General features: G+C 54.6%; 29 protein-coding genes across 29 annotated transcripts; all 29 read right to left on the minus strand.

Moving 5' to 3' along the window:
- Window positions 1-19,197: 19,197 nt before the first annotated feature.
- On the minus strand, window positions 19,198-19,672 carry LOC144733893 (histone H2A-like). Its single transcript, XM_078615901.1, has one exon. It carries the CDS (start codon window positions 19,619-19,621, stop codon window positions 19,241-19,243), a length of 381 nt encoding a protein of 126 aa, XP_078472027.1. The 5' UTR covers window positions 19,622-19,672; the 3' UTR covers window positions 19,198-19,240.
- Window positions 19,673-20,515: 843 nt separating this feature from the next.
- Window positions 20,516-20,926, minus strand: LOC144733652 (histone H3). The gene has a single exon (XM_078615679.1). It carries the CDS (start codon window positions 20,924-20,926, stop codon window positions 20,516-20,518), a length of 411 nt encoding a protein of 136 aa, XP_078471805.1.
- An 800-nt stretch (window positions 20,927-21,726) lies between these two features.
- LOC144733861 (histone H2B type 3-B) lies at window positions 21,727-22,208 on the minus strand. Its single transcript, XM_078615865.1, has one exon. The coding sequence runs from the start codon at window positions 22,169-22,171 to the stop codon at window positions 21,770-21,772; it is 402 nt and encodes a 133-aa protein (XP_078471991.1). The 5' UTR covers window positions 22,172-22,208; the 3' UTR covers window positions 21,727-21,769.
- A 9,184-nt stretch (window positions 22,209-31,392) lies between these two features.
- LOC144733653 (histone H4) lies at window positions 31,393-31,704 on the minus strand. The gene has a single exon (XM_078615680.1). The coding sequence runs from the start codon at window positions 31,702-31,704 to the stop codon at window positions 31,393-31,395; it is 312 nt and encodes a 103-aa protein (XP_078471806.1).
- Window positions 31,705-32,160: 456 nt separating this feature from the next.
- Window positions 32,161-33,519, minus strand: LOC144733798 (histone H1.2-like). The gene has a single exon (XM_078615811.1). The coding sequence runs from the start codon at window positions 33,454-33,456 to the stop codon at window positions 32,794-32,796; it is 663 nt and encodes a 220-aa protein (XP_078471937.1). The 5' UTR covers window positions 33,457-33,519; the 3' UTR covers window positions 32,161-32,793.
- A 2,131-nt stretch (window positions 33,520-35,650) lies between these two features.
- LOC144733901 (histone H2A-like) lies at window positions 35,651-36,125 on the minus strand. Its single transcript, XM_078615907.1, has one exon. The coding sequence runs from the start codon at window positions 36,072-36,074 to the stop codon at window positions 35,694-35,696; it is 381 nt and encodes a 126-aa protein (XP_078472033.1). The 5' UTR covers window positions 36,075-36,125; the 3' UTR covers window positions 35,651-35,693.
- An 845-nt stretch (window positions 36,126-36,970) lies between these two features.
- On the minus strand, window positions 36,971-37,381 carry LOC144733654 (histone H3). Its single transcript, XM_078615681.1, has one exon. It carries the CDS (start codon window positions 37,379-37,381, stop codon window positions 36,971-36,973), a length of 411 nt encoding a protein of 136 aa, XP_078471807.1.
- A 642-nt stretch (window positions 37,382-38,023) lies between these two features.
- On the minus strand, window positions 38,024-38,661 carry LOC144733859 (histone H2B type 3-B). The gene has a single exon (XM_078615863.1). It carries the CDS (start codon window positions 38,622-38,624, stop codon window positions 38,223-38,225), a length of 402 nt encoding a protein of 133 aa, XP_078471989.1. The 5' UTR covers window positions 38,625-38,661; the 3' UTR covers window positions 38,024-38,222.
- An 836-nt stretch (window positions 38,662-39,497) lies between these two features.
- LOC144733656 (histone H4) lies at window positions 39,498-39,809 on the minus strand. The gene has a single exon (XM_078615682.1). It carries the CDS (start codon window positions 39,807-39,809, stop codon window positions 39,498-39,500), a length of 312 nt encoding a protein of 103 aa, XP_078471808.1.
- Window positions 39,810-40,896: 1,087 nt separating this feature from the next.
- LOC144733799 (histone H1.2-like) lies at window positions 40,897-41,622 on the minus strand. Its single transcript, XM_078615812.1, has one exon. It carries the CDS (start codon window positions 41,559-41,561, stop codon window positions 40,899-40,901), a length of 663 nt encoding a protein of 220 aa, XP_078471938.1. The 5' UTR covers window positions 41,562-41,622; the 3' UTR covers window positions 40,897-40,898.
- Window positions 41,623-43,755: 2,133 nt separating this feature from the next.
- On the minus strand, window positions 43,756-44,230 carry LOC144733899 (histone H2A-like). Its single transcript, XM_078615906.1, has one exon. It carries the CDS (start codon window positions 44,177-44,179, stop codon window positions 43,799-43,801), a length of 381 nt encoding a protein of 126 aa, XP_078472032.1. The 5' UTR covers window positions 44,180-44,230; the 3' UTR covers window positions 43,756-43,798.
- Window positions 44,231-45,073: 843 nt separating this feature from the next.
- LOC144733657 (histone H3) lies at window positions 45,074-45,484 on the minus strand. The gene has a single exon (XM_078615683.1). The coding sequence runs from the start codon at window positions 45,482-45,484 to the stop codon at window positions 45,074-45,076; it is 411 nt and encodes a 136-aa protein (XP_078471809.1).
- A 798-nt stretch (window positions 45,485-46,282) lies between these two features.
- LOC144733658 (histone H2B type 3-B-like) lies at window positions 46,283-47,504 on the minus strand. The gene is made up of 2 exons (XM_078615684.1): window positions 47,494-47,504; window positions 46,283-46,748 (listed from the first exon to the last, which is right to left on the minus strand). Exons 1-2 carry the CDS (start codon window positions 47,502-47,504, stop codon window positions 46,328-46,330), a joined length of 432 nt encoding a protein of 143 aa, XP_078471810.1. The 3' UTR covers window positions 46,283-46,327.
- A 98-nt stretch (window positions 47,505-47,602) lies between these two features.
- LOC144733659 (histone H4) lies at window positions 47,603-47,914 on the minus strand. The gene has a single exon (XM_078615686.1). It carries the CDS (start codon window positions 47,912-47,914, stop codon window positions 47,603-47,605), a length of 312 nt encoding a protein of 103 aa, XP_078471812.1.
- Window positions 47,915-48,370: 456 nt separating this feature from the next.
- LOC144733800 (histone H1-like) lies at window positions 48,371-49,801 on the minus strand. Its single transcript, XM_078615813.1, has one exon. The coding sequence runs from the start codon at window positions 49,664-49,666 to the stop codon at window positions 49,004-49,006; it is 663 nt and encodes a 220-aa protein (XP_078471939.1). The 5' UTR covers window positions 49,667-49,801; the 3' UTR covers window positions 48,371-49,003.
- Window positions 49,802-60,345: 10,544 nt separating this feature from the next.
- Window positions 60,346-60,820, minus strand: LOC144733898 (histone H2A-like). The gene has a single exon (XM_078615905.1). It carries the CDS (start codon window positions 60,767-60,769, stop codon window positions 60,389-60,391), a length of 381 nt encoding a protein of 126 aa, XP_078472031.1. The 5' UTR covers window positions 60,770-60,820; the 3' UTR covers window positions 60,346-60,388.
- An 843-nt stretch (window positions 60,821-61,663) lies between these two features.
- LOC144733660 (histone H3) lies at window positions 61,664-62,074 on the minus strand. Its single transcript, XM_078615687.1, has one exon. It carries the CDS (start codon window positions 62,072-62,074, stop codon window positions 61,664-61,666), a length of 411 nt encoding a protein of 136 aa, XP_078471813.1.
- Window positions 62,075-62,872: 798 nt separating this feature from the next.
- On the minus strand, window positions 62,873-64,094 carry LOC144733661 (histone H2B type 3-B-like). Its single transcript, XM_078615688.1, has 2 exons — window positions 64,084-64,094; window positions 62,873-63,338 (listed from the first exon to the last, which is right to left on the minus strand). Exons 1-2 carry the CDS (start codon window positions 64,092-64,094, stop codon window positions 62,918-62,920), a joined length of 432 nt encoding a protein of 143 aa, XP_078471814.1. The 3' UTR covers window positions 62,873-62,917.
- Window positions 64,095-64,192: 98 nt separating this feature from the next.
- Window positions 64,193-64,504, minus strand: LOC144733662 (histone H4). Its single transcript, XM_078615689.1, has one exon. The coding sequence runs from the start codon at window positions 64,502-64,504 to the stop codon at window positions 64,193-64,195; it is 312 nt and encodes a 103-aa protein (XP_078471815.1).
- A 456-nt stretch (window positions 64,505-64,960) lies between these two features.
- LOC144733801 (histone H1-like) lies at window positions 64,961-66,400 on the minus strand. The gene has a single exon (XM_078615814.1). The coding sequence runs from the start codon at window positions 66,254-66,256 to the stop codon at window positions 65,594-65,596; it is 663 nt and encodes a 220-aa protein (XP_078471940.1). The 5' UTR covers window positions 66,257-66,400; the 3' UTR covers window positions 64,961-65,593.
- Window positions 66,401-68,450: 2,050 nt separating this feature from the next.
- LOC144733907 (histone H2A-like) lies at window positions 68,451-68,925 on the minus strand. Its single transcript, XM_078615912.1, has one exon. It carries the CDS (start codon window positions 68,872-68,874, stop codon window positions 68,494-68,496), a length of 381 nt encoding a protein of 126 aa, XP_078472038.1. The 5' UTR covers window positions 68,875-68,925; the 3' UTR covers window positions 68,451-68,493.
- An 843-nt stretch (window positions 68,926-69,768) lies between these two features.
- On the minus strand, window positions 69,769-70,179 carry LOC144733663 (histone H3). The gene has a single exon (XM_078615690.1). The coding sequence runs from the start codon at window positions 70,177-70,179 to the stop codon at window positions 69,769-69,771; it is 411 nt and encodes a 136-aa protein (XP_078471816.1).
- Window positions 70,180-70,977: 798 nt separating this feature from the next.
- On the minus strand, window positions 70,978-72,199 carry LOC144733664 (histone H2B type 3-B-like). Its single transcript, XM_078615691.1, has 2 exons — window positions 72,189-72,199; window positions 70,978-71,443 (listed from the first exon to the last, which is right to left on the minus strand). Exons 1-2 carry the CDS (start codon window positions 72,197-72,199, stop codon window positions 71,023-71,025), a joined length of 432 nt encoding a protein of 143 aa, XP_078471817.1. The 3' UTR covers window positions 70,978-71,022.
- Window positions 72,200-72,297: 98 nt separating this feature from the next.
- LOC144733665 (histone H4) lies at window positions 72,298-72,609 on the minus strand. Its single transcript, XM_078615692.1, has one exon. It carries the CDS (start codon window positions 72,607-72,609, stop codon window positions 72,298-72,300), a length of 312 nt encoding a protein of 103 aa, XP_078471818.1.
- Window positions 72,610-82,079: 9,470 nt separating this feature from the next.
- LOC144733802 (histone H1-like) lies at window positions 82,080-82,886 on the minus strand. Its single transcript, XM_078615815.1, has one exon. It carries the CDS (start codon window positions 82,741-82,743, stop codon window positions 82,081-82,083), a length of 663 nt encoding a protein of 220 aa, XP_078471941.1. The 5' UTR covers window positions 82,744-82,886; the 3' UTR covers window position 82,080.
- A 2,051-nt stretch (window positions 82,887-84,937) lies between these two features.
- LOC144733906 (histone H2A-like) lies at window positions 84,938-85,412 on the minus strand. Its single transcript, XM_078615911.1, has one exon. It carries the CDS (start codon window positions 85,359-85,361, stop codon window positions 84,981-84,983), a length of 381 nt encoding a protein of 126 aa, XP_078472037.1. The 5' UTR covers window positions 85,362-85,412; the 3' UTR covers window positions 84,938-84,980.
- Window positions 85,413-86,255: 843 nt separating this feature from the next.
- Window positions 86,256-86,666, minus strand: LOC144733667 (histone H3). Its single transcript, XM_078615693.1, has one exon. It carries the CDS (start codon window positions 86,664-86,666, stop codon window positions 86,256-86,258), a length of 411 nt encoding a protein of 136 aa, XP_078471819.1.
- A 798-nt stretch (window positions 86,667-87,464) lies between these two features.
- Window positions 87,465-115,539, minus strand: LOC144733668 (histone H2B type 3-B-like). The gene is made up of 3 exons (XM_078615694.1): window positions 115,267-115,539; window positions 88,056-88,072; window positions 87,465-87,930 (listed from the first exon to the last, which is right to left on the minus strand). Exons 1-3 carry the CDS (start codon window positions 115,537-115,539, stop codon window positions 87,510-87,512), a joined length of 711 nt encoding a protein of 236 aa, XP_078471820.1. The 3' UTR covers window positions 87,465-87,509.
- A 2,788-nt stretch (window positions 115,540-118,327) lies between these two features.
- LOC144733632 (histone H1-like) lies at window positions 118,328-119,117 on the minus strand. The gene has a single exon (XM_078615659.1). The coding sequence runs from the start codon at window positions 119,054-119,056 to the stop codon at window positions 118,394-118,396; it is 663 nt and encodes a 220-aa protein (XP_078471785.1). The 5' UTR covers window positions 119,057-119,117; the 3' UTR covers window positions 118,328-118,393.
- Window positions 119,118-135,406: the final 16,289 nt, after the last annotated feature.

Genomic DNA, 135,406 nt, shown 5'->3' on the forward strand with positions numbered 1-135,406 from the left:
TGGGCCATAAAAAAGACCAGTCTAAAAAAATTGGTCAGTAAAAAAGATAAGATAAGAAAAAGTGACCGGTTAAAAAAGAATGGCCATTAAAAAAAGATTGACCACAAAAAATTGGCCCGTAAAAAAAGACCAGTCAAAAAAATTGGCCAGTAAAAGAATGTGGCCATCAAAAAAAATAACCGGTAAAAAAAAGTGGCCATTAAAGACGTGGCCATTAAAAAAAGTGACTGGTTAAAAAAGAGTGGCCATTAAAGAAAAATTGACTGGTAAAAAAATAAGTGGTCATAAAAAAAGTGAAACAAATTGGCCGGTAAAAAAGATAAATGGCCATCAAAAAAAGAATATCGGTTAAAAAAGAGTGGACATTAAAAAAGAAGTTGACCAAAAAAGAATTAGCTCGTAAAAAAGACCTGTCAAAAAAAATTGGCCAGTAAAAAAGATGTGGCCATCAAAAAAAGTGACCAGTTAAAAAAGAATGGCCATTAAAGAAAAAATTGACTGGTAACAAAAGTGGTCATAAAAAAAGTGAAAAAAATTGCCCGGTAAAAAAGATAAATGGCCATCAAAAAGAAGTGACCGGTTAAAAAAGAATGGCCATTAAAAAAAGAGTGACCACAAAAAATTGGTGCGTAAAAAAGAAAGACCAGTCAAAAAAAAATGGTGAGTTAAAGAATGTGGCCATGAAAAAAAATGACTAGTCAAAAAATGTGGCAATTAAAAAAGAAAAAAACTGTCCAAAAAAATTGGTCAGTAAAAAAATAACTGGCCATCACAAAAAGTGAGGTGGTGGAGGATGCGGAGGAGGAGGCGGACGAGGAGACGGACGAGGAGGCGGACGAGGAGGCGGGCGAGGAGGCGGACGAGGAGGCGGACGAGGAGGCGGACGAGGAGGCGGACGAGGAGGCGGACGAGGAGGCGGACGAGGAGGCGGACGAGGAGGCGGACGAGGAGGCGGACGAGGAGGCGGACGAGGAGGCGGACGAGGAGGTAGGTGGCCCGTCAAAAAAAGAGACCAGTAAAAAAAAATTGACTGGTAAAAAAAAGTGGCCATGAAAAGAAGTTTAAAAATTGGCTGGTAAAAAATATAAATGGCCATCAAAAAAAATTACCGGTTAAAAAAGAGTGCCCATTAAAAAAAAAGTGGCCGAGCAAAAAAGGAATTGGGCCATAAAAAAGACCAGTCAAAACAAATTGGACATTAAAAAAGATAAGTGGCAATAAAGAAAAAATACCGGTTAAAAAAGAATGGCCATTAAAAAAAGATTGACCACATCAAATTGGCCCCTAAAAAAAAAAGACCAGTCAAAAAAATATTGGTCAGTAAAGAATAGTTGGCTATCAAAAAAAATACCGGTTAAAAAAAAGGGGCCATTAAAAAAGATACGTGGCCATCAAAAAAAGTGACCGGTTCAAAAAGAGTGGCCATTAAAGAAAAAACTTGACTGGTAAAAAAAAAGTGGCCATAAAAAAAGTGAAAAAAATTGGCTGCTAAAAAAGATAATGGCCATCAAAAAAAATGACTGGTTAAAAAAGAGTGGCCATTAAAAATGAAATGGCCGACCAAAAAAGAATTGGCCTATAAAAAGACCAGTCGAAAAAAATTGGCCAGTAAAAAAGATGTGGCCATTAAAAAAAGTGACAGGTTAAAAAGAATGGCCATTAAAAAAAGAGTGACCACAAAAAATTGGCCCCTAAAAAAAGAAAGACCAGTCAAAAAAAATTGGTGAGTTAAAGCATGTGGCCATGAAAAAAAATTACTAGTTAAAAAAATGTGGCAATTATAAAAAAAAAAACAGTCCAAAAACATTGGTCAGTAAAAAAATAATTGGCCATCATACAAAGTGAGGCGGAGGCAGCGTAGGCGGAGGAGTCGGAGCAGAGGAGGCAGAGGAGGAGGAGGTAGGTGGTCCGTAAAAAAAAGAGACCAGTAAAAGAAAAATTGACTGGTAAAAAAAAGTGGCCATAAAAAGAAGTTTAAAAATTGGCTGGTAAAAAATATAAATGGCTATCAAAAAAAATTACTGGTTAAAAAAAGAGTGCCCATTAAAAAAAAGTGGCCGACCAAAAAAGGAATTGGGCCATAAAAAAGACCAGTCAAAACAAATTGGACATTAAAAAAGATAAGTGGCAATAAAAAAAAATACCGGTTAAAAAAGAATGGCCATTAAAAAAAGATTGACCACATCAAATTGGCCCCTAAGAAAAAAAAGACCAGTCAAAAAAAGATTGGTCAGTAAAAAATAGTTGGCTATCAAAAAAAATACCGGTTAAAAAAAAGGGGCCATTAAAAAAGATACGTGGCCATCAAAAAAAGTGACCGGTTCAAAAAGAGAGTGGCCATTAAAGAAAAAACTTGACTGGTAAAAAAAAAGTGGCCATAAAAAAAGTGAAAAAAATTGGCTGCTAAAAAAGATAATGGCCATCAAAAAAAATTACTGGTTTAAAAAGAGTGGCCATTAAAAATGAAGTGGCCGACCAAAAAAGAATTGGCCTATAAAAAGACCAGTCCAAAAAAATTGGCCAGTAAAAAAGATGTGGCCATTAAAAAAAGTGACCGGTTAAAAAAGAATGGCCATTAAAAAAAGAGTGACCACAAAAAATTGGCCCCTAAAAAAAGAAAGACCAGTCAAAAAAATTGGTGCGTTAAAGAATGTGGCCATGAAAAAAAATTACTGGTTAAAAAAATGTGGCAATTATAAAATAAAAAAACAGTCCAAAAAAATTGGTCCGTAAAAAAATAATTGGCCATCACACAAAGTGAGGCGGAGGCAGCGTAGGCGGAGGAATCGGAGCAGAGGAGGCAGAGGAGGAGGTAAGTGGCCCGTAAAAAAAGAGAGACCAGTAAAAAATTAATTTGGGCAATAAAAATATAAGTGGACATCAAAAAGAGTGACTGGTTAAAAAAAGTGGCCATCAAAAAAAGTGACTGGTTAAAAAAGGGTGACCATTAAAGAAAAAATTGACTGCTAAAAAAAAGTTGTCTTAAAAAAAAAGTGAAAAAAATTGGCCGGTAAAAAAAGAAAGACCAGTCAAAAAAATGTGGTGAGTTAAAGAATGTGGCCATCAAAAAAAATTACCAATTAAAAAATGAGTGGCAATTAAAAAAGAAAAAAAGTAAAAAAAAATTGGTCAGTAAAAAAATAATTGGCCATCACAAAAAGTGAGGTGGTGGAGGATGCGGAGGAGGAGGCGGACGAGGAGACGGACGAGGAGACAGACGAGGAGACGGACGAGGAGGCGGACGAGGAGGCGGACGAGGAGGCGGACGAGGAGGCGGACGAGGAGGCGGACGAGGAGGCGGACGAGGAGGCGGACGAGGAGGCGGACGAGGAGGCGGACGAGGAGGCGGACGAGGAGGCGGACGAGGAGGCGGACGAGGAGGCGGATGAGGAGGCGGACGAGGAGGTAGGTGGCCCATAAAAAAAAAGAGACCAGTAAAAGAAAAATTGACTGGTAAAAAAAAAGTGGTCATAAAGAGAAGTTAAAAAATTGGCCGGTAAAAAAGATGAATGGCCATGAAAAAAAGTGACCGGTTAAAAAAGAATGGCCATTAAAAAAAGATGGACCACAAAAAATTGGCCCGTAAAAAAAGAAAGACCAGGCCAAATAAATTGGTCAGTAAAAAAGATAAGTGGCCATGGAAAAACGTGACTGGTTAAAAAAGAGTGGCCATTAAAAAAAAGTGGCTGACCAAAAAAGAATTGGCCCATAAAAAAAGACCTGTCAAAAAAAATGGCCAGTAAAAAAGATGTGGCCATCAAAAAGAAGTGACCGGTTAAAAAAGAATGGCCATTAATAAAAGTTATCACAAGAAATTGGCCCGTAAAAAAAGAAAGACCAGTCAAAAAAAATTGGTCAATAAAAATATAATTGACCATCACACAAAGTGAGGCGGAGACGGCGGAGGCGGCGGCGGAGGAGGAGGTAGGTTGCCGGTAAAAAAAAGAGACCAGTAAAAAAAATATTTACTTGTAAAAAAAAAAGTGGTCATAAAAAAATGTTTAAAAATTGGCCGGTAAAAAAGATAAATGGCCATCAAAAAAAATGACCGGTTAAAAAAGAGTGGCCATTAAAAAAAAGTGGCTGACCAAAAAAGGAATTGGGCCATAAAAAAGACCAGTCTAAAAAAATTGGTCAGTAAAAAAGATAAGATAAGAAAAGTGACCGGTTAAAAAAGAATGGCCATTAAAAAAAGATTGACCACAAAAAATTGGCCCGTAAAAAAAGACCAGTCAAAAAAATTGGCCAGTAAAAGAATGTGGCCATCAAAAAAAATAACCGGTAAAAAAAAGTGGCCATTAAAGACGTGGCCATTAAAAAAAGTGACTGGTTAAAAAAGAGTGGCCATTAAAGAAAAATTGACTGGTAAAAAAATAAGTGGTCATAAAAAAAGTGAAAAAAATTGGCCGGTAAAAAAGATAAATGGCCATCAAAAAAAGAATACCGGTTAAAAAAGAGTGGACATTAAAAAAGAAGTTGACCAAAAAAGAATTAGCTCATAAAAAAGACCTGTCAAAAAAAATTGGCCAGTAAAAAAGATGTGGCCATCAAAAAAAGTGACCGGTTAAAAAAGAATGGCCATTAAAGAAAAAATTGACTGGTAACAAAAGTGGTCATAAAAAAAGTGAAAAAAATTGCCCGGTAAAAAAGATAAATGGCCATCAAAAAGAAGTGACCGGTTAAAAAAGAATGGCCATTAAAAAAAGAGTGACCACAAAAAATTGGCGCGTAAAAAAGAAAGACCAGTCAAAAAAAAATGGTGAGTTAAAGAATGTGGCCATGAAAAAAAATGACTAGTCAAAAAATGTGGCAATTAAAAAAGAAAAAAACTGTCAAAAAAAATTGGTCAGTAAAATAATAACTGGCCATCACAAAAAGTGAGGTGGTGGAGGATGCGGAGGAGGAGGCGGACGAGGAGACAGACGAGGAGGCGGACGAGGAGGCGGACGAGGAGGCGGACGAGGAGGCGGACGAGGAGGCGGGCGAGGAGGCGGACGAGGAGGCGGACGAGGAGGCGGACGAGGAGGCGGACGAGGAGGCGGACGAGGAGGCGGACGAGGAGGCGGACGAGGAGGCGGACGAGGAGGCGGACGAGGAGGCGGACGAGGAGGCGGACGAGGAGGTAGGTGGCCCGTCAAAAAAAGAGACCAGTAAAAAAAAATTGACTGGTAAAAAAAAGTGGCCATAAAAAGAAGTTTAAAAATTGGCTGGTAAAAAATATAAATGGCCATCAAAAAAAATTACCGGTTAAAAAAGAGTGCCCATTAAAAAAAAAGTGGCCGAGCAAAAAAGGAATTGGGCCATAAAAAAGACCAGTCAAAACAAATTGGACATTAAAAAAGATAAGTGGCAATAAAGAAAAAATACCGGTTAAAAAAGAATGGCCATTAAAAAAAGATTGACCACATCAAATTGGCCCCTAAAAAAAAAAGACCAGTCAAAAAAATATTGGTCAGTAAAGAATAGTTGGCTATCAAAAAAAATACCGGTTAAAAAAAAGGGGCCATTAAAAAAGATACGTGGCCATCAAAAAAAGTGACCGGTTCAAAAAGAGTGGCCATTAAAGAAAAAACTTGACTGGTAAAAAAAAAGTGGCCATAAAAAAAGTGAAAAAAATTGGCTGCTAAAAAAGATAATGGCCATCAAAAAAAATGACTGGTTAAAAAAGAGTGGCCATTAAAAATGAAATGGCCGACCAAAAAAGAATTGGCCTATAAAAAGACCAGTCGAAAAAAATTGGCCAGTAAAAAAGATGTGGCCATTAAAAAAAGTGACAGGTTAAAAAGAATGGCCATTAAAAAAAGAGTGACCACAAAAAATTGGCCCCTAAAAATAGAAAGACCAGTCAAAAAAAATTGGTGAGTTAAAGCATGTGGCCATGAAAAAAAATTACTAGTTAAAAAAATGTGGCAATTATAAAAAAAAAAACAGTCCAAAAACATTGGTCAGTAAAAAAATAATTGGCCATCATACAAAGTGAGGCGGAGGCAGCGTAGGCGGAGGAGTCGGAGCAGAGGAGGCAGAGGAGGAGGAGGTAGGTGGTCCGTAAAAAAAAAGAGACCAGTAAAAGAAAAATTGACTGGTAAAAAAAAGTGGCCATAAAAAGAAGTTTAAAAATTGGCTGGTAAAAAATATAAATGGCTATCAAAAAAAATTACTGGTTAAAAAAAGAGTGCCCATTAAAAAAAAGTGGCCGACCAAAAAAGGAATTGGGCCATAAAAAAGACCAGTCAAAACAAATTGGACATTAAAAAAGATAAGTGGCAATAAAAAAAAATACCGGTTAAAAAAGAATGGCCATTAAAAAAAGATTGACCACATCAAATTGGCCCCTAAGAAAAAAAAGACCAGTCAAAAAAAGATTGGTCAGTAAAAAATAGTTGGCTATCAAAAAAAATACCGGTTAAAAAAAAGGGGCCATTAAAAAAGATACGTGGCCATCAAAAAAAGTGACCGGTTCAAAAAGAGAGTGGCCATTAAAGAAAAAACTTGACTGGTAAAAAAAAAGTGGCCATAAAAAAAGTGAAAAAAATTGGCTGCTATAAAAGATAATGGCCATCAAAAAAAATTACTGGTTTAAAAAGAGTGGCCATTAAAAATGAAGTGGCCGACCAAAAAAGAATTGGCCTATAAAAAGACCAGTCCAAAAAAATTGGCCAGTAAAAAAGATGTGGCCATTAAAAAAAGTGACCGGTTAAAAAAGAATGGCCATTAAAAAAAGAGTGACCACAAAAAATTGGCCCCTAAAAAAAGAAAGACCAGTCAAAAAAAATTGGTGCGTTAAAGAATGTGGCCATGAAAAAAAATTACTGGTTAAAAAAATGTGGCAATTATAAAATAAAAAAACAGTCCAAAAAAATTGGTCCGTAAAAAAATAATTGGCCATCACACAAAGTGAGGCGGAGGCAGCGTAGGCGGAGGAATCGGAGCAGAGGAGGCAGAGGAGGAGGTAAGTGGCCCGTAAAAAAAGAGAGACCAGTAAAAAATTAATTTGGGCAATAAAAATATAAGTGGACATCAAAAAGAGTGACTGGTTAAAAAAAGTGGCCATCAAAAAAAGTGACTGGTTAAAAAAGGGTGACCATTAAAGAAAAAATTGACTGCTAAAAAAAAGTTGTCTTAAAAAAAAAGTGAAAAAAATTGGCCGGTAAAAAAAGAAAGACCAGTCAAAAAAATGTGGTGAGTTAAAGAATGTGGCCATCAAAAAAAATAACCAATTAAAAAATGAGTGGCAATTAAAAAAGAAAAAAAGTAAAAAAAAATTGGCCATCACAAAAAGTGAGGTGGTGGAGGATGCGGAGGAGGAGGCGGACGAGGAGACGGACGAGGAGACAGACGAGGAGACGGACGAGGAGGCGGACGAGGAGGCGGACGAGGAGGCGGACGAGGAGGCGGACGAGGAGGCGGACGAGGAGGCGGACGAGGAGGCGGACGAGGAGGCGGACGAGGAGGCGGACGAGGAGGCGGACGAGGAGGCGGACGAGGAGGCGGACGAGGAGGCGGACGAGGAGGCGGACGAGGAGGCGGACGAGGAGGCGGACGAGGAGGCGGACGAGGAGGCGGACGAGGAGGCGGACGAGGAGGCGGACGAGGAGGCGGACGAGGAGGCGGACGAGGAGGTAGGTGGCCCATAAAAAAAAAGAGACCAGTAAAAGAAAAATTGACTGGTAAAAAAAAAGTGGTCATAAAGAGAAGTTAAAAAATTGGCCGGTAAAAAAGATGAATGGCCATGAAAAAAAGTGACCGGTTAAAAAAGAATGGCCATTAAAAAAAGATGGACCACAAAAAATTGGCCCGTAAAAAAAGAAAGACCAGGCCAAATAAATTGGTCAGTAAAAAAGATAAGTGGCCATGAAAAAACGTGACTGGTTAAAAAAGAGTGGCCATTAAAAAAAAAGTGGCTGACCAAAAAAGAATTGGCCCATAAAAAAAGACCTGTCAAAAAAAATGGCCAGTAAAAAAGATGTGGCCATCAAAAAGAAGTGACCGGTTAAAAAAGAATGGCCATTAATAAAAGTTATCACAAGAAATTGGCCCGTAAAAAAAGAAAGACCAGTCAAAAAAAATTGGTCAATAAAAATATAATTGACCATCACACAAAGTGAGGCGGAGACGGCGGAGGCGGCGGCGGAGGAGGAGGTAGGTTGCCGGTAAAAAAAAAGAGACCAGTAAAAAAAATATTTACTTGTAAAAAAAAAAGTGGTCATAAAAAAATGTTTAAAAATTGGCCGGTAAAAAAGATAAATGGCCATCAAAAAAAATGACCGGTTAAAAAAGAGTGGCCATTAAAAAAAAGTGGCTGACCAAAAAAGGAATTGGGCCATAAAAAAGACCAGTCTAAAAAAATTGGTCAGTAAAAAAGATAAGATAAGAAAAAGTGACCGGTTAAAAAAGAATGGCCATTAAAAAAAGATTGACCACAAAAAATTGGCCCGTAAAAAAAGACCAGTCAAAAAAATTGGCCAGTAAAAGAATGTGGCCATCAAAAAAAATAACCGGTAAAAAAAAGTGGCCATTAAAGACGTGGCCATTAAAAAAAGTGACTGGTTAAAAAAGAGTGGCCATTAAAGAAAAATTGACTGGTAAAAAAATAAGTGGTCATAAAAAAAGTGAAAAAAATTGGCCGGTAAAAAAGATAAATGGCCATCAAAAAAAGAATACCGGTTAAAAAAGAGTGGACATTAAAAAAGAAGTTGACCAAAAAAGAATTAGCTCATAAAAAAGACCTGTCAAAAAAAATTGGCCAGTAAAAAAGATGTGGCCATCAAAAAAAGTGACCGGTTAAAAAAGAATGGCCATTAAAGAAAAAATTGACTGGTAACAAAAGTGGTCATAAAAAAAGTGAAAAAAATTGCCCGGTAAAAAAGATAAATGGCCATCAAAAAGAAGTGACCGGTTAAAAAAGAATGGCCATTAAAAAAAGAGTGACCACAAAAAATTGGCGCGTAAAAAAGAAAGACCAGTCAAAAAAAAATGGTGAGTTAAAGAATGTGGCCATGAAAAAAAATGACTAGTCAAAAAATGTGGCAATTAAAAAAGAAAAAAACTGTCAAAAAAAATTGGTCAGTAAAATAATAACTGGCCATCACAAAAAGTGAGGTGGTGGAGGATGCGGAGGAGGAGGCGGACGAGGAGACGGACGAGGAGGCGGACGAGGAGGCGGACGAGGAGGCGGACGAGGAGGCGGGCGAGGAGGCGGGCGAGGAGGCGGACGAGGAGGCGGACGAGGAGGCGGACGAGGAGGCGGACGAGGAGGCGGACGAGGAGGCGGACGAGGAGGCGGACGAGGAGGCGGACGAGGAGGCGGACGAGGAGGTAGGTGGCCCGTCAAAAAAAGAGACCAGTAAAAAAAAATTGACTGGTAAAAAAAAAGTGGCCATAAAAAGAAGTTTAAAAATTGGCTGGTAAAAAATATAAATGGCCATCAAAAAAAATTACCGGTTAAAAAAGAGTGCCCATTAAAAAAAAAGTGGCCGAGCAAAAAAGGAATTGGGCCATAAAAAAGACCAGTCAAAACAAATTGGACATTAAAAAAGATAAGTGGCAATAAAGAAAAAATACCGGTTAAAAAAGAATGGCCATTAAAAAAAGATTGACCACATCAAATTGGCCCCTAAAAAAAAAAGACCAGTCAAAAAAATATTGGTCAGTAAAGAATAGTTGGCTATCAAAAAAAATACCGGTTAAAAAAAAGGGGCCATTAAAAAAGATACGTGGCCATCAAAAAAAGTGACCGGTTCAAAAAGAGTGGCCATTAAAGAAAAAACTTGACTGGTAAAAAAAAAGTGGCCATAAAAAAAGTGAAAAAAATTGGCTGCTAAAAAAGATAATGGCCATCAAAAAAAATGACTGGTTAAAAAAGAGTGGCCATTAAAAATGAAATGGCCGACCAAAAAAGAATTGGCCTATAAAAAGACCAGTCGAAAAAAATTGGCCAGTAAAAAAGATGTGGCCATTAAAAAAAGTGACAGGTTAAAAAGAATGGCCATTAAAAAAAGAGTGACCACAAAAAATTGGCCCCTAAAAATAGAAAGACCAGTCAAAAAAAATTGGTGAGTTAAAGCATGTGGCCATGAAAAAAAATTACTAGTTAAAAAAATGTGGCAATTATAAAAAAAAAACAGTCCAAAAACATTGGTCAGTAAAAAAATAATTGGCCATCATACAAAGTGAGGCGGAGGCAGCGTAGGCGGAGGAGTCGGAGCAGAGGAGGCAGAGGAGGAGGAGGTAGGTGGTCCGTAAAAAAAAGAGACCAGTAAAAGAAAAATTGACTGGTAAAAAAAAGTGGCCATAAAAAGAAGTTTAAAAATTGGCTGGTAAAAAATATAAATGGCTATCAAAAAAAATTACTGGTTAAAAAAAGAGTGCCCATTAAAAAAAAGTGGCCGACCAAAAAAGGAATTGGGCCATAAAAAAGACCAGTCAAAACAAATTGGACATTAAAAAAGATAAGTGGCAATAAAAAAAAATACCGGTTAAAAAAGAATGGCCATTAAAAAAAGATTGACCACATCAAATTGGCCCCTAAGAAAAAAAAGACCAGTCAAAAAAAGATTGGTCAGTAAAAAATAGTTGGCTATCAAAAAAAATACCGGTTAAAAAAAAGGGGCCATTAAAAAAGATACGTGGCCATCAAAAAAAGTGACCGGTTCAAAAAGAGAGTGGCCATTAAAGAAAAAACTTGACTGGTAAAAAAAAAGTGGCCATAAAAAAAGTGAAAAAAATTGGCTGCTATAAAAGATAATGGCCATCAAAAAAAATTACTGGTTTAAAAAGAGTGGCCATTAAAAATGAAGTGGCCGACCAAAAAAGAATTGGCCTATAAAAAGACCAGTCGAAAAAAATTGGCCAGTAAAAAAGATGTGGCCATTAAAAAAAGTGACCGGTTAAAAAAGAATGGCCATTAAAAAAAATTACTGGTTAAAAAAATGTGGCAATTATAAAATAAAAAAACAGTCCAAAAAAATTGGTCCGTAAAAAAATAATTGGCCATCACACAAAGTGAGGCGGAGGCAGCGTAGGCGGAGGAATCGGAGCAGAGGAGGCAGAGGAGGAGGAGGTAAGTGGCCCGTAAAAAAAGAGAGACCAGTAAAAAATTAATTTGGGCAATAAAAATATAAGTGGACATCAAAAAGAGTGACTGGTTAAAAAAAGTGGCCATCAAAAAAAATTACCAGTTAAAAAATGAGTGGCAATTAAAAAAGAAAAAAAGTCAAAAAAAATTGGTCAGTAAAAAAATAATTGGCCATCACAAAAAGTGAGGTGGTGGAGGATGCGGAGGAGGAGGCGGACGAGGAGACGGACGAGGAGACAGACGAGGAGACGGACGAGGAGGCGGATGAGGAGGCGGACGAGGAGGCGGACGAGGAGGCGGACGAGGAGGCGGACGAGGAGGCGGACGAGGAGGCGGACGAGGAGGCGGATGAGGAGGCGGACGAGGAGGCGGACGAGGAGGCGGACGAGGAGGCGGACGAGGAGGCGGACGAGGAGGCGGACGAGGAGGCGGACGAGCAGGCGGACGAGCAGGCGGATGAGGAGGCGGACGAGGAGGTAGGTGGCCCATAAAAAAAAAGAGACCAGTAAAAGAAAAATTCAGCTGTAATAATAATGGCGAGCGAGTGATCCATAAACAGGTTACAACGACAACACCCAAGGGCGCAGGGACCTCGGGCGATTGGCTGCGGGAGCTGGTGGCAGGGATAACGGGAGCCACGTCGCTGGTGGAAGGCCAGGTGAACGGGCAGCGCACCCGGATCCTGTTGGACACGGGCGCCATGGCCTCTCTCATGAGCGCCGCGCACTGCAGCATGCTCGGGGTGGACGTGGGCTGCCTGCAGGCGCCGGATCGCGCGCTGCACACGGCAAGCGGAGCCGGGATGGGGTTGCTGGGGAAGGTCTCCCTCGAGGTCCGTCTAGGAAACCAGGTGTGCACACAGGAATTCTACGTTTCGAGTGTGTTGTGCCACGAGTGCATTGCAGGAACGGACCTCCTGGAAAAGTTGGGACTTAACGTACAGCCCCGGCAACGATGCGCTACGGTGGAGGGCAGCGGGGAGCGGATTCCGTTCCTAGGACAGGAGCCGAATCGCCCACGCTTCACACCCGTGGCCGCTACGCTGGTGTCGGCCGTCACCATCGGGCCTCTCGCCGAGATGCTGGTGCCAGTGGCAACCCTCTCCACCGACCCAACCCACCGACCATCGGGCGAGGTAATGCTGACTCCTCACCCGGAGTTGGCATCGCGATACGGGGTGGTAGGGTCAGCCACACTGGTAAACGCAGATGGGGGCCGGCTGTTTATACGTGTGTTTAACCCACACAGTACCCCGGCAATGATACGACGACGCACCCCGGTAGCCACCGTACACCCCCTGCACGCTCGCCACTCGAACGACTCGGTGTTCGCACTCTGGGCGGAGGACCCTGGCCGCCCCGAGGACAGCCAGGATCTGGCCTGGCGGGTCGGCCCGACCCCCCGAGCCGAGATTGTTCCCCTGCAGGATGCGTTACATGTGCCTTGGGCAGCCTTACCTAAGGGGGAGGCCGATCAGCTGCGCGGGTTATTGCGGGAGTACGCCGACGTGTTCAGTGAGCACGATTCGGACGTGGGCCGGACCGACCTGGTCAAGCACCAAATTGACACAGGTGCAGCCCGACCCATCAAACTCCCCGCATACCGAGTGGGCGCGCCTGAACGGACCCAGATCAAAGAGGCAGTCACGGATATGCTACGCGATAACATAATCCAGCCCTCCGCGAGCCCTTGGTCTGCCCCGGTGGTACTGGTAACGAAAAAGGACGGATCGACTCGGTTCTGCGTTGATTACCGAAAATTGAACGCAGTCACCCTCGGCGACGCTTTTCCCATCCCACGCATCGACGACACCTTCGACAGTCTCGCAGGAGCGCGGTATTTTTCCACCCTCGATCTGGCGTCCGGTTACTGGCAGGTGGAGATGACGGAGGAGGATCGGCCAAAAACAGCATTCACCACCCCGATGGGCCTGTTTGAGTTTCGAGTGTTGCCGTTCGGACTCACTAACGCGCCCGCGACGTTCCAGCGGTTGATGGAGTTGGTGATGCGGGGCTTGCAGTGGGAACAGTGCCTGATTTACCTGGACGACGTAATAGTGTTCAGTAGGTCGCTGTCCGAACACTGGTCCAGGCTGCGGGAAGTATTCCAGCGACTGCGAGCAGCCCATCTCAAGCTCAAGCCACGTAAGTGTTACATTGCGCAACGCGAGGTGGGGTACCTCGGACACCGAGTCAGCGAGGCAGGGGTGAGCACCGATCCCGAGAAGGTGCGTGCCGTAGTGGATTGGCCGCGGCCGAGGAACCTGACGGAGATCAGGTCATTCTTGGGACTCGCCACTTATTACCGTCGATTTGTAAAGGGATTCAGTGAGATTGCACGCCCCCTCACCCAACTCACCTCCCCTAAGAACCCCTATCAGTGGTCAGAGGCCTGCCAGATGGCTTTCACCACACTCAAAGACCACCTCACCCACACCCCCACCTTGGCTTTCCCAGATTTCACCACCGATTTTATTTTGGACACTGACGCCTGCAGCAGTGGGCTGGGCGCGGTGCTGTCGCAAGTGCAGGGTGGGACGGAGCGGGTCATCGCGTACGCCAGTCGGACCCTGAGCGGGGCCGAACTGAACTATTGTGTAACCCGTCAGGAATTGTATGCTGTAATTTTCGCGTGTAAACAGTTCCGACCGTACTTGTACGGCAGGAAATGTCGTGTGCGCACCGATCATTATGCACTGCAGTTCCTCCTTACATTCAAGGAACCGCGGGGGCAGATGGCTCGATGGCTGGCGCAGCTGCAGGAGTACAACCTGCAGATCGAGTACCGAGCGGGGCGAACACACGCGAACGCGGACGCCTTGTCAAGACGGCCCGCGGTGCGCGCTGAGACGAGGGAGGGAGACGCCTGCCCGTGCTTCACGGGGGGACGCTGCCGCCAGGCAGCAGAACCCAAGGAGCGCGCGGAAACTAAACTCCCCCCCCCGAGAGAGAGTGCAGTGTGCGCCGCAGGAACCCCTGTAGAAGGAGCCCGGGGACAGACGGATCATCCCACCCCAACCGGGCGGATCCAAGAGGATGTCGGCTGCGCCTTCCCAGGCTTGGACGACGAGCAGCTGCGCCAAACCCAGCAGCGGGATCCGGATCTGGCGGCGGTGGAGGCGGCACTGCGAGAGAGGAAGGATGCACTACCAGGGCCCTGGAGCGGTTTGTATGCCCGGTTGTGTGTAGAAAACGGGGTGGTGAGGGAACTGGCCGACGCTGGGCAGCCGGGGTGCATCTGCGTTCCCGCCCATGTGCGACCCCAACTACTACGACTGGTACACGACCACCCGCTCGGGGTCCATGATGGGGAACGGCGCACCCGGGAGACTCTGCGTCGCCAGTATCTCTGGCCTAAATTGGCGCAAGATGTGGCCACCTGGGTGCAGGGCTGCCGGGCCTGTCAGCAGTGTGGGCAAAAGCCGGCGAGGTACCAGGTACCCCTGAGGCCGTTCCGAGTCAGTCGGACGAATCAGTTGGTCGGAATCGACCTGCAGGGGCCCTTTCCACGATCCCACCGGGGCAACCGATATATTCTTGTAGCGGTGGAGTACTTCACCCGCTACCCCGTGGCGGTGGCTATCCCGGATAAAACAGCCCTCGTAGTGGCCCGGGCCTTCGTGGAAAACTACGTACTTAAGTGCGGGATCCCCGAACGAGTCATTACCGACCAGGGTAGTGAATTCGAGGCCGAACTATTCCAGGCGCTGTGCCGAGAGTTCGGGATCCAGAAGGACCGAACCACGGCATATCACCCCCAGGCGAACGGGATGGTAGAGAGGATGAACCAGACTCTGGCCGGAAAGCTTAAACGCATGGCGGCCGCGAATCAACAGGACTGGGACGAACACCTCCCCTATGCCCTGTTCGCCTACACCACCGCCGTTCACACATCTACAGGACAGACCCCGTTCCTAATGATGTTTGGTCGCGAGTCTCGCCTGCCCGCAGATCTGCTGTTCGGTGTCCCTCCGCCGCAACGGGAGGAAGGGAGCCACCCCGTGGAGCACTTGCTGGAGACCCTGCGAGGGGCCAGGGGCCGAGCCTACCCGCACGGAGAGGCCGCGCACCAGCGGCAAGAGCAGGGCGCCCGACCCCGTATGGAGCCCCCCTTCTACACTGCGGGCTCCGAGGTGTGGCTGTACACTCCCCGCGTCGGTGCCGGACAGGTGGGGAAGCTGACCACCTACTGGCGAGGACCCTGGATTGTGAGACGGCAGATCTCACCATGGACGGTGCTGATTCAGGGAGGAGAGAGGGGCCGGGAGATGGTGGTCAACATCCGCCGACTGAAGCCGTGGCGAGCAGCCCCCGAGGGGGGGAGCCCCGCCGTCCAAGTACCCCGAAACCCCGGGGTCCCTCCACCCCCCGTGCCCGGGGGCCTCGCGCAGTATATGGGCCCCACGGAGCCCCGGGCTCCGAGGGGCCCCGGGCGGGGCCGGGGGCGACGAGGACGGCGACCCTTCAACCCCACCGCCTCTGAGTTTGTTCCCCAGCCCGCAGGTGCCAGAGACCGAGGGGAGCCGTTGGAATGGAGGAGGAGACCACCGCCGGAGCCCCAGGAGACGGAGCAGCCACCCCCGAGGCCAGCCACAAGGGCCGGGCGAATCCCGCGGACCCCGCGGCGATACCTCGTGGGGGCAACCCAGGCGAGGTGCTCCAGTCAACCCGGGACGGGGACTGGCACCCCGGGGGGCAATGTGGTGCCACAGCGACGGGGCCGCTCGGCCGAGCCAGGGAGCCGCCCGGCTTCCACCGCCGCACTGCCCCCCATCACCCCCCCCACATAAACACGCACCCGCACCCACGTAGGGCCTCGTGGTCGGGTCACCTACCCTGAGTTTTCACCCGAGGGCCCCCTAGGGGGGTTACCCCACGGTTTCTCAGGGCCAGGGAATTGGACAGGACCCTTCCCAGGCCAAGTAACACTGCGGCGCCGTAGGCGGATTTGAGATCGCACGACCACGGCGAGCTCAGAGAGCCCCGCAGTTAGAAACGCATACAAACACAAACACGGGTCAGCAAGGCAGATAGCTGGGATCAGGACCCGGGACGACTGATTGGTCGAAAGTTCAAAGGCCGGCGGGATCGCAAAAGAGCGGGAAATCCTAGGCTCAGGATTGGTCGAGAGACCAAGGCGGTCGGGACGGGGGCGCCTAGCCTTTGATGTGAATAGTTTAAAAGAAAACGCAGGGGCAGTAGGGAAGTCTCTTCTTCTGGAGTTTGGACACGGGGTCAGCGACGAAGGAGTCATCGGGCGAGCCGCTAGATTGTCTGCAGGACGATCTGAGCGCCGCAAGGTCACCAAGGACTACAGACGGTATCGTGTTGCGCGCCTTACAACACCTCAGAGCGGAGAGTAGGATCCGTAGGAGAGGGTTAGTTCGGGGTAAGGACGAGTAGGAAAGCGGTTTAGCAGAGAGCGCAGCATAGAATAGGGCTACACGGCACCAGAGTGTGGGTTAGAAGCGCCTTGCTGGCCCGCACACACACACGGGTGGCTCGGTTGGTTAGCAAGGGCTAATAAAATCTCGAGCGTAGTAACAAAACCGTGTTGTTGGGTGTTTTTGGAACGTGGTATTAGCGTGCACTGCATTCGCGAGTGTGTGGTCGTTGTATGCATAAAGGCCGTGGTCTCTGTACGATTGTGCGGGTACGGAGGTGTGTGCGTTAACGCCCGGGGAGAGCACTTTTGTGTGTTGGCGTGACTACGCAGCCGTGTGAGAGGAGAATCGTCCTTGTACGATATTTGTGTTGACGTGCACGCGCGAGTGGGGGAGGGGACGAGTCGTCGTGTCGGCGTGTGCCCCGCTTGCGTGCGCTCGTTACTTGCGTAAGCTCTCGGCGTGCGTAAGCGGCGTACCCCAGGTGCGCGATCGTAACGTGAGCGGCCAGCGCGGCGCAGAGCAGCGCAAGAGTGGGTATCGCGTGTGGAGCTGTATGGGTGTGCGCGCACGTTCACGACGTGTGTAACACAGGTGCGCGATCCTAACGTGAGTGGTCAGTGTTGGGTGAGTGCCGTGCAGAGCTGTGTGTGGGTGTGCGCGTACGTGGTTTACCATGCCTGCTACGCGGACCCGCGGTGGAGGGGAATCCTCGGGTGACGGCTCCCACACCCTGGGTGAGGAGCCTAGCGGCGGTTCGCTTAGCAGCGGGGGGGCGATTGATGATGTTAGTCCGGCCGTTAGTATTATCGAGGGAGGGATCTCGGGGGCTAGCGACCCCCACAAATGCTCACGATATAAATTATAATTCAAAACAAGTGAACAACCAACATTTGGGAGACATTGTTCGGTCAGGGCATGATATGACGATTGTCGGTTTTCAAAAGTGTTACTGATGAACACTATTTAAAACGCACTCGAATTTTTTGCAAGACAAGATGCTTCAACAGACTACTCATATTTAATTCCAACGAAATATTTTCTATTTAAGTTTTGCCTCGCGCGCTCGCGATTCCTCCTCTCGCGCTATGGTGAGGACTGCGCGCCATGTCAACAGTCCCTTGTCACCGAACTTTTAATTGGACGTTTTAATCGAACTTTGAAATGAATAAATATATGGATTTTCAGATGGACAACAAACTGAAGAAAATTACTCAAAATTAACCGACATTAAATAGAAAGTTTAACATTTTACGTGGCAAGAGGTGAGTAGCTCACGCACTGCAGAAGGGTCGCGCGCCTTGAACAAGATCGAGGCACGGTGCACAATCATCACCACTCAAATTCAACTCAAGTGACTCTGCAGTCGAATGTTTAAAGAAAATATATAATCTTACGTTTAATGCACCGACAGTTGATATTCTAGGAGCGCAGGATGGTTCATCCGATGGGTTGTTTTTACTGCAATAAGTAACACGTATTTACTGCACTAAGTAACACGAATGAGTAATCATTGGAAAGATGTTATTAACCATGTAAAAAATATTTAACTACACATATTTGTACCATCTTATTTGACAAGTAATATTATACTTTACCGAGTGTTGACATCTCCAGCGTTTACCAGTACTTTTTTGCTTACTATCAGCTAACACCGGCCACAACCCTGAGCTGATGTGCTCATTTGATCCCTTTTCTGACCGCTCAAAAAGAGCGAGTTTTATTCTTTAAAAAACACGATTCTTTCTTCCAATAGGCATCCCAATTTATTCTAAACCATGTTCCATGATTGATGCAATGTTGGAATGCTGCTCAAATACCGTTCCTAAATTAGACATAAAGGGTATCTGGAATGAGCAGAGCATTCGTTTAATTGCGAGCAATTTGGGACGAGGGCAACTCGACGACGGTGTCCTTATTAAACAGGACCCTGCGGGGTGGGCTGGTAGGAACGAATAACCAAATAATATAAACATAATGTATTATTACACTTGTTAAGCCAGGAAAGCCCCACTGAGTCAAAAGGTTTTTGTAGGGTCCTGCCAAGTGTTTGCAGTAGGGGGCGATGTTGCTACACCTAATCGGACGATACGAAGGGAGAGATTGAGGCCTAGTTCTAGGCTTTAGGCCTAGCTGTATGCTTTAGGGCGCTGTGAGTTAATTTTTAATTTAAATGTTTTAATGATTCATGTAAAAGCTTTAAATTTAAATGTTTCTATTTAAAAACATGAGGGAATGTAACATTGTTAAACATAACTCCCTTTCACACACGCGGGGGTACGACACGAATGGAGTTTCAGGCCTAGTTCTAGGCTTTAGGCCTAGCTGTAGGCTTTAGGGCGCTGTGAGTTTTTTTTTTTTTTCAAAGTTTTAATTAAAAGCTATCTCAGGGAATTATTAGGGCGCTGTTAGTTGTTTTATTTAATTTCAAAGTTTTAATTAAAAGCTATCTCAGGGAATTATTAGGGAATGTTACACGTGTTTAGCCAGGAAAGCCTCATTAATTTAAATGTTTTAATTAAAAGCTGAGGGAATTATAAGGGAATGTTACACTTGTTTAGCCAGGATAGCGTCACTGAGTCTAAAGGTTTTCGTAGGGTCATGCCAAATGTTTGCAGTAGGGGGCGATGTTGACGGACGGACACATTAATCTGTTGGTGGTCTGGTCCATTTCGTTCCTACCAGTATAACAAAACTCCTGTGTACGACTGTCCAAGCTCTTTGCAAGTAAGTGGGTGGCTCTGAAAAGAGCCGTTGTTGTGGTGGTAGAGGCGGCGGCGCGTTCACTTCTTTGCCTGAGAGGTCTTCTTGGGCAGCAGCACGGCCTGGATGTTGGGCAGCACACCGCCCTGGGCGATAGTCACGCCGCCCATGAGCTTGTTGAGCTCCTCGTCGTTTCGCACGGCGAGCTGCAGGTGTCGGGGGATGATCCTCGTCTTCTTGTTGTCGCGGGCGGCATTGCCAGCCAGCTCGAGGATCTCGGCAGAAAGGTACTCGAGCACGGCGGCCAGGTAGACGGGTGCTCCAGCGCCGACCCGCTGGGCGTAATTGCCCTTGCGGAGCAGCCTGTGAACGCGACCCACGGGGAACTGCAGGCCGGCGCGGGAAGAGCGGGACTTTGCCTTGGCGCGAGACTTGCCACCGGTCTTGCCGCGTCCAGACATTGTTAAGCGACCTAGGATGCAAAAAGCACTGGAGACAAAGTACGAACGATTTGTGACGTTAACACGCACCACCGGAGCGGCTTTTATAGCGGAGACGAGGATCGTAGAGCGCGCCGCTGCTGATTGGCTCCTCTCGGTCGAGTCCCGCCCTCTCCTTGAGCCACCAATGAAAAGCCGGGACGCGAGGATTCGATGTTGACTTTAATTATTTGTATCCATATAAATTTTAATGCGGGCACGCATCTTATGAATGAAACAATGCGATACACGTACTTAATAGGTTCAAGTTTTAAGCATGATAGAGTTAATTAATGGGCACGTGCTGGCAAGTCAAACTTATAAGCGGATTCCGCAAATATCAATGTATTATTGATTATAATAATCATTTTGAGGGACCGCATTGGTTATAAGAAATCATTGTGATAGCCTTGAGCTCGTGATTGATCGCCCACGTGCCTATACGGTGTATATATATTTTCCTTTAACCGCCTGTTCGGGCAATGCCTAAAAATATATGTGCGTGAATAATTCAGTCTCTTAGTTTGCAAAATGTGAACTTCTTATCAGCTCGGGCTTGAAACAACATAAACCAATATCTTTGGGTTTAATAGTTAATATATTTCACCAAAATAACCCTTTTGTTAAACATTATGTAAGCATGGTTTCACAACGCTTATATACGACACCAACGTGTGATGTTGAAAAATATGAGCGGCGGGGTATAGAAAATGAACTTCATTGTCGCTTACGCCTGACGACTCGTGAGAGCCGTGACCAGCAAACGAAGGTTTCCGGCACCCGAACTTTGAAGAACACACATGGAAGCGTTTTCATGAGTAAGTGGTGGCTCTGAAAAGAGCCTTTGTGTTGTGCTTTGAGGGCCGAGCTGGGCGTTCAAGCGCGCTCGCCACGAATGCGGCGGGCGAGCTGAATGTCCTTGGGCATGATGGTGACGCGCTTGGCGTGGATGGCGCACAGGTTGGTGTCCTCGAAGAGCGCGACAAGGTACGCTTCGCTGGCCTCCTGCAGAGCCATGACAGCGGAGCTCTGGAAGCGCAGGTCGGTCTTGAAGTCCTGCGCGATCTCCCTGACGAGGCGCTGGAAGGGCAGTTTGCGGATGAGCAGCTCGGTGGACTTCTGGTAGCGGCGGATCTCGCGCAGAGCGACGGTGCCGGGCCTGTAGCGGTGAGGCTTCTTGACGCCGCCCGTGGCCGGAGCGCTCTTTCGGGCCGCCTTGGTGGCGAGTTGCTTGCGGGGGGCCTTGCCGCCCGTGGACTTGCGAGCCGTCTGCTTGGTGCGAGCCATGGCTTGGTGAGGGCAAAGATTCTCACAGGCGGGGAGAAGGCGGCTTATGTAGCCCAGAGCGCGCGCTCACTGGTCAGCGGAGTCGTGACGTGCGAAGAAGGGGAGCGTGCTGATTGGTTGGCAGCGTGCAATGATCTCGAGTCGTCAACTCTTCTTAATCAACAAAATGTTCACAGTTTGGATCATTTCAGAATGCCGCATCACGATGCAGTAGTACCCTTTGAGCGCCGTCGATGTCTTTAACGGATGTTATTTTCTCAAGCAAACACCTTTCCGAAAACAACTTTACAGTGCTCTGCATGATCTAAATAAAGTGTTAAGAAACTGCACTTCATTGGAAACAGTAATACGTAAAAATGTCGGAAAGAGGTGATCACAGGAATAGATATATATTCTCTTGGCATTGAGATGATGATCAATTATACTGCACGAGTCATCCATGCTAGGCGCTTACTTTTACATATATGTACACGTGCAAAATGTTAGTTCCTGCCCGAAAATACAACCACGAATTAAATATATTGCATTGCAAGGTTTTGGCGCCAAACATCCAATGTAATATCTGAATGGGCTGCAGATGAAATCAATGGACAAACAAGTCCAAGAAATGCCTGCTGGTAAATATGATGTGCCATGAATATTGTTATCGCTTTTATTCACGTGGAAACATGTTAAAATGCGTTCGATCTCTCCACTTCACTCAATGAGCGAACAATGTCCCCGCGTGAACCGGGGCTTTGTTGGAAGTTTCGTTTTGTACTCCTGCTAGGACTGGTACAAGCAGGTTCGGAGAGGTGGGTGGCTCTGAAAAGAGCCTTTGTAATTAATGGTGGAGTCGAGGCTTCACTTGGAGCTTGTGTACTTGGTGACGGCCTTGGTGCCCTCCGACACGGCGTGCTTGGCCAGCTCGCCGGGGAGCAGCAGTCGCACTGCGGTCTGGATCTCCCGAGAAGTGATGGTGGAGCGCTTGTTGTAGTGCGCCAGGCGGGACGCCTCGGAAGCGATGCGCTCGAAGATGTCGTTGACGAACGAGTTCATGATGCTCATTGCCTTGGACGAGATGCCGGTATCGGGGTGCACCTGCTTCATCACCTTGTAGATGTAAATGGCGTAGCTCTCCTTCCTGCGGTGGCGTCGCTTCTTGCCATCCTTGCGCGTTGCCTTGGTCACAGCCTTCTTGGAGCCCTTCTTGGGAGCAGGAACCTTGGCCGGCCCAGCGCTCTTTGATGCGGGAGGATCGGGCATGTCGACGCGTTGTAGGCAGCTTCAGGTCAGAACAGACGGGAAGCGAATGTGGATGTCGGTCGGGCGATGAGCTCCTTTTATAGGAGGCGAGATGCAAATCAGAGGATCGTAGTGCGCGGCGCTGCTGAGTGGCTCTTTTAGTACCATCCCTCTCCATCAGCCTCCAATGAGAAACGCGGACGCGATGCTCACTTTAATATCGTTTTTACTGCAAAAAGGACTTGTGAATATAACACAATGTAATGTCCAAACATGTATATTAGTGAATTGCAGCCATGGCCATTGCCTTTGTTTTAATAAGGATGACTGGAAAACCCAATACAGTATATTGTGTTTTGAGCGTGGGTTTTTTTGTTTCTTACGAGGGATTGTTTCACCTGTGGGGGTCGCTAGCCCCCGAGATCCCTCCCTCGATAATACTAACGGCCGGACTAACATCATCAATCGCCCCCCCGCTGCTAAGCGAACCGCCGCTAGGCTCCTCACCCAGGGTGTGGGAGCCGTCACCCGAGGATTCCCCTCCACCGCGGGTCCGCGTAGCAGGCATGGATAACCACGCACGCGCACACCCACACACAGCTCTGCACGGCACTCACCCAACCCTGACCACTCACGTTAGGATCGTGCACCTGTGTTACACACGTCGTGAACGTGCGCGCACACACGCGTACAGCTCCACACGCGATACCCACTCCTGCGCCGCTCTGCGCTGCGCTGGCCGCCCACGTTACGATCGCGCACCTTGGGCACGCCGATTACGCACGCCGAGAGCTTACGCAAGTAACGAGCGCACGCAAGCGGGGCACACGCCGACACGACGACTCGTCCCCTCCCCCACTCGCGCGTGCACGTCAACACAAATATCGTACAAGGACGATTCTCCTCTCACACGGCTGCGTAGTCACGCCAACACACCAAAAGTGCTCTCCCCGGGCGTTAACGCACACACCTCCGTACCCGCACAATCGTACAGAGACCACGGCCTTTATGCGTACAACGACCACACACTCGCGAATGCAGTGCACGCTAATACCACGTTCCAAAAACACCCAACAACACGGTTTTGTTACTACGCTCGAGATTTTATTAGCCCTTGCTAACCAACCGAGCCACCCGTGTGTGTGTGTGGGACAGCAAGGCGCTTCTAACCCACACTCTGGTGCCGTGTAGCCCTATTCTATGCTGCGCTCTCTGCTAAACCGCTTTCCTACTCGTCCTTACCCCGAACTAACCCTCTCCTACGGATCCTACCCTCCGCTCTGAGGTGTTGTAAGGCGCGCAACACGATACCGTCTGTAGTCCTTGGTGACCTTGCGGCGCTCAGATCGTCCTGCAGACAATCTAGCGGCTCGCCCGATGACTCCTTCGTCGCTGACCCCGTGTCCAAACTCCAGAAGAAGAGAGTTCCCTACTGCCCCTGCGTTTTCTTTTAAACTATTCACATCAAAGGCTAGGCGCCCCCGTCCCGACCGCCTTGGTCTCTCGACCAATCCTGAGCCTAGGATTTCCCGCTCTTTTGCGATCCCGCCGGCCTTTGAACTTTCGACCAATCAGTCGTCCCGGGTCCTGATCCCAGCTATCTGCCTTGCTGACCCGTGTTTGTGTTTGTATGCGTTTCTAACTGCGGGGCTCTCTGAGCTCGCCGTGGTCGTGCGATCTCAAATCCGCCCACGGCGCCGCAGTGTTACTTGGCCTGGGAAGGGTCCTGTCCAATTCCCTGGCCCTGAGAAACCGTGGGGTAACCCCCCTAGGGGGCCCTCGGGTGAAAACTCAGGGTAGGTGACCCGACCACGAGGCCCTACGTGGGTGCGGGTGCGTGTTTATGTGGGGGGGGTGATGGGGGGCAGTGCGGCGGTGGAAGCCGGGCGGCTCCCTGGCTCGGCCGAGCGGCCCCGTCGCTGTGGCACCACATAGCCCCCCGGGGTGCCAGTCCCCGTCCCGGGTTGACTGGAGCACCTCGCCTGGGTTGCCCCCACGAGGTATCGCCGCGGGGTCCGCGGGATTCGCCCGGCCCTTGTGGCTGGCCTCGGGGGTGGCGGCTCTGTCTCCTGGGGCTCCGGCGGTGGTCTCCTCCTCCATTCCAACGGCTCCCCTCGGTCTCCGGCACCTGCGGGCTGGGGGACAAACTCAGAGGCGGTGGGGTTTAAGGGTCGCCGTCCTCGTCGCCCCCGGCCCCGCCCGGGGCCCCTCGGAGCCCGGGGCTCCGTGGGGCCCATATACTGCGCGAGGCCCCCGGGCACAGGGGGTGGGGGGACCCCGGGGTTTCGGGGTACTTGGACGGCGGGGCTCCCCCCCTCGGGGGCTGCTCGCCACGGCTTCAGTCGGCGGATGTTGACCACCATCTCCCGGCCCCTCTCTCCTCCCTGAATCAGCACCGTCCATGGTGAGATCTGCCGTCTCACAATCCAGGGTCCTCGCCAGTAGGTGGTCAGCTTCCCCACCTGTCCGGCACCGACGCGGGGAGTGTACAGCCACACCTCGGAGCCCGCAGTGTAGAAGGGGGGCTCCATACGGGGTCGGGCGCCCTGCTCTTGCCGCTGGTGCGCGGCCTCTCCGTGCGGGTAGGCTCGGCCCCTGGCCTCTCGCAGGGTCTCCAGCAAGTGCTCCATGGGGTGGCTCCCTTCCTCCCGTTGCGGCGGAGGGACACCGAACAGCAGATCTGCGGGCAGGCGAGACTCGCGACCAAACATCATTAGGAACGGGGTCTGTCCTGTAGATGTGTGAACGGCGGTGGTGTAGGCGAACAGGGCATAGGGGAGGTGTTCGTCCCAGTCCTGTTGATTCGCGGCCGCCATGCGTTTAAGCTTCCCGGCCAGAGTCTGGTTCATCCTCTCTACCATCCCGTTCGCCTGGGGGTGATATGCCGTGGTTCGGTCCTTCTGGATCCCGAACTCTCGGCACAGCGCCTGGAATAGTTCGGCCTCGAATTCACTACCCTGGTCGGTAATGACTCGTTCGGGGATCCCGCACTTAAGTACGTAGTTTTCCACGAAGGCCCGGGCCACTACGAGGGCTGTTTTATCCGGGATAGCCACCGCCACGGGGTAGCGGGTGAAGTACTCCACCGCTACAAGAATATATCGGTTGCCCCGGTGGGATCGTGGAAAGGGCCCCTGCAGGTCGATTCCGACCAACTGATTCGTCCGACTGACTCGGAACGGCCTCAGGGGTACCTGGTACCTCGCCGGCTTTTGCCCACACTGCTGACAGGCCCGGCAGCCCTGCACCCAGGCGGCCACATCTTGCGCTAATTTAGGCCAGAGATACTGGCGACGCAGAGTCTCCCGGGTGCGCCGTTCCCCATCATGGCCCCCGAGCGGGTGGTCGTGTACCAGTCGTAGTAGTTGGGGCCGCACATGGGCGGGAACGCAGATGCACCCCGGCTGCCCAGCGTCGGCCAGTTCCCTCACCACCCCGTTTTCTACACACAACCGGGCATACAAACCGCTCCAGGGCCCTGGTAGTGCATCCTTCCTCTCTCGCAGTGCCGCCTCCACCGCCGCCAGATCCGGATCCCGCTGCTGGGTTTGTCGCAGCTGCTCGTCGTCCAAGCCCGGGAAGGCGCAGCCGACATCCTCTTGGATCCGCCCGGTTGGGGTGGGATGATCCGTCTGTCCCCGGGCTCCTTCTGCAGGGGTTCCTGCGGCGCACACTGCACTCTCTCTCGGGGGGGGGAGTTTAGTTTCCGCGCGCTCCTTGGGTTCTGCTGCCTGGCGGCAGCGTCCCCCCGTGAAGCACGGGCAGGCGTCTCCCTCCCTCGTCTCAGCGCGCACCGCGGGCCGTCTTGACAAGGCGTCCGCGTTCGCGTGTGTTCGCCCCGCTCGGTACTCGATCTGCAGGTTGTACTCCTGCAGCTGCGCCAGCCATCGAGCCATCTGCCCCCGCGGTTCCTTGAATGTAAGGAGGAACTGCAGTGCATAATGATCGGTGCGCACACGACATTTCCTGCCGTACAAGTACGGTCGGAACTGTTTACACGCGAAAATTACAGCATACAGTTCCTGACGGGTTACACAATAGTTCAGTTCGGCCCCGCTCAGGGTCCGACTGGCGTATGCGATGACCCGCTCCGTCCCACCCTGCACTTGCGACAGCACCGCGCCCAGCCCACTGCTGCAGGCGTCAGTGTCCAAAATAAAATCGGTGGTGAAATCTGGGAAAGCCAAGGTGGGGGTGTGGGTGAGGTGGTCTTTGAGTGTGGTGAAAGCCGTCTGGCAGGCCTCCGACCACTGATAGGGGTTCTTAGGGGAGGTGAGTTGGGTGAGGGGGCGTGCAATCTCACTGAATCCCTTTACAAATCGACGGTAATAAGTGGCGAGTCCCAAGAATGACCTGATCTCCGTCAGGTTCCTCGGCCGCGGCCAATCCACTACGGCACGCACCTTCTCGGGATCGGTGCTCACCCCTGCCTCGCTGACTCGGTGTCCGAGGTACCCCACCTCGCGTTGCGCAATGTAACACTTACGTGGCTTGAGCTTGAGATGGGCTGCTCGCAGTCGCTGGAATACTTCCCGCAGCCTGGACCAGTGTTCGGACAGCGACCTACTGAACACTATTACGTCGTCCAGGTAAATCAGGCACTGTTCCCACTGCAAGCCCCGCATCACCAACTCCATCAACCGCTGGAACGTCGCGGGCGCGTTAGTGAGTCCGAACGGCAACACTCGAAACTCAAACAGGCCCATCGGGGTGGTGAATGCTGTTTTTGGCCGATCCTCCTCCGTCATCTCCACCTGCCAGTAACCGGACGCCAGATCGAGGGTGGAAAAATACCGCGCTCCTGCGAGACTGTCGAAGGTGTCGTCGATGCGTGGGATGGGAAAAGCGTCGCCGAGGGTGACTGCGTTCAATTTTCGGTAATCAACGCAGAACCGAGTCGATCCGTCCTTTTTCGTTACCAGTACCACCGGGGCAGAGCAAGGGCTCGCGGAGGGCTGGATTATGTTATCGCGTAGCATATCCGTGACTGCCTCTTTGATCTGGGTCCGTTCAGGCGCGCCCACTCGGTATGCAGGGAGTTTGATGGGTCGGGCTGCACCTGTGTCAATTTGGTGCTTGACCAGGTCGGTCCGGCCCACGTCCGAATCGTGCTCACTGAACACGTCGGCGTACTCCCGCAATAACCCGCGCAGCTGATCGGCCTCCCCCTTAGGTAAGGCTGCCCAAGGCACATGTAACGCATCCTGCAGGGGAACAATCTCGGCTCGGGGGGTCGGGCCGACCCGCCAGGCCAGATCCTGGCTGTCCTCGGGGCGGCCAGGGTCCTCCGCCCAGAGTGCGAACACCGAGTCGTTCGAGTGGCGAGCGTGCAGGGGGTGTACGGTGGCTACCGGGGTGCGTCGTCGTATCATTGCCGGGGTACTGTGTGGGTTAAACACACGTATAAACAGCCGGCCCCCATCTGCGTTTACCAGTGTGGCTGACCCTACCACCCCGTATCGCGATGCCAACTCCGGGTGAGGAGTCAGCATTACCTCGCCCGATGGTCGGTGGGTTGGGTCGGTGGAGAGGGTTGCCACTGGCACCAGCATCTCGGCGAGAGGCCCGATGGTGACGGCCGACACCAGCGTAGCGGCCACGGGTGTGAAGCGTGGGCGATTCGGCTCCTGTCCTAGGAACGGAATCCGCTCCCCGCTGCCCTCCACCGTAGCGCATCGTTGCCGGGGCTGTACGTTAAGTCCCAACTTTTCCAGGAGGTCCGTTCCTGCAATGCACTCGTGGCACAACACACTCGAAACGTAGAATTCCTGTGTGCACACCTGGTTTCCTAGACGGACCTCGAGGGAGACCTTCCCCAGCAACCCCATCCCGGCTCCGCTTGCCGTGTGCAGCGCGCGATCCGGGGCCTGCAGGCAGCCCACGTCCACCCCGAGCATGCTGCAGTGCGCGGCGCTCATGAGAGAGGCCACGGCGCCCGTGTCCAACAGGATCCGGGTGCGCTGCCCGTTCACCTGGCCTTCCACCAGCGACGTGGCTCCCGTTATCCCTGCCACCAGCTCCCGCAGCCAATCGCCCGAGGTCCCTGCGCCCTTGGGTGTTGTCGTTGTAACCTGTTTATGGATCACTCGCTCGCCATTATTATTACAGCTGGTTTGGGTCGGGTCTACGTCGATTTCATCCCCCGGTGGTCCCCTCTCTAGGGGGGGCTTAGTGTTTGACCTATGCATCGGCCTCGCACGGGCGAGCTGAGGGCAGTCCCTCATGAGATGCCCTCGACGGTCGCACACATAACACGTCCTGGGAGGAGTGGCGGCTCTGTGGCGAACTTTCTGCCCACTCCCTCCTCCCCCCGTGCGCTGTTGCTCATACTCTGCTTCTAGTCGGGCTATCCTTCCAGTTAGCCCTCCTACCGTGGAGTCTAGGTCCCCCATTTCGGATCGGATGGTCTCAACGGAGGATTGCAGTTGGGTCATATTTTTATTCGTTTCCTCACCTACTTGGTTTACCTTGTTGTCTATCTGGGTTACCTGGCCGGAGACATCCTTTATACCCGTTTGTATACCGGCAACCCATCCCGGGGTTGTCTCGCGGGACACTGGAGGCTCTCTTTCCCGGCCCCTTACCGTCCTCGCGAGCTCCTGTTCCTCCTCCTCGTCTTCCGAGAGCAGGCTCGCAATGGCGCGCTCTCGTCCCAGCCCCCGGAGCTGCGCGCGTTCGCTGTGAATTCTTTCACACTTACGTGCGCGCTCGACAAGGGTGTTAAAGGGAAGACGTGGGCAGCTCATGTCTGGCTGCCACCACGCCGTGCGAGACAGGTACCGCTGGATTTTCTCGGCAGCCAGTTCCTCAATAACCTCAGTTGCGTACCCCGGGCGTGCGATCTTTGTTAACTCGCGCACATCCTCGGCGTAATCACGGAGATCTTCGCCAGGTTGGCGACGGCGCGCCTCTAAGGCCGATTTTGCTTCCTCCTCGTCACGCGTGCCAAAACGCTGATCGAGTCGGCGCATCAGCTCCTCTAGCTGTGTCTGTGCGCTCGCGGGTAACGCTTCTACAAAATCGGCTGCCCGCCCATCAAGATTCATATTAAGTTGACGTACTGCCTGCACGTCCGTCCATCCATTAATTTCCTTAGCCCCTAAGAGATTGCGGGCGAATGCCTTCCACGAAGGGGCCCCCCTGCCGGTAAATATTAGTCTTATTTTAGCGTGAGGTAACGCGGGGGTCCGTACCGCTTCTGACACCAATTTGTGGGGGTCGCTAGCCCCCGAGATCCCTCCCTCGATAATACTAACGGCCGGACTAACATCATCAATCGCCCCCCCGCTGCTAAGCGAACCGCCGCTAGGCTCCTCACCCAGGGTGTGGGAGCCGTCACCCGAGGATTCCCCTCCACCGCGGGTCCGCGTAGCAGGCATGGATAACCACGCACGCGCACACCCACACACAGCTCTGCACGGCACTCACCCAACCCTGACCACTCACGTTAGGATCGTGCACCTGTGTTACACACGTCGTGAACGTGCGCGCACACACGCGTACAGCTCCACACGCGATACCCACTCCTGCGCCGCTCTGCGCTGCGCTGGCCGCCCACGTTACGATCGCGCACCTTGGGCACGCCGATTACGCACGCCGAGAGCTTACGCAAGTAACGAGCGCACGCAAGCGGGGCACACGCCGACACGACGACTCGTCCCCTCCCCCACTCGCGCGTGCACGTCAACACAAATATCGTACAAGGACGATTCTCCTCTCACACGGCTGCGTAGTCACGCCAACACACCAAAAGTGCTCTCCCCGGGCGTTAACGCACACACCTCCGTACCCGCACAATCGTACAGAGACCACGGCCTTTATGCGTACAACGACCACACACTCGCGAATGCAGTGCACGCTAATACCACGTTCCAAAAACACCCAACAACACGGTTTTGTTACTACGCTCGAGATTTTATTAGCCCTTGCTAACCAACCGAGCCACCCGTGTGTGTGTGCGGGACAGCAAGGCGCTTCTAACCCACACTCTGGTGCCGTGTAGCCCTATTCTATGCTGCGCTCTCTGCTAAACCGCTTTCCTACTCGTCCTTACCCCGAACTAACCCTCTCCTACGGATCCTACCCTCCGCTCTGAGGTGTTGTAAGGCGCGCAACACGATACCGTCTGTAGTCCTTGGTGACCTTGCGGCGCTCAGATCGTCCTGCAGACAATCTAGCGGCTCGCCCGATGACTCCTTCGTCGCTGACCCCGTGTCCAAACTCCAGAAGAAGAGAGTTCCCTACTGCCCCTGCGTTTTCTTTTAAACTATTCACATCAAAGGCTAGGCGCCCCCGTCCCGACCGCCTTGGTCTCTCGACCAATCCTGAGCCTAGGATTTCCCGCTCTTTTGCGATCCCGCCGGCCTTTGAACTTTCGACCAATCAGTCGTCCCGGGTCCTGATCCCAGCTATCTGCCTTGCTGACCCGTGTTTGTGTTTGTATGCGTTTCTAACTGCGGGGCTCTCTGAGCTCGCCGTGGTCGTGCGATCTCAAATCCGCCCACGGCGCCGCAGTGTTACTTGGCCTGGGAAGGGTCCTGTCCAATTCCCTGGCCCTGAGAAACCGTGGGGTAACCCCCCTAGGGGGCCCTCGGGTGAAAACTCAGGGTAGGTGACCCGACCACGAGGCCCTACGTGGGTGCGGGTGCGTGTTTATGTGGGGGGGGTGATGGGGGGCAGTGCGGCGGTGGAAGCCGGGCGGCTCCCTGGCTCGGCCGAGCGGCCCCGTCGCTGTGGCACCACACACCACTCGTCTAATACGGCGCACGGGCGTTTTAAGAACGCAATTTGGAAAAATACAAGCGCTCGGTGGAGAAAAATAACTTCGCTGTTGTGCTGTACAGGTGGAGATTAGCATTCCGGCACGCTACGTCAATTAGGACGAGTGTGCTGTAAGATTGTGGCGCCAAATGCTCCACGTAATATCGGAATCGGCTGCAGCTGGAAATAATTAACGCAAAAATACCAGAAATGGGTACTGTATTAACGCGTTCAAGAATTACGCCTTGTTAAATGTGACGTGTCGTGAATATCATGATTTCTTTCATTCATGTGGAAGCAGATGAAGATTCGCCAACTCAACAAGCAAACGTCCACCACGCTCACGAGGAATTGGCGCGCAACAACCCAGGACATGTGCTCCATTTAGAAAGTGTTTGGCAACACTGGCGCAAGCAGTTTCGAAGAGGTGGGTGGCTCTGAAAAGAGCCTTTGGGTTGGCTTAGTGTGCGAGAGATGGGCGCTCAGCCTCCGAAGCCGTAGAGAGTGCGGCCCTGGCGCTTGAGGGCGTAGACCACGTCCATGGCGGTGACGGTCTTGCGCTTGGCGTGCTCCGTGTAGGTGACGGCGTCGCGGATGACGTTCTCAAGGAAGACCTTCAGGACGCCGCGGGTCTCCTCGTAGATGAGGCCCGAGATGCGCTTCACACCGCCGCGGCGAGCGAGGCGGCGGATGGCGGGCTTGGTGATGCCCTGGATGTTGTCGCGCAGCACCTTGCGATGGCGTTTTGCGCCTCCCTTGCCGAGCCCCTTACCGCCTTTACCGCGTCCAGACATTCCGACTACTTCTGACAAAGCTCGCGAGAGACTGCGCGCTCAGCTTGCAGCAGCAGCCGCCTTTATACCCGAAGCGTGGTGACGTCACCGACCACTCCTGCCCTCCGCGATGGCTCCGCCTTAAACCTTAGACCTTTAACCTCTGTGACGAAGAAAACCCTCCACTGTCGTCAATAACACTTCCTTGACATGTATAATATGCGACGTTTTGGGCAATGACCCTTCTTCGAAGCACTCTGTAATGATATTGGCACACCCGCAGCGAACGCGAGAGGAACGCGATCTGTTGCAAGATTGCACGTGGAGTGAATAATCGGTGTAAGGTCTTGTTTTCAAGTGAACAAGATGAACTAACTTTATAATCGTGTGAAGCTAAACGGCTTCCAACACAATAGTTGAGTGAACGTCACCAACTAGTTCTCCCAAAGTAAGAAAGACATTGCAAACAATGCGATATTTACGTATAGAAATTAATTTTAATAGAGAAGTTTAGATGGTGCACCGCAATGTTTACAAAACAAAGTGAAAAGGCGAGAACGAGCGAATGAAGGCAAATTGAGTAAAGCTGTCTGGAATCAATACCTTTTTAGACTAAATTCCATATTTGGCACCAGTAACATGATGACGGAATGAAGAGGTGCAACACATAATTCGGACGTCGCTGAGATTACTCTGCACTCCGTTCGAGTGAGGGAGCTGCCACCCGCCTCGCCTGTGTTTGTGATCCCTGCTTTCGGGCTCGATTACTCCCATCACATCAATGCTTAAAACACATCGAGTGGGTAAAATGTTATAGTTAATTTGGCGAATGTACGTAACTTATCCAATCTACACAAATCCTCACGATTGAACTGCACCAAGCGTCGAGCTCCTTGATCAGGGCCGAGGCAAGGCGAGCAACCATCGCCACGCCGTAAATGGGTTTGACTTACAGAATATGGCACGCATTCAACAGCAACGTAATACACTGTCATGTGTTACCGATGAACTAATGGAAGCGCAGCAGCATCTGGTTCACTTTTTTAACTAAGTGGGTGGCTCTGAAAAGAGCCGTTGAGGTGGAGTGAATCGAGCGTCGTCCGATCGGATTCACTTCTTTGGCGCAGTCTTCTTGGGCTTGGCCGCGGCCTTCTTGGGCTTGGCCACCTTGGGTTTGGCGGCCTTGGCCTTGACGGTCTTGGGCTTAGCGACCTTGGGCTTCGCAGCCTTGGGCTTGGCTGGGCTCTTCGCCGCCTTCTTGGGCTTAACAGCCAACTTCACCTTTTTGGGGCTCTTGGCCGCCTTGGCAGCCGCGGGCTTCTTTGCTTTCTTGGGAGACTTCTTGGGCGCGGTCTTCTTGGCTGCCGCGGGCTTCTTCACCTTCTTGGCTGCCGCGGGCTTTTTAGCTGCGGGCTTTGCCGTTGACGACTTGGGCTTCGCCTTTGCGGCAGCCTTTTCCTTGTTGAGTTTGAAAGAGCCAGACGCGCCGCTGCCCTTCACTTGCGCCACGGCGTCTTTGGCCACGAGCTTCTTGATGGCCAACTTCACGCGGGCATTGTTCTTCTCCACGTCGTATCCTCCGGCAGCAAGCGACTTTTTGAGCGCAGGAAGAGACACGCCGTTCCTCTCCTTGCTGCTGGCCAGAGCCTTGAGGATGAGCTCGGACACGCTGGGGCCGACCTTCTTGGCCTTTGGAGCGGCGCGCTTCTTCTTGGGGCTTTTAGGCGCTGAAGTAGCCGCAGCTGGTGGTTGAGCAGGAGCAGTTTCCGCCATCTCAAGACGTCGCTTTTATCGCCTCGCCTCTTTGAAATCGAAATCAGCGCTCTCACGAATTCGAAACGAGTGTTCTCCAGGCCCGAGGTTATTATAGAAGCGGCGTACTGAATGCGGACGTCGCTGAGATCATCCAGAACTCAGCTCTGGTGAGGGAGTTGCCACCATACTCACTGTGTTTATCACGCCTGCCTTTGGGCTCGATTACTCCCGTAACGTTCATACTTACATGCATCTAGTTGATACATTATCACGAAGATCACTTCTTTAATGTACGTTACTTATGCAATATACGACAATGCTCACGATATAAATTATAATTCAAAACAAGTGAACAACCAACATTTGGGAGACATTGTTCGGTCAGGGCATGCTATGACGATTGTCGGTTTTCAAAAGTGTTACTGATGAACACTATTTAAAACGCACTCGAATTTTTTGCAAGACAAGATGCTTCAACAGACTACTCATATTTAATTCCAACGAAATATTTTCTATTTAAGTTTTGCCTCGCGCGCTCGCGATTCCTCCTCTCGCGCTATGGTGAGGACTGCGCGCCATGTCAACAGTCCCTTGTCACCGAACTTTTAACTGGACGTTTTAATCGAACTTTGAAATGAATAAATATATGGATTTTCAGATGGACAACAAACTGAAGAAAATTACTCAAAATTAACCGACATTAAATAGAAAGTTTAACATTTTACGTGGCAAGAGGTGAGTAGCTCACGCACTGCAGAAGGGTCGCGCGCCTTGAACAAGATCGAGGCACGGTGCACAATCATCACCACTCAAATTCAACTCAAGTGACTCTGCAGTCGAATGTTTAAAGAAAATATATAATCTTACGTTTAATGCACCGACAGAGTTGATATTCTAGGAGCGCAGGATGGTTCATCCGATGGGTTGTTTTTACTGCAATAAGTAACACGTATTTACTGCACTAAGTAACACGAATGAGTAATCATTGGAAAGATGTTATTAACCATGTAAAAAATATTTAACTACACATATTTGTACCATCTTATTTGACAAGTAATATTATACTTTACCGAGTGTTGACATCCCCAGCGTTTACCAGTACTTTTTTGCTTACTATCAGCTAACACCGGCCACAACCCTGAGCTGATGTGCTCATTTGATCCCTTTTCTGACCGCTCAAAAAGAGCGAGTTTTATTCTTTAAAAAACACGATTCTTTCTTCCAATAGGCATCCCAATTTATTCTAAACCATGTTCCATGATTGATGCAATGTTGGAATGCTGCTCAAATACCGTTCCTAAATTAGACATAAAGGGTATCTGGAATGAGCAGAGCATTCGTTTAATTGCGAGCAATTTGGGACGAGGGCAACTCGACGACGGTGTCCTTATTAAACAGGACCCTGCGGGGTGGGCTGGTAGGAACGAATAACCAAATAATATAAACATAATGTATTATTACACTTGTTAAGCCAGGAAAGCCCCACTGAGTCAAAAGGTTTTTGTAGGGTCCTGCCAAGTGTTTGCAGTAGGGGGCGATGTTGCTACACCTAATCGGACGATACGAAGGGAGAGATTGAGGCCTAGTTCTAGGCTTTAGGCCTAGCTGTATGCTTTAGGGCGCTGTGAGTTAATTTTTAATTTAAATGATTTAATGATTCATGTAAAAGCTTTAAATTTAAATGTTTCTATCTAAAAACATGAGGGAATGTAACATTGTTAAACATAACTCCCTTTCACACACGCGGGGGTACGACACGAATGGAGAGTTTCAGGCCTAGTTCTAGGCTTTAGGCCTAGCTGTAGGCTTTAGGGCGCTGTGAGTTTTTTTTTAATTTCAAAGTTTTAATTAAAAGCTATCTCAGGGAATTATTAGGGCGCTGTTAGTTGTTTTATTTAATTTCAAAGTTTTAATTAAAAGCTATCTCAGGGAATTATTAGGGAATGTTACACGTGTTTAGCCAGGAAAGCCTCATTAATTTAAATGTTTTAATTAAAAGCTGAGGGAATTATAAGGGAATGTTACACTTGTTTAGCCAGGATAGCGTCACTGAGTCAAGGTTTTCGTAGGGTCATGCCAAATGTTTGCAGTAGGGGGCGATGTTGACGGACGGACACATTAATCTATTGGTGGTCTGGTCCACTTCGTTCCTACCAGTATAACAAAACTCCTGTGTACGACTGTCCGAGCTCTTTGCAAGTAAGTGGGTGGCTCTGAAAAGAGCCGTTGTTGTGGTGGTAGAGGCGGCGGCGCGTTCACTTCTTTGCCTGAGAGGTCTTCTTGGGCAGCAGCACGGCCTGGATGTTGGGCAGCACACCGCCCTGGGCGATAGTCACGCCGCCCATGAGCTTGTTGAGCTCCTCGTCGTTTCGCACGGCGAGCTGCAGGTGTCGGGGGATGATCCTCGTCTTCTTGTTGTCGCGGGCGGCATTGCCAGCCAGCTCGAGGATCTCGGCAGAAAGGTACTCGAGCACGGCGGCCAGGTAGACGGGTGCTCCAGCGCCGACCCGCTGGGCGTAATTGCCCTTGCGGAGCAGCCTGTGAACGCGACCCACGGGGAACTGCAGGCCGGCGCGGGAAGAGCGGGACTTTGCCTTGGCGCGAGACTTGCCACCGGTCTTGCCGCGTCCAGACATTGTTAAGCGACCTAGGATGCAAAAAGCACTGGAGACAAAGTACGAACGATTTGTGACGTTAACACGCACCACCGGAGCGGCTTTTATAGCGGAGACGAGGATCGTAGAGCGCGCCGCTGCTGATTGGCTCCTCTCGGTCGAGTCCCGCCCTCTCCTTGAGCCACCAATGAAAAGCCGGGACGCGAGGATTCGATGTTGACTTTAATTATTTGTATCCATATATATTTTAATGCGGGCACGCATCTTATGAATGAAACAATGCGATACACGTACTTAATAGGTTCAAGTTTTAAGCATGATAGAGTTAATTAATGGGCACGTGCTGGCAAGTCAAACTTATAAGCGGATTCCGCAAATATCAATGTATTATTGATTATAATAATCATTTTGAGGGACCGCATTGGTTATAAGAAATCATTGTGATAGCCTTGAGCTCGTGATTGATCGCCCACGTGCCTATACGGTGTATATATATATTTTCCTTTAACCGCCTGTTCGGGCAATGCCTAAAAATATATGTGCGTGAATAATTCAGTCTCTTAGTTTGCAAAATGTGAACTTCTTATCAGCTCGGGCTTGAAACAACATAAACCAATATCTTTGGGTTTAATAGTTAATATATTTCACCAAAATAACCCTTTTGTTAAACATTATGTAAGCATGGTTTCACAACGCTTATATACGACACCAACGTGTGATGTTGAAAAATATGAGCGGCGGGGTATAGAAAATGAACTTCATTGTCGCTTACGCCTGACGACTCGTGAGAGCCGTGACCAGCAAACGAAGGTTTCCGGCACCCGAACTTTGAAGAACACACATGGAAGCGTTTTCATGAGTAAGTGGTGGCTCTGAAAAGAGCCTTTGTGTTGTGCTTTGAGGGCCGAGCTGGGCGTTCAAGCGCGCTCGCCACGAATGCGGCGGGCGAGCTGAATGTCCTTGGGCATGATGGTGACGCGCTTGGCGTGGATGGCGCACAGGTTGGTGTCCTCGAAGAGCGCGACAAGGTACGCTTCGCTGGCCTCCTGCAGAGCCATGACAGCGGAGCTCTGGAAGCGCAGGTCGGTCTTGAAGTCCTGCGCGATCTCCCTGACGAGGCGCTGGAAGGGCAGTTTGCGGATGAGCAGCTCGGTGGACTTCTGGTAGCGGCGGATCTCGCGCAGAGCGACGGTGCCGGGCCTGTAGCGGTGAGGCTTCTTGACGCCGCCCGTGGCCGGAGCGCTCTTTCGGGCCGCCTTGGTGGCGAGTTGCTTGCGGGGGGCCTTGCCGCCCGTGGACTTGCGAGCCGTCTGCTTGGTGCGAGCCATGGCTTGGTGAGGGCAAAGATTCTCACAGGCGGGGAGAAGGCGGCTTATGTAGCCCAGAGCGCGCGCTCACTGGTCAGCGGAGTCGTGACGTGCGAAGAAGGGGAGCGTGCTGATTGGTTGGCAGCGTGCAATGATCTCGAGTCGTCAACTCTTCTTAATCAACAAAATGTTCACAGTTTGGATCATTTCAGAATGCCGCATCACGATGCAGTAGTACCCTTTGAGCGCCGTCGATGTCTTTAACGGATGTTATTTTCTCAAGCAAACACCTTTCCGAAAACAACTTTACAGTGCTCTGCATGATCTAAATAAAGTGTTAAGAAACTGCACTTCATTGGAAACAGTAATACGTAAAAATGTCGGAAAGAGGTGATCACAGGAATAGATATATATTCTCTTGGCATTGAGATGATGATCAATTATACTGCACGAGTCATCCATGCTAGGCGCTTACTTTTACATATATGTACACGTGCAAAATGTTAGTTCCTGCCCAAAAATACAACCACGAATTAAATATATTGCATTGCAAGGTTTTGGCGCCAAACATCCAATGTAATATCTGAATGGGCTGCAGATGAAATCAATGGACAAACAAGTCCAAGAAATGCCTGCTGGTAAATATGATGTGCCATGAATATTGTTATCGCTTTTATTCACGTGGAAACATGTTAAAATGCGTTCGATCTCTCCACTTCACTCAATGAGCGAACAATGTCCCCGCGTGAACCGGGGCTTTGTTGGAAGTTTCGTTTTGTACTCCTGCTAGGACTGGTACAAGCAGGTTCGGAGAGGTGGGTGGCTCTGAAAAGAGCCTTTGTAATTAATGGGAGTCGAGGCTTCACTTGGAGCTTGTGTACTTGGTGACGGCCTTGGTGCCCTCCGACACGGCGTGCTTGGCCAGCTCGCCGGGGAGCAGCAGTCGCACTGCGGTCTGGATCTCCCGAGAAGTGATGGTGGAGCGCTTGTTGTAGTGCGCCAGGCGGGACGCCTCGGAAGCGATGCGCTCGAAGATGTCGTTGACGAACGAGTTCATGATGCTCATTGCCTTGGACGAGATGCCGGTATCGGGGTGCACCTGCTTCATCACCTTGTAGATGTAAATGGCGTAGCTCTCCTTCCTGCGGTGGCGTCGCTTCTTGCCATCCTTGCGCGTTGCCTTGGTCACAGCCTTCTTGGAGCCCTTCTTGGGAGCAGGAACCTTGGCCGGCCCAGCGCTCTTTGATGCGGGAGGATCGGGCATGTCGACGCGTTGTAGGCAGCTTCAGGTCAGAACAGACGGGAAGCGAATGTGGATGTCGGTCGGGCGATGAGCTCCTTTTATAGGAGGCGAGATGCAAATCAGAGGATCGTAGTGCGCGGCGCTGCTGAGTGGCTCTTTTAGTACCATCCCTCTCCATCAGCCTCCAATGAGAAACGCGGACGCGATGCTCACTTTAATATCGTTTTTACTGCAAAAAGGACTTGTGAATATAACACAATGTAATGTCCAAACATGTATATTAGTGAATTGCAGCCATGGCCATTGCCTTTGTTTTAATAAGGATGACTGGAAAACCCAATACAGTATATTGTGTTTTGAGCGTGGGTTTTTTTGTTTCTTACGAGGGATTGTTTCACCACTCGTCTAATACGGCGCACGGGCGTTTTAAGAACGCAATTTGGAAAAATACAAGCGCTCGGTGGAGAAAAATAACTTCGCTGTTGTGCTGTACAGGTGGAGATTAGCATTCCGGCACGCTACGTCAATTAGGACGAGTGTGCTGTAAGATTGTGGCGCCAAATGCTCCACGTAATATCGGAATCGGCTGCAGCTGGAAATAATTAACGCAAAAATACCAGAAATGGGTACTGTATTAACGCGTTCAAGAATTACGCCTTGTTAAATGTGACGTGTCGTGAATATCATGATTTCTTTCATTCATGTGGAAGCAGATGAAGATTCGCCAACTCAACAAGCAAACGTCCACCACGCTCACGAGGAATTGGCGCGCAACAACCCAGGACATGTGCTCCATTTAGAAAGTGTTTGGCAACACTGGCGCAAGCAGTTTCGAAGAGGTGGGTGGCTCTGAAAAGAGCCTTTGGGTTGGCTTAGTGTGCGAGAGATGGGCGCTCAGCCTCCGAAGCCGTAGAGAGTGCGGCCCTGGCGCTTGAGGGCGTAGACCACGTCCATGGCGGTGACGGTCTTGCGCTTGGCGTGCTCCGTGTAGGTGACGGCGTCGCGGATGACGTTCTCAAGGAAGACCTTCAGGACGCCGCGGGTCTCCTCGTAGATGAGGCCCGAGATGCGCTTCACACCGCCGCGGCGAGCGAGGCGGCGGATGGCGGGCTTGGTGATGCCCTGGATGTTGTCGCGCAGCACCTTGCGATGGCGTTTTGCGCCTCCCTTGCCGAGCCCCTTACCGCCTTTACCGCGTCCAGACATTCCGACTACTTCTGACAAAGCTCGCGAGAGACTGCGCGCTCAACTTGCAGCAGCAGCCGCCTTTATACCCGAAGCGTGGTGACGTCACCGACCACCCCTGCCCTCCGCGATGGCTCCGCCTTAAACCTTAGACCTTTAACCTCTGTGACGAAGAAAACCCTCCACTGTCGTCAATAACACTTCCTTGACATGTATAATATGCGACGTTTTGGGCAATGACCCTTCTTCGAAGCACTCTGTAATGATATTGGCACACCCGCAGCGAACGCGAGAGGAACGCGATCTGTTGCAAGATTGCACGTGGAGTGAATAATCGGTGTAAGGTCTTGTTTTCAAGTGAACAAGATGAACTAACTTTATAATCGTGTGAAGCTAAACGGCTTCCAACACAATAGTTGAGTGAACGTCACCAACTAGTTCTCCCAAAGTAAGAAAGACATTGCAAACAATGCGATATTTACGTATAGAAATTAATTGTAATAGAGAAGTTTAGATGGTGCACCGCAATGTTTACAAAACAAAGTGAAAAGGCGAGAACGAGCGAATGAAGGCAAATTGAGTAAAGCTGTCTGGAATCAATACCTTTTTAGACTAAATTCCATATTTGGCACCAGTAACATGATGACGGAATGAAGAGGTGCAACACATAATTCGGACGTCGCTGAGATTACTCTGCACTCCGTTCGAGTGAGGGAGCTGCCACCCGCCTCGCCTGTGTTTGTGATCCCTGCTTTCGGGCTCGATTACTCCCATCACATCAATGCTTAAAACACATCGAGTGGGTAAAATGTTATAGTTAATTTGGCGAATGTACGTAACTTATCCAATCTACACAAATCCTCACGATTGAACTGCACCAAGCGTCGAGCTCCTTGATCAGGGCCGAGGCAAGGCGAGCAACCATCGCCACGCCGTAAATGGGTTTGACTTACAGAATATGGCACGCATTCAACAGCAACGTAATACACTGTCATGTGTTACCGATGAACTAATGGAAGCGCAGCAGCATCTGGTTCACTTTTTTAACTAAGTGGGTGGCTCTGAAAAGAGCCGTTGAGGTGGAGTGAATCGAGCGTCGTCCGATCGGATTCACTTCTTTGGCGCAGTCTTCTTGGGCTTGGCCGCGGCCTTCTTGGGCTTGGCCACCTTGGGTTTGGCGGCCTTGGCCTTGACGGTCTTGGGCTTAGCGACCTTGGGCTTCGCAGCCTTGGGCTTGGCTGGGCTCTTCGCCGCCTTCTTGGGCTTAACAGCCAACTTCACCTTTTTGGGGCTCTTGGCCGCCTTGGCAGCCGCGGGCTTCTTTGCTTTCTTGGGAGACTTCTTGGGCGCGGTCTTCTTGGCTGCCGCGGGCTTCTTCACCTTCTTGGCTGCCGCGGGCTTTTTAGCTGCGGGCTTTGCCGTTGACGACTTGGGCTTCGCCTTTGCGGCAGCCTTTTCCTTGTTGAGTTTGAAAGAGCCAGACGCGCCGCTGCCCTTCACTTGCGCCACGGCGTCTTTGGCCACGAGCTTCTTGATGGCCAACTTCACGCGGGCATTGTTCTTCTCCACGTCGTATCCTCCGGCAGCAAGCGACTTTTTGAGCGCAGGAAGAGACACGCCGTTCCTCTCCTTGCTGCTGGCCAGAGCCTTGAGGATGAGCTCGGACACGCTGGGGCCGACCTTCTTGGCCTTTGGAGCGGCGCGCTTCTTCTTGGGGCTTTTAGGCGCTGAAGTAGCCGCAGCTGGTGGTTGAGCAGGAGCAGTTTCCGCCATCTCAAGACGTCGCTTTTATCGCCTCACCTCTTTGAAATCGAAATCAGCGCTCTCACGAATTCGAAACGAGTGTTCTCCAGGCCCGAGGTTATTATAGAAGCGGCGTACTGAATGCGGACGTCGCTGAGATCATCCAGAACTCAGCTCTGGTGAGGGAGTTGCCACCATACTCACTGTGTTTATCACGCCTGCCTTTGGGCTCGATTACTCCCGTAACGTTCATACTTACATGCATCTAGTTGATACATTATCACGAAGATCACTTCTTTAATGTACGTTACTTATGCAATATACGACAATGCTCACGATATAAATTATAATTCAAAACAAGTGAACAACCAACATTTGGGAGACATTGTTCGGTCAGGGCATGCTATGACGATTGTCGGTTTTCAAAAGTGTTACTGATGAACACTATTTTAAACGCACTCGAATTTTTTGCAAGACAAGATGCTTCAACAGACTACTCATATTTAATTCCAACGAAATATTTTCTATTTAAGTTTTGCCTCGCGCGCTCTCGATTTCTCCTCTCGCGCTATGGTGAGGACTGCGCGCCATGTCAACAGTCCCTTGTCACCGAACTTTTAACTGGACGTTTTAATCGAACTTTGAAATGAATAAATATATGGATTTTCAGATGGACAACAAACTGAAGAAAATTACTCAAAATTAACCGACATTAAATAGAAAGTTTAACATTTTACGTGGCAAGAGGTGAGTAGCTCACGCACTGCAGAAGGGTCGCGCGCCTTGAACAAGATCGAGGCACGGTGCACAATCATCACCACTCAAATTCAACTCAAGTGACTCTGCAGTCGAATGTTTAAAGAAAATATATAATCTTACGTTTAATGCACCGACAGAGTTGATATTCTAGGAGCGCAGGATGGTTCATCCGATGGGTTGTTTTTACTGCAATAAGTAACACGTATTTACTGCACTAAGTAACACGAATGAGTAATCATTGGAAAGATGTTATTAACCATGTAAAAAATATTTAACTACACATATTTGTACCATCTTATTTGACAAGTAATATTATACTTTACCGAGTGTTGACATCCCCAGCGTTTACCAGTACTTTTTTGCTTACTATCAGCTAACACCGGCCACAACCCTGAGCTGATGTGCTCATTTGATCCCTTTTCTGACCGCTCAAAAAGAGCGAGTTTTATTCTTTAATAAACACGATTCTTTCTTCCAATAGGCATCCCAATTTATTCTAAACCATGTTCCATGATTGATGCAATGTTGGAATGCTGCTCAAATACCGTTCCTAAATTAGACATAAAGGGTATCTGGAATGAGCAGAGCATTCGTTTAATTGCGAGCAATTTGGGACGAGGGCAACTCGACGACGGTGTCCTTATTAAACAGGACCCTGCGGGGTGGGCTGGTAGGAACGAATAACCAAATAATATAAACATAATGTATTATTACACTTGTTAAGCCAGGAAAGCCCCACTGAGTCAAAAGGTTTTTGTAGGGTCCTGCCAAGTGTTTGCAGTAGGGGGCGATGTTGCTACACCTAATCGGACGATACGAAGGGAGAGATTGAGGCCTAGTTCTAGGCTTTAGGCCTAGCTGTATGCTTTAGGGCGCTGTGAGTTAATTTTTAATTTAAATGATTTAATGATTCATGTAAAAGCTTTAAATTTAAATGTTTCTATTTAAAAACATGAGGGAATGTAACATTGTTAAACATAACTCCCTTTCACACACGCGGGGGTACGACACGAATGGAGAGTTTCAGGCCTAGTTCTAGGCTTTAGGCCTAGCTGTAGGCTTTAGGGCGCTGTGAGTTTTTTTTTAATTTCAAAGTTTTAATTAAAAGCTATCTCAGGGAATTATTAGGGCGCTGTTAGTTGTTTTATTTAATTTCAAAGTTTTAATTAAAAGCTATCTCAGGGAATTATTAGGGAATGTTACACGTGTTTAGCCAGGAAAGCCTCATTAATTTAAATGTTTTAATTAAAAGCTGAGGGAATTATAAGGGAATGTTACACTTGTTTAGCCAGGATAGCGTCACTGAGTCAAGGTTTTCGTAGGGTCATGCCAAATGTTTGCAGTAGGGGGCGATGTTGACGGACGGACACATTAATCTATTGGTGGTCTGGTCCACTTCGTTCCTACCAGTATAACAAAACTCCTGTGTACGACTGTCCGAGCTCTTTGCAAGTAAGTGGGTGGCTCTGAAAAGAGCCGTTGTTGTGGTGGTAGAGGCGGCGGCGCGTTCACTTCTTTGCCTGAGAGGTCTTCTTGGGCAGCAGCACGGCCTGGATGTTGGGCAGCACACCGCCCTGGGCGATAGTCACGCCGCCCATGAGCTTGTTGAGCTCCTCGTCGTTTCGCACGGCGAGCTGCAGGTGTCGGGGGATGATCCTCGTCTTCTTGTTGTCGCGGGCGGCATTGCCAGCCAGCTCGAGGATCTCGGCAGAAAGGTACTCGAGCACGGCGGCCAGGTAGACGGGTGCTCCAGCGCCGACCCGCTGGGCGTAATTGCCCTTGCGGAGCAGCCTGTGAACGCGACCCACGGGGAACTGCAGGCCGGCGCGGGAAGAGCGGGACTTTGCCTTGGCGCGAGACTTGCCACCGGTCTTGCCGCGTCCAGACATTGTTAAGCGACCTAGGATGCAAAAAGCACTGGAGACAAAGTACGAACGATTTGTGACGTTAACACGCACCACCGGAGCGGCTTTTATAGCGGAGACGAGGATCGTAGAGCGCGCCGCTGCTGATTGGCTCCTCTCGGTCGAGTCCCGCCCTCTCCTTGAGCCACCAATGAAAAGCCGGGACGCGAGGATTCGATGTTGACTTTAATTATTTGTATCCATATATATTTTAATGCGGGCACGCATCTTATGAATGAAACAATGCGATACACGTACTTAATAGGTTCAAGTTTTAAGCATGATAGAGTTAATTAATGGGCACGTGCTGGCAAGTCAAACTTATAAGCGGATTCCGCAAATATCAATGTATTATTGATTATAATAATCATTTTGAGGGACCGCATTGGTTATAAGAAATCATTGTGATAGCCTTGAGCTCGTGATTGATCGCCCACGTGCCTATACGGTGTATATATATTTTCCTTTAACCGCCTGTTCGGGCAATGCCTAAAAATATATGTGCGTGAATAATTCAGTCTCTTAGTTTGCAAAATGTGAACTTCTTATCAGCTCGGGCTTGAAACAACATAAACCAATATCTTTGGGTTTAATAGTTAATATATTTCACCAAAATAACCCTTTTGTTGAACATTATGTAAGCATGGTTTCACAACGCTTATATACGACACCAACGTGTGATGTTGAAAAATATGAGCGGCGGGGTATAGAAAATGAACTTCATTGTCGCTTACGCCTGACGACTCGTGAGAGCAGTGACCAGCAAACGAAGGTTTCCGGCACCCGAACTTTGAAGAACACACATGGAAGCGTTTTCATGAGTAAGTGGTGGCTCTGAAAAGAGCCTTTGTGTTGTGCTTTGAGGGCCGAGCTGGGCGTTCAAGCGCGCTCGCCACGAATGCGGCGGGCGAGCTGAATGTCCTTGGGCATGATGGTGACGCGCTTGGCGTGGATGGCGCACAGGTTGGTGTCCTCGAAGAGCGCGACAAGGTACGCTTCGCTGGCCTCCTGCAGAGCCATGACAGCGGAGCTCTGGAAGCGCAGGTCGGTCTTGAAGTCCTGCGCGATCTCCCTGACGAGGCGCTGGAAGGGCAGTTTGCGGATGAGCAGCTCGGTGGACTTCTGGTAGCGGCGGATCTCGCGCAGAGCGACGGTGCCGGGCCTGTAGCGGTGAGGCTTCTTGACGCCGCCCGTGGCCGGAGCGCTCTTTCGGGCCGCCTTGGTGGCGAGTTGCTTGCGGGGGGCCTTGCCGCCCGTGGACTTGCGAGCCGTCTGCTTGGTGCGAGCCATGGCTTGGTGAGGGCAAAGATTCTCACAGGCGGGGAGAAGGCGGCTTATGTAGCCCAGAGCGCGCGCTCACTGGTCAGCGGAGTCGTGACGTGCGAAGAAGGGGAGCGTGCTGATTGGTTGGCAGCGTGCAATGATCTCGAGTCGTCAACTCTTCTTAATCAACAAAATGTTCACAGTTTGGATCATTTCAGAATGCCGCATCACGATGCAGTAGTACCGTTTGAGCGCCGTCGATGTCTTTAACGGATGTTCTTTTCTCAAGCAAACACCTTTCCGAAAACAACTTTACAGTGCTCTGCATGATCTAAATAAAGTGTGAAGAAACTGCACTTCATTGGAAACAGTAATACGTAAAAATGTCGGAAAGAGGTGATCACAGGAATAGATATATATTCTCTTGGCATTGAGATGATGATCAATTATACTGCACGAGTCATCCATGCTAGGCGCTTACTTTTACATATATGTACACGTGCAAAATGTTAGTTCCTGCCCGAAAATACAACCACGAATTAAATATATTGCATTGCAAGGTTTTGGCGCCAAATATCCAATGTAATATCTGAATGGGCTGCAGATGAAATCAATGGACAATCAAGTCCAAGAAATGCCTGCTGGTGAATATGATGTGCCATGAATATTGTTATCGCTTTTATTCACGTGGAAACATGTTAAAATGCGTTCGATCTCTCCACTTCACTCAATGAGCGAACAATGTCCCCGCGTGAACCGGGGCTTTGTTGGAAGTTTCGTTTTGTACTCCTGCTAGGACTGGTACAAGCAGGTTCGGAGAGGTGGGTGGCTCTGAAAAGAGCCTTTGTAATTAATGGTGGAGTCGAGGCTTCACTTGGAGCTTGTGTACTTGGTGACGGCCTTGGTGCCCTCCGACACGGCGTGCTTGGCCAGCTCGCCGGGGAGCAGCAGTCGCACTGCGGTCTGGATCTCCCGAGAAGTGATGGTGGAGCGCTTGTTGTAGTGCGCCAGGCGGGACGCCTCGGAAGCGATGCGCTCGAAGATGTCGTTGACGAACGAGTTCATGATGCTCATTGCCTTGGACGAGATGCCGGTATCGGGGTGCACCTGCTTCATCACCTTGTAGATGTAAATGGCGTAGCTCTCCTTCCTGCGGTGGCGTCGCTTCTTGCCATCCTTGCGCGTAGCCTTGGTCACAGCCTTCTTGGAGCCCTTCTTGGGAGCAGGAACCTTGGCCGGCCCAGCGCTCTTTGATGCGGGAGGATCGGGCATGTCGACGCGTTGTAGGCAGCTTCAGGTCAGAACAGACGGGAAGCGAATGTGGCTGTCGGTCGGGCGATGAGCTCCTTTTATAGGAGGCGAGATGCAAATCAGAGGATCGTAGTGCGCGGCGCTGCTGAGTGGCTCTTTTAGTACCATCCCTCTCCATCAGCCTCCAATGAGAAACGCGGACGCGATGCTCACTTTAATATCGTTTTTACTGCAAAAAGGACTTGTGAATATAACACAATGTAATGTCCAAACATGTATATTAGTGAATTGCAGCCATGGCCATTGCCTTTGTTTTAAAAAGGATGACTGGAAAACCCAATACAGTATATTGTGTTTTGAGCGTGGGTTTTTTTGTTTCTTACGAGGGATTGTTTCACCACTCGTCTAATACGGCGCACGGGCGTTTTAAGAACGCAATTTGGAAAAATACAAGCGCTCGGTGGAGAAAAATAACTTCGCTGTTGTGCTGTACAGGTGGAGATTAGCATTCCGGCACGCTACGTCAATTAGGACGAGTGTGCTGTAAGATTGTGGCGCCAAATGCTCCACGTAATATCGGAATCGGCTGCAGCTGGAAATAATTAACGCAAAAATACCAGAAATGGGTACTGTATTAACGCGTTCAAGAATTACGCCTTGTTAAATGTGACGTGTCGTGAATATCATGATTTCTTTCATTCATGTGGAAGCAGATGAAGATTCGCCAACTCAACAAGCAAACGTCCACCACGCTCACGAGAAATTGGCGCGCAACAACCCAGGACATGTGCTCCATTTAGAAAGTGTTTGGCAACACTGGCGCAAGCAGTTTCGAAGAGGTGGGTGGCTCTGAAAAGAGCCTTTGGGTTGGCTTAGTGTGCGAGAGATGGGCGCTCAGCCTCCGAAGCCGTAGAGAGTGCGGCCCTGGCGCTTGAGGGCGTAGACCACGTCCATGGCGGTGACGGTCTTGCGCTTGGCGTGCTCCGTGTAGGTGACGGCGTCGCGGATGACGTTCTCAAGGAAGACCTTCAGGACGCCGCGGGTCTCCTCGTAGATGAGGCCCGAGATGCGCTTCACACCGCCGCGGCGAGCGAGGCGGCGGATGGCGGGCTTGGTGATGCCCTGGATGTTGTCGCGCAGCACCTTGCGATGGCGTTTTGCGCCTCCCTTGCCGAGCCCCTTACCGCCTTTACCGCGTCCAGACATTCCGACTACTTCTGACAAAGCTCGCGAGAGACTGCGCGCTCAGCTTGCAGCAGCAGCCGCCTTTATACCCGAAGCGTGGTGACGTCACCGACCACCCCTGCCCTCCGCGATGGCTCCGCCTTAAACCTTAGACCTTTAACCTCTGTGACGAAGAAAACCCTCCACTGTCGTCAATAACACTTCCTTGACATGTATAATATGCGACGTTTTGGGCAATGACCCTTCTTCGAAGCACTCTGTAATGATATTGGCACACCCGCAGCGAACGCGAGAGGAACGCGATCTGTTGCAAGATTGCACGTGGAGTGAATAATCGGTGTAAGGTCTTGTTTTCAAGTGAACAAGATGAACTAACTTTATAATCGTGTGAAGCTAAACGGCTTCCAACACAATAGTTGAGTGAACGTCACCAACTAGTTCTCCCAAAGTAAGAAAGACATTGCAAACAATGCGATATTTACGTATAGAAATTAATTTTAATAGAGAAGTTTAGATGGTGCACCGCAATGTTTACAAAACAAAGTGAAAAGGCGAGAACGAGCGAATGAAGGCAAATTGAGTAAAGCTGTCTGGAATCAATACCTTTTTAGACTAAATTCCATATTTGGCACCAGTAACATGATGACGGAATGAAGAGGTGCAACACATAATTCGGACGTCGCTGAGATTACTCTGCACTCCGTTCGAGTGAGGGAGCTGCCACCCGCCTCGCCTGTGTTTGTGATCCCTGCTTTCGGGCTCGATTACTCCCATCACATCAATGCTTAAAACACATCGAGTGGGTAAAATGTTATAGTTAATTTGGCGAATGTACGTAACTTATCCAATCTACACAAATCCTCACGATTGAACTGCACCAAGCGTCGAGCTCCTTGATCAGGGCCGAGGCAAGGCGAGCAACCATCGCCACGCCGTAAATGGGTTTGACTTACAGAATATGGCACGCATTCAACAGCAACGTAATACACTGTCATGTGTTACCGATGAACTAATGGAAGCGCAGCAGCATCTGGTTCACTTTTTTAACTAAGTGGGTGGCTCTGAAAAGAGCCGTTGAGGTGGAGTGAATCGAGCGTCGTCCGATCGGATTCACTTCTTTGGCGCAGTCTTCTTGGGCTTGGCCGCGGCCTTCTTGGGCTTGGCCACCTTGGGTTTGGCGGCCTTGGCCTTGACGGTCTTGGGCTTAGCGACCTTGGGCTTCGCAGCCTTGGGCTTGGCTGGGCTCTTCGCCGCCTTCTTGGGCTTAACAGCCAACTTCACCTTTTTGGGGCTCTTGGCCGCCTTGGCAACCGCGGGCTTCTTTGCTTTCTTGGGAGACTTCTTGGGCGCGGTCTTCTTGGCTGCCGCGGGCTTCTTCACCTTCTTGGCTGCCGCGGGCTTTTTAGCTGCGGGCTTTGCCGTTGACGACTTGGGCTTCGCCTTTGCGGCAGCCTTTTCCTTGTTGAGTTTGAAAGAGCCAGACGCGCCGCTGCCCTTCACTTGCGCCACGGCGTCGTTGGCCACGAGCTTCTTGATGGCCAACTTCACGCGGGCATTGTTCTTCTCCACGTCGTATCCTCCGGCAGCAAGCGACTTTTTGAGCGCAGGAAGAGACACGCCGTTCCTCTCCTTGCTGCTGGCCAGAGCCTTGAGGATGAGCTCGGACACGCTGGGGCCGACCTTCTTGGCCTTTGGAGCGGCGCGCTTCTTCTTGGGGCTTTTAGGCGCTGAAGTAGCCGCAGCTGGTGGTTGAGCAGGAGCAGTTTCCGCCATCTCAAGACGTCGCTTTTATCGCCTCGCCTCTTTGAAATCGAAATCAGCGCTCTCACGAATTCAAATCGAGCGTTCTCCAGGCCCGAGGTTATTATAGAAGCGGCGTACTGAATGCGGACGTCGCTGAGATCATCCAGAACTCAGCTCTGGTGAGGGAGTTGCCACCTTACTCACTGTGTTTATCACGCCTGCCTTTGGGCTCGATTACTCCCGTAACGTTCATACTTACATGCATCTAGTTGATACATTATCACGAAGATCACTTCTTTAATGTACGTTACTTATGCAATATACGACAATGCTCATGATATAAATTATAATTCAAAACAAGTGAACAACCAACATTTCGGAGACATTGTTCGGTCAGGGCATGCTATGACGATTGTCGGTTTTCAAAAGTGTTACTGATGAACACTATTTAAAACGCACTCGAATTTTTTGCAAGACAAGATGCTTCAACAGACTACTCATATTTAATTCCAACGAAATATTTTCTATTTAAGTTTTGCCTCGCGCGCTCGCGATTCCTCCTCTCGCGCTATGGTGAGGACTGCGCGCCATGTCAACAGTCCCTTGTCACCGAACTTTTAACTGGACGTTTTAATCGAACTTTGAAATGAATAAATATATGGATTTTCAGATGGACAACAAACTGAAGAAAATTACTCAAAATTAACCGACATTAAATAGAAATTTTAACATTTTACGTGGCAAGAGGTGAGTAGCTCACGCACTGCAGAAGGGTCGCGCGCCTTGAACAAGATCGAGGCACGGTGCACAATCATCACCACTCAAATTCAACTCATGTGACTCTGCAGTCGAATGTTTAAAGAAAATATATAATCTTACGTTTAATGCACCGACAGAGTTGATATTCTAGGAGCGCAGGATGGTTCATCCGATGGGTTGTTTTTACTGCAATAAGTAACACGTATTTACTGCACTAAGTAACACGAATGAGTAATCATTGGAAAGATGTTATTAACCATGTAAAAAATATTTAACTACACATATTTGTACCATCTTATTTGACAAGTAATATTATACTTTACCGAGTGTTGACATCCCCAGCGTTTACCAGTACTTTTTTGCTTACTATCAGCTAACACCGGTGTGGGGGTCGCTAGCCCCCGAGATCCCTCCCTCGATAATGCTAACGGCCGGGCTAGCATCATCAATCGCCCCCCCGCTGCTAGGTTCCTCACCCGTGGCGTGGGAACCATCGCCCGAGGATTCCCCTCCCCCGCGGGTCCGCGTAGCCGGCATGGCTAATTACCGAGTAGTATTCTGCCCCTCCCTACTACGATACCTCCCTGTCCTAATCGCGCGCCTGCAACCCACACGGAGCGAACGTACGCACGCCCACACACACACACGCCGCTCCGCGCACTCCAACTCAACTCGCGTTATGATCGCGCACCTGTATCGCACACGGGGTGGTCGCACGCACACACACGCAGCTCCCCACGCGACACCCACTCTTGCGCCGCTCTGCGCCGCGCTGGTCGCTCACGTTACGATCGCGCACCTGGAGTACGCCGATTACGCACGCCGAGAGCTTACGCAAGTAACGAGCACACGCAAGCGGGGCACACGCCGACACGACGACTCGTCCCCTCCCCCACTCGCGCGTGCACGTCAACCCAAATATCGTACAAGGACGATTCTCCTCTCACACGGCTGCGTAGTCACGCCAACACACAAAAGTGCTCTCCCCGGGCGTTAACGCACACACCTCCGTACCCGCACAATCGGACAGAGACCACGGCCTTTATGCATACATCGACCACACACTCGCGAATGCAGTGCACGCTAATACCACGTTCCAAAAACACCCAACAACACGGTTTTGTTACTACGCTCGAGATTTTATTAGCCCTTGCTAACCAACCGAGCCACCCGTGTGTGTGTGCGGGCCCGCAAGGCGCTTCTAACCCACACTCTGGTGCCGTGTAGCCCTCTTCTATGCTGAGCTCTCTGCTAAACCGCTTTCCCACTCGTCCTTACCCCGAACTAACCCTCTCCTACGGACCCTACTCTCCGCTCTGAGGTGTTGTAAGGCGCGCAACACGATACCGTCTGTAGTCCTTGGTGACCTTGCGGCGCTCAGATCGTCCTGCAGACAATCTAGCGGCTCGCCCGATGACTCCTTCGTCGCTGACCCCGTGTCCAAACTCCAGAAGAAGAGAGTTCCCTACTGCCCCTGCGTTTTCTTTTAAACTATTCACATCAAAGGCTAGGCGCCCCCGTCCCGACCGCCTTGGTCTCTCGACCAATCCTGAGCCTAGGATTTCCCGCTCTTTTGCGATCCCGCCGGCCTTTGAACTTTCGACCAATCAGTCGTCCCGGTTCCTGATCCCAGCTATCTGCCTTGCTGACCCGTGTTTGTGTTTGTATGCGTTTCTAACTGCGGGGCTCTCTGAGCTCGCCGTGGTCGTGCGATCTCAAATCCGCCCACGGCGCCGCAGTGTTACTTGGCCTGGGAAGGGTCCTGTCCAATTCCCTGGCCCTGAGAAACCGTGGGGTAACCCCCCTAGGGGGCCCTCGGGTGAAAACTCAGGGTAGGTGACCCGACCACGAGGCCCTACGTGGGTGCGGGTGCGTGTTTATGTGGGGGGGGTGATGGGGGGCAGTGCGGCGGTGGAAGCCGGGCGGCTCCCTGGCTCGGCCGAGCGGCCCCGTCGCTGTGGCACCACATAGCCCCCCGGGGTGCCAGTCCCCGTCCCGGGTTGACTGGAGCACCTCGCCTGGGTTGCCCCCACGAGGTATCGCCGCGGGGTCCGCGGGATTCGCCCGGCCCTTGTGGCTGGCCTCGGGGGTGGCGGCTCCGTCTCCTGGGGCTCCGGCGGTGGTCTCCTCCTCCATTCCAACGGCTCCCCTCGGTCTCTGGCACCTGCGGGCTGGGGAACAAACTCAGAGGCGGTGGGGTTTAAGGGTCGCCGTCCTCGTCGCCCCCGGCCCCGCCCGGGGCCCCTCGGAGCCCGGGGCTCCGTGGGGCCCATATACTGCGCGAGGCCCCCGGGCACGGGGGGTAGGGGGACCCCGGGGTTTCGGGGTACTTGGACGGCGGGGCTCCCCCCCTCGGGGGCTGCTCGCCACGGCTTCAGTCGGCGGATGTTGACCACCATCTCCCGGCCCCTCTCTCCTCCCTGAATCAGCACCGTCCATGGTGAGATCTGCCGTCTCACAATCCAGGGTCCTCGCCAGTAGGTGGTCAGCTTCCCCACCTGTCCGGCACCGACGCGGGGAGTGTACAGCCACACCTCGGAGCCCGCAGTGTAGAAGGGGGGCTCCATACGGGGTCGGGCGCCCTGCTCTTGCCGCTGGTGCGCGGCCTCTCCGTGCGGGTAGGCTCGGCCCCTGGCCCCTCGCAGGGTCTCCAGCAAGTGCTCCACGGGGTGGCTCCCTTCCTCCCGTTGCGGCGGAGGGACACCGAACAGCAGATCTGCGGGCAGGCGAGACTCGCGACCAAACATCATTAGGAACGGGGTCTGTCCTGTAGATGTGTGAACGGCGGTGGTGTAGGCGAACAGGGCATAGGGGAGGTGTTCGTCCCAGTCCTGTTGATTCGCGGCCGCCATGCGTTTAAGCTTCCCGGCCAGAGTCTGGTTCATCCTCTCTACCATCCCGTTCGCCTGGGGGTGATATGCCGTGGTTCGGTCCTTCTGGATCCCGAACTCTCGGCACAGCGCCTGGAATAGTTCGGCCTCGAATTCACTACCCTGGTCGGTAATGACTCGTTCGGGGATCCCGCACTTAAGTACGTAGTTTTCCACGAAGGCCCGGGCCACTACGAGGGCTGTTTTATCCGGGATAGCCACCGCCACGGGGTAGCGGGTGAAGTACTCCACCGCTACAAGAATATATCGGTTGCCCCGGTGGGATCGTGGAAAGGGCCCTTGCAGGTCGATTCCGACCAACTGATTCGTCCGACTGACTCGGAACGGCCTCAGGGGTACCTGGTACCTCGCCGGCTTTTGCCCACACTGCTGACAGGCCCGGCAGCCCTGCACCCAGGCGGCCACATCTTGCGCCAATTTAGGCCAGAGATACTGGCGACGCAGAGTCTCCCGGGTGCGCCGTTCCCCATCATGGCCCCCGAGCGGGTGGTCGTGTACCAGTCGTAGCAGCTGGGGTCGCACCTGGGCAGGAACACAGATACACCCCGGCTGGCCGGCCTCGGTTAACTCCCGTACCACTCCGTTCTGTACACACAACCGGGCATACAAACCGCTCCAGGGTCCTGGTAGGGCGCTCTTTTCCTCCCGCAGTGCCGCCTCCACTGCCGCCAGATCCGGATCTCGCTGCTGGGTCTGTCTCAGCTGCTCGTCGTTTAGGCCCGGGAAGGCACAGCCGACGTCCTCCTGGGTCCGTCCGATCGGGTCCCGAGCCGCGGGTCCCGCGCTTGCCGGGCGGTCGACGGGATCCTCAGTGCCACCTGCGAGGGTCTCTGTGGCGCACACTGCACTCTCTCTCGGGGGGGGGAGTTTAGTTTCCGCGCGCTCCTTGGGTTCTGCTGCCTGGCGGCAGCGTCCCCCCGTGAAGCACGGGCAGGCGTCTCCCTCCCTCGTCTCAGCGCGCACCGCGGGCCGTCTTGACAAGGCGTCCGCGTTCGCGTGTGTCCGCCCCGCTCGGTACTCGATCTGCAGGTTGTACTCCTGCAGCTGCGCCAGCCATCGAGCCATCTGCCCCCGCGGTTCCTTGAATGTAAGGAGGAACTGCAGTGCATAATGATCGGTGCGCACACGACATTTCCTGCCGTACAAGTACGGTCGGAACTGTTTACACGCGAAAATTACAGCATACAGTTCCTGACGGGTTACACAATAGTTCAGTTCGGCCCCGCTCAGGGTCCGACTGGCGTACGCGATGACCCGCTCCGTCCCACCCTGCACTTGCGACAGCACCGCGCCCAGCCCACTGCTGCAGGCGTCAGTGTCCAAAATAAAATCGGTGGTGAAATCTGGGAAAGCCAAGGTGGGGGTGTGGGTGAGGTGGTCTTTGAGTGTGGTGAAAGCCGTCTGGCAGGCCTCCGACCACTGATAGGGGTTCTTAGGGGAGGTGAGTTGGGTGAGGGGGCGTGCAATCTCACTGAATCCCTTTACAAATCGACGGTAATAAGTGGCGAGTCCCAAGAATGACCTGATCTCCGTCAGGTTCCTCGGCCGCGGCCAATCCACTACGGCACGCACCTTCTCGGGATCGGTGCTCACCCCTGCCTCGCTGACTCGGTGTCCGAGGTACCCCACCTCGCGTTGCGCAATGTAACACTTACGTGGCTTGAGCTTGAGATGGGCTGCTCGCAGTCGCTGGAATACTTCCCGCAGCCTGGACCAGTGTTCGGACAGCGACCTACTGAACACTATTACGTCGTCCAGGTAAATCAGGCACTGTTCCCACTGCAAGCCCCGCATCACCAACTCCATCAACCGCTGGAACGTCGCGGGCGCGTTAGTGAGTCCGAACGGCAACACTCGAAACTCAAACAGGCCCATCGGGGTGGTGAATGCTGTTTTTGGCCGATCCTCCTCCGTCATCTCCACCTGCCAGTAACCGGACGCCAGATCGAGGGTGGAAAAATACCGCGCTCCTGCGAGACTGTCGAAGGTGTCGTCGATGCGTGGGATGGGAAAAGCGTCGCCGAGGGTGACTGCGTTCAATTTTCGGTAATCAACGCAGAACCGAGTCGATCCGTCCTTTTTCGTTACCAGTACCACCGGGGCAGACCAAGGGCTCGCGGAGGGCTGGATTATGTTATTGCGTAGCATATCCGTGACTGCCTCTTTGATCTGGGTCCGTTCAGGCGCGCCCACTCGGTATGCGGGGAGTTTGATGGGTCGGGCTGCACCTGTGTCAATTTGGTGCTTGACCAGGTCGGTCCGGCCCACGTCCGAATCGTGCTCACTGAACACGTCGGCGTACTCCCGCAATAACCCGCGCAGCTGATCGGCCTCCCCCTTAGGTAAGGCTGCCCAAGGCACATGTAGCGCATCCTGCAGGGGAACAATCTCGGCTCGGGGGGTCGGGCCGACTCGCCAGGCCAGATCCTGGCTGTCCTCGGGGCGGCCAGGGTCCTCCGCCCAGAGTGCGAACACCGAGTCGTTCGAGTGGCGAGCGTGCAGGGGGTGTACGGTGGCTACCGGGGTGCGTCGTCGTATCATTGCCGGGGTACTGTGTGGGTTAAACACACGTATAAACAGCCGGCCCCCATCTGCGTTTACCAGTGTGGCTGACCCTACCACCCCGTATCGCGATGCCAACTCCGGGTGAGGAGTCAGCATTACCTCGCCCGATGGTCGGTGGGTTGGGTCGGTGGAGAGGGTTGCCACTGGCACCAGCATCTCGGCGAGAGGCCCGATGGTGACGGCCGACACCAGCGTAGCGGCCACGGGTGTGAAGCGTGGGCGATTCAGCTCCTGTCCTAGGAACGGAATCCGCTCCCCGCTGCCCTCCACCGTAGCGCATCGTTGCCGGGGCTGTACGTTAAGTCCCAACTTTTCCAGGAGGTCCGTTCCTGCAATGCACTCGTGGCACAACACACTCGAAACGTAGAATTCCTGTGTGCACACCTGGTTTCCTAGACGGACCTCGAGGGAGACCTTCCCCAGCAACCCCATCCCGGCTCCGCTTGCCGTGTGCAGCGCGCGATCCGGGGCCTGCAGGCAGCCCACGTCCACCCCGAGCATGCTGCAGTGCGCGGCGCTCATGAGAGAGGCCACGGCGCCCGTGTCCAACAGGATCCGGGTGCGCTGCCCGTTCACCTGGCCTTCCACCAGCGACGTGGCTCCCGTTATCCCTGCCACCAGCTCCCGCAGCCAATCGCCCGAGGTCCCTGCGCCCTTGGGTGTTGTCGTTGTAACCTGTTTATGGATCACTCGCTCGCCATTATTATTACAGCTGGTTTGGGTCGGGTCTACGTCGATTTCATCCCCTGGTGGTCCCCTCTCTAGGGGGGGCTTAGTGTTTGACCTATGCATCGGCCTCGCACGGGCGCGCTGAGGGCAGTCCCTCATGAGATGCCCTCGACGGTCGCACACATAACACGTCCTGGGAGGAGTGGCGGCTCTGTGGCGAACTTTCTGCCCACTCCCTCCTCCCCCCGTGCGCTGTTGCTCATACTCTGCTTCTAGTCGGGCTATCCTCCCAGTTAATCCTCCTACCTCGGCCTGGACCGTCTCTACCATTGTCTCCAGCGCAGTCATGTGTGCCCGTACTTGGGCTACCTTGTTGTCTACTTGGGTTACCCTGTCACCTACCTGGGTTACCCTGTCACCTACCTGGGTTACCTGGCCGGAGACATCCTTTATACCCGTTTGTATACCGGCAACCCATCCCGGGGTTGTCTCGCGGGACACTGGAGGTTCTCTTTCCCGGCCCCTTACCGTCCTCGCGAGCTCCTGTTCCTCCTCCTCGTCTTCCGAGAGCAGGCTCGCAATGGCGCGCTCTCGTCCCAGCCCCCGGAGCTGCGCGCGTTCGCTGTGAATTCTTTCACACTTACGTGCGCGCTCGACAAGGGTGTTAAAGGGAAGACGTGGGCAGCTCATGTCTGGCTGCCACCACGCCGTGCGAGACAGGTACCGCTGGATTTTCTCGGCAGCCAGTTCCTCAATAACCTCAGTTGCGTACCCCGGGCGTGCGATCTTTGTTAACTCGCGCACATCCTCGGCGTAATCACGGAGATCTTCGCCAGGTTGGCGACGGCGCGCCTCTAAGGCCGATTTTGCTTCCTCCTCGTCACGCGTGCCAAAACGCTGATCGAGTCGGCGCATCAGCTCCTCTAGCTGTGTCTGTGCGCTCGCGGGTAACGCTTCTACAAAATCGGCTGCCCGCCCATCAAGATTCATATTAAGTTGACGTACTGCCTGCGCGTCCGTCCATCCATTAATTTCCTTGGCCCCTAAGAGATTGCGGGCGAATGCCTTCCACGAAGGGGCCCCCCGGCCGGTAAATATCAGTCTTATTTTAGCGTGAGGTAACGCGGGGGTCCGTACCGCTTCCGACACCAATTTGTGGGGGTCGCTAGCCCCCGAGATCCCTCCCTCGATAATGCTAACGGCCGGGCTAGCATCATCAATCGCCCCCCCGCTGCTAGGTTCCTCACCCGTGGCGTGGGAACCATCGCCCGAGGATTCCCCTCCCCCGCGGGTCCGCGTAGCCGGCATGGCTAATTACCGAGTAGTATTCTGCCCCTCCCTACTACGATACCTCCCTGTCCTAATCGCGCGCCTGCAACCCACACGGAGCGAACGTACGCACGCCCACACACACACACGCCGCTCCGCGCACTCCAACTCAACTCGCGTTATGATCGCGCACCTGTATCGCACACGGGGTGGTCGCACGCACACACACGCAGCTCCCCACGCGACACCCACTCTTGCGCCGCTCTGCGCCGCGCTGGTCGCTCACGTTACGATCGCGCACCTGGAGTACGCCGATTACGCACGCCGAGAGCTTACGCAAGTAACGAGCACACGCAAGCGGGGCACACGCCGACACGACGACTCGTCCCCTCCCCCACTCGCGCGTGCACGTCAACCCAAATATCGTACAAGGACGATTCTCCTCTCACACGGCTGCGTAGTCACGCCAACACACAAAAGTGCTCTCCCCGGGCGTTAACGCACACACCTCCGTACCCGCACAATCGGACAGAGACCACGGCCTTTATGCATACATCGACCACACACTCGCGAATGCAGTGCACGCTAATACCACGTTCCAAAAACACCCAACAACACGGTTTTGTTACTACGCTCGAGATTTTATTAGCCCTTGCTAACCAACCGAGCCACCCGTGTGTGTGTGCGGGCCCGCAAGGCGCTTCTAACCCACACTCTGGTGCCGTGTAGCCCTCTTCTATGCTGAGCTCTCTGCTAAACCGCTTTCCCACTCGTCCTTACCCCGAACTAACCCTCTCCTACGGACCCTACTCTCCGCTCTGAGGTGTTGTAAGGCGCGCAACACGATACCGTCTGTAGTCCTTGGTGACCTTGCGGCGCTCAGATCGTCCTGCAGACAATCTAGCGGCTCGCCCGATGACTCCTTCGTCGCTGACCCCGTGTCCAAACTCCAGAAGAAGAGAGTTCCCTACTGCCCCTGCGTTTTCTTTTAAACTATTCACATCAAAGGCTAGGCGCCCCCGTCCCGACCGCCTTGGTCTCTCGACCAATCCTGAGCCTAGGATTTCCCGCTCTTTTGCGATCCCGCCGGCCTTTGAACTTTCGACCAATCAGTCGTCCCGGTTCCTGATCCCAGCTATCTGCCTTGCTGACCCGTGTTTGTGTTTGTATGCGTTTCTAACTGCGGGGCTCTCTGAGCTCGCCGTGGTCGTGCGATCTCAAATCCGCCCACGGCGCCGCAGTGTTACTTGGCCTGGGAAGGGTCCTGTCCAATTCCCTGGCCCTGAGAAACCGTGGGGTAACCCCCCTAGGGGGCCCTCGGGTGAAAACTCAGGGTAGGTGACCCGACCACGAGGCCCTACGTGGGTGCGGGTGCGTGTTTATGTGGGGGGGGTGATGGGGGGCAGTGCGGCGGTGGAAGCCGGGCGGCTCCCTGGCTCGGCCGAGCGGCCCCGTCGCTGTGGCACCACACCGGCCACAACCCTGAGCTGATGTGCTCATTTGATCCCTTTTCTGACCGCTCAAAAAGAGCGAGTTTTATTCTTTAAAAAACACGATTCTTTCTTCCAATAGGCATCCCAATTTATTCTAAACCATGTTCCATGATTGATGCAATGTTGGAATGCTGCTCAAATACCGTTCCTAAATTAGACATAAAGGGTATCTGGAATGAGCAGAGCATTCGTTTAATTGCGAGCAATTTGGGACGAGGGCAACTCGACGACGGTGTCCTTATTAAACAGGACCCTGCGGGGTGGGCTGGTAGGAACGAATAACCAAATAATATAAACATAATGTATTATTACACTTGTTAAGCCAGGAAAGCCCCACTGAGTCAAAAGGTTTTTGTAGGGTCCTGCCAAGTGTTTGCAGTAGGGGGCGATGTTGCTACACCTAATCGGACGATACGAAGGGAGAGATTGAGGCCTAGTTCTAGGCTTTAGGCCTAGCTGTATGCTTTAGGGCGCTGTGAGTTAATTTTTAATTTAAATGATTTAATGATTCATGTAAAAGCTTTAAATTTAAATGTTTCTATTTAAAAACATGAGGGAATGTAACATTGTTAAACATAACTCCCTTTCACACACGCGGGGGTACGACACGAATGGAGAGTTTCAGGCCTAGTTCTAGGCTTTAGGCCTAGCTGTAGGCTTTAGGGCGCTGTGAGTTTTTTTTTAATTTCAAAGTTTTAATTAAAAGCTATCTCAGGGAATTATTAGGGCGCTGTTAGTTGTTTTATTTAATTTCAAAGTTTTAATTAAAAGCTATCTCAGGGAATTATTAGGGAATGTTACACGTGTTTAGCCAGGAAAGCCTCATTAATTTAAATGTTTTAATTAAAAGCTGAGGGAATTATAAGGGAATGTTACACTTGTTTAGCCAGGATAGCGTCACTGAGTCAAGGTTTTCGTAGGGTCATGCCAAATGTTTGCAGTAGGGGGCGATGTTGACGGACGGACACATTAATCTATTGGTGGTCTGGTCCACTTCGTTCCTACCAGTATAACAAAACTCCTGTGTACGACTGTCCGAGCTCTTTGCAAGTAAGTGGGTGGCTCTGAAAAGAGCCGTTGTTGTGGTGGTAGAGGCGGCGGCGCGTTCACTTCTTTGCCTGAGAGGTCTTCTTGGGCAGCAGCACGGCCTGGATGTTGGGCAGCACACCGCCCTGGGCGATAGTCACGCCGCCCATGAGCTTGTTGAGCTCCTCGTCGTTTCGCACGGCGAGCTGCAGGTGTCGGGGGATGATCCTCGTCTTCTTGTTGTCGCGGGCGGCATTGCCAGCCAGCTCGAGGATCTCGGCAGAAAGGTACTCGAGCACGGCGGCCAGGTAGACGGGTGCTCCAGCGCCGACCCGCTGGGCGTAATTGCCCTTGCGGAGCAGCCTGTGAACGCGACCCACGGGGAACTGCAGGCCGGCGCGGGAAGAGCGGGACTTTGCCTTGGCGCGAGACTTGCCACCGGTCTTGCCGCGTCCAGACATTGTTAAGCGACCTAGGATGCAAAAAGCACTGGAGACAAAGTACGAACGATTTGTGACGTTAACACGCACCACCGGAGCGGCTTTTATAGCGGAGACGAGGATCGTAGAGCGCGCCGCTGCTGATTGGCTCCTCTCGGTCGAGTCCCGCCCTCTCCTTGAGCCACCAATGAAAAGCCGGGACGCGAGGATTCGATGTTGACTTTAATTATTTGTATCCATATATATTTTAATGCGGGCACGCATCTTATGAATGAAACAATGCGATACACGTACTTAATAGGTTCAAGTTTTAAGCATGATAGAGTTAATTAATGGGCACGTGCTGGCAAGTCAAACTTATAAGCGGATTCCGCAAATATCAATGTATTATTGATTATAATAATCATTTTGAGGGACCGCATTGGTTATAAGAAATCATTGTGATAGCCTTGAGCTCGTGATTGATCGCCCACGTGCCTATACGGTGTATATATATTTTCCTTTAACCGCCTGTTCGGGCAATGCCTAAAAATATATGTGCGTGAATAATTCAGTCTCTTAGTTTGCAAAATGTGAACTTCTTATCAGCTCGGGCTTGAAACAACATAAACCAATTTCTTTGGGTTTAATAGTTAATATATTTCACCAAAATAACCCTTTTGTTGAACATTATGTAAGCATGGTTTCACAACGCTTATATACGACACCAACGTGTGATGTTGAAAAATATGAGCGGCGGGGTATAGAAAATGAACTTCATTGTCGCTTACGCCTGACGACTCGTGAGAGCCGTGACCAGCAAACGAAGGTTTCCGGCACCCGAACTTTGAAGAACACACATGGAAGCGTTTTCATGAGTAAGTGGTGGCTCTGAAAAGAGCCTTTGTGTTGTGCTTTGAGGGCCGAGCTGGGCGTTCAAGCGCGCTCGCCACGAATGCGGCGGGCGAGCTGAATGTCCTTGGGCATGATGGTGACGCGCTTGGCGTGGATGGCGCACAGGTTGGTGTCCTCGAAGAGCGCGACAAGGTACGCTTCGCTGGCCTCCTGCAGAGCCATGACAGCGGAGCTCTGGAAGCGCAGGTCGGTCTTGAAGTCCTGCGCGATCTCCCTGACGAGGCGCTGGAAGGGCAGTTTGCGGATGAGCAGCTCGGTGGACTTCTGGTAGCGGCGGATCTCGCGCAGAGCGACGGTGCCGGGCCTGTAGCGGTGAGGCTTCTTGACGCCGCCCGTGGCCGGAGCGCTCTTTCGGGCCGCCTTGGTGGCGAGTTGCTTGCGGGGGGCCTTGCCGCCCGTGGACTTGCGAGCCGTCTGCTTGGTGCGAGCCATGGCTTGGTGAGGGCAAAGATTCTCACAGGCGGGGAGAAGGCGGCTTATGTAGCCCAGAGCGCGCGCTCACTGGTCAGCGGAGTCGTGACGTGCGAAGAAGGGGAGCGTGCTGATTGGTTGGCAGCGTGCAATGATCTCGAGTCGTCAACTCTTCTTAATCAACAAAATGTTCACAGTTTGGATCATTTCAGAATGCCGCATCACGATGCAGTAGTACCGTTTGAGCGCCGTCGATGTCTTTAACGGATGTTCTTTTCTCAAGCAAACACCTTTCCGAAAACAACTTTACAGTGCTCTGCATGATCTAAATAAAGTGTGAAGAAACTGCACTTCATTGGAAACAGTAATACGTAAAAATGTCGGAAAGAGGTGATCACAGGAATAGATATATATTCTCTTGGCATTGAGATGATGATCAATTATACTGCACGAGTCATCCATGCTAGGCGCTTACTTTTACATATATGTACACGTGCAAAATGTTAGTTCCTGCCCGAAAATACAACCACGAATTAAATATATTGCATTGCAAGGTTTTGGCGCCAAATATCCAATGTAATATCTGAATGGGCTGCAGATGAAATCAATGGACAATCAAGTCCAAGAAATGCCTGCTGGTGAATATGATGTGCCATGAATATTGTTATCGCTTTTATTCACGTGGAAACATGTTAAAATGCGTTCGATCTCTCCACTTCACTCAATGAGCGAACAATGTCCCCGCGTGAACCGGGGCTTTGTTGGAAGTTTCGTTTTGTACTCCTGCTAGGACTGGTACAAGCAGGTTCGGAGAGGTGGGTGGCTCTGAAAAGAGCCTTTGTAATTAATGGTGGAGTCGAGGCTTCACTTGGAGCTTGTGTACTTGGTGACGGCCTTGGTGCCCTCCGACACGGCGTGCTTGGCCAGCTCGCCGGGGAGCAGCAGTCGCACTGCGGTCTGGATCTCCCGAGAAGTGATGGTGGAGCGCTTGTTGTAGTGCGCCAGGCGGGACGCCTCGGAAGCGATGCGCTCGAAGATGTCGTTGACGAACGAGTTCATGATGCTCATTGCCTTGGACGAGATGCCGGTATCGGGGTGCACCTGCTTCATCACCTTGTAGATGTAAATGGCGTAGCTCTCCTTCCTGCGGTGGCGTCGCTTCTTGCCATCCTTGCGCGTAGCCTTGGTCACAGCCTTCTTGGAGCCCTTCTTGGGAGCAGGAACCTTGGCCGGCCCAGCGCTCTTTGATGCGGGAGGATCGGGCATGTCGACGCGTTGTAGGCAGCTTCAGGTCAGAACAGACGGGAAGCGAATGTGGATGTCGGTCGGGCGATGAGCTCCTTTTATAGGAGGCGAGATGCAAATCAGAGGATCGTAGTGCGCGGCGCTGCTGAGTGGCTCTTTTAGTACCATCCCTCTCCATCAGCCTCCAATGAGAAACGCGGACGCGATGCTCACTTTAATATCGTTTTTACTGCAAAAAGGACTTGTGAATATAACACAATGTAATGTCCAAACATGTATATTAGTGAATTGCAGCCATGGCCATTGCCTTTGTTTTAATAAGGATGACTGGAAAACCCAATACAGTATATTGTGTTTTGAGCGTGGGTTTTTTTGTTTCTTACGAGGGATTGTTTCACCACTCGTCTAATACGGCGCACGGGCGTTTTAAGAACGCAATTTGGAAAAATACAAGCGCTCGGTGGAGAAAAATAACTTCGCTGTTGTGCTGTACAGGTGGAGATTAGCATTCCGGCACGCTACGTCAATTAGGACGAGTGTGCTGTAAGATTGTGGCGCCAAATGCTCCACGTAATATCGGAATCGGCTGCAGCTGGAAATAATTAACGCAAAAATACCAGAAATGGGTACTGTATTAACGCGTTCAAGAATTACGCCTTGTTAAATGTGACGTGTCGTGAATATCATGATTTCTTTCATTCATGTGGAAGCAGATGAAGATTCGCCAACTCAACAAGCAAACGTCCACCACGCTCACGAGAAATTGGCGCGCAACAACCCAGGACATGTGCTCCATTTAGAAAGTGTTTGGCAACACTGGCGCAAGCAGTTTCGAAGAGGTGGGTGGCTCTGAAAAGAGCCTTTGGGTTGGCTTAGTGTGCGAGAGATGGGCGCTCAGCCTCCGAAGCCGTAGAGAGTGCGGCCCTGGCGCTTGAGGGCGTAGACCACGTCCATGGCGGTGACGGTCTTGCGCTTGGCGTGCTCCGTGTAGGTGACGGCGTCGCGGATGACGTTCTCAAGGAAGACCTTCAGGACGCCGCGGGTCTCCTCGTAGATGAGGCCCGAGATGCGCTTCACACCGCCGCGGCGAGCGAGGCGGCGGATGGCGGGCTTGGTGATGCCCTGGATGTTGTCGCGCAGCACCTTGCGATGGCGTTTTGCGCCTCCCTTGCCGAGCCCCTTACCTCCTTTACCGCGTCCAGACATTCCGACTACTTCTGACAAAGCTCGCGAGAGACTGCGCGCTCAGCTTGCAGCAGCAGCCGCCTTTATACCCGAAGCGTGGTGACGTCACCGACCACCCCTGCCCTCCGCGATGGCTCCGCCTTAAACCTTAGACCTTTAACCTCTGTGACGAAGAAAACCCTCCACTGTCGTCAATAACACTTCCTTGACATGTATAATATGCGACGTTTTGGGCAATGACCCTTCTTCGAAGCACTCTGTAATGATATTGGCACACCCGCAGCGAACGCGAGAGGAACGCGATCTGTTGCAAGATTGCACGTGGAGTGAATAATCGGTGTAAGGTCTTGTTTTCAAGTGAACAAGATGAACTAACTTTATAATCGTGTGAAGCTAAACGGCTTCCAACACAATAGTTGAGTGAACGTCACCAACTAGTTCTCCCAAAGTAAGAAAGACATTGCAAACAATGCGATATTTACGTATAGAAATTAATTTTAATAGAGAAGTTTAGATGGTGCACCGCAATGTTTACAAAACAAAGTGAAAAGGCGAGAACGAGCGAATGAAGGCAAATTGAGTAAAGCTGTCTGGAATCAATACCTTTTTAGACTAAATTCCATATTTGGCACCAGTAACATGATGACGGAATGAAGAGGTGCAACACATAATTCGGACGTCGCTGAGATTACTCTGCACTCCGTTCGAGTGAGGGAGCTGCCACCCGCCTCGCCTGTGTTTGTGATCCCTGCTTTCGGGCTCGATTACTCCCATCACATCAATGCTTAAAACACATCGAGTGGGTAAAATGTTATAGTTAATTTGGCGAATGTACGTAACTTATCCAATCTACACAAATCCTCACGATTGAACTGCACCAAGCGTCGAGCTCCTTGATCAGGGCCGAGGCAAGGCGAGCAACCATCGCCACGCCGTAAATGGGTTTGACTTACAGAATATGGCACGCATTCAACAGCAACGTAATACACTGTCATGTGTTACCGATGAACTAATGGAAGCGCAGCAGCATCTGGTTCACTTTTTTAACTAAGTGGGTGGCTCTGAAAAGAGCCGTTGAGGTGGAGTGAATCGAGCGTCGTCCGATCGGATTCACTTCTTTGGCGCAGTCTTCTTGGGCTTGGCCGCGGCCTTCTTGGGCTTGGCCACCTTGGGTTTGGCGGCCTTGGCCTTGACGGTCTTGGGCTTAGCGACCTTGGGCTTCGCAGCCTTGGGCTTGGCTGGGCTCTTCGCCGCCTTCTTGGGCTTAACAGCCAACTTCACCTTTTTGGGGCTCTTGGCCGCCTTGGCAACCGCGGGCTTCTTTGCTTTCTTGGGAGACTTCTTGGGCGCGGTCTTCTTGGCTGCCGCGGGCTTCTTCACCTTCTTGGCTGCCGCGGGCTTTTTAGCTGCGGGCTTTGCCGTTGACGACTTGGGCTTCGCCTTTGCGGCAGCCTTTTCCTTGTTGAGTTTGAAAGAGCCAGACGCGCCGCTGCCCTTCACTTGCGCCACGGCGTCGTTGGCCACGAGCTTCTTGATGGCCAACTTCACGCGGGCATTGTTCTTCTCCACGTCGTATCCTCCGGCAGCAAGCGACTTTTTGAGCGCAGGAAGAGACACGCCGTTCCTCTCCTTGCTGCTGGCCAGAGCCTTGAGGATGAGCTCGGACACGCTGGGGCCGACCTTCTTGGCCTTTGGAGCGGCGCGCTTCTTCTTGGGGCTTTTAGGCGCTGAAGTAGCCGCAGCTGGTGGTTGAGCAGGAGCAGTTTCCGCCATCTCAAGACGTCGCTTTTATCGCCTCGCCTCTTTGAAATCGAAATCAGCGCTCTCACGAATTCAAATCGAGCGTTCTCCAGGCCCGAGGTTATTATAGAAGCGGCGTACTGAATGCGGACGTCGCTGAGATCATCCAGAACTCAGCTCTGGTGAGGGAGTTGCCACCTTACTCACTGTGTTTATCACGCCTGCCTTTGGGCTCGATTACTCCCGTAACGTTCATACTTACATGCATCTAGTTGATACATTATCACGAAGATCACTTCTTTAATGTACGTTACTTATGCAATATACGACAATGCTCATGATATAAATTATAATTCAAAACAAGTGAACAACCAACATTTGGGAGACATTGTTCGGTCAGGGCATGCTATGACGATTGTCGGTTTTCAAAAGTGTTACTGATGAACACTATTTAAAACGCACTCGAATTTTTTGCAAGACAAGATGCTTCAACAGACTACTCATATTTAATTCCAACGAAATATTTTCTATTTAAGTTTTGCCTCGCGCGCTCGCGATTCCTCCTCTCGCGCTATGGTGAGGACTGCGCGCCATGTCAACAGTCCCTTGTCACCGAACTTTTAACTGGACGTTTTAATCGAACTTTGAAATGAATAAATATATGGATTTTCAGATGGACAACAAACTGAAGAAAATTACTCAAAATTAACCGACATTAAATAGAAATTTTAACATTTTACGTGGCAAGAGGTGAGTAGCTCACGCACTGCAGAAGGGTCGCGCGCCTTGAACAAGATCGAGGCACGGTGCACAATCATCACCACTCAAATTCAACTCATGTGACTCTGCAGTCGAATGTTTAAAGAAAATATATAATCTTACGTTTAATGCACCGACAGAGTTGATATTCTAGGAGCGCAGGATGGTTCATCCGATGGGTTGTTTTTACTGCAATAAGTAACACGTATTTACTGCACTAAGTAACACGAATGAGTAATCATTGGAAAGATGTTATTAACCATGTAAAAAATATTTAACTACACATATTTGTACCATCTTATTTGACAAGTAATATTATACTTTACCGAGTGTTGACATCCCCAGCGTTTACCAGTACTTTTTTGCTTACTATCAGCTAACACCGGCCACAACCCTGAGCTGATGTGCTCATTTGATCCCTTTTCTGACCGCTCAAAAAGAGCGAGTTTTATTCTTTAAAAAACACGATTCTTTCTTCCAATAGGCATCCCAATTTATTCTAAACCATGTTCCATGATTGATGCAATGTTGGAATGCTGCTCAAATACCGTTCCTAAATTAGACATAAAGGGTATCTGGAATGAGCAGAGCATTCGTTTAATTGCGAGCAATTTGGGACGAGGGCAACTCGACGACGGTGTCCTTATTAAACAGGACCCTGCGGGGTGGGCTGGTAGGAACGAATAACCAAATAATATAAACATAATGTATTATTACACTTGTTAAGCCAGGAAAGCCCCACTGAGTCAAAAGGTTTTTGTAGGGTCCTGCCAAGTGTTTGCAGTAGGGGGCGATGTTGCTACACCTAATCGGACGATACGAAGGGAGAGATTGAGGCCTAGTTCTAGGCTTTAGGCCTAGCTGTATGCTTTAGGGCGCTGTGAGTTAATTTTTAATTTAAATGATTTAATGATTCATGTAAAAGCTTTAAATTTAAATGTTTCTATTTAAAAACATGAGGGAATGTAACATTGTTAAACATAACTCCCTTTCACACACGCGGGGGTACGACACGAATGGAGAGTTTCAGGCCTAGTTCTAGGCTTTAGGCCTAGCTGTAGGCTTTAGGGCGCTGTGAGTTTTTTTTTAATTTCAAAGTTTTAATTAAAAGCTATCTCAGGGAATTATTAGGGCGCTGTTAGTTGTTTTATTTAATTTCAAAGTTTTAATTAAAAGCTATCTCAGGGAATTATTAGGGAATGTTACACGTGTTTAGCCAGGAAAGCCTCATTAATTTAAATGTTTTAATTAAAAGCTGAGGGAATTATAAGGGAATGTTACACTTGTTTAGCCAGGATAGCTTCACTGAGTCAAGGTTTTCGTAGGGTCATGCCAAATGTTTGCAGTAGGGGGCGATGTTGACGGACGGACACATTAATCTATTGGTGGTCTGGTCCACTTCGTTCCTACCAGTATAACAAAACTCCTGTGTACGACTGTCCGAGCTCTTTGCAAGTAAGTGGGTGGCTCTGAAAAGAGCCGTTGTTGTGGTGGTAGAGGCGGCGGCGCGTTCACTTCTTTGCCTGAGAGGTCTTCTTGGGCAGCAGCACGGCCTGGATGTTGGGCAGCACACCGCCCTGGGCGATAGTCACGCCGCCCATGAGCTTGTTGAGCTCCTCGTCGTTTCGCACGGCGAGCTGCAGGTGTCGGGGGATGATCCTCGTCTTCTTGTTGTCGCGGGCGGCATTGCCAGCCAGCTCGAGGATCTCGGCAGAAAGGTACTCGAGCACGGCGGCCAGGTAGACGGGTGCTCCAGCGCCGACCCGCTGGGCGTAATTGCCCTTGCGGAGCAGCCTGTGAACGCGACCCACGGGGAACTGCAGGCCGGCGCGGGAAGAGCGGGACTTTGCCTTGGCGCGAGACTTGCCACCGGTCTTGCCGCGTCCAGACATTGTTAAGCGACCTAGGATGCAAAAAGCACTGGAGACAAAGTACGAACGATTTGTGACGTTAACACGCACCACCGGAGCGGCTTTTATAGCGGAGACGAGGATCGTAGAGCGCGCCGCTGCTGATTGGCTCCTCTCGGTCGAGTCCCGCCCTCTCCTTGAGCCACCAATGAAAAGCCGGGACGCGAGGATTCGATGTTGACTTTAATTATTTGTATCCATATATATTTTAATGCGGGCACGCATCTTATGAATGAAACAATGCGATACACGTACTTAATAGGTTCAAGTTTTAAGCATGATAGAGTTAATTAATGGGCACGTGCTGGCAAGTCAAACTTATAAGCGGATTCCGCAAATATCAATGTATTATTGATTATAATAATCATTTTGAGGGACCGCATTGGTTATAAGAAATCATTGTGATAGCCTTGAGCTCGTGATTGATCGCCCACGTGCCTATACGGTGTATATATATTTTCCTTTAACCGCCTGTTCGGGCAATGCCTAAAAATATATGTGCGTGAATAATTCAGTCTCTTAGTTTGCAAAATGTGAACTTCTTATCAGCTCGGGCTTGAAACAACATAAACCAATTTCTTTGGGTTTAATAGTTAATATATTTCACCAAAATAACCCTTTTGTTGAACATTATGTAAGCATGGTTTCACAACGCTTATATACGACACCAACGTGTGATGTTGAAAAATATGAGCGGCGGGGTATAGAAAATGAACTTCATTGTCGCTTACGCCTGACGACTCGTGAGAGCCGTGACCAGCAAACGAAGGTTTCCGGCACCCGAACTTTGAAGAACACACATGGAAGCGTTTTCATGAGTAAGTGGTGGCTCTGAAAAGAGCCTTTGTGTTGTGCTTTGAGGGCCGAGCTGGGCGTTCAAGCGCGCTCGCCACGAATGCGGCGGGCGAGCTGAATGTCCTTGGGCATGATGGTGACGCGCTTGGCGTGGATGGCGCACAGGTTGGTGTCCTCGAAGAGCGCGACAAGGTACGCTTCGCTGGCCTCCTGCAGAGCCATGACAGCGGAGCTCTGGAAGCGCAGGTCGGTCTTGAAGTCCTGCGCGATCTCCCTGACGAGGCGCTGGAAGGGCAGTTTGCGGATGAGCAGCTCGGTGGACTTCTGGTAGCGGCGGATCTCGCGCAGAGCGACGGTGCCGGGCCTGTAGCGGTGAGGCTTCTTGACGCCGCCCGTGGCCGGAGCGCTCTTTCGGGCCGCCTTGGTGGCGAGTTGCTTGCGGGGGGCCTTGCCGCCCGTGGACTTGCGAGCCGTCTGCTTGGTGCGAGCCATGGCTTGGTGAGGGCAAAGATTCTCACAGGCGGGGAGAAGGCGGCTTATGTAGCCCAGAGCGCGCGCTCACTGGTCAGCGGAGTCGTGACGTGCGAAGAAGGGGAGCGTGCTGATTGGTTGGCAGCGTGCAATGATCTCGAGTCGTCAACTCTTCTTAATCAACAAAATGTTCACAGTTTGGATCATTTCAGAATGCCGCATCACGATGCAGTAGTACCGTTTGAGCGCCGTCGATGTCTTTAACGGATGTTCTTTTCTCAAGCAAACACCTTTCCGAAAACAACTTTACAGTGCTCTGCATGATCTAAATAAAGTGTGAAGAAACTGCACTTCATTGGAAACAGTAATACGTAAAAATGTCGGAAAGAGGTGATCACAGGAATAGATATATATTCTCTTGGCATTGAGATGATGATCAATTATACTGCACGAGTCATCCATGCTAGGCGCTTACTTTTACATATATGTACACGTGCAAAATGTTAGTTCCTGCCCGAAAATACAACCACGAATTAAATATATTGCATTGCAAGGTTTTGGCGCCAAATATCCAATGTAATATCTGAATGGGCTGCAGATGAAATCAATGGACAATCAAGTCCAAGAAATGCCTGCTGGTGAATATGATGTGCCATGAATATTGTTATCGCTTTTATTCACGTGGAAACATGTTAAAATGCGTTCGATCTCTCCACTTCACTCAATGAGCGAACAATGTCCCCGCGTGAACCGGGGCTTTGTTGGAAGTTTCGTTTTGTACTCCTGCTAGGACTGGTACAAGCAGGTTCGGAGAGGTGGGTGGCTCTGAAAAGAGCCTTTGTAATTAATGGTGGAGTCGAGGCTTCACTTGGAGCTTGTGTACTTGGTGACGGCCTTGGTGCCCTCCGACACGGCGTGCTTGGCCAGCTCGCCGGGGAGCAGCAGTCGCACTGCGGTCTGGATCTCCCGAGAAGTGATGGTGGAGCGCTTGTTGTAGTGCGCCAGGCGGGACGCCTCGGAAGCGATGCGCTCGAAGATGTCGTTGACGAACGAGTTCATGATGCTCATTGCCTTGGACGAGATGCCGGTATCGGGGTGCACCTGCTTCATCACCTTGTAGATGTAAATGGCGTAGCTCTCCTTCCTGCGGTGGCGTCGCTTCTTGCCATCCTTGCGCGTAGCCTTGGTCACAGCCTTCTTGGAGCCCTTCTTGGGAGCAGGAACCTTGGCCGGCCCAGCGCTCTTTGATGCGGGAGGATCGGGCATGTCGACGCGTTGTAGGCAGCTTCAGGTCAGAACAGACGGGAAGCGAATGTGGATGTCGGTCGGGCGATGAGCTCCTTTTATAGGAGGCGAGATGCAAATCAGAGGATCGTAGTGCGCGGCGCTGCTGAGTGGCTCTTTTAGTACCATCCCTCTCCATCAGCCTCCAATGAGAAACGCGGACGCGATGCTCACTTTAATATCGTTTTTACTGCAAAAAGGACTTGTGAATATAACACAATGTAATGTCCAAACATGTATATTAGTGAATTGCAGCCATGGCCATTGCCTTTGTTTTAATAAGGATGACTGGAAAACCCAATACAGTATATTGTGTTTTGAGCGTGGGTTTTTTTGTTTCTTACGAGGGATTGTTTCACCACTCGTCTAATACGGCGCACGGGCGTTTTAAGAACGCAATTTGGAAAAATACAAGCGCTCGGTGGAGAAAAATAACTTCGCTGTTGTGCTGTACAGGTGGAGATTAGCATTCCGGCACGCTACGTCAATTAGGACGAGTGTGCTGTAAGATTGTGGCGCCAAATGCTCCACGTAATATCGGAATCGGCTGCAGCTGGAAATAATTAACGCAAAAATACCAGAAATGGGTACTGTATTAACGCGTTCAAGAATTACGCCTTGTTAAATGTGACGTGTCGTGAATATCATGATTTCTTTCATTCATGTGGAAGCAGATGAAGATTCGCCAACTCAACAAGCAAACGTCCACCACGCTCACGAGAAATTGGCGCGCAACAACCCAGGACATGTGCTCCATTTAGAAAGTGTTTGGCAACACTGGCGCAAGCAGTTTCGAAGAGGTGGGTGGCTCTGAAAAGAGCCTTTGGGTTGGCTTAGTGTGCGAGAGATGGGCGCTCAGCCTCCGAAGCCGTAGAGAGTGCGGCCCTGGCGCTTGAGGGCGTAGACCACGTCCATGGCGGTGACGGTCTTGCGCTTGGCGTGCTCCGTGTAGGTGACGGCGTCGCGGATGACGTTCTCAAGGAAGACCTTCAGGACGCCGCGGGTCTCCTCGTAGATGAGGCCCGAGATGCGCTTCACACCGCCGCGGCGAGCGAGGCGGCGGATGGCGGGCTTGGTGATGCCCTGGATGTTGTCGCGCAGCACCTTGCGATGGCGTTTTGCGCCTCCCTTGCCGAGCCCCTTACCGCCTTTACCGCGTCCAGACATTCCGACTACTTCTGACAAAGCTCGCGAGAGACTGCGCGCTCAGCTTTGCAGCAGCAGCCGCCTTTATACCCGAAGCGTGGTGACGTCACCGACCACCCCTGCCCTCCGCGATGGCTCCGCCTTAAACCTTAGACCTTTAACCTCTGTGACGAAGAAAACCCTCCACTGTCGTCAATAACACTTCCTTGACATGTATAATATGCGACGTTTTGGGCAATGACCCTTCTTCGAAGCACTCTGTAATGATATTGGCACACCCGCAGCGAACGCGAGAGGAACGCGATCTGTTGCAAGATTGCACGTGGAGTGAATAATCGGTGTAAGGTCTTGTTTTCAAGTGAACAAGATGAACTAACTTTATAATCGTGTGAAGCTAAACGGCTTCCAACACAATAGTTGAGTGAACGTCACCAACTAGTTCTCCCAAAGTAAGAAAGACATTGCAAACAATGCGATATTTACGTATAGAAATTAATTTTAATAGAGAAGTTTAGATGGTGCACCGCAATGTTTACAAAACAAAGTGAAAAGGCGAGAACGAGCGAATGAAGGCAAATTGAGTAAAGCTGTCTGGAATCAATACCTTTTTAGACTAAATTCCATATTTGGCACCAGTAACATGATGACGGAATGAAGAGGTGCAACACATAATTCGGACGTCGCTGAGATTACTCTGCACTCCGTTCGAGTGAGGGAGCTGCCACCCGCCTCGCCTGTGTTTGTGATCCCTGCTTTCGGGCTCGATTACTCCCATCACATCAATGCTTAAAACACATCGAGTGGGTAAAATGTTATAGTTAATTTGGCGAATGTACGTAACTTATCCAATCTACACAAATCCTCACGATTGAACTGCACCAAGCGTCGAGCTCCTTGATCAGGGCCGAGGCAAGGCGAGCAACCATCGCCACGCCGTAAATGGGTTTGTGTGGGGGTCGCTAGCCCCCGAGATCCCTCCCTCGATAATACTAACGGCCGGACTAACATCATCAATCGCCCCCCCGCTGCTAAGCGAACCGCCGCTAGGCTCCTCACCCAGGGTGTGGGAGCCGTCACCCGAGGGTTCCCCTCCACCGCGGGTCCGCGTAGCAGGCATGGATAACCACGCACGCGCACACCCACACACAGCTCTGCACGGCACTCACCCAACCCTGACCACTCACGTTAGGATCGCGCACCTGTGTTACACACGTCGTGAACGTGCGCGCACACACGCATACAGCTCCACACGCGATACCCACTCCTGCGCCGCTCTGCGCCGCGCTGGCCGCCCACGTTACGATCGCGCACCTTGGGCACGCCGATTACGCACGCCGAGAGCTTACGCAAGTAACGAGCGCACGCAAGCGGGGCACACGCCGACACGACGACTCGTCCCCTCCCCCACTCGCGCGTGCACGTCAACACAAATATCGTACAAGGACGATTCTCCTCTCACACGGCTGCGTAGTCACGCCAACACACCAAAAGTGCTCTCCCCGGGCGTTAACGCACACACCTCCGTACCCGCACAATCGTACAGAGACCACGGCCTTTATGCGTACAACGACCACACACTCGCGAATGCAGTGCACGCTAATACCACGTTCCAAAAACACCCAACAACACGGTTTTGTTACTACGCTCGAGATTTTATTAGCCCTTGCTAACCAACCGAGCCACCCGTGTGTGTGTGCGGGACAGCAAGGCGCTTCTAACCCACACTCTGGTGCCGTGTAGCCCTATTCTATGCTGCGCTCTCTGCTAAACCGCTTTCCTACTCGTCCTTACCCCGAACTAACCCTCTCCTACGGATCCTACCCTCCGCTCTGAGGTGTTGTAAGGCGCGCAACACGATACCGTCTGTAGTCCTTGGTGACCTTGCGGCGCTCAGATCGTCCTGCAGACAATCTAGCGGCTCGCCCGATGACTCCTTCGTCGCTGACCCCGTGTCCAAACTCCAGAAGAAGAGAGTTCCCTACTGCCCCTGCGTTTTCTTTTAAACTATTCACATCAAAGGCTAGGCGCCCCCGTCCCGACCGCCTTGGTCTCTCGACCAATCCTGAGCCTAGGATTTCCCGCTCTTTTGCGATCCCGCCGGCCTTTGAACTTTCGACCAATCAGTCGTCCCGGTTCCTGATCCCAGCTATCTGCCTTGCTGACCCGTGTTTGTGTTTGTATGCGTTTCTAACTGCGGGGCTCTCTGAGCTCGCCGTGGTCGTGCGATCTCAAATCCGCCCACGGCGCCGCAGTGTTACTTGGCCTGGGAAGGGTCCTGTCCAATTCCCTGGCCCTGAGAAACCGTGGGGTAACCCCCCTAGGGGGCCCTCGGGTGAAAACTCAGGGTAGGTGACCCGACCACGAGGCCCTACGTGGGTGCGGGTGCGTGTTTATGTGGGGGGGGTGATGGGGGGCAGTGCGGCGGTGGAAGCCGGGCGGCTCCCTGGCTCGGCCGAGCGGCCCCGTCGCTGTGGCACCACATAGCCCCCCGGGGTGCCAGTCCCCGTCCCGGGTTGACTGGAGCACCTCGCCTGGGTTGCCCCCACGAGGTATCGCCGCGGGGTCCGCGGGATTCGCCCGGCCCTTGTGGCTGGCCTCGGGGGTGGCGGCTCCGTCTCCTGGGGCTCCGGCGGTGGTCTCCTCCTCCATTCCAACGGCTCCCCTCGGTCTCTGGCACCTGCGGGCTGGGGAACAAACTCAGAGGCGGTGGGGTTTAAGGGTCGCCGTCCTCGTCGCCCCCGGCCCCGCCCGGGGCCCCTCGGAGCCCGGGGCTCCGTGGGGCCCATATACTGCGCGAGGCCCCCGGGCACGGGGGGTAGGGGGACCCCGGGGTTTCGGGGTACTTGGACGGCGGGGCTCCCCCCCTCGGGGGCTGCTCGCCACGGCTTCAGTCGGCGGATGTTGACCACCATCTCCCGGCCCCTCTCTCCTCCCTGAATCAGCACCGTCCATGGTGAGATCTGCCGTCTCACAATCCAGGGTCCTCGCCAGTAGGTGGTCAGCTTCCCCACCTGTCCGGCACCGACGCGGGGAGTGTACAGCCACACCTCGGAGCCCGCAGTGTAGAAGGGGGGCTCCATACGGGGTCGGGCGCCCTGCTCTTGCCGCTGGTGCGCGGCCTCTCCGTGCGGGTAGGCTCGGCCCCTGGCCCCTCGCAGGGTCTCCAGCAAGTGCTCCACGGGGTGGCTCCCTTCCTCCCGTTGCGGCGGAGGGACACCGAACAGCAGATCTGCGGGCAGGCGAGACTCGCGACCAAACATCATTAGGAACGGGGTCTGTCCTGTAGATGTGTGAACGGCGGTGGTGTAGGCGAACAGGGCATAGGGGAGGTGTTCGTCCCAGTCCTGTTGATTCGCGGCCGCCATGCGTTTAAGCTTCCCGGCCAGAGTCTGGTTCATCCTCTCTACCATCCCGTTCGCCTGGGGGTGATATGCCGTGGTTCGGTCCTTCTGGATCCCGAACTCTCGGCACAGCGCCTGGAATAGTTCGGCCTCGAATTCACTACCCTGGTCGGTAATGACTCGTTCGGGGATCCCACACTTAAGTACGTAGTTTTCCACGAAGGCCCGGGCCACTACGAGGGCTGTTTTATCCGGGATAGCCACCGCCACGGGGTAGCGGGTGAAGTACTCCACCGCTACAAGAATATATCGGTTGCCCCGGTGGGATCGTGGAAAGGGCCCTTGCAGGTCGATTCCGACCAACTGATTCGTCCGACTGACTCGGAACGGCCTCAGGGGTACCTGGTACCTCGCCGGCTTTTGCCCACACTGCTGACAGGCCCGGCAGCCCTGCACCCAGGCGGCCACATCTTGCGCCAATTTAGGCCAGAGATACTGGCGACGCAGAGTCTCCCGGGTGCGCCGTTCCCCATCATGGCCCCCGAGCGGGTGGTCGTGTACCAGTCGTAGCAGCTGGGGTCGCACCTGGGCAGGAACACAGATACACCCCGGCTGGCCGGCCTCGGTTAACTCCCGTACCACTCCGTTCTGTACACACAACCGGGCATACAAACCGCTCCAGGGTCCTGGTAGGGCGCTCTTTTCCTCCCGCAGTGCCGCCTCCACTGCCGCCAGATCCGGATCTCGCTGCTGGGTCTGTCTCAGCTGCTCGTCGTTTAGGCCCGGGAAGGCACAGCCGACGTCCTCCTGGGTCCGTCCGATCGGGTCCCGAGCCGCGGGTCCCGCGCTTGCCGGGCGGTCGACGGGATCCTCAGTGCCACCTGCGAGGGTCTCTGTGGCGCACACTGCACTCTCTCTCGGGGGGGGGAGTTTAGTTTCCGCGCGCTCCTTGGGTTCTGCTGCCTGGCGGCAGCGTCCCCCCGTGAAGCACGGGCAGGCGTCTCCCTCCCTCGTCTCAGCGCGCACCGCGGGCCGTCTTGACAAGGCGTCCGCGTTCGCGTGTGTCCGCCCCGCTCGGTACTCGATCTGCAGGTTGTACTCCTGCAGCTGCGCCAGCCATCGAGCCATCTGCCCCCGCGGTTCCTTGAATGTAAGGAGGAACTGCAGTGCATAATGATCGGTGCGCACACGACATTTCCTGCCGTACAAGTACGGTCGGAACTGTTTACACGCGAAAATTACAGCATACAGTTCCTGACGGGTTACACAATAGTTCAGTTCGGCCCCGCTCAGGGTCCGACTGGCGTACGCGATGACCCGCTCCGTCCCACCCTGCACTTGCGACAGCACCGCGCCCAGCCCACTGCTGCAGGCGTCAGTGTCCAAAATAAAATCGGTGGTGAAATCTGGGAAAGCCAAGGTGGGGGTGTGGGTGAGGTGGTCTTTGAGTGTGGTGAAAGCCGTCTGGCAGGCCTCCGACCACTGATAGGGGTTCTTAGGGGAGGTGAGTTGGGTGAGGGGGCGTGCAATCTCACTGAATCCCTTTACAAATCGACGGTAATAAGTGGCGAGTCCCAAGAATGACCTGATCTCCGTCAGGTTCCTCGGCCGCGGCCAATCCACTACGGCACGCACCTTCTCGGGATCGGTGCTCACCCCTGCCTCGCTGACTCGGTGTCCGAGGTACCCCACCTCGCGTTGCGCAATGTAACACTTACGTGGCTTGAGCTTGAGATGGGCTGCTCGCAGTCGCTGGAATACTTCCCGCAGCCTGGACCAGTGTTCGGACAGCGACCTACTGAACACTATTACGTCGTCCAGGTAAATCAGGCAGTGTTCCCACTGCAAGCCCCGCATCACCAACTCCATCAACCGCTGGAACGTCGCGGGCGCGTTAGTGAGTCCGAACGGCAACACTCGAAACTCAAACAGGCCCATCGGGGTGGTGAATGCTGTTTTTGGCCGATCCTCCTCCGTCATCTCCACCTGCCAGTAACCGGACGCCAGATCGAGGGTGGAAAAATACCGCGCTCCTGCGAGACTGTCGAAGGTGTCGTCGATGCGTGGGATGGGAAAAGCGTCGCCGAGGGTGACTGCGTTCAATTTTCGGTAATCAACGCAGAACCGAGTCGATCCGTCCTTTTTCGTTACCAGTACCACCGGGGCAGACCAAGGGCTCGCGGAGGGCTGGATTATGTTATCGCGTAGCATATCCGTGACTGCCTCTTTGATCTGGGTCCGTTCAGGCGCGCCCACTCGGTATGCGGGGAGTTTGATGGGTCGGGCTGCACCTGTGTCAATTTGGTGCTTGACCAGGTCGGTCCGGCCCACGTCCGAATCGTGCTCACTGAACACGTCGGCGTACTCCCGCAATAACCCGCGCAGCTGATCGGCCTCCCCCTTAGGTAAGGCTGCCCAAGGCACATGTAGCGCATCCTGCAGGGGAACAATCTCGGCTCGGGGGGTCGGGCCGACTCGCCAGGCCAGATCCTGGCTGTCCTCGGGGCGGCCAGGGTCCTCCGCCCAGAGTGCGAACACCGAGTCGTTCGAGTGGCGAGCGTGCAGGGGGTGTACGGTGGCTACCGGGGTGCGTCGTCGTATCATTGCCGGGGTACTGTGTGGGTTAAACACACGTATAAACAGCCGGCCCCCATCTGCGTTTACCAGTGTGGCTGACCCTACCACCCCGTATCGCGATGCCAACTCCGGGTGAGGAGTCAGCATTACCTCGCCCGATGGTCGGTGGGTTGGGTCGGTGGAGAGGGTTGCCACTGGCACCAGCATCTCGGCGAGAGGCCCGATGGTGACGGCCGACACCAGCGTAGCGGCCACGGGTGTGAAGCGTGGGCGATTCGGCTCCTGTCCTAGGAACGGAATCCGCTCCCCGCTGCCCTCCACCGTAGCGCATCGTTGCCGGGGCTGTACGTTAAGTCCCAACTTTTCCAGGAGGTCCGTTCCTGCAATGCACTCGTGGCACAACACACTCGAAACGTAGAATTCCTGTGTGCACACCTGGTTTCCTAGACGGACCTCGAGGGAGACCTTCCCCAGCAACCCCATCCCGGCTCCGCTTGCCGTGTGCAGCGCGCGATCCGGGGCCTGCAGGCAGCCCACGTCCACCCCGAGCATGCTGCAGTGCGCGGCGCTCATGAGAGAGGCCACGGCGCCCGTGTCCAACAGGATCCGGGTGCGCTGCCCGTTCACCTGGCCTTCCACCAGCGACGTGGCTCCCGTTATCCCTGCCACCAGCTCCCGCAGCCAATCGCCCGAGGTCCATGCGCCCTTGGGTGTTGTCGTTGTAACCTGTTTATGGATCACTCGCTCGCCATTATTATTACAGCTGGTTTGGGTCGGGTCTACGTCGATTTCATCCCCTGGTGGTCCCCTCTCTAGGGGGGGCTTAGTGTTTGACCTATGCATCGGCCTCGCACGGGCGCGCTGAGGGCAGTCCCTCATGAGATGCCCTCGACGGTCGCACACATAACACGTCCTGGGAGGAGTGGCGGCTCTGTGGCGAACTTTCTGCCCACTCCCTCCTCCCCCCGTGCGCTGTTGCTCATACTCTGCTTCTAGTCGGGCTATCCTCCCAGTTAATCCTCCTACCTCGGCCTGGACCGTCTCTACCATTGTCTCCAGCGCAGTCATGTGTGCCCGTACTTGGGTTACCTTGTTGTCTACTTGGGTTACCCTGTCACCTACCTGGGTTACCCTGTCACCTACCTGGGTTACCTGGCCGGAGACATCCTTTATACCCGTTTGTATACCGGCAACCCATCCCGGGGTTGTCTCGCGGGACACTGGAGGTTCTCTTTCCCGGCCCCTTACCGTCCTCGCGAGCTCCTGTTCCTCCTCCTCGTCTTCCGAGAGCAGGCTCGCAATGGCGCGCTCTCGTCCCAGCCCCCGGAGCTGCGCGCGTTCGCTGTGAATTCTTTCACACTTACGTGCGCGCTCGACAAGGGTGTTAAAGGGAAGACGTGGGCAGCTCATGTCTGGCTGCCACCACGCCGTGCGAGACAGGTACCGCTGGATTTTCTCGGCAGCCAGTTCCTCAATAACCTCAGTTGCGTACCCCGGGCGTGCGATCTTTGTTAACTCGCGCACATCCTCGGCGTAATCACGGAGATCTTCGCCAGGTTGGCGACGGCGCGCCTCTAAGGCCGATTTTGCTTCCTCCTCGTCACGCGTGCCAAAACGCTGATCGAGTCGGCGCATCAGCTCCTCTAGCTGTGTCTGTGCGCTCGCGGGTAACGCTTCTACAAAATCGGCTGCCCGCCCATCAAGATTCATATTAAGTTGACGTACTGCCTGCGCGTCCGTCCATCCATTAATTTCCTTGGCCCCTAAGAGATTGCGGGCGAATGCCTTCCACGAAGGGGCCCCCCGGCCGGTAAATATCAGTCTTATTTTAGCGTGAGGTAACGCGGGGGTCCGTACCGCTTCCGACACCAATTTGTGGGGGTCGCTAGCCCCCGAGATCCCTCCCTCGATAATACTAACGGCCGGACTAACATCATCAATCGCCCCCCCGCTGCTAAGCGAACCGCCGCTAGGCTCCTCACCCAGGGTGTGGGAGCCGTCACCCGAGGGTTCCCCTCCACCGCGGGTCCGCGTAGCAGGCATGGATAACCACGCACGCGCACACCCACACACAGCTCTGCACGGCACTCACCCAACCCTGACCACTCACGTTAGGATCGCGCACCTGTGTTACACACGTCGTGAACGTGCGCGCACACACGCATACAGCTCCACACGCGATACCCACTCCTGCGCCGCTCTGCGCCGCGCTGGCCGCCCACGTTACGATCGCGCACCTTGGGCACGCCGATTACGCACGCCGAGAGCTTACGCAAGTAACGAGCGCACGCAAGCGGGGCACACGCCGACACGACGACTCGTCCCCTCCCCCACTCGCGCGTGCACGTCAACACAAATATCGTACAAGGACGATTCTCCTCTCACACGGCTGCGTAGTCACGCCAACACACCAAAAGTGCTCTCCCCGGGCGTTAACGCACACACCTCCGTACCCGCACAATCGTACAGAGACCACGGCCTTTATGCGTACAACGACCACACACTCGCGAATGCAGTGCACGCTAATACCACGTTCCAAAAACACCCAACAACACGGTTTTGTTACTACGCTCGAGATTTTATTAGCCCTTGCTAACCAACCGAGCCACCCGTGTGTGTGTGCGGGACAGCAAGGCGCTTCTAACCCACACTCTGGTGCCGTGTAGCCCTATTCTATGCTGCGCTCTCTGCTAAACCGCTTTCCTACTCGTCCTTACCCCGAACTAACCCTCTCCTACGGATCCTACCCTCCGCTCTGAGGTGTTGTAAGGCGCGCAACACGATACCGTCTGTAGTCCTTGGTGACCTTGCGGCGCTCAGATCGTCCTGCAGACAATCTAGCGGCTCGCCCGATGACTCCTTCGTCGCTGACCCCGTGTCCAAACTCCAGAAGAAGAGAGTTCCCTACTGCCCCTGCGTTTTCTTTTAAACTATTCACATCAAAGGCTAGGCGCCCCCGTCCCGACCGCCTTGGTCTCTCGACCAATCCTGAGCCTAGGATTTCCCGCTCTTTTGCGATCCCGCCGGCCTTTGAACTTTCGACCAATCAGTCGTCCCGGTTCCTGATCCCAGCTATCTGCCTTGCTGACCCGTGTTTGTGTTTGTATGCGTTTCTAACTGCGGGGCTCTCTGAGCTCGCCGTGGTCGTGCGATCTCAAATCCGCCCACGGCGCCGCAGTGTTACTTGGCCTGGGAAGGGTCCTGTCCAATTCCCTGGCCCTGAGAAACCGTGGGGTAACCCCCCTAGGGGGCCCTCGGGTGAAAACTCAGGGTAGGTGACCCGACCACGAGGCCCTACGTGGGTGCGGGTGCGTGTTTATGTGGGGGGGGTGATGGGGGGCAGTGCGGCGGTGGAAGCCGGGCGGCTCCCTGGCTCGGCCGAGCGGCCCCGTCGCTGTGGCACCACATTTGACTTACAGAATATGGCACGCATTCAACAGCAACGTAATACACTGTCATGTGTTACCGATGAACTAATGGAAGCGCAGCAGCATCTGGTTCACTTTTTTAACTAAGTGGGTGGCTCTGAAAAGAGCCGTTGAGGTGGAGTGAATCGAGCGTCGTCCGATCGGATTCACTTCTTTGGCGCAGTCTTCTTGGGCTTGGCCGCGGCCTTCTTGGGCTTGGCCACCTTGGGTTTGGCGGCCTTGGCCTTGACGGTCTTGGGCTTAGCGACCTTGGGCTTCGCAGCCTTGGGCTTGGCTGGGCTCTTCGCCGCCTTCTTGGGCTTAACAGCCAACTTCACCTTTTTGGGGCTCTTGGCCGCCTTGGCAACCGCGGGCTTCTTTGCTTTCTTGGGAGACTTCTTGGGCGCGGTCTTCTTGGCTGCCGCGGGCTTCTTCACCTTCTTGGCTGCCGCGGGCTTTTTAGCTGCGGGCTTTGCCGTTGACGACTTGGGCTTCGCCTTTGCGGCAGCCTTTTCCTTGTTGAGTTTGAAAGAGCCAGACGCGCCGCTGCCCTTCACTTGCGCCACGGCGTCGTTGGCCACGAGCTTCTTGATGGCCAACTTCACGCGGGCATTGTTCTTCTCCACGTCGTATCCTCCGGCAGCAAGCGACTTTTTGAGCGCAGGAAGAGACACGCCGTTCCTCTCCTTGCTGCTGGCCAGAGCCTTGAGGATGAGCTCGGACACGCTGGGGCCGACCTTCTTGGCCTTTGGAGCGGCGCGCTTCTTCTTGGGGCTTTTAGGCGCTGAAGTAGCCGCAGCTGGTGGTTGAGCAGGAGCAGTTTCCGCCATCTCAAGACGTCGCTTTTATCGCCTCGCCTCTTTGAAATCGAAATCAGCGCTCTCACGAATTCAAATCGAGCGTTCTCCAGGCCCGAGGTTATTATAGAAGCGGCGTACTGAATGCGGACGTCGCTGAGATCATCCAGAACTCAGCTCTGGTGAGGGAGTTGCCACCTTACTCACTGTGTTTATCACGCCTGCCTTTGGGCTCGATTACTCCCGTAACGTTCATACTTACATGCATCTAGTTGATACATTATCACGAAGATCACTTCTTTAATGTACGTTACTTATGCAATATACGACAATGCTCATGATATAAATTATAATTCAAAACAAGTGAACAACCAACATTTGGGAGACATTGTTCGGTCAGGGCATGCTATGACGATTGTCGGTTTTCAAAAGTGTTACTGATGAACACTATTTAAAACGCACTCGAATTTTTTGCAAGACAAGATGCTTCAACAGACTACTCATATTTAATTCCAACGAAATATTTTCTATTTAAGTTTTGCCTCGCGCGCTCGCGATTCCTCCTCTCGCGCTATGGTGAGGACTGCGCGCCATGTCAACAGTCCCTTGTCACCGAACTTTTAACTGGACGTTTTAATCGAACTTTGAAATGAATAAATATATGGATTTTCAGATGGACAACAAACTGAAGAAAATTACTCAAAATTAACCGACATTAAATAGAAATTTTAACATTTTACGTGGCAAGAGGTGAGTAGCTCACGCACTGCAGAAGGGTCGCGCGCCTTGAACAAGATCGAGGCACGGTGCACAATCATCACCACTCAAATTCAACTCATGTGACTCTGCAGTCGAATGTTTAAAGAAAATATATAATCTTACGTTTAATGCACCGACAGAGTTGATATTCTAGGAGCGCAGGATGGTTCATCCGATGGGTTGTTTTTACTGCAATAAGTAACACGTATTTACTGCACTAAGTAACACGAATGAGTAATCATTGGAAAGATGTTATTAACCATGTAAAAAATATTTAACTACACATATTTGTACCATCTTATTTGACAAGTAATATTATACTTTACCGAGTGTTGACATCCCCAGCGTTTACCAGTACTTTTTTGCTTACTATCAGCTAACACCGGCCACAACCCTGAGCTGATGTGCTCATTTGATCCCTTTTCTGACCGCTCAAAAAGAGCGAGTTTTATTCTTTAAAAAACACGATTCTTTCTTCCAATAGGCATCCCAATTTATTCTAAACCATGTTCCATGATTGATGCAATGTTGGAATGCTGCTCAAATACCGTTCCTAAATTAGACATAAAGGGTATCTGGAATGAGCAGAGCATTCGTTTAATTGCGAGCAATTTGGGACGAGGGCAACTCGACGACGGTGTCCTTATTAAACAGGACCCTGCGGGGTGGGCTGGTAGGAACGAATAACCAAATAATATAAACATAATGTATTATTACACTTGTTAAGCCAGGAAAGCCCCACTGAGTCAAAAGGTTTTTGTAGGGTCCTGCCAAGTGTTTGCAGTAGGGGGCGATGTTGCTACACCTAATCGGACGATACGAAGGGAGAGATTGAGGCCTAGTTCTAGGCTTTAGGCCTAGCTGTATGCTTTAGGGCGCTGTGAGTTAATTTTTAATTTAAATGATTTAATGATTCATGTAAAAGCTTTAAATTTAAATGTTTCTATTTAAAAACATGAGGGAATGTAACATTGTTAAACATAACTCCCTTTCACACACGCGGGGGTACGACACGAATGGAGAGTTTCAGGCCTAGTTCTAGGCTTTAGGCCTAGCTGTAGGCTTTAGGGCGCTGTGAGTTTTTTTTTAATTTCAAAGTTTTAATTAAAAGCTATCTCAGGGAATTATTAGGGCGCTGTTAGTTGTTTTATTTAATTTCTAAGTTTTAATTAAAAGCTATCTCAGGGAATTATTAGGGAATGTTACACGTGTTTAGCCAGGAAAGCCTCATTAATTTAAATGTTTTAATTAAAAGCTGAGGGAATTATAAGGGAATGTTACACTTGTTTAGCCAGGATAGCTTCACTGAGTCAAGGTTTTCGTAGGGTCATGCCAAATGTTTGCAGTAGGGGGCGATGTTGACGGACGGACACATTAATCTATTGGTGGTCTGGTCCACTTCGTTCCTACCAGTATAACAAAACTCCTGTGTACGACTGTCCGAGCTCTTTGCAAGTAAGTGGGTGGCTCTGAAAAGAGCCGTTGTTGTGGTGGTAGAGGCGGCGGCGCGTTCACTTCTTTGCCTGAGAGGTCTTCTTGGGCAGCAGCACGGCCTGGATGTTGGGCAGCACACCGCCCTGGGCGATAGTCACGCCGCCCATGAGCTTGTTGAGCTCCTCGTCGTTTCGCACGGCGAGCTGCAGGTGTCGGGGGATGATCCTCGTCTTCTTGTTGTCGCGGGCGGCATTGCCAGCCAGCTCGAGGATCTCGGCAGAAAGGTACTCGAGCACGGCGGCCAGGTAGACGGGTGCTCCAGCGCCGACCCGCTGGGCGTAATTGCCCTTGCGGAGCAGCCTGTGAACGCGACCCACGGGGAACTGCAGGCCGGCGCGGGAAGAGCGGGACTTTGCCTTGGCGCGAGACTTGCCACCGGTCTTGCCGCGTCCAGACATTGTTAAGCGACCTAGGATGCAAAAAGCACTGGAGACAAAGTACGAACGATTTGTGACGTTAACACGCACCACCGGAGCGGCTTTTATAGCGGAGACGAGGATCGTAGAGCGCGCCGCTGCTGATTGGCTCCTCTCGGTCGAGTCCCGCCCTCTCCTTGAGCCACCAATGAAAAGCCGGGACGCGAGGATTCGATGTTGACTTTAATTATTTGTATCCATATATATTTTAATGCGGGCACGCATCTTATGAATGAAACAATGCGATACACGTACTTAATAGGTTCAAGTTTTAAGCATGATAGAGTTAATTAATGGGCACGTGCTGGCAAGTCAAACTTATAAGCGGATTCCGCAAATATCAATGTATTATTGATTATAATAATCATTTTGAGGGACCGCATTGGTTATAAGAAATCATTGTGATAGCCTTGAGCTCGTGATTGATCGCCCACGTGCCTATACGGTGTATATATATTTTCCTTTAACCGCCTGTTCGGGCAATGCCTAAAAATATATGTGCGTGAATAATTCAGTCTCTTAGTTTGCAAAATGTGAACTTCTTATCAGCTCGGGCTTGAAACAACATAAACCAATTTCTTTGGGTTTAATAGTTAATATATTTCACCAAAATAACCCTTTTGTTGAACATTATGTAAGCATGGTTTCACAACGCTTATATACGACACCAACGTGTGATGTTGAAAAATATGAGCGGCGGGGTATAGAAAATGAACTTCATTGTCGCTTACGCCTGACGACTCGTGAGAGCCGTGACCAGCAAACGAAGGTTTCCGGCACCCGAACTTTGAAGAACACACATGGAAGCGTTTTCATGAGTAAGTGGTGGCTCTGAAAAGAGCCTTTGTGTTGTGCTTTGAGGGCCGAGCTGGGCGTTCAAGCGCGCTCGCCACGAATGCGGCGGGCGAGCTGAATGTCCTTGGGCATGATGGTGACGCGCTTGGCGTGGATGGCGCACAGGTTGGTGTCCTCGAAGAGCGCGACAAGGTACGCTTCGCTGGCCTCCTGCAGAGCCATGACAGCGGAGCTCTGGAAGCGCAGGTCGGTCTTGAAGTCCTGCGCGATCTCCCTGACGAGGCGCTGGAAGGGCAGTTTGCGGATGAGCAGCTCGGTGGACTTCTGGTAGCGGCGGATCTCGCGCAGAGCGACGGTGCCGGGCCTGTAGCGGTGAGGCTTCTTGACGCCGCCCGTGGCCGGAGCGCTCTTTCGGGCCGCCTTGGTGGCGAGTTGCTTGCGGGGGGCCTTGCCGCCCGTGGACTTGCGAGCCGTCTGCTTGGTGCGAGCCATGGCTTGGTGAGGGCAAAGATTCTCACAGGCGGGGAGAAGGCGGCTTATGTAGCCCAGAGCGCGCGCTCACTGGTCAGCGGAGTCGTGACGTGCGAAGAAGGGGAGCGTGCTGATTGGTTGGCAGCGTGCAATGATCTCGAGTCGTCAACTCTTCTTAATCAACAAAATGTTCACAGTTTGGATCATTTCAGAATGCCGCATCACGATGCAGTAGTACCGTTTGAGCGCCGTCGATGTCTTTAACGGATGTTCTTTTCTCAAGCAAACACCTTTCCGAAAACAACTTTACAGTGCTCTGCATGATCTAAATAAAGTGTGAAGAAACTGCACTTCATTGGAAACAGTAATACGTAAAAATGTCGGAAAGAGGTGATCACAGGAATAGATATATATTCTCTTGGCATTGAGATGATGATCAATTATACTGCACGAGTCATCCATGCTAGGCGCTTACTTTTACATATATGTACACGTGCAAAATGTTAGTTCCTGCCCGAAAATACAACCACGAATTAAATATATTGCATTGCAAGGTTTTGGCGCCAAATATCCAATGTAATATCTGAATGGGCTGCAGATGAAATCAATGGACAATCAAGTCCAAGAAATGCCTGCTGGTGAATATGATGTGCCATGAATATTGTTATCGCTTTTATTCACGTGGAAACATGTTAAAATGCGTTCGATCTCTCCACTTCACTCAATGAGCGAACAATGTCCCCGCGTGAACCGGGGCTTTGTTGGAAGTTTCGTTTTGTACTCCTGCTAGGACTGGTACAAGCAGGTTCGGAGAGGTGGGTGGCTCTGAAAAGAGCCTTTGTAATTAATGGTGGAGTCGAGGCTTCACTTGGAGCTTGTGTACTTGGTGACGGCCTTGGTGCCCTCCGACACGGCGTGCTTGGCCAGCTCGCCGGGGAGCAGCAGTCGCACTGCGGTCTGGATCTCCCGAGAAGTGATGGTGGAGCGCTTGTTGTAGTGCGCCAGGCGGGACGCCTCGGAAGCGATGCGCTCGAAGATGTCGTTGACGAACGAGTTCATGATGCTCATTGCCTTGGACGAGATGCCGGTATCGGGGTGCACCTGCTTCATCACCTTGTAGATGTAAATGGCGTAGCTCTCCTTCCTGCGGTGGCGTCGCTTCTTGCCATCCTTGCGCGTAGCCTTGGTCACAGCCTTCTTGGAGCCCTTCTTGGGAGCAGGAACCTTGGCCGGCCCAGCGCTCTTTGATGCGGGAGGATCGGGCATGTCGACGCGTTGTAGGCAGCTTCAGGTCAGAACAGACGGGAAGCGAATGTGGATGTCGGTCGGGCGATGAGCTCCTTTTATAGGAGGCGAGATGCAAATCAGAGGATCGTAGTGCGCGGCGCTGCTGAGTGGCTCTTTTAGTACCATCCCTCTCCATCTGCCTCCAATGAGAAACGCGGACGCGATGCTCACTTTAATATCGTTTTTACTGCAAAAAGGACTTGTGAATATAACACAATGTAATGTCCAAACATGTATATTAGTGAATTGCAGCCATGGCCATTGCCTTTGTTTTAAAAAGGATGACTGGAAAACCCAATACAGTATATTGTGTTTTGAGCGTGGGTTTTTTTGTTTCTTACGAGGGATTGTTTCACCACTCGTCTAATACGGCGCACGGGCGTTTTATGAACGCAATTTGGAAAAATACAAGCGCTCGGTGGAGAAAAATAACTTCGCTGTTGTGCTGTACAGGTGGAGATTAGCATTCCGGCACGCTACGTCAATTAGGACGAGTGTGCTGTAAGATTGTGGCGCCAAATGCTCCACGTAATATCGGAATCGGCTGCAGCTGGAAATAATTAACGCAAAAATACCAGAAATGGGTACTGTATTAACGCGTTCAAGAATTACGCCTTGTTAAATGTGACGTGTCGTGAATATCATGATTTCTTTCATTCATGTGGAAGCAGATGAAGATTCGCCAACTCAACAAGCAAACGTCCACCACGCTCACGAGGAATTGGCGCGCAACAACCCAGGACATGTGCTCCATTTAGAAAGTGTTTGCAAACACTGGCGCAAGCAGTTTCGAAGAGGTGGGTGGCTCTGAAAAGAGCCTTTGGGTTGGCTTAGTGTGCGAGAGATGGGCGCTCAGCCTCCGAAGCCGTAGAGAGTGCGGCCCTGGCGCTTGAGGGTGTGGTGCCACAGCGACGGGGCCGCTCGGCCGAGCCAGGGAGCCGCCCGGCTTCCACCTGTGGTGCCACAGCGACGGGGCCGCTCGGCCGAGCCAGGGAGCCGCCCGGCTTCCACCGCCGCACTGCCCCCCATCACCTCCCCCACATAAACACGCACCCGCACCCACGTAGGGCCTCGTGGTCGGGTCACCTACCCTGAGTTTTCACCCGAGGGCCCCCTAGGGGGGTTACCCCACGGTTTCTCAGGGCCAGGGAATTGGACAGGACCCTTCCCAGGCCAAGTAACACTGCGGCGCCGTGGGCGGATTTGAGATCGCACGACCACGGCGAGCTCAGAGAGCCCCGCAGTTAGAAACGCATACAAACACAAACACGGGTCAGCAAGGCAGATAGCTGGGATCAGGACCCGGGACGACTGATTGGTCGAAAGTTCAAAGGCCGGCGGGATCGCAAAAGAGCGGGAAATCCTAGGCTCAGGATTGGTCGAGAGACCAAGGCGGTCGGGACGGGGGCGCCTAGCCTTTGATGTGAATAGTTTAAAAGAAAACGCAGGGGCAGTAGGGGACTCTCTTCTTCTGGAGTTTGGACACGGGGTCAGCGACGAAGGAGTCATCGGGCGAGCCGCTAGATTGTCTGCAGGACGATCTGAGCGCCGCAAGGTCACCAAGGACTACAGACGGTATCGTGTTGCGCGCCTTACAACACCTCAGAGCGGAGGGTAGGATCCGTAGGAGAGGGTTAGTTCGGGGTAAGGACGAGTAGGAAAGCGGTTTAGCAGAGAGCGCAGCATAGAATAGGGCTACACGGCACCAGAGTGTGGGTTAGAAGCGCCTTGCTGTCCCGCACACACACACGGGTGGCTCGGTTGGTTAGCAAGGGCTAATAAAATCTCGAGCGTAGTAACAAAACCGTGTTGTTGGGTGTTTTTGGAACGTGGTATTAGCGTGCACTGCATTCGCGAGTGTGTGGTCGTTGTACGCATAAAGGCCGTGGTCTCTGTACGATTGTGCGGGTACGGAGGTGTGTGCGTTAACGCCCGGGGAGAGCACTTTTGGTGTGTTGGCGTGACTACGCAACCGTGTGAGAGGAGAATCGTCCTTGTACGATATTTGTGTTGACGTGCACGCGCGAGTGGGGGAGGGGACGAGTCGTCGTGTCGGCGTGTGCCCCGCTTGCGTGCGCTCGTTACTTGCGTAAGCTCTCGGCGTGCGTAATCGGCGTGCCCAAGGTGCGCGATCGTAACGTGGGCGGCCAGCGCGGCGCAGAGCGGCGCAGGAGTGGGTATCGCGTGTGGAGCTGTATGCGTGTGTGCGCGCACGTTCACGACGTGTGTAACACAGGTGCGCGATCCTAACGTGAGTGGTCAGGGTTGGGTGAGTGCCGTGCAGAGCTGTGTGTGGGTGTGCGCGTGCGTGGTTATCCATGCCTGCTACGCGGACCCGCGGTGGAGGGGAATCCTCGGGTGACGGCTCCCACACCCTGGGTGAGGAGCCTAGCGGCGGTTCGCTTAGCAGCGGGGGGGGCGATTGATGATGTTAGTCCGGCCGTTAGTATTATCGAGGGAGGGATCTCGGGGGCTAGCGACCCCCACACACCGCCGCACTGCCCCCCATCACCCCCCCCCCCCACATAAACACGCACCCGCACCCACGTAGGGCCTCGTGGTCGGGTCACCTACCCTGAGTTTTCACCCGAGGGCCCCCTAGGGGGGTTACCCCACGGTTTCTCAGGGCCAGGGAATTGGACAGGACCCTTCCCAGGCCAAGTAACACTGCGGCGCCGTGGGCGGATTTGAGATCGCACGACCACGGCGAGTGTGGTGCCACAGCGACGGGGCCGCTCGGCCGAGCCAGGGAGCCGCCCGGCTTCCACCGCCGCACTGCCCCCCATCACCTCCCCCACATAAACACGCACCCGCACCCACGTAGGGCCTCGTGGTCGGGTCACCTACCCTGAGTTTTCACCCGAGGGCCCCCTAGGGGGGTTACCCCACGGTTTCTCAGGGCCAGGGAATTGGACAGGACCCTTCCCAGGCCAAGTAACACTGCGGCGCCGTGGGCGGATTTGAGATCGCACGACCACGGCGAGCTCAGAGAGCCCCGCAGTTAGAAACGCATACAAACACAAACACGGGTCAGCAAGGCAGATAGCTGGGATCAGGACCCGGGACGACTGATTGGTCGAAAGTTCAAAGGCCGGCGGGATCGCAAAAGAGCGGGAAATCCTAGGCTCAGGATTGGTCGAGAGACCAAGGCGGTCGGGACGGGGGCGCCTAGCCTTTGATGTGAATAGTTTAAAAGAAAACGCAGGGGCAGTAGGGAACTCTCTTCTTCTGGAGTTTGGACACGGGGTCAGCGACGAAGGAGTCATCGGGCGAGCCGCTAGATTGTCTGCAGGACGATCTGAGCGCCGCAAGGTCACCAAGGACTACAGACGGTATCGTGTTGCGCGCCTTACAACACCTCAGAGCGGAGGGTAGGATCCGTAGGAGAGGGTTAGTTCGGGGTAAGGACGAGTAGGAAAGCGGTTTAGCAGAGAGCGCAGCATAGAATAGGGCTACACGGCACCAGAGTGTGGGTTAGAAGCGCCTTGCTGTCCCGCACACACACACGGGTGGCTCGGTTGGTTAGCAAGGGCTAATAAAATCTCGAGCGTAGTAACAAAACCGTGTTGTTGGGTGTTTTTGGAACGTGGTATTAGCGTGCACTGCATTCGCGAGTGTGTGGTCGTATGCATAAAGGCCGTGGTCTCTGTACGATTGTGCGGGTACGGGGGTGTGTGCGTTAACGCCCGGGGAGAGCACTTTTGTGTGTCGGCGTGTGCCCCGCTTGCGTGTGCTCGTTACTTGCGTAAAGTGCGGCGCGGTGGTGGACCCCTGACCCCCGACCCCACGGCTCGAGCGCGTAATCGGCTGCGCATTGTTGTACGGTTTGTCTCGCGCGCACGGCGGCGGCGGCTTGAGTCGTTGTGTCGGCGTGTGCCCCGCTTGCGTGAGCTCGTTACTTGCGTAAGTTCACGACGTGTGTAACACAGGTGCGCGATCCTAACGTGAGTGGTCAGTGTTGGGTGAGTGCCGTGCAGAGCTGTGTGTGGGTGTGCGCGTACGTGGTTAACTATGCCTGCTACGCGGACCCGCGGTGGAGGGGAATCCTCGGGTGACGGCTCCCACACCATGGGTGAGGAGCTTAGCGGCGGTTCGCTTAGCAGCGGGGGGGGCGATTGATGATGTTAGTCCGGCCGTTAGTATTATCGAGGGAGGGATCTCGGGGGCTAGCGACCCCCACAAATTGGTGTCAGAAGCGGTACGGACCCCCGCGTTACCTCACGCTAAAATAAGACTAATATTTACCGGCAGGGGGGCCCCTTCGTGGAAGGCATTCGCCCGCAATCTCTTAGGGGCTAAGGAAATTAATGGATGGACGGACGTGCAGGCAGTACGTCAACTTAATATGAATCTTGATGGGCGGGCAGCCGATTTTGTAGAAGCGTTACCCGCGAGCGCACAGACACAGCTAGAGGAGCTGATGCGCCGACTCGATCAGCGTTTTGGCACGCGTGACGAGGAGGAAGCAAAATCGGCCTTAGAGGCGCGCCGTCGCCAACCTGGCGAAGATCTCCGTGATTACGCCGAGGATGTGCGCGAGTTAACAAAGATCGCACGCCCGGGGTACGCAACGGAGGTTATTGAGGAACTGGCTGCCGAGAAAATCCAGCGGTACCTGTCTCGCACGGCGTGGTGGCAGCCAGACCTGAGCTGCCCACGTCTTCCCTTTAACATCCTTGTCGAGCGCGCACGTAAGTGTGAAAGAATTCACAGCGAACGCGCGCAGCTCCGGGGGCTGGGACGAGAGCGCGCCATTGCGAGCCTGCTCTCGGAAGACGAGGAGGAGGAACAGGAGCTCGCGAGGACGGTAAGGGGCCGGGAAAGAGAGCCTCCAGTGTCCCGCGAGACAACCCCGGGATGGGTTGCCGGTATACAAACGGGTATAAAGGATGTCTCCGGCCAGGTAACCCAGATAGACAACAAGGTAAACCAAGTAGGTGAGGAAACGAATAAAAATATGGCCAAACTGCAATCCTCCGTTGAGACCATCCGATCCGAAATGGGGGACCTACGCGCCACGGTGGGAGGGTTATCTGGGAGGGTAGCCCGACTAGAGGCGGAGGGTGGACAGCGGCGTAATGGGGGGGGAGGGAGTGGGCAGGGGGCCCACTACGGAGCCGCCCCCCCTCCCCGGGCATGTTATATGTGCGATCGCCGAGGGCATCTAGTGAGAGACTGTCCTGAAATCACCCGAGCTAGGCAGGCGCGGGTTAAACTCCAACGCCTCCTAGTGAGCGGACCAACTAGGGGTGCAATCGACGCGGTCCCGATACAAATAGACGGTAATGGTAATAATGGCGAGCGAGTGATCTCCACACAGGTTCCAACAACAACGCCCACGGAAACGGTGACTCCTGGCGACTGGCTACGGGAGCTGGTGGCGGGGATCACGGGGGCCACGTCGCTGGTGGAAGGGGAGGTACACGGAGTGCGTACCCGAATTCTGCTGGACACGGGGGCGGTGGCCTCGCTCGTGAGCGCAGCGCACTGCAGCGCGATCGGGGTCGACATGCGTCACCTGCAGGCACCGGACCGCGCGCTGCACACGGCGAGCGGAGCCGGAATGGGGCTGCTGGGGAGAGCCACCCTAGAGGTCCGCATAGGAAACCAGGTGTGCACACAGGAATTCTACGTTTCGAGTGTGTTGTGCCACGAGTGCATTGCAGGAACGGACCTCCTGGAAAAGTTGGGACTTAACGTACAGCCCCGGCAACGATGCGCTACGGTGGAGGGCAGCGGGGAGCGGATTCCGTTCCTAGGACAGGAGCCGAATCGCCCACGCTTCACACCCGTGGCCGCTACGCTGGTGTCGGCCGTCACCATCGGGCCTCTCGCCGAGATGCTGGTGCCAGTGGCAACCCTCTCCACCGACCCAACCCACCGACCATCGGGCGAGGTAATGCTGACTCCTCACCCGAAGTTGGCATCGCGGTACGGGGTGGTAGGGTCAGCCACACTGGTAAACGCAGATGGGGGCCGGCTGTTTATACGTGTGTTTAACCCACACAGTACCCCGGCAATGATACGACGACGCACCCCGGTAGCCACCGTACACCCCCTGCACGCTCGCCACTCGAACGACTCGGTGTTCGCACTCTGGGCGGAGGACCCTGGCCGCCCCGAGGACAGCCAGGATCTGGCCTGGCGGGTCGGCCCGACCCCCCGAGCCGAGATTGTTCCCCTGCAGGATGCGTTACATGTGCCTTGGGCAGCCTTACCTAAGGGGGAGGCCGATCAGCTGCGCGGGTTATTGCGGGAGTACGCCGACGTGTTCAGTGAGCACGATTCGGACGTGGGCCGGACCGACCTGGTCAAGCACCAAATTGACACAGGTGCAGCCCGACCCATCAAACTCCCCGCATACCGAGTGGGCGCGCCTGAACGGACCCAGATCAAAGAGGCAGTCACGGATATGCTACGCGATAACATAATCCAGCCCTCCGCGAGCCCTTGGTCTGCCCCGGTGGTACTGGTAACGAAAAAGGACGGATCGACTCGGTTCTGCGTTGATTACCGAAAATTGAACGCAGTCACCCTCGGCGACGCTTTTCCCATCCCACGCATCGACGACACCTTCGACAGTCTCGCAGGAGCGCGGTATTTTTCCACCCTCGATCTGGCGTCCGGTTACTGGCAGGTGGAGATGACGGAGGAGGATCGGCCAAAAACAGCATTCACCACCCCGATGGGCCTGTTTGAGTTTCGAGTGTTGCCGTTCGGACTCACTAACGCGCCCGCGACGTTCCAGCGGTTGATGGAGTTGGTGATGCGGGGCTTGCAGTGGGAACAGTGCCTGATTTACCTGGACGACGTAATAGTGTTCAGTAGGTCGCTGTCCGAACACTGGTCCAGGCTGCGGGAAGTATTCCAGCGACTGCGAGCAGCCCATCTCAAGCTCAAGCCACGTAAGTGTTACATTGCGCAACGCGAGGTGGGGTACCTCGGACACCGAGTCAGCGAGGCAGGGGTGAGCACCGATCCCGAGAAGGTGCGTGCCGTAGTGGATTGGCCGCGGCCGAGGAACCTGACGGAGATCAGGTCATTCTTGGGACTCGCCACTTATTACCGTCGATTTGTAAAGGGATTCAGTGAGATTGCACGCCCCCTCACCCAACTCACCTCCCCTAAGAACCCCTATCAGTGGTCGGAGGCCTGCCAGACGGCTTTCACCACACTCAAAGACCACCTCACCCACACCCCCACCTTGGCTTTCCCAGATTTCACCACCGATTTTATTTTGGACACTGACGCCTGCAGCAGTGGGCTGGGCGCGGTGCTGTCGCAAGTGCAGGGTGGGACGGAGCGGGTCATCGCATACGCCAGTCGGACCCTGAGCGGGGCCGAACTGAACTATTGTGTAACCCGTCAGGAACTGTATGCTGTAATTTTCGCGTGTAAACAGTTCCGACCGTACTTGTACGGCAGGAAATGTCGTGTGCGCACCGATCATTATGCACTGCAGTTCCTCCTTACATTCAAGGAACCGCGGGGGCAGATGGCTCGATGGCTGGCGCAGCTGCAGGAGTACAACCTGCAGATCGAGTACCGAGCGGGGCGAACACACGCGAACGCGGACGCCTTGTCAAGACGGCCCGCGGTGCGCGCTGAGACGAGGGAGGGAGACGCCTGCCCGTGCTTCACGGGGGGACGCTGCCGCCAGGCAGCAGAACCCAAGGAGCGCGCGGAAACTAAACTCCCCCCCCCGAGAGAGAGTGCAGTGTGCGCCGCAGGAACCCCTGCAGAAGGAGCCCGGGGACAGACGGATCATCCCACCCCAACCGGGCGGATCCAAGAGGATGTCGGCTGCGCCTTCCCGGGCTTGGACGACGAGCAGCTGCGACAAACCCAGCAGCGGGATCCGGATCTGGCGGCGGTGGAGGCGGCACTGCGAGAGAGGAAGGATGCACTACCAGGGCCCTGGAGCGGTTTGTATGCCCGGTTGTGTGTAGAAAACGGGGTGGTGAGGGAACTGGCCGACGCTGGGCAGCCGGGGTGCATCTGCGTTCCCGCCCATGTGCGGCCCCAACTACTACGACTGGTACACGACCACCCGCTCGGGGGCCATGATGGGGAACGGCGCACCCGGGAGACTCTGCGTCGCCAGTATCTCTGGCCTAAATTAGCGCAAGATGTGGCCGCCTGGGTGCAGGGCTGCCGGGCCTGTCAGCAGTGTGGGCAAAAGCCGGCGAGGTACCAGGTACCCCTGAGGCCGTTCCGAGTCAGTCGGACGAATCAGTTGGTCGGAATCGACCTGCAGGGGCCCTTTCCACGATCCCACCGGGGCAACCGATATATTCTTGTAGCGGTGGAGTACTTCACCCGCTACCCCGTGGCGGTGGCTATCCCGGATAAAACAGCCCTCGTAGTGGCCCGGGCCTTCGTGGAAAACTACGTACTTAAGTGCGGGATCCCCGAACGAGTCATTACCGACCAGGGTAGTGAATTCGAGGCCGAACTATTCCAGGCGCTGTGCCGAGAGTTCGGGATCCAGAAGGACCGAACCACGGCATATCACCCCCAGGCGAACGGGATGGTAGAGAGGATGAACCAGACTCTGGCCGGGAAGCTTAAACGCATGGCGGCCGCGAATCAACAGGACTGGGACGAACACCTCCCCTATGCCCTGTTCGCCTACACCACCGCCGTTCACACATCTACAGGACAGACCCCGTTCCTAATGATGTTTGGTCGCGAGTCTCGCCTGCCCGCAGATCTGCTATTCGGTGTCCCTCCGCCGCAACGGGAGGAAGGGAGCCACCCCATGGAGCACTTGCTGGAGACCCTGCGAGAGGCCAGGGGCCGAGCCTACCCGCACGGAGAGGCCGCGCACCAGCGGCAAGAGCAGGGCGCCCGACCCCGTATGGAGCCCCCCTTCTACACTGCGGGCTCCGAGGTGTGGCTGTACACTCCCCGCGTGGGTGCCGGACAGGTGGGGAAGCTGACCACCTACTGGCGAGGACCCTGGATTGTGAGACGGCAGATCTCACCATGGACGGTGCTGATTCAGGGAGGAGAGAGGGGCCGGGAGATGGTGGTCAACATCCGCCGACTGAAGCCGTGGCGAGCAGCCCCCGAGGGGGGGAGCCCCGCCGTCCAAGTACCCCGAAACCCCGGGGTCCCCCCACCCCCCGTGCCCGGGGGCCTCGCGCAGTATATGGGCCCCACGGAGCCCCGGGCTCCGAGGGGCCCCGGGCGGGGCCGGGGGCGACGAGGACGGCGACCCTTAAACCCCACCGCCTCTGAGTTTGTCCCCCAGCCCGCAGGTGCCGGAGACCGAGGGGAGCCGTTGGAATGGAGGAGGAGACCACCGCCGGAGCCCCAGGAGACGGAGCCGCCACCCCCGAGGCCAGCCACAAGGGCCGGGCGAATCCCGCGGACCCCGCGGCGATACCTCGTGGGGGCAACCCAGGCGAGGTGCTCCAGTCAACCCGGGACGGGGACTGGCACCCCGGGGGGCTATGTGGTGCCACAGCGACGGGGCCGCTCGGCCGAGCCAGGGAGCCGCCCGGCTTCCACCGCCGCACTGCCCCCCATCACCTCCCCCACATAAACACGCACCCGCACCCACGTAGGGCCTCGTGGTCGGGTCACCTACCCTGAGTTTTCACCCGAGGGCCCCCTAGGGGGGTTACCCCACGGTTTCTCAGGGCCAGGGAATTGGACAGGACCCTTCCCAGGCCAAGTAACACTGCGGCGCCGTGGGCGGATTTGAGATCGCACGACCACGGCGAGCTCAGAGAGCCCCGCAGTTAGAAACGCATACAAACACAAACACGGGTCAGCAAGGCAGATAGCTGGGATCAGGACCCGGGACGACTGATTGGTCGAAAGTTCAAAGGCCGGCGGGATCACAAAAGAGCGGGAAATCCTAGGCTCAGGATTGGTCGAGAGACCAAGGCGGTCGGGACGGGGGCGCCTAGCCTTTGATGTGAATAGTTTAAAAGAAAACGCAGGGGCAGTAGGGAACTCTCTTCTTCTGGAGTTTGGACACGGGGTCAGCGACGAAGGAGTCATCGGGCGAGCCGCTAGATTGTCTGCAGGACGATCTGAGCGCCGCAAGGTCACCAAGGACTACAGACGGTATCGTGTTGCGCGCCTTACAACACCTCAGAGCGGAGGGTAGGATCCGTAGGAGAGGGTTAGTTCGGGGTAAGGACGAGTAGGAAAGCGGTTTAGCAGAGAGCGCAGCATAGAATAGGGCTACACGGCACCAGAGTGTGGGTTAGAAGCGCCTTGCTGTCCCGCACACACACACGGGTGGCTCGGTTGGTTAGCAAGGGCTAATAAAATCTCGAGCGTAGTAACAAAACCGTGTTGTTGGGTGTTTTTGGAACGTGGTATTAGCGTGCACTGCATTCGCGAGTGTGTGGTCGTATGCATAAAGGCCGTGGTCTCTGTACGATTGTGCGGGTACGGGGGTGTGTGCGTTAACGCCCGGGGAGAGCACTTTTGTGTGTCGGCGTGTGCCCCGCTTGCGTGTGCTCGTTACTTGCGTAAAGTGCGGCGCGGTGGTGGACCCCTGACCCCCGACCCCACGGCTCGAGCGCGTAATCGGCTGCGCATTGTTGTACGGTTTGTCTCGCGCGCACGGCGGCGGCGGCTTGAGTCGTTGTGTCGGCGTGTGCCCCGCTTGCGTGAGCTCGTTACTTGCGTAAGTTCACGACGTGTGTAACACAGGTGCGCGATCCTAACGTGAGTGGTCAGTGTTGGGTGAGTGCCGTGCAGAGCTGTGTGTGGGTGTGCGCGTACGTGGTTAACTATGCCTGCTACGCGGACCCGCGGTGGAGGGGAATCCTCGGGTGACGGCTCCCACACCATGGGTGAGGAGCTTAGCGGCGGTTCGCTTAGCAGCGGGGGGGCGATTGATGATGTTAGTCCGGCCGTTAGTATTATCGAGGGAGGGATCTCGGGGGCTAGCGACCCCCACACGAGCTCAGAGAGCCCCGCAGTTAGAAACGCATACAAACACAAACACGGGTCAGCAAGGCAGATAGCTGGGATCAGGACCCGGGACGGCTGATTGGTCGAAAGTTCAAAGGCCGGCGGGATCGCAAAAGAGCGGGAAATCCTAGGCTCAGGATTGGTCGAGAGACCAAGGCGGTCGGGACGGGGGCTCCTAGCCTTTGATGTGAATAGTTTAAAAGAAAACGCAGGGGCAGTAGGGAACTCTCTTCTTCTGGAGTTTGGACACGGGGTGAGCGACGAAGGAGTCATCGGGCGAGCCGCTAGATTGTCTGCAGGACGATCTGAGCGCCGCAAGGTCACCAAGGACTACAGACGGTATCGTGTTGCGCGCCTTACAACACCTCAGAGCGGAGGGTAGGATCCGTAGGAGAGGGTTAGTTCGGGGTAAGGACGAGTAGGAAAGCGGTTTAGCAGAGAGCGCAGCATAGAATAGGGCTACACGGCACCAGAGTGTGGGTTAGAAGCGCCTTGCTGTCCCGCACACACACACGGGTGGCTCGGTTGGTTAGCAAGGGCTAATAAAATCTCGAGCGTAGTAACAAAACCGTGTTGTTGGGTGTTTTTGGAACGTGGTATTAGCGTGCACTGCATTCGCGAGTGTGTGGTCGTTGTACGCATAAAGGCCGTGGTCTCTGTACGATTGTGCGGGTACGGAGGTGTGTGCGTTAACGCCCGGGGAGAGCACTTTTGGTGTGTTGGCGTGACTACGCAGCCGTGTGAGAGGAGAATCGTCCTTGTACGATATTTGTGTTGACGTGCACGCGCGAGTGGGGGAGGGGACGAGTCGTCGTGTCGGCGTGTGCCCCGCTTGCGTGCGCTCGTTACTTGCGTAAGCTCTCGGCGTGCGTAATCGGCGTGCCCAAGGTGCGCGATCGTAACGTGGGCGGCCAGCGCGGCGCAGAGCGGCGCAGGAGTGGGTATCGCGTGTGGAGCTGTATGCGTGTGTGCGCGCACGTTCACGACGTGTGTAACACAGGTGCGCGATCCTAACGTGAGTGGTCAGGGTTGGGTGAGTGCCGTGCAGAGCTGTGTGTGGGTGTGCGCGTGCGTGGTTATCCATGCCTGCTACGCGGACCCGCGGTGGAGGGGAATCCTCGGGTGACGGCTCCCACACCCTGGGTGAGGAGCCTAGCGGCGGTTCGCTTAGCAGCGGGGGGGGCGATTGATGATGTTAGTCCGGCCGTTAGTATTATCGAGGGAGGGATCTCGGGGGCTAGCGACCCCCACAAATTGGTGTCGGAAGCGGTACGGACCCCCGCGTTACCTCACGCTAAAATAAGACTGATATTTACCGGCCGGGGGGCCCCTTCGTGGAAGGCATTCGCCCGCAATCTCTTAGGGGCCAAGGAAATTAATGGATGGACGGACGCGCAGGCAGTACGTCAACTTAATATGAATCTTGATGGGCGGGCAGCCGATTTTGTAGAAGCGTTACCCGCGAGCGCACAGACACAGCTAGAGGAGCTGATGCGCCGACTCGATCAGCGTTTTGGCACACGTGACGAGGAGGAAGCAAAATCGGCCTTAGAGGCGCGCCGTCGCCAACCTGGCGAAGATCTCCGTGATTACGCCGAGGATGTGCGCGAGTTAACAAAGATCGCACGCCCGGGGTACGCAACTGAGGTTATTGAGGAACTGGCTGCCGAGAAAATCCAGCGGTACCTGTCTCGCACGGCGTGGTGGCAGCCAGACATGAGCTGCCCACGTCTTCCCTTTAACACCCTTGTCGAGCGCGCACGTAAGTGTGAAAGAATTCACAGCGAACGCGCGCAGCTCCGGGGGCTGGGACGAGAGCGCGCCATTGCGAGCCTGCTCTCGGAAGACGAGGAGGAGGAACAGGAGCTCGCGAGGACGGTAAGGGGCCGGGAAAGAGAACCTCCCGTGTCCCGCGAGACAACCCCGGGTTGGGTTGCTGGGTTACAGACCGGCATGGGAGATATAGCCGGCCAGGTAACCCAGGTGCAATCCTCCGTTGAGACCATCCGATCCGAAATGGGGGACCTAGACTCCGCGGTAGGAGGGCTAACTGGAAGGATAGCCCGACTAGAAGCAGAGTATGAGCAACAGCGCACGGGGGGAGGAGGGAGTGGGCAGAAAGTTCGCCACAGAGCCGCCACTCCTCCCAGGACGTGCTATGTGTGCGACCGTCGAGGGCATCTCATGAGGGACTGCCCTCAGCTCGCCCGTGCGAGGCCGATGCATAGGTCAAACACTAAGCCCCCCCTAGAGAGGGGACCACCGGGGGATGAAATCGACGTGGACCCGACCCAAACCAGCTGTAATAATAATGGCGAGCGAGTGATCCATAAACAGGTTACAACGACAACACCCAAGGGCGCAGGGACCTCGGGCGATTGGCTGCGGGAGCTGGTGGCAGGGATAACGGGAGCCACGTCGCTGGTGGAAGGCCAGGTGAACGGGCAGCGCACCCGGATCCTGTTGGACACGGGCGCCGTGGCCTCTCTTATGAGCGCCGCGCACTGCAGCATGCTCGGGGTGGACGTGGGCTGCCTGCAGGCCCCGGATCGCGCGCTGCACACGGCAAGCGGAGCCGGGATGGGGTTGCTGGGGAAGGTCTCCCTCGAGGTCCGTCTAGGAAACCAGGTGTGCACACAGGAATTCTACGTTTCGAGTGTGTTGTGCCACGAGTGCATTTCAGGAACGGACCTCCTGGAAAAGTTGGGACTTAACGTACAGCCCCGGCAACGATGCGCTACGGTGGAGGGCAGCGGGGAGCGGATTCCGTTCCTAGGACAGGAGCCGAACCGCCCACGCTTCACACCCGTGGCCGCTACGCTGGTGTCGGCCGTCACCATCGGGCCTCTCGCCGAGATGCTGGTGCCAGTGGCAACCCTCTCCACCGACCCAACCCACCGACCATCGGGCGAGGTAATGCTGACTCCTCACCCGGAGTTGGCATCGCGATACGGGGTGGTAGGGTCAGCCACACTGGTAAACGCAGATGGGGGCCGGCTGTTTATACGTGTGTTTAACCCACACAGTACCCCGGCAATGATACGACGACGCACCCCGGTAGCCACCGTACACCCCCTGCACGCTCGCCACTCGAACGACTCGGTGTTCGCACTCTGGGCGGAGGACCCTGGCCGCCCCGAGGACAGCCAGGATCTGGCCTGGCGGGTCGGCCCGACCCCCCGAGCCGAGATTGTTCCCCTGCAGGATGCGTTACATGTGCCTTGGGCAGCCTTACCTAAGGGGGAGGACGATCAGCTGCGCGGGTTATTGCGGGAGTACGCCGACGTGTTCAGTGAGCACGATTCGGACGTGGGCCGGACCGACCTGGTCAAGCACCAAATTGACACAGGTGCAGCCCGACCCATCAAACTCCCTGCATACCGAGTGGGCGCGCCTGAACGGACCCAGATCAAAGAGGCAGTCACGGATATGCTACGCGATAACATAATCCAGCCCTCCGCGAGCCCTTGGTCTGCCCCGGTGGTACTGGTAACGAAAAAGGACGGATCGACTCGGTTCTGCGTTGATTACCGAAAATTGAACGCAGTCACCCTCGGCGACGCTTTTCCCATCCCACGCATCGACGACACCTTCGACAGTCTCGCAGGAGCGCGGTATTTTTCCACCCTCGATCTGGCGTCCGGTTACTGGCAGGTGGAGATGACGGAGGAGGATCGGCCAAAAACAGCATTCACCACCCCGATGGGCCTGTTTGAGTTTCGAGTGTTGCCGTTCGGACTCACTAACGCGCCCGCGACGTTCCAGCGGTTGATGGAGTTGGTGATGCGGGGCTTGCAGTGGGAACAGTGCCTGATTTACCTGGACGACGTAATAGTGTTCAGTAGGTCGCTGTCCGAACACTGGTCCAGGCTGCGGGAAGTATTCCAGCGACTGCGAGCAGCCCATCTCAAGCTCAAGCCACGTAAGTGTTACATTGCGCAACGCGAGGTGGGGTACCTCGGACACCGAGTCAGCGAGGCAGGGGTGAGCACCGATCCCGAGAAGGTGCGTGCCGTAGTGGATTGGCCGCGGCCGAGGAACCTGACGGAGATCAGGTCATTCTTGGGACTCGCCACTTATTACCGTCGATTTGTAAAGGGATTCAGTGAGATTGCACGCCCCCTCACCCAACTCACCTCCCCTAAGAACCCCTATCAGTGGTCGGAGGCCTGCCAGACGGCTTTCACCACACTCAAAGACCACCTCACCCACACCCCCACCTTGGCTTTCCCAGATTTCACCACCGATTTTATTTTGGACACTGACGCCTGCAGCAGTGGGCTGGGCGCGGTGCTGTCGCAAGTGCAGGGTGGGACGGAGCGGGTCATCGCATACGCCAGTCGGACCCTGAGCGGGGCCGAACTGAACTATTGTGTAACCCGTCAGGAACTGTATGCGGTAATTTTCGCGTGTAAACAGTTCCGACCGTACTTGTACGGCAGGAAATGTCGTGTGCGCACCGATCATTATGCACTGCAGTTCCTCCTTACATTCAAGGAACCGCGGGGGCAGATGGCTCGATGGCTGGCGCAGCTGCAGGAGTACAACCTGCAGATCGAGTACCGAGCGGGGCGAACACACGCGAACGCGGACGCCTTGTCAAGACGGCCCGCGGTGCGCGCTGAGACGAGGGAGGGAGACGCCTGCCCGTGCTTCACGGGGGGACGCTGCCGCCAGGCAGCAGAACCCAAGGAGCGCGCGGAAACTAAACTCCCCCCCCCCGAGAGAGAGTGCAGTGTGCGCCGCAGGAACCCCTGCAGAAGGAGCCCGGGGACAGACGGATCATCCCACCCCAACCGGGCGGATCCAAGAGGATGTCGGCTGCGCCTTCTCGGGCTTGGACGACGAGCAGCTGCGACAAACCCAGCAGCGGGATCCGGATCTGGCGGCGGTGGAGGCGGCACTGCGAGAGAGGAAGGATGCACTACCAGGGCCCTGGAGCAGTTTGTATGCCCGGTTGTGTGTAGAAAACGGGGTGGTGAGGGAACTGGCCGACGCTGGGCAGCCGGGGTGCATCTGCGTTCCCGCCCATGTGCGACCCCAACTACTACGACTGGTACACGACCACCCGCTCGGGGGCCATGATGGGGAACGGCGCACCCGGGAGACTCTGCGTCGCCAGTATCTCTGGCCTAAATTAGCGCAAGATGTGGCCGCCTGGGTGCAGGGCTGCCGGGCCTGTCAGCAGTGTGGGCAAAAGCCGGCGAGGTACCAGGTACCCCTGAGGCCGTTCCGAGTCAGTCGGACGAATCAGTTGGTCGGAATCGACCTGCAGGGGCCCTTTCCACGATCCCACCGGGGCAACCGATATATTCTTGTAGCGGTGGAGTACTTCACCCGCTACCCCGTGGCGGTGGCTATCCCGGATAAAACAGCCCTCGTAGTGGCCCGGGCCTTCGTGGAAAACTACGTACTTAAGTGCGGGATCCCCGAACGAGTCATTACCGACCAGGGTAGTGAATTCGAGGCCGAACTATTCCAGGCGCTGTGCCGAGAGTTCGGGATCCAGAAGGACCGAACCACGGCATATCACCCCCAGGCGAACGGGATGGTAGAGAGGATGAACCAGACTCTGGCCGGGAAGCTTAAACGCATGGCGGCCGCGAATCAACAGGACTGGGACGAACACCTCCCCTATGCCCTGTTCGCCTACACCACCGCCGTTCACACATCTACAGGACAGACCCCGTTCCTAATGATGTTTGGTCGCGAGTCTCGCCTGCCCGCAGATCTGCTGTTCGGTGTCCCTCCGCCGCAACGGGAGGAAGGGAGCCACCCCGTGGAGCACTTGCTGGAGACCCTGCGAGGGGCCAGGGGCCGAGCCTACCCGCACGGAGAGGCCGCGCACCAGCGGCAAGAGCAGGGCGCCCGACCCCGTATGGAGCCCCCCTTCTACACTGCGGGCTCCGAGGTGTGGCTGTACACTCCCCGCGTCGGTGCCGGACAGGTGGGGAAGCTGACCACCTACTGGCGAGGACCCTGGATTGTGAGACGGCAGATCTCACCATGGACGGTGCTGATTCAGGGAGGAGAGAGGGGCCGGGAGATGGTGGTCAACATCCGCCGACTGAAGCCGTGGCGAGCAGCCCCCGAGGGGGGGAGCCCCGCCGTCCAAGTACCCCCGAAACCCCGGGGTCCCCCCACCCCCCGTGCCCGGGGGCCTCGCGCAGTATATGGGCCCCACGGAGCCCCGGGCTCCGAGGGGCCCCGGGCGGGGCCGGGGGCGACGAGGACGGCGACCCTTAAACCCCACCGCCTCTGAGTTTGTTCCCCAGCCCGCAGGTGCCGGAGACCGAGGGGAGCCGTTGGAATGGAGGAGGAGACCACCGCCGGAGCCCCAGGAGACGGAGCCGCCACCCCCGAGGCCAGCCACAAGGGCCGGGCGAATCCCGCGGACCCCGCGGCGATACCTCGTGGGGGCAACCCAGGCGAGGTGCTCCAGTCAACCCGGGACGGGGACTGGCACCCCGGGGGGCTATGTGGTGCCCCAGCGACGGGGCCGCTCGGCCGAGCCAGGGAGCCGCCCGGCTTCCACCGCCGCACTGCCCCCCATCACCCCCCCCACATAAACACGCACCCGCACCCACGTAGGGCCTCGTGGTCGGGTCACCTACCCTGAGTTTTCACCCGAGGGCCCCCTAGGGGGGTTTGTGGGGGTCGCTAGCCCCCGAGATCCCTCCCTCGATAATACTAACGGCCGGACTAACATCATCAATCGCCCCCCCCGCTGCTAAGCGAACCGCCGCTAGGCTCCTCACCCAGGGTGTGGGAGCCGTCACCCGAGGATTCCCCTCCACCGCGGGTCCGCGTAGCAGGCATGGATAACCACGCACGCGCACACCCACACACAGCTCTGCACGGCACTCACCCAACCCTGACCACTCACGTTAGGATCGCGCACCTGTGTTACACACGTCGTGAACGTGCGCGCACACACGCGTACAGCTCCACACGCGATACCCACTCCTGCGCCGCTCTGCGCTGCGCTGGCCGCCCACGTTACGATCGCGCATCTTGGGCACGCCGATTACGCACGCCGAGAGCTTACGCAAGTAACGAGCGCACGCAAGCGGGGCACACGCCGACACGACGACTCGTCCCCTCCCCCACTCGCGCGTGCACGTCAACACAAATATCGTACAAGGACGATTCTCCTCTCACACGGCTGCGTAGTCACGCCAACACACCAAAAGTGCTCTCCCCGGGCGTTAACGCACACACCTCCGTACCCGCACAATCGTACAGAGACCACGGCCTTTATGCGTACAACGACCACACACTCGCGAATGCAGTGCACGCTAATACCACGTTCCAAAAACACCCAACAACACGGTTTTGTTACTACGCTCGAGATTTTATTAGCCCTTGCTAACCAACCGAGCCACCCGTGTGTGTGTGCGGGACAGCAAGGCGCTTCTAACCCACACTCTGGTGCCGTGTAGCCCTATTCTATGCTGCGCTCTCTGCTAAACCGCTTTCCTACTCGTCCTTACCCCGAACTAACCCTCTCCTACGGATCCTACCCTCCGCTCTGAGGTGTTGTAAGGCGCGCAACACGATACCGTCTGTAGTCCTTGGTGACCTTGCGGCGCTCAGATCGTCCTGCAGACAATCTAGCGGCTCGCCCGATGACTCCTTCGTCGCTGACCCCGTGTCCAAACTCCAGAAGAAGAGAGTTCCCTACTGCCCCTGCGTTTTCTTTTAAACTATTCACATCAAAGGCTAGGCGCCCCCGTCCCGACCGCCTTGGTCTCTCGACCAATCCTGAGCCTAGGATTTCCCGCTCTTTTGCGATCCCGCCGGCCTTTGAACTTTCGACCAATCAGTCGTCCCGGCTCCTGATCCCAGCTATCTGCCTTGCTGACCCGTGTTTGTGTTTGTATGCGTTTCTAACTGCGGGGCTCTCTGAGCTCGCCGTGGTCGTGCGATCTCAAATCCGCCCACGGCGCCGCAGTGTTACTTGGCCTGGGAAGGGTCCTGTCCAATTCCCTGGCCCTGAGAAACCGTGGGGTAACCCCCCTAGGGGGCCCTCGGGTGAAAACTCAGGGTAGGTGACCCGACCACGAGGCCCTACGTGGGTGCGGGTGCGTGTTTATGTGGGGGGGGTGATGGGGGGCAGTGCGGCGGTGGAAGCCGGGCGGCTCCCTGGCTCGGCCGAGCGGCCCCGTCGCTGTGGCACCACATAGCCCCCCGGGGTGCCAGTCCCCGTCCCGGGTTGACTGGAGCACCTCGCCTGGGTTGCCCCCACGAGGTATCGCCGCGGGGTCCGCGGGATTCGCCCGGCCCTTGTGGCTGGCCTCGGGGGTGGCGGCTCCGTCTCCTGGGGCTCCGGCGGTGGTCTCCTCCTCCATTCCAACGGCTCCCCTCGGTCTCTGGCACCTGCGGGCTGGGGAACAAACTCAGAGGCGGTGGGGTTTAAGGGTCGCCGTCCTCGTCGCCCCCGGCCCCGCCCGGGGCCCCTCGGAGCCCGGGGCTCCGTGGGGCCCATATACTGCGCGAGGCCCCCGGGCACGGGGGGTAGGGGGACCCCGGGGTTTCGGGGTACTTGGACGGCGGGGCTCCCCCCCTCGGGGGCTGCTCGCCACGGCTTCAGTCGGCGGATGTTGACCACCATCTCCCGGCCCCTCTCTCCTCCCTGAATCAGCACCGTCCATGGTGAGATCTGCCGTCTCACAATCCAGGGTCCTCGCCAGTAGGTGGTCAGCTTCCCCACCTGTCCGGCACCGACGCGGGGAGTGTACAGCCACACCTCGGAGCCCGCAGTGTAGAAGGGGGGCTCCATACGGGGTCGGGCGCCCTGCTCTTGCCGCTGGTGCGCGGCCTCTCCGTGCGGGTAGGCTCGGCCCCTGGCCCCTCGCAGGGTCTCCAGCAAGTGCTCCACGGGGTGGCTCCCTTCCTCCCGTTGCGGCGGAGGGACACCGAACAGCAGATCTGCGGGCAGGCGAGACTCGCGACCAAACATCATTAGGAACGGGGTCTGTCCTGTAGATGTGTGAACGGCGGTGGTGTAGGCGAACAGGGCATAGGGGAGGTGTTCGTCCCAGTCCTGTTGATTCGCGGCCGCCATGCGTTTAAGCTTCCCGGCCAGAGTCTGGTTCATCCTCTCTACCATCCCGTTCGCCTGGGGGTGATATGCCGTGGTTCGGTCCTTCTGGATCCCGAACTCTCGGCACAGCGCCTGGAATAGTTCGGCCTCGAATTCACTACCCTGGTCGGTAATGACTCGTTCGGGGATCCCGCACTTAAGTACGTAGTTTTCCACGAAGGCCCGGGCCACTACGAGGGCTGTTTTATCCGGGATAGCCACCGCCACGGGGGTAGCGGGTGAAGTACTCCACCGCTACAAGAATATATCGGTTGCCCCGGTGGGATCGTGGAAAGGGCCCTTGCAGGTCGATTCCGACCAACTGATTCGTCCGACTGACTCGGAACGGCCTCAGGGGTACCTGGTACCTCGCCGGCTTTTGCCCACACTGCTGACAGGCCCGGCAGCCCTGCACCCAGGCGGCCACATCTTGCGCCAATTTAGGCCAGAGATACTGGCGACGCAGAGTCTCCCGGGTGCGCCGTTCCCCATCATGGCCCCCGAGCGGGTGGTCGTGTACCAGTCGTAGCAGCTGGGGTCGCACCTGGGCAGGAACACAGATACACCCCGGCTGGCCGGCCTCGGTTAACTCCCGTACCACTCCGTTCTGTACCCACAACCGGGCATACAAACCGCTCCAGGGTCCTGGTAGGGCGCTCTTTTCCTCCCGCAGTGCCGCCTCCACTGCCGCCAGATCCGGATCTCGCTGCTGGGTCTGTCTCAGCTGCTCGTCGTTTAGGCCCGGGAAGGCACAGCCGACGTCCTCCTGGGTCCGTCCGATCGGGTCCCGAGCCGCGGGTCCCGCGCTTGCCGGGCGGTCGACGGGATCCTCAGTGCCACCTGCGAGGGTCTCTGTGGCGCACACTGCACTCTCTCTCGGGGGGGGGAGTTTAGTTTCCGCGCGCTCCTTGGGTTCTGCTGCCTGGCGGCAGCGTCCCCCCGTGAAGCACGGGCAGGCGTCTCCCTCCCTCGTCTCAGCGCGCACCGCGGGCCGTCTTGACAAGGCGTCCGCGTTCGCGTGTGTCCGCCCCGCTCGGTACTCGATCTGCAGGTTGTACTCCTGCAGCTGCGCCAGCCATCGAGCCATCTGCCCCCGCGGTTCCTTGAATGTAAGGAGGAACTGCAGTGCATAATGATCGGTGCGCACACGACATTTCCTGCCGTACAAGTACGGTCGGAACTGTTTACACGCGAAAATTACAGCATACAGTTCCTGACGGGTTACACAATAGTTCAGTTCGGCCCCGCTCAGGGTCCGACTGGCGTACGCGATGACCCGCTCCGTCCCACCCTGCACTTGCGACAGCACCGCGCCCAGCCCACTGCTGCAGGCGTCAGTGTCCAAAATAAAATCGGTGGTGAAATCTGGGAAAGCCAAGGTGGGGGTGTGGGTGAGGTGGTCTTTGAGTGTGGTGAAAGCCGTCTGGCAGGCCTCCGACCACTGATAGGGGTTCTTAGGGGAGGTGAGTTGGGTGAGGGGGCGTGCAATCTCACTGAATCCCTTTACAAATCGACGGTAATAAGTGGCGAGTCCCAAGAATGACCTGATCTCCGTCAGGTTCCTCGGCCGCGGCCAATCCACTACGGCACGCACCTTCTCGGGATCGGTGCTCACCCCTGCCTCGCTGACTCGGTGTCCGAGGTACCCCACCTCGCGTTGCGCAATGTAACACTTACGTGGCTTGAGCTTGAGATGGGCTGCTCGCAGTCGCTGGAATACTTCCCGCAGCCTGGACCAGTGTTCGGACAGCGACCTACTGAACACTATTACGTCGTCCAGGTAAATCAGGCACTGTTCCCACTGCAAGCCCCGCATCACCAACTCCATCAACCGCTGGAACGTCGCGGGCGCGTTAGTGAGTCCGAACGGCAACACTCGAAACTCAAACAGGCCCATCGGGGTGGTGAATGCTGTTTTTGGCCGATCCTCCTCCGTCATCTCCACCTGCCAGTAACCGGACGCCAGATCGAGGGTGGAAAAATACCGCGCTCCTGCGAGACTGTCGAAGGTGTCGTCGATGCGTGGGATGGGAAAAGCGTCGCCGAGGGTGACTGCGTTCAATTTTCGGTAATCAACGCAGAACCGAGTCGATCCGTCCTTTTTCGTTACCAGTACCACCGGGGCAGACCAAGGGCTCGCGGAGGGCTGGATTATGTTATCGCGTAGCATATCCGTGACTGCCTCTTTGATCTGGGTCCGTTCAGGCGCGCCCACTCGGTATGCGGGGAGTTTGATGGGTCGGGCTGCACCTGTGTCAATTTGGTGCTTGACCAGGTCGGTCCGGCCCACGTCCGAATCGTGCTCACTGAACACGTCGGCGTACTCCCGCAATAACCCGCGCAGCTGATCGGCCTCCCCCTTAGGTAAGGCTGCCCAAGGCACATGTAGCGCATCCTGCAGGGGAACAATCTCGGCTCGGGGGGTCGGGCCGACTCGCCAGGCCAGATCCTGGCTGTCCTCGGGGCGGCCAGGGTCCTCCGCCCAGAGTGCGAACACCGAGTCGTTCGAGTGGCGAGCGTGCAGGGGGTGTACGGTGGCTACCGGGGTGCGTCGTCGTATCATTGCCGGGGTACTGTGTGGGTTAAACACACGTATAAACAGCCGGCCCCCATCTGCGTTTACCAGTGTGGCTGACCCTACCACCCCGTATCGCGATGCCAACTCCGGGTGAGGAGTCAGCATTACCTCGCCCGATGGTCGGTGGGTTGGGTCGGTGGAGAGGGTTGCCACTGGCACCAGCATCTCGGCGAGAGGCCCGATGGTGACGGCCGACACCAGCGTAGCGGCCACGGGTGTGAAGCGTGGGCGATTCGGCTCCTGTCCTAGGAACGGAATCCGCTCCCCGCTGCCCTCCACCGTAGCGCATCGTTGCCGGGGCTGTACGTTAAGTCCCAACTTTTCCAGGAGGTCCGTTCCTGCAATGCACTCGTGGCACAACACACTCGAAACGTAGAATTCCTGTGTGCACACCTGGTTTCCTAGACGGACCTCGAGGGAGACCTTCCCCAGCAACCCCATCCCGGCTCCGCTTGCCGTGTGCAGCGCGCGATCCGGGGCCTGCAGGCAGCCCACGTCCACCCCGAGCATGCTGCAGTGCGCGGCGCTCATGAGAGAGGCCACGGCGCCCGTGTCCAACAGGATCCGGGTGCGCTGCCCGTTCACCTGGCCTTCCACCAGCGACGTGGCTCCCGTTATCCCTGCCACCAGCTCCCGCAGCCAATCGCCCGAGGTCCATGCGCCCTTGGGTGTTGTCGTTGTAACCTGTTTATGGATCACTCGCTCGCCATTATTATTACAGCTGGTTTGGGTCGGGTCTACGTCGATTTCATCCCCTGGTGGTCCCCTCTCTAGGGGGGGCTTAGTGTTTGACCTATGCATCGGCCTCGCACGGGCGCGCTGAGGGCAGTCCCTCATGAGATGCCCTCGACGGTCGCACACATAACACGTCCTGGGAGGAGTGGCGGCTCTGTGGCGAACTTTCTGCCCACTCCCTCCTCCCCCCGTGCGCTGTTGCTCATACTCTGCTTCTAGTCGGGCTATCCTCCCAGTTAATCCTCCTACCTCGGCCTGGACCGTCTCTACCATTGTCTCCAGCGCAGTCATGTGTGCCCGTACTTGGGTTACCTTGTTGTCTACTTGGGTTACCCTGTCACCTACCTGGGTTACCCTGTCACCTACCTGGGTTACCTGGCCGGAGACATCCTTTATACCCGTTTGTATACCGGCAACCCATCCCGGGGTTGTCTCGCGGGACACTGGAGGTTCTCTTTCCCGGCCCCTTACCGTCCTCGCGAGCTCCTGTTCCTCCTCCTCGTCTTCCGAGAGCAGGCTCGCAATGGCGCGCTCTCGTCCCAGCCCCCGGAGCTGCGCGCGTTCGCTGTGAATTCTTTCACACTTACGTGCGCGCTCGACAAGGGTGTTAAAGGGAAGACGTGGGCAGCTCATGTCTGGCTGCCACCACGCCGTGCGAGACAGGTACCGCTGGATTTTCTCGGCAGCCAGTTCCTCAATAACCTCAGTTGCGTACCCCGGGCGTGCGATCTTTGTTAACTCGCGCACATCCTCGGCGTAATCACGGAGATCTTCGCCAGGTTGGCGACGGCGCGCCTCTAAGGCCGATTTTGCTTCCTCCTCGTCACGCGTGCCAAAACGCTGATCGAGTCGGCGCATCAGCTCCTCTAGCTGTGTCTGTGCGCTCGCGGGTAACGCTTCTACAAAATCGGCTGCCCGCCCATCAAGATTCATATTAAGTTGACGTACTGCCTGCGCGTCCGTCCATCCATTAATTTCCTTGGCCCCTAAGAGATTGCGGGCGAATGCCTTCCACGAAGGGGCCCCCCGGCCGGTAAATATCAGTCTTATTTTAGCGTGAGGTAACGCGGGGGTCCGTACCGCTTCTGACACCAATTTGTGGGGGTCGCTAGCCCCCGAGATCCCTCCCTCGATAATACTAACGGCCGGACTAACATCATCAATCGCCCCCCCGCTGCTAAGCGAACCGCCGCTAGGCTCCTCACCCAGGGTGTGGGAGCCGTCACCCGAGGATTCCCCTCCACCGCGGGTCCGCGTAGCAGGCATGGATAACCACGCACGCGCACACCCACACACAGCTCTGCACGGCACTCACCCAACCCTGACCACTCACGTTAGGATCGCGCACCTGTGTTACACACGTCGTGAACGTGCGCGCACACACGCGTACAGCTCCACACGCGATACCCACTCCTGCGCCGCTCTGCGCTGCGCTGGCCGCCCACGTTACGATCGCGCATCTTGGGCACGCCGATTACGCACGCCGAGAGCTTACGCAAGTAACGAGCGCACGCAAGCGGGGCACACGCCGACACGACGACTCGTCCCCTCCCCCACTCGCGCGTGCACGTCAACACAAATATCGTACAAGGACGATTCTCCTCTCACACGGCTGCGTAGTCACGCCAACACACCAAAAGTGCTCTCCCCGGGCGTTAACGCACACACCTCCGTACCCGCACAATCGTACAGAGACCACGGCCTTTATGCGTACAACGACCACACACTCGCGAATGCAGTGCACGCTAATACCACGTTCCAAAAACACCCAACAACACGGTTTTGTTACTACGCTCGAGATTTTATTAGCCCTTGCTAACCAACCGAGCCACCCGTGTGTGTGTGCGGGACAGCAAGGCGCTTCTAACCCACACTCTGGTGCCGTGTAGCCCTATTCTATGCTGCGCTCTCTGCTAAACCGCTTTCCTACTCGTCCTTACCCCGAACTAACCCTCTCCTACGGATCCTACCCTCCGCTCTGAGGTGTTGTAAGGCGCGCAACACGATACCGTCTGTAGTCCTTGGTGACCTTGCGGCGCTCAGATCGTCCTGCAGACAATCTAGCGGCTCGCCCGATGACTCCTTCGTCGCTGACCCCGTGTCCAAACTCCAGAAGAAGAGAGTTCCCTACTGCCCCTGCGTTTTCTTTTAAACTATTCACATCAAAGGCTAGGCGCCCCCGTCCCGACCGCCTTGGTCTCTCGACCAATCCTGAGCCTAGGATTTCCCGCTCTTTTGCGATCCCGCCGGCCTTTGAACTTTCGACCAATCAGTCGTCCCGGCTCCTGATCCCAGCTATCTGCCTTGCTGACCCGTGTTTGTGTTTGTATGCGTTTCTAACTGCGGGGCTCTCTGAGCTCGCCGTGGTCGTGCGATCTCAAATCCGCCCACGGCGCCGCAGTGTTACTTGGCCTGGGAAGGGTCCTGTCCAATTCCCTGGCCCTGAGAAACCGTGGGGTAACCCCCCTAGGGGGCCCTCGGGTGAAAACTCAGGGTAGGTGACCCGACCACGAGGCCCTACGTGGGTGCGGGTGCGTGTTTATGTGGGGGGGGTGATGGGGGGCAGTGCGGCGGTGGAAGCCGGGCGGCTCCCTGGCTCGGCCGAGCGGCCCCGTCGCTGTGGCACCACAGGTTACCCCACGGTTTCTCAGGGCCAGGGAATTGGACAGGACCCTTCCCAGGCCAAGTAACACTGCGGCGCCGTGGGCGGATTTGAGATCGCACGACCACGGCGAGCTCAGAGAGCCCCGCAGTTAGAAACGCATACAAACACAAACACGGGTCAGCAAGGCAGATAGCTGGGATCAGGACCCGGGACGGCTGATTGGTTGAAAGTTCAAAGGCCGGCGGGATCGCAAAAGAGCGGGAAATCCTAGGCTCAGGATTGGTCGAGAGACCAAGGCGTTCGGGACGGGGGCTCCTAGCCTTTGATGTGAATAGTTTAAAAGAAAACGCAGGGGCAGTAGGGAACTCTCTTCTTCTGGAGTTTGGACACGGGGTGAGCGACGAAGGAGTCATCGGGCGAGCCGCTAGATTGTCTGCAGGACGATCTGAGCGCCGCAAGGTCACCAAGGACTACAGACGGTATCGTGTTGCGCGCCTTACAACACCTCAGAGCGGAGGGTAGGATCCGTAGGAGAGGGTTAGTTCGGGGTAAGGACGAGTAGGAAAGCGGTTTAGCAGAGAGCGCAGCATAGAATAGGGCTACACGGCACCAGAGTGTGGGTTAGAAGCGCCTTGCTGTCCCGCACACACACACGGGTGGCTCGGTTGGTTAGCAAGGGCTAATAAAATCTCGAGCGTAGTAACAAAACCGTGTTGTTGGGTGTTTTTGGAACGTGGTATTAGCGTGCACTGCATTCGCGAGTGTGTGGTCGTTGTACGCATAAAGGCCGTGGTCTCTGTACGATTGTGCGGGTACGGAGGTGTGTGCGTTAACGCCCGGGGAGAGCACTTTTGGTGTGTTGGCGTGACTACGCAGCCGTGTGAGAGGAGAATCGTCCTTGTACGATATTTGTGTTGACGTGCACGCGCGAGTGGGGGAGGGGACGAGTCGTCGTGTCGGCGTGTGCCCCGCTTGCGTGCGCTCGTTACTTGCGTAAGCTCTCGGCGTGCGTAATCGGCGTGCCCAAGGTGCGCGATCGTAACGTGGGCGGCCAGCGCGGCGCAGAGCGGCGCAGGAGTGGGTATCGCGTGTGGAGCTGTATGCGTGTGTGCGCGCACGTTCACGACGTGTGTAACACAGGTGCGCGATCCTAACGTGAGTGGTCAGGGTTGGGTGAGTGCCGTGCAGAGCTGTGTGTGGGTGTGCGCGTGCATGGTTATCCATGCCTGCTACGCGGACCCGCGGTGGAGGGGAATCCTCGGGTGACGGCTCCCACACCCTGGGTGAGGAGCCTAGCGGCGGTTTGCTTAGCAGCGGGGGGGCGATTGATGATGTTAGTCCGGCCGTTAGTATTATCGAGGGAGGGATCTCGGGGGCTAGCGACCCCCACAAGGGCGTAGACCACGTCCATGGCGGTGACGGTCTTGCGCTTGGCGTGCTCCGTGTAGGTGACGGCGTCGCGGATGACGTTCTCAAGGAAGACCTTCAGGACGCCGCGGGTCTCCTCGTAGATGAGGCCCGAGATGCGCTTCACACCTCCGCGGCGAGCGAGGCGGCGGATGGCGGGCTTGGTGATGCCCTGGATGTTGTCGCGCAGCACCTTGCGATGGCGTTTTGCGCCTCCCTTGCCGAGCCCCTTACCGCCTTTACCGCGTCCAGACATTCCGACTACTTCTGACAAAGCTCGCGAGAGACTGCGCGCTCAGCTTGCAGCAGCAGCCGCCTTTATACCCGAAGCGTGGTGACGTCACCGACCACTCCTGCCCTCCGCGATGGCTCCGCCTTAAACCTTAGACCTTTAACCTCTGTGACGAAGAAAACCCTCCACTGTCGTCAATAACACTTCCTTGACATGCATAATATGCGACGTTTTGGGCAATGACCCTTCTTCGAAGCACTCTGTAATGATATTGGCACACCCGCAGCGAACGCGAGAGGAACGCGATCTGTTGCAAGATTGCACGTGGAGTGAATAATCGGTGTAAGGTCTTGTTTTCAAGTGAACAAGATGAACTAACTTTATAATCGTGTGAAGCTAAACGGCTTCCAACACAATAGTTGAGTGAACGTCACCTGTGGTGCCACAGCGACGGGGCCGCTCGGCCGAGCCAGGGAGCCGCCCGGCTTCCACCGCCGCACTGCCCCCCATCACCCCCCCCACATAAACACGCACCCACGTAGGGCCTCGTGGTCGGGTCACCTACCCTGAGTTTTCACCCGAGGGCCCCCTAGGGGGGGTTACCCCACGGTTTCTCAGGGCCAGGGAATTGGACAGGACCCTTCCCAGGCCAAGTAACACTGCGGCGCCGTGGGCGGATTTGAGATCGCACGACCACGGCGAGCTCAGAGAGCCCCGCAGTTAGAAACGCATACAAACACAAACACGGGTCAGCAAGGCAGATAGCTGGGATCAGGACCCGGGACGACTGATTGGTCGAAAGTTCAAAGGACGGCGGGATCGCAAAAGAGCGGGAAATCCTAGGCTCAGGATTGGTCGAGAGACCAAGGCGGTCGGGACGGGGGCGCCTAGCCTTTGATGTGAATAGTTTAAAAGAAAACGCAGGGGCAGTAGGGAACTCTCTTCTTCTGGAGTTTGGACACGGGGTCAGCGACGAAGGAGTCATCGGGCGAGCCGCTAGATTGTCTGCAGGACGATCTGAGCGCCGCAAGGTCACCAAGGACTACAGACGGTATCGTGTTGCGCGCCTTACAACACCTCAGAGCGGAGAGTAGGATCCATAGGAGAGGGTTAGTTCGGGGTAAGGACGAGTAGGAAAGCGGTTTAGCAGAGAGCGCAGCATAGAATAGGGCTACACGGCACCAGAGTGTGGGTTAGAAGCGCCTTGCTGGCCCGCACACACACACGGGTGGCTCGGTTGGTTAGCAAGGGCTAATAAAATCTCGAGCGTAGTAACAAAACCGTGTTGTTGGGTGTTTTTGGAACGTGGTATTAGCGTGCACTGCATTCGCGAGTGTGTGGTCGTTGTATGCATAAAGGCCGTGGTCTCTGTACGATTGTGCGGGTACGGAGGTGTGTGCGTTAACGCCCGGGGAGAGCACTTTTGTGTGTTGGCGTGACTACGCAGCCGTGTGAGAGGAGAATCGTCCTTGTACGATATTTGTGTTGACGTGCACGCGCGAGTGGGGGAGGGGACGAGTCGTCGTGTCGGCGTGTGCCCCGCTTGCGTGTGCTCGTTACTCGCGTAAAGTGCGGCGCGGTGGTGGACCCCTGACCCCCGACCCCGCGGCTCGAGCGCGTAATCGGCTGCGCATTGTTGTACGGTTTGTCTCGCGCGCACGGCGGCGGCGGCTTGAGTCGTTGTGTCGGCGTGTGCCCCGCTTGCGTGAGCTCGTTACTTGCGTAAGCTCTCGGCGTGCGTAATCGGCGTACCCCAGGTGCGCGATCGTAACGTGAGCGGCCAGCGCGGCGCAGAGCGGCGCAAGAGTGGGCATCGCGTGTGGAGCTGTATGGGTGTGCGCGCACGTTCACGACGTGTGTAACACAGGTGCGCGATCCTAACGTGAGTGGTCAGTGTTGGGTGAGTGCCGTGCAGAGCTGTGTGTGGGTGTGCGCGTACGTGGTTAACCATGCCTGCTACGCGGACCCGCGGTGGAGGGGAATCCTCGGGTGACGGCTCCCACACCCTGGGTGAGGAGCCTAGCGGCGGTTCGCTTAGCAGCGGGGGGGCGATTGATGATGTTAGTCCGGCCGTTAGTATTATCGAGGGAGGGATCTCGGGGGCTAGCGACCCCCACACACCAACTAGTTCTCCCAAAGTAAGAAAGACATTGCAAACAATGCGATATTTACGTATATAAATTAATTTTAATAGAGAAGTTTAGATGGTGCACCGCAATGTTTACAAAACAAAAACAAAGTGAAAAGGCGAGAACGAGCGAATGAAGGCAAATTGAGTAAAGCTGTCTGGAATCAATACATTTTTAGACTAAATTCCATATTTGGCACCAGTAACATGATGACGGAATGAAGAGGTGCAACACATAATCAAAATTGGAGGTTCGTCAAGAATGCATCGATTTTGAATCTGGATTTAGATTAGAATCGCCAGCGAGAATGCTGACGTCGCTGAGATTACTCTGCACTCAGTTCGAGTGAGGGAGATGCCACCCGCCTCGACTGTGTTTGTGATCCCTGCTTTCGGGCTCGATTACTCCCATCACATCAATGCTTAAAACACATCGAGTGGGTAAAACGTTATACAGTTAATTTGGCGAATGTACGTAACTTATCCAATCTACACAAATCCTCACGATTGAACTGCACCAAGCGTCGAGCTCCTTGATCAGGGCCGAGGCAAGGCGAGCAACCATCGCCACGCCGTAAATGGGTTTGACTTACAGAATATGGCACGCATTCAACAGCAACGTAATACACTGTCATGTGTTACCGATGAACTAATGGAAGCACAGCAGCATCTGGTTCACTTTTTTAACTAAGTGGGTGGCTCTGAAAAGAGCCGTTGAGGTGGAGTGAATCGAGCGTCGTCCGATCGAATTCACTTCTTTGGCGCAGTCTTCTTGGGCTTGGCCGCGGCCTTCTTGGGCTTGGCCACCTTGGGTTTGGCGGCCTTGGCCTTGACGGTCTTGGGCTTAGCGACCTTGGGCTTCGCAGCCTTGGGCTTGGCTGGGCTCTTCGCCGCCTTCTTGGGCTTAACAGCCAACTTCCCCTTTTTGGGGCTCTTGGCCGCCTTGGCAGCCGCGGGCTTCTTTGCTTTCTTGGGAGACTTCTTGGGCGCGGTCTTCTTGGCTGCCGCGGGCTTCTTCACCTTCTTGGCTGCCGCGGGCTTTTTAGCTGCGGGCTTTGCCGTTGACGACTTGGGCTTCGCCTTTGCGGCAGCCTTTTCCTCGTTGAGTTTGAAAGAGCCAGACGCGCCGCTGCCCTTCACTTGCGCCACGGCGTCTTTGGCCACGAGCTTCTTGATGGCCAACTTCACGCGGGCATTGTTCTTCTCCACGTCGTATCCTCCGGCAGCAAGCGACTTTTTGAGCGCAGGAAGAGACACGCCGTTCCTCTCCTTGCTGCTGGCCAGAGCCTTGAGGATGAGCTCGGACACGCTGGGGCCGACCTTCTTGGCCTTTGGAGCGGCGCGCTTCTTCTTGGGGCTTTTAGGCGCTGAAGTAGCCGCAGCTGGTGGTTGAGCAGGAGCAGTTTCCGCCATCTCTAGACGTCGCTTTTATCGCCTCGCCTCTTTGAAATCGAAATCAGCGCTCTCACGAATTCGAAACGAGTGTTCTCCAGGCCCGAGGTTATTATAGAAGCGGCGTACTGAATGCGGACGTCGCTGAGATCATCCAGAACTCTAGTGAGGGAGTTGCCACCATACTCACTGTGTTTATCACGCCTGCCTTTGGGCTCGATTACTCCCGTAACGTTCATACTTACATGCATCTAGTTGATACATTATCACGAAGATCACTTCTTTAATGTACGTTACTTATGCAATATACGACAATGCTCACGATATAAATTATAATTCAAAACAAGTGAACAACCAAGATTTGGGAGACATTGTTCGGTCAGGGCATGATATGACGATTGTCGGTTTTCAAAAGTGTTACTGATGAACACTATTTAAAACGCACTCGAATTTTTTGCAAGACAAGATGCTTCAACAGACTACTCATATTTAATTCCAACGAAATATTTTCTATTTAAGTTTTGCCTCGCGCGCTCGCGATTCCACCTCTCGCGCTATGGTGAGGACTGCGCGCCATGTCAACAGTCCCTTGTCACCGAACTTTTAACTGGACGTTTTAATCGAACTTTGAAATGAATAAATATATGGATTTTCAGATGGACAACGAACTGAAGAAAATTACTCAAAATTAACCGACATTAAATAGAAAGTTTAACATTTTACGTGGCAAGAGGTGAGTAGCTCACGCACTGCAGAAGGGTCGCGCGCCTTGAACAAGATCGAGGCACGGTGCACAATCATCACCACTCAAATTCAATTCAAGTGACTCTGCAGTCGAATGTTTAAAGAAAATATATAATCTTACGTTTAATGCACCGACAGAGTTGATATTCTAGGACCGCAGGATGAAGGTGTCAGTTTTGTTGCCAGATAGAAGGGTAAAGAACCAATTATCATATTTTTACTGGCAAATGAGGTTCCCATAGTGACCGCAGGATGGTTCATGCGATGGGTTGTTTTTACTGCAATAAGTTACTGTGATGCCGCCACGAAGCCGTTCGGCAGGCGCCCAATCCCCGACCTCGCCACCACCAAGCAACGGAGCCAACCCCTCGTCCCCCTCACCTCACATGAACACACCCGCACGCATTTCCCCCCCCCTCTCCATAGAGCTGGAAGGGAAGGTCACCTGATCGACCGGTTTTTATCCGAGAAACCCTTATCGGGATTAACTCTCACGGTTTCCGGCGATCAGGGAATTGGACGGCCTCCCCCGACGCTACGTTGCACCGCGGCGCTGCGACCTGCCTTAAGATGGTATGGCCGCGGCGAGGGGCATTCGGCCACCGCGGTTGAAGCGCATCCCCCACACACACCACCCACGTGTCGACGGGGCAAGCAGGGGAGGGACGGGACAGCATGAGTAGCGGGACCGCAGGGGCTCTTGCGCATAGTCACGGATGGTCAGGATAATTACGCTTGAGCGCGCAGGCACCATTGTTAGGGAGGGAAAGGGATTAATTAGAATTTACGCCGCGCAACGCCGCACATTGATTAGCATATCACAGGCGCCCGGAACCGCGGTGCGCGTGCCAGAAGGGCGCGAGCCCATTGTTCAGAGCCACATCCCTTTGAGGTAGGGAGGATAAATAGTGGGTGCAAGGGGAAATCGGGCTCTCTTGACTCCAGCAGCAGGCGACACCACGAGCTCCAGCCCAGCGACCCGGACGTCCGTGAGACGCACCGAGGTACGCTGCGAGCAGGGGATCAACGGACCGCCGTGAGCACCTAACAGTGAGTAAGGAGGTGAATTATAATCATAGCAGATAAATCGGGAATAGGCATAAAGGTATCAGCGTAGGCCAGCCTCGTCGACTCACTGATTTAACACCTAGTTCCAGGTAGCGGACAATAAATCGTTAGTAGCGAATCGTGGCCTCGTGTGATCTCGTGGAGAGGTGTGCACGTGTGTGGTGCTGCGTACACAGTGGTTCGCCACGTGAGTGAGCGCGGCGCGGAGCTGCGCGTGTGGGTGGGCGTGTGTTCACTACGTGTATGATACAGGTGCGCGATCACAACGTGAGTGCTCCGTGGTGAGTAAGTGCCGCGGGGAGCTGTGTGCGTGAGTGCGCGTACGGTCGCAACGTGTCGGATACGGGTGCGCATTGGTAACGTGGTTATTCGACGTGGAGGCGAGTGCCGCACAGGGCTGTAGACGGGCGCACGCTCGCAGCGTGCGAGAGCTGCGCGTAGCGGTGTAAAGAGGGGGAGTATGGCGTTTGATTGATGATGCCGTGCGCACGTTTGCTTGCAGCGTGGGAGTGTGGGGGCCGTTGGCCCCCGGGGTCCCTCCCGCCTGCATCCCCTATTTCGTTTACGTTACCCCACCTCCCTATTACCCGCTACGGTTTCGCCGGCATTCGAACGCGACGCCCCTACTGTTACAGCCTGACGCCGCGCTCCCACGCTGCGAGCATACGTGCGCACATCATCATCAATCAAACGCCGTGCTCGCAGTGTAGTCCTGTGCGGCACGTTACCAATGCGCATCCGTATCCGACACATAACGAACGTATGCGCACTCCCACACACACGCCGCTCCGTGCACTCCAACTCCACTCAACACGGAGCACTCACGTTGTGATCGCACCCCTGTATCATATACGTAGTGAACACACGCGCACCCCCACGTGCACCGCTCTGCGCAGCGCTCCCCCGAGGCGAGCCGCGGCACTACAGAACCACTGCGTACACACGCTTCCCCACGCGCTCACTCGCCACTGAATACTCGCGTTATGATCGCGCACCTGTATCACACACGGAGCGGACGCACGCGCGCACACGCAGCTCTACACGCGACACCCACTCTCGCGCCGCTCTGCGCAGCACTCACTCAACACGGAGCACTCACGTTGTGATCGCACCCCTGTATCATATACGTAGTGAACACACGCGCACCCGCACGCGCACCGCTCTGCGCAGCGCTCCCCCGAGGCGAGCTGCAGCGCTTCACGCGTTCACACCTCTCCACGAGATCACACGAGACCACGCTTCGCTATTAATGATTTATTATCCGCTACCTGGAACTAGATGTTAAAATCAGTGTGAGTCGACGAGGCTGGCCTATCCTACTTCCCCTAGACCTATTCCCTATTTATCGTTCACGAAATACTTTTACCTCCTTACTCACGGTTTGAGGCACTCGACGTTCCGTGGGTTTTCCTCACTGCTTGCCTCGACACGTCGCACGGACGTCCGGAGGGCAGAGCTGGGGGCCGTCTTGGATGCTGGCTTCTCGGAGTAAGAGAGCGATTTCCCCTTTGCGCCCCCCTATTTATCCTCCCTACCTCAAAGGGATGCTGCGCTGAACAATCGGCTCGTGCACCTCGAGCCCGCGCACGGCGGTTCCGGGCGCTTTTGATATGCTAATCAGTGAGCGGCGTTGGCGGCGTACATCCTAATTACTCCCTTACCCTTCCTAACAATGGGGCCTGCGCGCTCAAGCGTAATGATCCCAACCCTCCATGACTATGCGCAAGAGCCCCTGCGGTCCCGCTATTCATGCTGTCCCCTCCCTCCTCCGTCTGTCTCGTCGACCCGTGGGGGTGTGTGTGAGGGGAAATGCGCCTCAACCGCGGTGGCCTAATGCCCCATGCCGCGACCACACCATATTAAGGCTGGTCGCAGCGCCGCGGCGCAACGTAGCACGGGGGAGGTCGTCCAATTCCCTGATCGCCGGAAACCGTGAGAATTAATCCCGTTAAGGGTTTCTCGGATAAAAACCGGTCGGTCAGGGGGGGGGGGAATGCGTGCGGGTGTGTGCTTATGTGGGGGGGGTGATGGGGGGCGGTGCGGTGGGGGAAGCCGGGCGGCTCCCTGGCTCGGCAGAGCGGCCCCGTCGCTGTGGCACCACATAGCCCCCCGGGGTGCCAGTCCCCGTCCCGGGTTGACTGGAGCACCTCGCCTGGGTTGCCCCCACGAGGTATCGCCGCGGGGTCCGCGGGATTCGCCCGGCCCTTGTGGCTGGCCTCGGGGGTGGCGGCTCCGTCTCCTGGGGCTCCGGCGGTGGTCTCCTCCTCCATTCCAACGGCTCCCCTCGGCCCCTGGCACCTGCGGGCTGGGGAACAAACTCAGAGGCGGTGGGGTTTAAGGGTCGCCGTCCTCGTCGCCCCCGGCCCCGCCCGAGGCCCCTCGGAGCCCGGGGCTCCGTGGGGCCCATATACTGCGCGAGGCCCCCGGGCACGGGGGGTGGGGGGACCCCGGGGTTTCGGGGTACTTGGACGGCGGGGCTCCCCCCCTCGGGGGCTGCTCGCCACGGCTTCAGTCGTCGGATGTTGACCACCATCTCCCGGCCCCTCTCTCCTCCCTGAATCAGCACCGTCCATGGTGAGATCTGCCGTCTCACAATCCAGGGTCCTCGCCAGTAGGTGTTCAGCTTCCCCACCTGTCCGGCACCGACGCGGGGAGTGTACAGCCACACCTTGGAGCACGCAGTGTAGAAGGGGGGCTCCATACGGGGTCGGGCGCTCTGCTCTTGCCGCTGGTGCGCGGCCTCTCCGTGCGGGTAGGCTCGGCCCCTGGCCCCTCGCAGGGTCTCCAGCAAGTGCTCCACAGGGTGGCTCCCTTCCTCCCATTGCAGCGGAGGGACACCAAACAGCAGATCTGCGGGCAGGCGAGACTCGCGACCAAACATCATTAGGAACGGGGTCTGTCCTGTGGATGTGTGAACGGCGGTGGTGTAGGCGAACAAGGCATAGGGGAGGTGTTCGTCCCAGTCCTGTTGATTCGCGGCCGCCATGCGTTTAAGCTTCCCGGCCAGAGTCTGGTTCATCCTCTCTACCATCCCGTTCGCCTGGGGGTGATACGCCGTGGTTCGGTCCTTCTGGATCCCGAACTCTCGGCACAGCGCCTGGAATAGTTCGGCCTCGAATTCACTACCCTGGTCGGTAATGACTCGTTCGGGGATCCCGCACTTAAGTACGTAGTTTTCCACGAAGGCCTGGGCCACTACGAGGGCTGTTTTATCCGGGATAGCCACCGCCACGGGGTAGCGGGTGAAGTACTCCACCGCTACGAGAATATATCGGTTGCCCCGGTGGGATCGTGGAAAGGGCCCCTGCAGGTCGATTCCGACCAACTGATTCGTCCGACTGACTCGGAACGGCCTCAGGGGTACCTGGTACCTCGCCGGCTTTTGCCCACACTGCTGACAGGCCCGGCAGCCCTGCACCCAGGCGGCCACATCTTGCGCCAATTTAGGCCAGAGATACTGGCGACGCAGAGTCTCCCGGGTGCGCCGTTCCCCATCATGGCCCCCGAGCGGGTGGTCGTGTACCAGTCGTAGTAGTTGGGGTCGCACATGGGCGGGAACGCAGATGCACCCCGGCTGCCCAGCGTCGGCCAGTTCCCTCACCACCCCGTTTTCTACACACAACCGGGCATACAAACCACTCCAGGGCCCTGGTAGTGCATCCTTCTTCTCTCGCAGTGCCGCCTCCACCGCCGCCAGATCCGGATCCCGCTGCTGGGTTTGTCGCAGCTGCTCGTCGTCCAAGCCCGGGAAGGCGCAGCCGACATCCTCTTGGATCCGCCCGGTTGGGGTGGGATGATCCGTCTGTCCCCGGGATCCTTCTGCAGGGGTTCCTGCGGCGCACACCGCACTCTCTCTCGGGGGGGGTAGTTTAGTTTCCGCGCGCTCCTTGGGTTCTGCTGCCTGGCGGCAGCGTCCCCCCGTGAAGCACGGGCAGGCGTCTCCCTCCCTCGTCTCAGCGCGCACCGCGGGCCGTCTTGACAAGGCGTCCGCGTTCGCGTGTGTCCGCCCCGCTCGGTACTCGATCTGCAGGTTGTACTCCTGCAGCTGCGCCAGCCATCGAGCCATCTGCCCCCGCGGTTCCTTGAATGTAAGGAGGAACTGCAGTGCATAATGATCGGTGCGCACACGACATCTCCTGCCGTACAAGTACGGTCGGAACTGTTTACACGCGAAAATCACGGCATACAGTTCCTGACGGGTTACGCAATAGTTCAGCTCGGCCCCGCTCAGGGTCCGACTGGCGTACGCGATGACCCGCTCTGTCCCACCCTGCACTTGTGACAGCACCGCGCCCAGCCCACTGCTGCAGGCGTCAGTGTCCAAAATAAAATCGGTGGTGAAATCTGGGAAAGCCAAGGTGGGGGTGTGGGTGAGGTGGTCTTTGAGTGTGGTGAAAGCCGTCTGGCAGGCCTCCGACCACTGATAGGGGTTCTTGGGGGAGGTGAGTTGGGTGAGGGGGCGTGCAATCTCACTGAATCCCTTTACAAATCGACGGTAATAAGTGGCGAGTCCCAAGAATGACCTGATCTCCGTCAGGTTCCTCGGCCGCGGCCAATCCACTACGGCACGCACCTTCTCGGGATCGGTCCTCACCCCTGCCTCGCTGACTCGGTGTCCGAGGTACCCCACCTCGCGCTGCGCAATGTAACACTTACGCGGCTTGAGCTTGAGATGGGCTGCTCGCAGTCGCTGGAATACTTCCTGCAGCCTGGACTAGTGTTCGGACAGCGACCTACTGAACACTATTACGTCGTCCAGGTAAATCAGGCACTGTTCCCACTGCAAGCCCCGCATCACCAACTCCATCAACCGCTGGAACGTCGCGGGCGCGTTAGTGAGTCCGAACGGCAACACTCGAAACTCAAACAGGCCCATCGGGGTGGTGAATGCTGTTTTTGGCCGATCCTCCTCCGTCATCTCCACCTGCCAGTAACCGGACGCCAGATCGAGGGTGGAAAAATACCGCGCTCCTGCGAGACTGTCGAAGGTGTCGTCGATGCGGGGTATGGGGAAGGCATCGCCGAGCGTGGCTGCATTTAGTTTACGGTAATCGACGCAGAACCCGGTTGACCCATCCTTTTTCGTTACTAGTACCACTGGGGCTGACCAGGGGCTCGCCGAGGGCTGAATTATGTTATCGCGTAGCATATCCGTGACTGCCTCTTTGATCTGGGTCCGTTCAGGCGCGCCCACTCGGTATGCGGGGAGTTTGATGGGTCGGGCTGCACCTGTGTCAATTTGGTGCTTGACCAGGTCGGTCCGGCCCACGTCCGAATCGTGCTCACTGAACACGTCGGCGTACTCCCGCAATAACCCGCGCAGCTGATCGGCCTCCCCCTTAGGTAAGGCTGCCCAAGGCACATGTAACGCATCCTGCAGTGGAACAATCTCGGCTCGGGGGGTCGGGCCGACCCGCCAGGCCAGATCCTGGCTGTCCTCGGGGCGGCCAGGGTCCTCCGCCCAGAGTGCGAACACCGAGTCGTTCGAGTGGCGAGCGTGCAGGGGGTGTACGGTGGCTACCGGGGTGCGTCGTCGTATCATTGCCGGGGTACTGTGTGGGTTAAACACACGTATAAACAGCCGGCCCCCATCTGCGTTTACCAGTGTGGCTGACCCTATCGCGATGCCAACTCCGGGTGAGGAGTCAGCATTACCTCGCCCGATGGTCGGTGGGTTGGGTCGGTGGAGAGGGTTGCCACTGGCACCAGCATCTCGGCGAGAGGTCCGATGGTGACGGCCGACACCAGCGTAGCGGCCACGGGTGTGAAGCGTGGGCGATTCGGCTCCTGTCCTAGGAACGGAATCCGCTCCCCGCTGCCCTCCACCGTAGCGCATCGTTGCCGGGGCTGTACGTTAAGTCCCAACTTTTTCCAGGAGGTCCGTTCCTGCAATGCACTCGTGGCACAACACACTCGACACGTAGAATTCATGTGTGCACACCTGGTTTCCTAGACGGACCTCGAGGGAGACCTTCCCCAGCAACCCCATCCCGGCTCCGCTTGCCGTGTGCAGCGCGCGATCCGGGGCCTGCAGACAGCCCACGTCCACCCCGAGCATGCTGCAGTGCGCGGCGCTCATGAGAGAGGCCAAGGCGCCCGTGTCCAGTAGGATCCGGGTGCGCTGCCCGTTCACCTGGCCTTCCACCAGCGACGTGGCTCCCGTTATCCCTGCCACCAGCTCCCGCAGCCAATCGCCCGAGGTCCCCGCGCCCTTGGGTGTTGTCGTTGTAACCTGTTTATGGATCACTCGCTCGCCATTATTCTCATTATCGTCTATTTGTATCGGGACCGCGTCGATTGCACCCCTAGTTGGTCCGCTCACTAGGAGTTTAACCCCCTGCCCCTGCCTAGCTCGGGTAATTTCAGGACAGTCTCTCACTAGATGCCCTCGGCGATCGCACATATAACATGCCCGGGGAGGGGGGGCGGCTCAGTAGTGGGCCCCCTGCCAACTCCCTCCCCCCCCATTACGCCGCTGTCCACCCTCCGCCTCTAGTCGGGCTACCCTCCCAGATAACCCTCCCACCGTGGCGCGTATGTCCCCCATTTCGGATCGGATGGTCTCAACGGAGGATTGCAGTTGGGTCATATTTTTATTCGTTTCCTCGCATACCTGGGTTACCCTCTCACCTACTTGGTTTACCTTGTGGTCTATCTGGGTTACCTGGCCGGAGACATCCTTTATACCCGTTTGTATACCGGCAACCCATCCCGGGGTTGTCTCGCGGGACACTGGAGGCTCTCTTTCCCGGCCCCTTACCGTCCTCGCGAGCTCCTGTTCCTCCTCCTCGTCTTCCGAGAGCAGGCTCGCAATGGCGCGCTCTCGTCCCAGCCCCCGGAGCTGCGCGCGTTTGCTGTGAATTCTTTCACACTTACGTGCGCGCTCGACAAGGGCGTTAAAGGGAAGACGTGGGCAGCTCATGTCTGGCTGCCACCACGCCGTGCGAGACAGGTACCGCTGGATTTTCTCGGCGGCCAATTCCTCAATAATGTAATAAATGGACTCGACCACAGTATCTGGTCTGGTGTCCTTTATTCGGGTTCGTTTCTGTTTCCCACACGGCTGTCCTTTATCTGGCTCCTTCCACACGGTGCCGACTTCGCTGTCGCTCCCGTCACCGCCAACAGCCCCGCTGTTGGTCTCCGTCGCTCCCGTAGCTCCTTAGCAGCCTTGCTGCTGTTCCCCCACACGCAGCCCCTCTGGCTGCTGTCGCTCCCGTAGCCCTCTTGCTCTGCAGCCCCCGGCTGCTGTAGCCCCTAGCAGCCTCGCTGCTGTCTCCCACACGCAGCCTCTCCGGCTGCTGTCGCTGCTCCCAATTTTCGCCCTCCGTGGCCTCACCCTCGTCCAGTCTCCAACCAACTCTCTTCCATCCCGCTGGCTGGTGCTGTCACCGAGCCCCTCAGCCACCAGGCTGAGGGCACGGCGACCACCCAACGCGGTCTCCACTCTTCCCTCGCCCGACTGCCCCGATCTCTTCCTGTCTCACCGCTATACCATCTCCCTCTCACGTGACCCTGACTCCTCCCCCACATGACGTCACATCCGCCAAGCCCTTTACGCCCGCATTACACCACCCTCCCCCGTAGAGAAAATTCCAGCCGTCCTCGGCTGAAACAGAACCAAATAATGCGGGCGAAGGCATCACAACCAGGAGTCCCCCAGACACAATAGACCTTATAACAACAACAACAAGTAACAAAAGGGGAAGGATCAGGAACCGGAATAGAACAACAAGAATAATAATAGCACAAAGCACAACACAACGGCCACCAACACGCAAAAATGGCACACGCGCACAACCCAGAAATGTGGTGTCTCAAAGCGTGTCCATGTTGTTGTTCCATCCGCTCGGCTCAAGTCCAACATCAAAGAGCAAGTGGTAGAGCAGAATGACGAACGGCGCTCAATTGCTCCTTCAAGTCCTCATCCAGCTAGCACACCAGGTAACACCCAGTGCGACGGGAGCTGAAGAATCTGTGACGAGAAGGAGAATCCAATCCCCTGAGGCACAGCACAACAACGCACATCCGCATGTCGTACACGACAGCCACCCGGCCTCAGGGTAGTGGAGATGATGTAAATCCGGCCCGCTTAAAAAAAAAAAACCCCAATAATTACCCAAACTAACCGCGATCGATGCCCCAGTATTTACATTTTAACAACAATATTATTTACACAACAACACAAAAAAAAAATTCTGCTCTTACCCACCAGCAGTCCTCCCTTGAGGACCAGCACAGACCTCAGACGTACACAGCATGTACCCACAGTCACTCTCAACAAACCAACAAAACCCCTAATCGCACACCCTCGCGTGGAGAGAGCCACGCTCCCCAGCGGTAACGTTTAACTCGCCGTAACCCTCACCGTGGTCGTCAACCCACAGCAACATCCATTTACCATACTCTCGGCTAGTGCCATTTCGGGGATGAGCAGCACTCGGCCATGCTCCTCCCTTACTATCCCATCAGCGATGGACACACACCAGCCTCTTATAGTCTGACGCTTTATAGCCAAGGGAAGATCAATCCCTTGGCAAGGCCAGATATCAACGACCCCCCCCACGGGGTAATGTTCTCTTATAGAGACAATAACGCCCTAACCCAAATCCCGTGAGCCCCCGGCACACCAGGTTCAGTCTGCCACCGCACAACTGAACCATGACTCCCCGAGCCATATGAGCACACGGCCCATTAGTTTAAGACATACCACGGAGGTTTCGCCTCCGGGCTGTTAGGTCAGCCATTAGCTATAGGCTGATGTGACCACAACACGTGCATCACCCAATCAACAATGGCAGGCATAACGGATGGAATATTTGGCCCACCGAGGTTTTTCCCGCGCGTTCAAAATGGCGGCCCCCTTCGCCCAGCGCGTTCGCGCAATATCTCGCGCGCACTCAAAATGGCGGCCCTTTCCGCAAAGCGCATCGTCGCCATACCCCGCGTGCGCGCAAAATGGCGGCCCAACGTGCGAACACGTGGCCAGTTTTCTCCATTCGTGCACCCCAGCTTCCCTTTGCTGGGGGTCACAAAATGCATCCCCCGTCTTATTGTAACAATCCCAACAACGATAGATGCACAGCCCCAGCTCGCTGCGCGCAGCAGTCATATCGGGGAATTTTTAACCAATATTTTACCAACCACATTGGTTACACAACCCAACTCGCAAAGCAACTCGTGGCTGCATGCGATCAACCGAATACGCGACGCCACTTGGCGCCAATTTACGGTCCCATTAGCATAAACCTTAGAGACACCCACAACGGCGTCATCACGCACCCTCAAAGCGCGCTCTCTCTCCCACAAAGCGCAATTTCCCATAATATACACAAAATCGCGTATACATAACATCTGTAATGCGGGCGAAAGCGACCTTCCGGATGTGATGTCACGAGGAGGCGGAGCCAGGTGACGTGGGTGAAAGGTAGGGGGTCCTTAAGCGGGGAAACCGGAAGGAGAAGGCAGTCGGGGTGTGAATGGAAAGGTGTGGGGCCACGCGGGCGTACGAGCCGAGGGGGCACCGTCAGAAGCGGGAGCCAACCCTGGGAACAGTAGGGAGCTACTGGGAGGTGTAAAGCTGCAGATAGAGATAGGCAGTAAGGTTGTGTGTGAGGAGCAGCGGGGTGGCTGCCAGGAGTCGCAGGAGCGACGAGAAGGCGAGACAGCACGAGGCCGTGAGAGCTGCAGCAGGAACAGCCAAGGGAGCTGTGTGAGAGTACAGCAGCGGAGCTGCTGTGGGGCTGCAAGAGCGACAAGAACAGCAGCGGGGCTGCTGATGTGGACTGGAGTGACATCGGAACCAGCACAGAGAGAATAAGAGAGACAGCCGTGTGGGGACGCAGTACGGACCGAATAAAGGACACTGAGCCAGATATCGTGGTCAAGTATTTTATTACACATCCATACGACCAAATAATAGGGTCCCCCTCGAATTTGTTACCAATTTCCAAACAGGTACGCACAATTAATAACATCCCAACCCCAATAGTCAATCAATGCATCGCACCCCATAACCGTACAGAACGGTGTAAACAGCACATACAGTCAGCATATCGCGATCACACGCGCACATTTAAACACAATAGCAAGCCGATCTGCAGGCAACCAACACACCATTAATCCAGTCGTAACATTGCAGCAACAACACAAATATTCTCTCTCTTGCAACAACCACATCGCACATAGCACCTCGCAGCACAATACACCAAAAAATATATATATTTTTCAATTAAGCCCATCGCACAAGGTAACCCACGAGATAATACAGCGCAAGATACCCGACGCTCCCGAGTTAATAATTAACTTCACCATCAAGATAACAACTCCCCGCCGCAGCGCACACACACAACTTGACACTCAGCAAGTACAGCAGACTCTCCGTCCATTCCCAACACACGCACACACTTTAATTGACACCGAGCAACAAGCAGATAGCGCGTTCATCGTTATTACACACACATACACACAGTCCGAACCGCGCTCCGCACAATCAAGTCATGAGAGAAAAAAACAAAATCGCCCCCCCCCGGCCCTCGAAAGATGGGTGAGGTGTGTGTAAAGGCCGGGTGCGTATTGTTACAACTCGCCCGGGGCTGCAGCAAGAAGAGGACGGCAGGGCGGCAACTTGAGTCGTCTCGCAGAACTCGTTCGGCGACTTGACTGCTCCGTTGTCACGCACCCGAGCCAGGACGGGAAGCTCCCGCCCCAGCAGCTGCAGCATCGTCGTCCTCTCCTCGCAGCTTGTCCTCGCGCAGCAGCTCACAGCAGGCTGCTCTCCCCGAGGCACCTCCCGATGGCAGCACGAAGCTGCATCACCACCGCGATGTTAAAAATGGCGGCGTCTCCCCGCCGCGGTGAAGACAAGATGGCGGCTTCCCGCCTTTCTTCGCCAGCCGCGCCCAAGATGGCGTCTTCGTGCCACGTGGCCGATGGCGGCGACAGCGAAGACAACACGGACTCCTGCGGACCACCACCCTCCCCTTCCGACGCCACCCTTGGCGTGCCGAGCTCACACCACTGTGCAAGCATGTTCTTAAGAGTTCCAAGTTGGTCCGCCATCTGTTGACATGGGGAATCCGTTGATGCTGACGGGCCCGCCACCCCGGCGACATCTTCAACTCCAGTTCCCGTGCTCACTTCAGCAGGGCTCTTTTCCACACGACTCCAGCTGCATCCATCGTCGGAGGAAGATGAAGCCGATGCCGGAGACGGAATATTCTTTTTCTTCTCAGTTGTTTAGCCATGCCGTTGCACTTCTGACTCCAATGTAATAAATGGACTCGACCACAGTATCTGGTCTGGTGTCCTTTATTCGGGTTCGTTTCTGTTTCCCACACGGCTGTCCTTTATCTGGCTCCTTCCACACGGTGCCGACTTCGCTGTCGCTCCCGTCACCGCCAACAGCCCCGCTGTTGGTCTCCGTCGCTCCCGTAGCTCCTTAGCAGCCTTGCTGCTGTTCCCCCACACGCAGCCCCTCTGGCTGCTGTCGCTCCCGTAGCCCTCTTGCTCTGCAGCCCCCGGCTGCTGTAGCCCCTAGCAGCCTCGCTGCTGTCTCCCACACGCAGCCTCTCCGGCTGCTGTCGCTGCTCCCAATTTTCGCCCTCCGTGGCCTCACCCTCGTCCAGTCTCCAACCAACTCTCTTCCATCCCGCTGGCTGGCGCTGTCACCGAGCCCCTCAGCCACCAGGCTGAGGGCACGGCGACCACCCAACGCGGTCTCCACTCTTCCCTCGCCCGACTGCCCCAATCTCTTCCTGTCTCACCGCTATACCATCTCCCTCTCACGTGACCCTGACTCCTCCCCCACATGACGTCACATCCGCCAAGCCCTTTACGCCCGCATTACACCACCCTCCCCCGTAGAGAAAATTCCAGCCGTCCTCGGCTGAAACAGAACCAAATAATGCGGGCGAAGGCATCACAACCAGGAGTCCCCCAGACACAATAGACCTTATAACAACAACAACAAGTAACAAAAGGGGAAGGATCAGGAACCGGAATAGAACAACAAGAATAATAATAGCACAAAGCACAACACAACGGCCACCAACACGCAAAAATGGCACACGCGCACAACCCAGAAATGTGGTGTCTCAAAGCGTGTCCATGTTGTTGTTCCATCCGCTCGGCTCAAGTCCAACATCAAAGAGCAAGTGGTAGAGCAGAATGACGAACGGCGCTCAATTGCTCCTTCAAGTCCTCATCCAGCTAGCACACCAGGTAACACCCAGTGCGACGGGAGCTGAAGAATCTGTGACGAGAAGGAGAATCCAATCCCCTGAGGCACAGCACAACAACGCACATCCGCATGTCGTACACGACAGCCACCCGGCCTCAGGGTAGTGGAGATGATGTAAATCCGGCCCGCTTAAAAAAAAAAAACCCCAATAATTACCCAAACTAACCGCGATCGATGCCCCAGTATTTACATTTTAACAACAATATTATTTACACAACAACACAAAAAAAATTCTGCTCTTACCCACCAGCAGTCCTCCCTTGAGGACCAGCACAGACCTCAGACGTACACAGCATGTACCCACAGTCACTCTCAACAAACCAACAAAACCCCTAATCGCACACCCTCGCGTGGAGAGAGCCACGCTCCCCAGCGGTAACGTTTAACTCGCCGTAACCCTCACCGTGGTCGTCAACCCACAGCAACATCCATTTACCATACTCTCGGCTAGTGCCATTTCGGGGATGAGCAGCACTCGGCCATGCTCCTCCCTTACTATCCCATCAGCGATGGACACACACCAGCCTCTTATAGTCTGACGCTTTATAGCCAAGGGAAGATCAATCCCTTGGCAAGGCCAGATATCAACGACCCCCCCCACGGGGTAATGTTCTCTTATAGAGACAATAACGCCCTAACCCAAATCCCGTGAGCCCCCGGCACACCAGGTTCAGTCTGCCACCGCACAACTGAACCATGACTCCCCGAGCCATATGAGCACACGGCCCATTAGTTTAAGACATACCACGGAGGTTTCGCCTCCGGGCTGTTAGGTCAGCCATTAGCTATAGGCTGATGTGACCACAACACGTGCATCACCCAATCAACAATGGCAGGCATAACGGATGGAATATTTGGCCCACCGAGGTTTTTCCCGCGCGTTCAAAATGGCGGCCCCCTTCGCCCAGCGCGTTCGCGCAATATCTCGCGCGCACTCAAAATGGCGGCCCTTTCCGCAAAGCGCATCGTCGCCATACCCCGCGTGCGCGCAAAATGGCGGCCCAACGTGCGAACACGTGGCCAGTTTTCTCCATTCGTGCACCCCAGCTTCCCTTTGCTGGGGGTCACAAAATGCATCCCCCGTCTTATTGTAACAATCCCAACAACGATAGATGCACAGCCCCAGCTCGCTGCGCGCAGCGCTGCTGTCGCTCCCGTAGCCCTCTTGCTCTGCAGCCCCCGGCTGCTGTAGCCCCTAGCAGCCTCGCTGCTGTCTCCCACACGCAGCCTCTCCGGCTGCTGTCGCTGCTCCCAGCTTTCGCCCTCCGTGGCCTCACCCTCGTCCAGTCTCCAACCAACTCTCTTCCATCCCGCTGGCTGGCGCTGTCACCGAGCCCCTCAGCCACCAGGCTGAGGGCACGGCGACCACCCAACGCGGTCTCCACTCTTCCCTCGCCCGACTGCCCCGATCTCTTCCTGTCTCACCGCTATACCATCTCCCTCTCACGTGACCCTGACTCCTCCCCCACATGACGTCACATCCGCCAAGCCCTTTACGCCTGCATTACAATAACATCAGTTGCGTACCCCGGGCGTGCGATCTTTGTTAACTCGCGCACATCCTCGGCGTAATCATGTAGATCCTCGCCAGGTTGACGACGGCGCGCCTCTAAGGCCGATTTTGCTTCCTCCTCGTCACGCGTGCCAAAACGCTGATCGAGTCGGCGCATCAGCTCCTCTAGCTGTGTCTGTGCGCTCGCGGGTAACGCTTCTACAAAATCGGCTGCCCGCCCATCAAGATTCATATTAAGTTGACGTACTGCCTGCGCATCCGTCCATCCATTAATTTCCTTGGCCCCTAAGAGATTGCGGGCGAATGCCTTCCACGAAGGGGCCCCCCGGCCGGTAAATATTAGTCTTATTTTAGCGTGAGGTAACGCGGGGGTCCGTACCGCTTCTGACACCAATCTGTGGGGGTTGCTAGCCCCCGAGATCCCTCCCTCGATAATGCTAGCGGCCGGGCTAACATCATCAATCGCCCCCCCGCTGCTAAGCGAACCGCTGCTAGGTTCCTCACCCATGGTGTGGGAGCCGTCGCCCGAGGATTCCCCTCCACCGCGGGTCCGCGTAGCAGGCATGGTTAATTACGTACGCGCACACCCACACACAGCTCCACACGCGATACCCACTCTTGCGCCGCTCTGCGCCGCGCTGGCCGCTCACGTTACGATCGCGCACCTGGGGTACGCCGATTACGCACGCCGAGAGCTTACGCAAGTAACGAGCACACGTAAGCGGGGCACACGCCGACACAACGACTCAAGTTGCCGCCGCCGTGCGCGCGAGACAAACCGTACAACAATGCGCAGCCGATTACG

This window comes from Lampetra planeri, chromosome 48 (genome assembly GCF_965212315.1).
Source record: "Lampetra planeri chromosome 48, kcLamPlan1.2.h2, whole genome shotgun sequence".
Lineage (NCBI taxonomy): Eukaryota > Metazoa > Chordata > Hyperoartia > Petromyzontiformes > Petromyzontidae > Lampetra > Lampetra planeri.

Excerpts from the sequence above, each read along its gene's own strand:
- LOC144733859 (XM_078615863.1), bottom strand. The coding sequence starts at position 38,624 with ATGCCCGATCCTCCCGCATCAAAGAGCGCTGGGCCGGCCAAGGTTCCT.
- LOC144733665 (XM_078615692.1), bottom strand. The coding sequence starts at position 72,609 with ATGTCTGGACGCGGTAAAGGCGGTAAGGGGCTCGGCAAGGGAGGCGCA.
- LOC144733899 (XM_078615906.1), bottom strand. The coding sequence starts at position 44,179 with ATGTCTGGACGCGGCAAGACCGGTGGCAAGTCTCGCGCCAAGGCAAAG.
- LOC144733802 (XM_078615815.1), bottom strand. The coding sequence starts at position 82,743 with ATGGCGGAAACTGCTCCTGCTCAACCACCAGCTGCGGCTACTTCAGCG.
- LOC144733660 (XM_078615687.1), bottom strand. The coding sequence starts at position 62,074 with ATGGCTCGCACCAAGCAGACGGCTCGCAAGTCCACGGGCGGCAAGGCC.
- LOC144733659 (XM_078615686.1), bottom strand. The coding sequence starts at position 47,914 with ATGTCTGGACGCGGTAAAGGCGGTAAGGGGCTCGGCAAGGGAGGCGCA.
- LOC144733662 (XM_078615689.1), bottom strand. The coding sequence starts at position 64,504 with ATGTCTGGACGCGGTAAAGGAGGTAAGGGGCTCGGCAAGGGAGGCGCA.
- LOC144733632 (XM_078615659.1), bottom strand. The coding sequence starts at position 119,056 with ATGGCGGAAACTGCTCCTGCTCAACCACCAGCTGCGGCTACTTCAGCG.
- LOC144733657 (XM_078615683.1), bottom strand. The coding sequence starts at position 45,484 with ATGGCTCGCACCAAGCAGACGGCTCGCAAGTCCACGGGCGGCAAGGCC.
- LOC144733668 (XM_078615694.1), bottom strand. The coding sequence starts at position 115,539 with ATGTCTGGACGCGGTAAAGGCGGTAAGGGGCTCGGCAAGGGAGGCGCA.
- LOC144733898 (XM_078615905.1), bottom strand. The coding sequence starts at position 60,769 with ATGTCTGGACGCGGCAAGACCGGTGGCAAGTCTCGCGCCAAGGCAAAG.
- LOC144733798 (XM_078615811.1), bottom strand. The coding sequence starts at position 33,456 with ATGGCGGAAACTGCTCCTGCTCAACCACCAGCTGCGGCTACTTCAGCG.
- LOC144733906 (XM_078615911.1), bottom strand. The coding sequence starts at position 85,361 with ATGTCTGGACGCGGCAAGACCGGTGGCAAGTCTCGCGCCAAGGCAAAG.
- LOC144733667 (XM_078615693.1), bottom strand. The coding sequence starts at position 86,666 with ATGGCTCGCACCAAGCAGACGGCTCGCAAGTCCACGGGCGGCAAGGCC.
- LOC144733893 (XM_078615901.1), bottom strand. The coding sequence starts at position 19,621 with ATGTCTGGACGCGGCAAGACCGGTGGCAAGTCTCGCGCCAAGGCAAAG.
- LOC144733799 (XM_078615812.1), bottom strand. The coding sequence starts at position 41,561 with ATGGCGGAAACTGCTCCTGCTCAACCACCAGCTGCGGCTACTTCAGCG.
- LOC144733801 (XM_078615814.1), bottom strand. The coding sequence starts at position 66,256 with ATGGCGGAAACTGCTCCTGCTCAACCACCAGCTGCGGCTACTTCAGCG.
- LOC144733663 (XM_078615690.1), bottom strand. The coding sequence starts at position 70,179 with ATGGCTCGCACCAAGCAGACGGCTCGCAAGTCCACGGGCGGCAAGGCC.
- LOC144733907 (XM_078615912.1), bottom strand. The coding sequence starts at position 68,874 with ATGTCTGGACGCGGCAAGACCGGTGGCAAGTCTCGCGCCAAGGCAAAG.
- LOC144733901 (XM_078615907.1), bottom strand. The coding sequence starts at position 36,074 with ATGTCTGGACGCGGCAAGACCGGTGGCAAGTCTCGCGCCAAGGCAAAG.
- LOC144733654 (XM_078615681.1), bottom strand. The coding sequence starts at position 37,381 with ATGGCTCGCACCAAGCAGACGGCTCGCAAGTCCACGGGCGGCAAGGCC.
- LOC144733861 (XM_078615865.1), bottom strand. The coding sequence starts at position 22,171 with ATGCCCGATCCTCCCGCATCAAAGAGCGCTGGGCCGGCCAAGGTTCCT.
- LOC144733653 (XM_078615680.1), bottom strand. The coding sequence starts at position 31,704 with ATGTCTGGACGCGGTAAAGGCGGTAAGGGGCTCGGCAAGGGAGGCGCA.
- LOC144733800 (XM_078615813.1), bottom strand. The coding sequence starts at position 49,666 with ATGGCGGAAACTGCTCCTGCTCAACCACCAGCTGCGGCTACTTCAGCG.
- LOC144733656 (XM_078615682.1), bottom strand. The coding sequence starts at position 39,809 with ATGTCTGGACGCGGTAAAGGCGGTAAGGGGCTCGGCAAGGGAGGCGCA.
- LOC144733652 (XM_078615679.1), bottom strand. The coding sequence starts at position 20,926 with ATGGCTCGCACCAAGCAGACGGCTCGCAAGTCCACGGGCGGCAAGGCC.